This window comes from Macaca nemestrina, chromosome 7 (assembly GCF_043159975.1).
Source record: "Macaca nemestrina isolate mMacNem1 chromosome 7, mMacNem.hap1, whole genome shotgun sequence".
NCBI classification, from domain to species: domain Eukaryota; kingdom Metazoa; phylum Chordata; class Mammalia; order Primates; family Cercopithecidae; genus Macaca; species Macaca nemestrina.
Window position 1 is genome coordinate 126292345 of NC_092131.1, and position 137847 is coordinate 126430191.

At 53.1% G+C, this 137847-nt stretch overlaps 5 protein-coding genes across 23 annotated transcripts; 2 read left to right on the top strand and 3 right to left on the bottom strand.

Moving 5' to 3' along the window:
* The first annotated feature begins 10240 nt into the window (after positions 1–10240).
* Positions 10241–42955, top strand: LOC105490966 (secretory carrier membrane protein 2). 3 transcript variants are annotated; one of them, XM_024795794.2, is made up of 10 exons: positions 10247–10408; positions 30454–30522; positions 30984–31082; positions 31609–31737; positions 32918–33035; positions 33631–33756; positions 34433–34592; positions 36674–36775; positions 41116–41236; positions 41484–42955. In XM_024795794.2, the coding sequence occupies exons 1-10, from the start codon at positions 10352–10354 to the stop codon at positions 41616–41618; spliced, it is 1116 nt and encodes a 371-aa protein (XP_024651562.2). In that variant the 5' UTR covers positions 10247–10351; the 3' UTR covers positions 41619–42955. The 3 variants fall into 3 exon arrangements, with proteins under 3 accessions (XP_011755306.2, XP_024651562.2, XP_011755307.2); XM_011757004.2 differs by lacking the exon at positions 31609–31737 and having other exon boundaries at positions 10241–10408; XM_011757005.2 differs by lacking the exons at positions 31609–31737; positions 36674–36775 and having other exon boundaries at positions 10249–10408.
* Positions 42956–43526: 571 nt separating this feature from the next.
* On the top strand, positions 43527–50530 carry LOC105490965 (unc-51 like kinase 3). Of its 8 annotated transcripts, none has more exons than XM_011756998.2 (16): positions 43527–43684; positions 44266–44406; positions 44492–44612; positions 45179–45283; positions 46044–46187; positions 46371–46453; positions 46972–47127; positions 47313–47418; positions 47629–47669; positions 47931–48033; positions 48173–48237; positions 48338–48416; positions 48490–48530; positions 48885–48932; positions 49214–49280; positions 49403–50530. In XM_011756998.2, exons 1-16 carry the CDS (start codon positions 43583–43585, stop codon positions 49417–49419), a joined length of 1419 nt encoding a protein of 472 aa, XP_011755300.1. In that variant the 5' UTR covers positions 43527–43582; the 3' UTR covers positions 49420–50530. The 8 variants fall into 8 exon arrangements, 6 of the variants coding, with proteins under 6 accessions (XP_011755300.1, XP_070957101.1, XP_011755303.1 ...); XM_071101000.1 differs by having other exon boundaries at positions 43538–43653; positions 44569–44612; XM_011757001.3 differs by having other exon boundaries at positions 43544–43653.
* Positions 50531–55709: 5179 nt separating this feature from the next.
* Positions 55710–60312, bottom strand: LOC105490963 (complexin 3). The gene is made up of 3 exons (XM_011756988.2): positions 60029–60312; positions 58783–58870; positions 55710–56833 (listed from the first exon to the last, which is right to left on the bottom strand). The coding sequence occupies exons 1-3, from the start codon at positions 60190–60192 to the stop codon at positions 56609–56611; spliced, it is 477 nt and encodes a 158-aa protein (XP_011755290.1). The 5' UTR covers positions 60193–60312; the 3' UTR covers positions 55710–56608.
* Positions 60313–60415: 103 nt separating this feature from the next.
* Positions 60416–74276, bottom strand: LOC105490964 (lectin, mannose binding 1 like). 9 transcript variants are annotated; one of them, XM_011756994.2, is made up of 14 exons: positions 73606–74275; positions 73440–73519; positions 70435–70589; positions 70212–70319; positions 70057–70115; positions 69251–69403; positions 67937–68036; positions 67491–67611; positions 66660–66715; positions 65992–66124; positions 65534–65685; positions 64138–64205; positions 63176–63299; positions 60416–61417 (listed from the first exon to the last, which is right to left on the bottom strand). In XM_011756994.2, the coding sequence occupies exons 3-14, from the start codon at positions 70546–70548 to the stop codon at positions 61124–61126; spliced, it is 1482 nt and encodes a 493-aa protein (XP_011755296.2). In that variant the 5' UTR covers positions 70549–70589; positions 73440–73519; positions 73606–74275; the 3' UTR covers positions 60416–61123. The 9 variants fall into 9 exon arrangements, with proteins under 9 accessions (XP_011755296.2, XP_011755292.2, XP_011755291.2 ...); XM_071100998.1 differs by adding an exon at positions 62404–62531 and having other exon boundaries at positions 61143–61414; positions 73440–74276; XM_071100997.1 differs by adding an exon at positions 62404–62531 and having other exon boundaries at positions 61143–61417; positions 73440–74276.
* A 9552-nt stretch (positions 74277–83828) lies between these two features.
* On the bottom strand, positions 83829–105255 carry LOC105490961 (C-terminal Src kinase). Of its 2 annotated transcripts, none has more exons than XM_011756986.3 (13): positions 105124–105255; positions 88755–88834; positions 88339–88452; positions 88129–88241; positions 87575–87794; positions 86543–86636; positions 86300–86365; positions 86122–86221; positions 85942–86032; positions 85408–85481; positions 85113–85308; positions 84919–85005; positions 83829–84670 (listed from the first exon to the last, which is right to left on the bottom strand). In XM_011756986.3, exons 2-13 carry the CDS (start codon positions 88767–88769, stop codon positions 84488–84490), a joined length of 1353 nt encoding a protein of 450 aa, XP_011755288.1. In that variant the 5' UTR covers positions 88770–88834; positions 105124–105255; the 3' UTR covers positions 83829–84487. The 2 variants fall into 2 exon arrangements, with proteins under 2 accessions (XP_011755288.1, XP_070957102.1); XM_071101001.1 differs by lacking the exon at positions 105124–105255 and adding an exon at positions 99798–99816.
* Positions 105256–137847: the final 32592 nt, after the last annotated feature.

Consider the following 137847-nt stretch of genomic DNA (forward strand, 5'->3'; position numbering starts at 1 on the left):
CATAGGCATCCCTGTTCATACACCACCACTTTCCCCTCAGTGCAACACACTTGGTCCAGCCGCAAGCCCTGCATGGAACCCACTCCTGTGTCTGTGCTTGGTGTGGTGGCCAGACCCCACACTTGCTCACACCTCCTCCCTCCAGGGGCTGAATGCAGGGATCTGCATTGGAGTGGAAGCCAGGCGTGGCTCAGGCGTGACCTGAGCAGATGGGGCATCTCCTGCAGCAAGCCTGGGCCTGAGCAAGGCCCAGGCAAGGGTGTCGCCAGCTGGAGCTGAGGCTGACAAAATTCCTGCCTCAGTTATACACTGGGTAAGGCCAGAGTTCAGTCCTCAGTTCTCCCTTATCTGGGGTCTATGTGACTGCAGTGGGTGTTTTCCATCTGCTAGGGGTCTAGGTTTCTGGAATACAACTCAAGGGCATGTGTCAGCCAGGTGCAGTAGCTCACGCCTGTAATCTCAGCACTTTGGGAGGCTGAGGTGGGCAGATCACTAGAGCTCAGGAGTTCAAGACCAGCCTGGGCTACATGGCAAAACCCCATCTCTACAAAAAAATACAACAATTAACTGGACATGGTGGCACATGCCTGTAGTCCTAGCTACTCAGGAAGCTGAGGTGGGAGTTTAGCCTAAGCCCAGGGAGGTTGAGACTGCAGTGAGCCATGTCCCTGCCACTGCACTCCAGCCTGGATGACAAAGCAGACCCTGTCTCAAACAACAACAACAATAACAAAAAAAAAAAACAGGCCGGGCGCGGTGGCTCAAGCCTGTAATCCCAGCACTTTGGGAGGCCGAGACGGGCGGATCACGAGGTCAGGAGATCGAGACCATCCTGGCTAACACGGTGAAACCCCGTCTCTACTAAAAAGTACAAAAAACTAGCCGGGCGAGGTGGCGGGCGCCTGTAGTCCCAGCTACTCAGGAGGCTGAGGCAGGAGAATGGCGGGAACCCGGGAGGCGGAGCTTGCAGTGAGCTGAGATCTGGCCACTGCACCCCAGCCTGGGCGACAGAGCGAGACTCCGTCTCAAAAAAAAAAAAAAACAAAAAAAAAAAACAAGAAACCAAGGCTGAGCGCGGTGGCTCATGCCAGTAATCCCTATAATTCTAGCACTTTGGGAGGCCGAGGCTGACAGACCACTTGAGGTCAGGAGTTTGAGACCAGTCTGGCCAACATGGTGAAACCCCATCTCTACGAAAATATAAAAAAAATAACTGGGCATGGTGGTACGTGCCTGCAATTCCAGCTACTTGGGTGGTTGAGGCAGGAGAATCACTTGAACCCAGGAGGCAGAGACTGCAGTGAGCTGAGATCATGCCATCGCACTCTAGCCTGGGCGACAGAATGAGACTCCGTCTCAAAAAAAAAAAAAAGCTTTGAGATAGCTGAACACATGGTCCCTGGAGGTCACTGGAGGGTAGTCCTCCAGACAGGGCATGGAAACACAACACCCCTTCCCATGGGACTTGCTCCATGCATCTCTTCCATCTGGCTGTTTACCTGTATCATTTGCAATGTCTTTTGTTGACCTAAAGAGAAAAGAAACTTAGACAAATTTAATACAAGTAGTGTTTATTTGGGCTAAATTTGAGGCCTGTGATCAGGAGCATGGATTCAAGTTGCCCGTAATATGTGCTCTAATTAGCAACAGTTACTAATGGTTTTTTGTTTGTTTGTTTTTTCTTTCTCTCTCTTTTTTTTTTTTTTTTTTTTGAGACAGAGTCTCACTTTGTTGCCCAGGCTGGAGTGCAGTGACACGATCACGGCTCACTGCAAGCTCCGCCTCCTGGGTTCACACCATTCTCCTGCCTCAGCCTCCCAAGTAGCTGGAACTACAGGTGCCCACCACCGCGTCCGGCTAATTTTTGTATTTTTAGTAGAGACAGGGTTTCACCGTGGTCTCGATCTCCTGACCTCGTGATCTGCCCGCTTTGGCCTCCCAAAGTGCTGGGATTACAGGCGTGAGCCACTGCACTCAGCCTATTTTTTTTTTTTTTTGAGACAGAGTCTTACTATGTTGTCCAGGCTGGAGTGCAGTGGCGCCATCTCGGCTCACTGCAACCTCCGCCTTCCAGGTTCAAGTGATCCTCCTGCCTCAGCCCCACTAGTAGTTGGGATTACAGGCATATGCCATCATGCCCAGCTAATTTTTGTATTTTTAGTAGAGATGGGGTTTTGCCCTGTTGGCGAGGCTGATCTCGAACTCCTAAACTCAGGTGATCTACCTGCCTCAGCCTCCCAAAGTGCAGGGATTACAGGCGTGAGCCACTGTGCCCAGCCACTAATGGGTTTTTAAAGGAAAAGAAGAGGCAGTTCCTATGTTGTTTACCAATAATTTGCATTAGGCCGGGCATGATGGCTCACGCCTGTAATCCCAGCACTTTGGTAGGCCAAGGTGAGTGGATCACCGGAGGTCAGAAGTTTAAGACCAGCCTGGCCAACATAGTAAAACCCTGTCTCTACTAAAAATACAAAAATTAGCCAGGCATGGTGGCATGTGCCTGTAATCCCAGCTACTTGGGAGGCTGAGGCAGGTGAATTGCTTGAACCCGGGAAGTGGAGGTTGCAGTGAGCCAAGATTGCACCATTGCACTCCAGCCTGGGTGACAGAATGAGACTCTGTCTCAAAAAAAAAAAAAGAAAATTGCTTTAAAATGACATAAGCTATTGATTGGCTGTACATTGCTCGCTGTATCACAAATTTCAGAAACTTGAAGACAATGGTACAAAAATGCCTTCAACAATGGCCCCAGGCATGTGTCCAGCATCTGACTGAAGTCCCACACTCATCTCTCTCTGGGCCTGATAAATTTTGCATACTTCACATAGCTTACAGTGCTCTGAGGTATTTTTCTTTTTTCACTTTATTTATTTATTTATTTATTTTTTTTTTTTGAGACGGAGTCTCACTCTGTTGCCCAGGCTGGAGTGCAATGGCCGGATCTCAGCTCACTGCAAGCTCCGCCTCGCGGGTTTACACCATTCTCCTGCCTCAGCCTCCTGAGTAGCTGGGACTACAGGTGCCCGCCACCTCGCCCGGCTAGTTTTTTGTATTTTTTTAGTAGAGACGGGGTTTCACCGTGTTAGCCAGGATGGTCTTGATCTCCTGACCTCGTGATCCGCCCGTCTCGGCCTCCCAAAGTGCTGGGATTACAGGCTTGAGCCACCGCGCCCAGCCTTTTCACTTTAATAATAAACAGTTAAATGTTAGTTTGTCTGAGTTCTCTGAGCTCAGATAAATTAATTAATAAATTAGTCAGACTTATGGGAGTAGCCATAGGAATCCTGATTTATAACCAGTCGGTTAGAAGAGACAGGTCACAACCTGGGGCTTGGAATTGGCATCTGAAGTAGTGTGGCAGCCTTGTGGGACCTTGTGAGATCTTGAAGCTGTCCTCACAGGGTTAACAAGAATTCTGGACATAAAAAACAAATATATTTAAAATTAAGCATTAATCAGTCTGGGCCAGGTGCGGTGGCTCACGCCTGTAATCCCAGCACTTTGGGAGGCCAAGGCGGGTGGATCATGGGGTCAAGAGATTGAGACCATCCTGGCCAACATGGTGAAACCCTGTCTCTACTAAAAATATAAAAATTAGCTGAGCATGGTGTTGCACGGCTGTAGTCCCAGCTACTTGGGAGGCTGAGGCAGGAGAATCACTTGAACCTGGGAGGCAGAGGTTGCAGTGAGCTGAGTTCGCACCACTGCACTCCAACCTGGCGACAGAGCAAGACTCAGTCTCAAAATAAATAAATAAATAAATACATAAATAAATAAAGTAAAATAAAATTAAGCATTACTCAGGCTACACTTAGGGCCACCTCCTTGTAACCAAAAGTCACTGCAGCCCTAGATACTAACCGTCTGCATCCACACTGTTCCTATAAATAGGATGTCTGACATTAGAATCATAAAGCTTTTGTTTAAGAATTGCTTAAGATGGGCCGGGCGCGGTGGCTCACGCCTGTAATCCCAGCACTTTGGGAAGTCGAGGAGGGCGGATCACGAGGTCAGGAGATGGAGACCAACCTGGCTAACACGGTGAAACCCCGTCTCTACTAAAAATACAAAAACAGTAGCGGGGCATGGTGGCAGGCGCCTGTAGTCCCAGCTACTTGGGAGGCTGAGGCAGGACAATGGCGCGAACCCGGGATGCGGAGCTTGCAGTGAGCCGAGGTAGCGCCGCTGCACTCCAGCCTGGACGTCTCAAAAAAAAAAAAAAATTGCTTAAGATGTTTTTCAGATCCTTAATTCCGGGGGAACAAGTGATGCCAAGCAGTTTAAAGACTCCTGACCAGGTTCGGTGGCTCACACACTTTGGGAGGCTGAGGAAGGAGAAATGCTTGAGCCCAGGAGCTTGAGACCAGCCTGGGCAACATGGCAGAACCCCATCTCTGCAAAAATTAGCCATGCATGGTGGGCGTTCTCTTGTGGTCCCAGCTACTCAGGAGGCTGAGGTGGGAGGATCGCTTGAGCTTGGGAGGTTGAAGCTGCAGATTGCAGCCTAGGCCAGAGAGCAAGAAATACCCTGTCTCAAACAAACAAACAAACAAAAAACCCAAGCCGGGCGCGGTGGCTCACACCTGTAATCCCAGCACTTTGGGAGGCTGAGGCAGGCGGATCATCACCTGAGGTCAGGAGTTCAAGACCAACCTGGCCATCATGATGAAACCCCATCTGTGCTAAAAGTACAAAAAATAGCCAGGCACGGGGGCAGGCGCCTGTAATCCCAGCTACTCGGGAGGCTGAGACAAGAGAATTGCTTGAACCCAAGGGAGGCAGAGGTTGCAATGAGTCGAGATCGCACCCCTGAGCGCCAGAGTGAGACTCCATCTAAAAAAAAAAAAAAAATCCCTAACCCTAAACACTTCGGGGAAATATATTTGGGGTTTTCTCCCATCCCCTCTTTAGGTTGCCCTACGATTAAACAAACCTTTTTCTTTGCTGCAACCTGGTGCCTTAGCGTATTGATTTGCACATCTGGCAATGAACTTACTGCAGTTACAATCTGACACTATCTCCAGGTAGAAAGTGTTGGAATTAAATTAAATTGAAGGACACCCAGTTAGTATCTGCTGCAGAATTGCTTGATGTGTGGAGAAACAACCCACACACGTCAGGTGTCAGAAGTATTATGTTGCATGACTGTTGAGGGAGTCTGTAGTTGTGAGGGAGAAAAATCACTGCTTTTTTCATCAGTTCTCAAGATAACCCTGTGAGATTGTAACCGCCTGACGGCTTCACCTTGCCTGCTGCCTAGACAGAGCCAATGTATCAAGACAGAGGAATTACAATGGAGAAAGAGTAAATTCATGCAGAGCCAGCTGTGGAGAAAACCAGAGTTTTATTATTACCCCAATCAGTCTTCCTGAGCATTCGGGGATCAGAGTTTTTATTTTATTTATTTATTTGTTTGTTTATTTTTGAGACATTGTCTTGTATTGTTGCCTGGGCTAGAGTGCAATGGCGTGATCTCGGCTCACTGCAACCTCCACCTCCCGGGTTCAACCGATTTCCCTGCCTCAGTCTCCAGAGTAGCTGGGATTACAGGCACTCGCCACCACGCCCGGCTAATTTTTTGTATTTTTAGTAGAGACAGGGTTTCACTATGTTAGCCAGGCTGGTCTTAAACTCCTGACCTTGTGATCCGCCCACCTTGGCCTCTCGAAGTGCTGGGATTATAGGCGTGAGCCACCACACCTGGCCTATTTATTTATTTATTTTAGACGGAGTCTCGCTCTGTCTCCCATGTTGGAGTGCAATGGCGCGATCTCAGCTCACTGCAACCTCCACCTCCCGGGTTCAAGCAATTATCTACCTCAGCCTCCCGAGTAGCTGTGATTACAGGCGCTTGCCACCACGCCCAGCAATTTTTTTTTTCTTTTTTTTTTTTTAGTAGAGATGAGATTTCACCATCTTGGCCAGGCTGGTCTTGAACTCCTGACCTCATGATCTACCCGCCTCGGCCTCCCAAAATACTGGGATTACAGGTGTGAGCCACTGCACCCAGCCTCAGGGATCAGAGTTTTTAAAGATAATCTGGCTGGTAGGGGCTAGACAAGTAGGGAGTGCTGATTGGTCAGGTTGGAGATGGAATGATAGGGGGTCAAAATGAGTTTTTCTTGCTGTCTTCTGTTCCTGAGTGGGATGGCAGAACTGGCTGAGCTACATTACTGTCGGGGGTGGTGTCAGCTGATCCATCGAGTGCAGGGTCTGCAAAATATCTCAAGCACTGATCTTAGGTTTTACAATAGTGATGTTATCCCCAGAAGCAATCTGGGGAGGTTTAGACTTGCAGCTGGAGGCTGCATGGTCTCTAAACTGTAATTTCTGATCTCGTAGCTAATTTGTTAGTCCAGAAAGGCAGACTGGTCCCCAGGCAAGAAGGGTTTTTGTTTGTTTGTTTGTTTGTTTTTGGGGTCGGGGAGGGCTATTATCAATTTTGTTTCAGAGTTAAACTATAAATTCCTTCCCAAGGTTAGTTCAGCCTACACCCAGGAATGAACAAGGACCGCTTAAAGGTCAGAAGCAAGATGGGGTAGGTTAGGTCTAATCTCTACCACTGTCATAATTTCCTCAGTTATAATTTTTGCAAAGGTGGTTTCAAGATCAAGATGAGAAAAATGGGTCGTGGAGAGGTAAAATAACTGGTCCAAAAGCAAACAGCTGCATTCTCTATATCTCCTCTCTTGTAGAATAAATGAATGATGTCTCTCTTATAGGGAATTAGACAGATAGGTGGGCAGCCACCACATTGGTTATAATTAAGTTCCATTCTTTCTTCACCAGCCCAGCATTGTACTTGGCTGCAGCAGACCCAGAGAGGCAGGACAGCCCTGTGGGGTGTGGACTGTTCTCCTGTGAGGCTGCAAACAGCAAAGATCTGTCTGCTGCCCTTGGAGGGGTGGCCATAGAGGCTTGGGGACAGGCAGTTTCTAAGGGGATACAAAATGGATCCTTCCCCATCCTCCCACTTGCGTGCAGTCATTTCCTGAAGTAAAGCTGAGCTAAACCCTAAAGGATAGTCAGGATTTAGACAGGGGAAAGGAAGGTGAAAGAAACTGATGACCAGGTGCAGTGGTGTGTACCGGTAGGCCCAGTACTTTGGGAGGCCGAAGTGGGAGGATCAGTTGAAGCTAGGAATTCAACACCAGCTTGGGCAACAAAGCCATACTCTGTCTCTAAACAACAAACAAACAAACAAAATGAATGGATGAGGAAAACAGTAAAATAGTTACTAAATGTGTATCATGCATGTGGGCTGGGCACAGTGGCTCACGCCTGTAATCCCAGCACTTTGGGAGGCTGAGGCGAGCAGATCATTTGAAATCAGGAGTTCCAAGACCAACCTGGCCAACATGGTGAAACCCAGTCTCTACTAAAATTCCAAAAAAAAAAAATTAACTGAGTGTGGTGGTGCATGCTTGTAATCCCAGCTACTTGGGAAGCTGAAGCAGCAGAATCGCCTGGACCTGGGAGGCGGAGGTTGCAGTGAGCTGAAATCATGCCACCGTACTCCAGCCTGGGTGACAGAACGAGACTTTGTCTCAAAAACAAACAAAAAACAAAGCAAAACCCAAACCCACAAAAAAAAATAAATAAATGTGTATCATGTGCTTTATAATACTATGTTAGTGACAGAAACACAACAGTGAGCAAAACAGACCTTAACCCTACCCTCATGGAGCTTCCAGTCTAGTGGAGGATACAGGCATAAAGAACCACCTGTACTAGTATTAATTACAATCTGCAATAGGTATTGTGAAGGAAAAGTACAGGGCAATAGGAGAGCTTATGTTGGGTGTGAGGTGATGATGTAACCAAGAGAGCGAAGGGAAGCTACCCCTGAAGAAAGACATCTGAACTTGCATTTGAAGGGTAAGGAGAGGTTAACCAGAGGATGATAGTGGGGCATGGGTTAAGTGATTACCAGGTAGAGGGAACACATGTGCAAAGGCCCTGAGACACGAGGGCAGAAGGAAGGTTTGAGGAATTGAAAAGTACTTGCATGGATGGAACATCGGGGGTTGGGCACCAGAATGGGCCAGAAGGAGAGAAAGGTAGGGGCAGATCCTTTAGGACCCTGAAGACAAACTAAGAATTTGGGCCTTTATGAATTTTTTATTTTTTGAGACAGAGTTTCATTCTTTTTGTCCAGGCTGGAGTGCAATGTTGCAATCTTAGCTCACTGCAACCTCCGCCTCCCAGGTTCAAGCAATTCTCCTGCCTCAGCCTCCCAAGTAGCTGGGATTACAGGTGTGCACCACCACACCCGGCTAATTTTGTATTTTTAGTAGAGACGAGGTTTCACCATGTTGGCCAGGCTGGTCTTGAACTCTTGACCTCAGGTGATCTGCCTGCCTTGGCCTCCCAAAGCGCTGGGACTACAGGCATGAGCCACCTTGCATGGTCTGAATTTTTTTTTTTTTTAAACTGAGACAGGGTCGCTCTCTTATCACTCGGAGTATAGTGGTGCAATGATGGCTCACTGCAGCTTCGACCTCCTGAGCTCAAGCAGTCCTCCTGCAGCCTCCCAAGTAGCTGGGAGGACAGGCGCAGGCCACCATGCCTAGCTAATTATGTGTTTGTGTGTGATATATATATGTATGTGTGTGTGTATATATATATTTTTTTTTTTTTTGTAGAGACAGGGTCTTTTTTTTTTTTTTTTTTTTTTTTTTTTGAGACGGAGTCTCGCTCTGTCACCCAGGCTGGAGTGCAGTGGCCGGATCTCAGCTCACTGCAAGCTCCACCTCCCGGGTTCACGCCATTCTCCGGCCTCAGCCTCCTAAGTAGCTGGGACTACAGGCGTCCGCCACCTCGCCTGGCTAGTTTTTTTTTGTATTTAATAGAGACGGGGTTTCACCGTGTTTGCCAGGATGGTCTCGATCTCCTGACCTCGTGATCCGCCTGTCTCGGCCTCCCAAAGTGCTGGGATTACAGGCTTGAGCCACCGCGCCCGGCCGAGACAGGGTCTTGATATGTTGCCTAGGCTGGTCTTGAACTCCTGGCTTCAAGTGATCCTCCTACCTCTGCCTCCCAAAGTGCTGGAATTACAGGCATGAGCCACACACCTGGCCCGTTATGGAAATTAATTGAAAAATTTTAACAAAATTTTGTGACAATTTTGCCCCCTTTAAACAGATCTTTGATTACATCATGAGGAACAATAGACCAATTAACAGCACTGTATTAGTCCAGGGTAAAAATGACAGTGGCTGGGATTCGGTGACAGCAGAGATGAATACCAGAGAGATCCAAATAAATAAGATGGATTTGGCCAGGCAGTGGCTCATGAGTATAATCCTAGCATTTTAGGAAGCCAAAGCGGGAGGACCACTTCAGCCCAGGTGTTTGAGACCAGCCTAACATAGTGAGATCCTTATTTCTACAAAAAAAAAAAATCCATAAATTAGCTGGGTATGGTGGCGACCAGCTGTAGTCCCAGCTACTCAGGAGGCTGAGGTGGGAGGATTGCTTGAGCCCAGGAGCTCGAGGCTGCAGTGACCCATCATGGCGCCACTGCACTCCAGCCTGGGCGACCGTGAGACCCTGTCGCAAAAAAAAAAAAAAAAGAAAAAAGAAAAAAAAGCGGAGTTGTGGAGAGTGAACCAGCCACCTCCCCCATGATTGAGGCTCTGTCGCTGAATTCCTTCATTCACTTAATAAATGCTTGATGGCCAGGTTCAAGTCCCAACTCAGGTCCCAAAGCTGATGGACCCAGGAACCCTCGTTCCTAAAACGATGAAATGACATCAGAGGGCGAGCAGTCCTAAAAGAAGCAGGCTCAGCTCTGGTGGAGGACTGCTGGATGATCCTGGCACTTCTCTCTCCCGGAGCACGTTCTGCAGAGCAGGCGCTTTCCTAGTTCTCCCAAGGCCTCTGGCCTCACCTGTCACCCCTGTCCTCTGGCCGGGAATCAGTTTGGACTTCTTCCCAAACTTGGTCTACAGGGAAGTGAAGGGGCCGTTTCCTGTCCCACTTTTGAGAGTTCGCTTTAGAAACATAAAATTGGAAGGTGTCAGATTGATAGGCAGTTGGGAAGGACTCCGGCCACGCCTCTGGCTCCGCAGACCCTCCAGGCAGCCGAGACCCCTGAATCCCCGGCAGAGCGAAGATGTGGACGGAAGCCAAAAGCCCACCCGCCGCACTACTGTGGGCAGGGCAGGGGGGGAGGGCCGGAGCGGACATCGGTGACGTCATAGGGTCACGCCCCTCGGGGAGGGCACCGCGCCTGCGCCAGAACTGCTGCCTCGCTCCCGGAAGTGGAGGGTCTACACGAAGCGCCGCTGGGTCCGGGTGCCCGGAGGCAGCAGCGTTCGCGGAGTTCGCCCGCCGGCCTCCGATCGCCATGTCGGCTTTCGACACCAACCCCTTCGCGGACCCAGTGGATGTAAACCCCTTTCAGGTAAAGCCCCCCTCCTGCCACCCAGCTCTCAGATTTCCCTAGGGCCCACGGCCGCTGCCCGGGCCTCTTTTCGCCAGAGCCGGGAGACGTGGCGTAGGAGGGACGGGTCATCTGCCCAATGGGAGAGCGGGCTTTGAGGCCTGGCCTATCGTAACTCGTGGGGGGCGCGACTAGCAACAGGTGGAACTGCAGAGGAGGCGGGGCGCTGAAGTCTTGGAGAGAGTGGGGTCTTCTAGCACCCGGAGACTGGGCTGTGCTAGTGAAGGGGACTGGAGCAGGCACCGTCAGACCCTTAGGGAAGTCCCCTAGCGTCAGGGGGAAGCGAAATGTGGCTATCACATTCCCTCATTCTTGGATAGACACCTGTCCTGAGTCACCTTAGAAGAGGGGGTGACAGCAATATATGAGGAGGTGGTGAAGCCTGTGGTGGGGTGGGAAAATGTGGGAAAAGCCCAGGACACCTGCCACCGCTCCACCACCTGCCAAACTAGTGTATACAGTACAGGAGAGCCCCTGAGATTTGTCAGGGAAAGAAGGCTGGGAGAGGGTGGGAAGGTAGCCCAAGTTGAAAAATGTCCTTGATAAGAATTCCGCATTTTGGCCATGGGTCTAGTTTGGAGTGGATTTTGACCAGATAGGAGAGTCTGGATTAGGGAGGGAGGAGAGGTGCGCGGGGCTCTGAAAAAGTCTGGACCAGGGAACGTTTGTCTGATGGACCTATGTGTGGTGGCAACATAGTTGAGATGCACTGACTTGTGAGCTGGCCTGACTTTTTTTTTTTGAGACAGAGTCTCGCTCTGTCGCCCAGGCTGGAGTGCAGTGGCGCGATCTCGGCTCACTGAAAGCTCTGCCTCCCGGGTTCACACCATTCTCCTGCCTCAGCCTCCCAAGTAACTGGGACTACAGGCGCCCGCCACCACGCCCGGCTAATTTTTTGTATTTTTAGTAGAGATGGGATTTCTTTTCTTTCTTTTTTTTTTTTTGAGACGGAGTCTCGCTCTGTTGCCCAGGCTGGAGTGCAGTGGCCGGATCTCAGCTCACTGCAAGCTCCGCCTCCCAGGTTCACACCATTCTCCTGCCTCAGCCTCCCGAGTAACTGGGATTACAGGTGCCCGCCACCTCACCCGGCTAATTTTTTTTGTATTTTGAGTAGAGACGGGGTTTCACCGTGTTAGCCAGGATGGTCTCGATCTCCTGACCTTGTGATCCGCCCGTCTCGGCCTCCCAAAGTGCTGGGATTACAGGCTTGAGCCACCGCACCCGGCCTAGAGATGGGGTTTCACTGTGTTAGTCAGGATGGTCTCCATCTCCTGACCTTGTGATCCGCCCGCCTCGGCCTCTCAAAGTGCTGGGATTACAGACGTGAGCCACCATTTTTTTTTTTTTTTTGAGACAGAGTTTCGCTCTTGTTGCCAGGCTGGAGTGTAATGGCGCGATCTTGGCTCACTGCAACCTCTGCCTCCTGGGTTCAAGCGATTCTCCTGCCTCAGCCTCCTGAGTAGCTGGGATTACAGGCATGCACCACCACGCTGGGCTAATTTTGTATTTTTAGTAGAGATGGGGTTTCTCCACGTTGGTCAGGCTGGTCTCGAACTCCCGACCTCAGGTGATCCGCCTGCCTTGGCCTCCCAAAGCGATGGGATTACAGGCGTGAGCCACCGCGCCTGGCCCTCTTTCTTTCATTTTTAAGACAGGGTCTCACTCTGTTGCCCAGGCTGTATCGCAGTGGAGGTCATGGCAGCCTTGACCTCCAGGATTCAAATAATCTTCCCACCTCAGTCTCCTGAGTAGCTGGGACTACACGCATGTGCCACTGGGCCTTACTCCTTTTAAAAAAAATTTTTGTAGAGAAGGGGTCTCACTGTGTTGTCCAAGCTGGTCTCGAAATCCTGGTCTCAAGCAATCCCCCGGCGCCAGCCTCTCAAAGTGCTGTGATTACAGGCATGAGCCACAGGACAGTCTTCCTACTTAAAGCCCACACCTTTCTGCCTTTGAGCTGAGAGCACAGGGATGATCTTTTTCTACCATGAGGGGCTGAACTGTTAGCTCCAGAGCTCCTATGCCTCTTGTTTCACATCTGCTCAAAACCTGTTCTAGGGAAGCTTGTTTGTGCTGACTGGTGAATGATGAGCCCTGATGTTCTGCTCTGTCAGGATGTCATCGGCACGTTAATTCACCCTGCTTGTCCTTTATTTTGGTCACTGGCAGCTTTTAAGTTTCCTGCAGGTGTCAGAGAAGTCCTTGAAGTAATCCTTCCTGCCATTCACAGCATGAGTTTTCCCACTTTGAATTGCTTCAAGGGTCAGAGCAAAATCAAAGGAGACTTGAACTAAATAATTATACGCTGTTAGGAGAGTGAAAATGTTTCGCTTCTTTCTTGGTCTCAAGGTGTCTTAGCCAACAGGAGCCCTCAGGGCAAATTCTGATAGCTTGTTCCTTAGAACATCAGGAAATTCTGAACATTCCTCTTGTAGCTTAATGTTTCTTGACAGAGCCTTTGCAAGGACCTTGTCTCTTATGTAAGGCAAACGGTCATCTCTATTCATCGAATAAAGAAAGATTTGCATTTTTTTTCCTGCCAATGTCTTCTGGTAACAGACTTTAATTACAAAACTGCTGTATACTGGGGTTTGGGTTTTAGTAGGATCTTGTAGCCTTATGGTATATGCCATATGTGATGATTTTCCATTTTTTATGTGTTTTTTTTGGTCCTGTCAGAATCAGAAATAAAAAGTCTGATGCTGTCTGACAGAGAGGAAGTCAGTTGTCTAAAGATGCAGAGAGCTTTGCTCTAGTGCTAGCAGAGGGCAAGATAGTTCTACCCTGTATTAATAGCTGCTTGACAGTCTTAAACCTCATCTCTGGCTCCAAAAATGACTGTGCAAACTGTGGTAGAAGTAACTTCTGCATTCTAGCAAGACAGTCTGTCCATCAGGAAGCCCCAGGAAATGGCATGACAGGAAGCAGCTGTGGTCCTATCAGCCACATCTGGTGGGGAGTCCTGGGTGGGAAGGAGAGAGCTGGCTGGCTGGCTGCGATTTGCTCCTCCTCATCCTGGGCTGGGCTTTTCCTCTTGGCACACAGTGGTATGGGGAGAAACAGCTTTGGATGTGAGGCCTCTGAGTCTTCTCCTGGTCAGAGCTACCCGCCCTTTCCTTGAGATGGTGGTGTCTGCTTACCCGCCCTTTCCTTGAGATGGTGGTGTCTGCATTCCCAGGGCTGGGATGTTGGGAGATGCAGCCCTTAGGTGCCTGGGTGTGAGCCCAGCTTCATTTACTCAGGGTGTTGGCACCAAGCTCAGGAGAGAGCAGGTGGAAAAGCGATAGACTCAGAAACTGTCACACCTAGTCACACTCCAGAACAGTCGTTTTTATTTCCGTCATGCAGTGTAATGGTGGATTGCAAAAATATACCTGGTGTTTAGAGTCCATGGTTGACTGTTAGAGCTGAGAACATTCTTAGAACTCTATTCTAACCTCTTCAGTTTAGAGATGAGGAAACCAAGACCTCAATGAGGATGGTATGTGCCAGAGTCATCAGCTATTTAGCAGCTGGAAGGGGCTGACCTGGGTCTCATTCCCAGGACAGGGCTGTTTTAAAGGTTTTGAAGCTCAGACATTGGTGTTAAACTGCACTGGGGCTATTTTAGGCTGGCTAAGGAAAGAATGGAATGTAGCATCATCATGTTGTCACCATTCTTGAGAGTACTGGGAGTGGTGAAAGTAACAAATTAGTATTAGCTAAGCTACCTTTTTTCTCCAGTGTGAGGGGATGGAATAATACAGATCTTGTGCTTTTGTTTTTTAAATGTTTTATTTTTTATTATTGTTTGTTTGTTTTATTTTATTTTTTCCACTGGAGAAAATTCTTGGGCTTTTTAAGACAGTTCTTTAAAGCAATGCCAGTCCTGAAAGGTGCTCAGGGTTCCGTGGTCAAATAGGTTTGGGTTTGCTACCTATTTCATTTTTGTTTCTTTATTTTTTTTGAGATGGTGTTTCACTCTTTTCGCCCAGGCTGGAGTGCAATGGTGCGATCTTGGCTCACTGCAACCTCCACATCCTGGGTTCAAGCGATTCTCCTGCCTCAGCCTCCCAACTAGGTGGGATTACAGGCACCCACCACCACACTCAGAATTTTTGTATTTTTACTAGAGACAGGGTTTCACCATGTTGGCCAGGCTGGTCACGAACTCCTGACCTCAGGTGATCCACCCGCCTCAGCCTCCCAAGGTGCTAGGATTACAGGCATGAGCCACTGTGCCCAGCCTATTTGTTTTTTCAAAGATTCACAATGATTGGCCAGGCACGGTGGCTCATGCCTGTAATCTCAGCACTTTGGGAGGCCAGGGCAGGTGGATCACTTGAGGTCATGAGTTTGAGAATGGCCTGGGCAACATGGCGAAACCCCATCTCTACAAAAAATACAAAAAATTAGCCGGATGTGGTGGCATGCACCTGTGGGCTCAGCTACTCGGGAGGCTGCGACAGGGGGATCACTTGAGCCTGGGAGGTGGAGGTTGCAGTGAGCTGAGGAGTGCCATTGCATGCCAGCCTGGGTAATAGAGTAAAACTCTGTCTCAAACAAAGAAACCAAAATAAAGATTCACAAGGCTTGTTAGTTTGTTGAAGACTCTGAGAAATCCTACAAAAAGACATTGGCTCAGCTTTATTTGACCCAACATTTCTCACAGTTATTCGACCATGGAATCTGTTTTCTGCTCACTCGTTATATCCTTTGAAACTCCAGTGCACCATTTAGTTGACTTCCTCATCCAAGGTTCTTTATTAAGTGCCTGCTTCCACCCTGCACTGTGGGCGTGGGCTTTTATGACCTCTTCCTTGCATGTGGTTATAATTGGGATGATTAGAAAACTTCCTGCACAGAAAGAGCTGTGAATGGGAAGTTAAGATATGAGTGTGCCCCAGGGGTTTGCCCACCTCCTAGGAGGAAGCAGGAAACTGCAAGCCAAGTGTTGTTGATTTCACAGCCTCCACTGGCACACCCTAATTCCTCTGTTGGTTATGGTGGCTGCTCTGTACCCTCTGAGTATTTCGGTCTCTGCTTCCGAATGATCCAGGGTGTCTGCTCCCAAAAGTTTCTCATTAAGTCTTGTCAGGTGATGAAGGGGTGGAAAGCTAAAGGGAGGCATTGTACCATCCATTTTTCAGCAGTCCACTAGAAATCAGACCACCCAGGCAAGTGCTAGGGCTGCTTTCCCACTTGGCACTTTTGCCAGATTATCCCAGGCAGACAGCATTGATCTCAAGGAGAGGAAGTGGAATAGGTGGTGGCATTGAACAGAGAAAACCTTTCAGTATTTGTAAGTTGCCAAGTCACACAATATCACTTTCACACATTGCCTCCTTGCAGTTAAAAGATAATCTCGGTGTTGTGGCTGCCTCCCAAGGATTTGAAATACTTCTCTCCTGTGGGAGGAGAAAGTGGCAGCAGAAACGTGATTTGGGTGTGAACAAAAGTTACTTGAATTTCCTTGTGCAGACACTGGGACCTTCGCAGAGAGGGTCGGTCCCAGCTTGACTGCAACTTTGGGAATTCTTGGAACCACCAGATGGACCTGGTAGAACTTTACTGTGTAACAGCTCATTGTCTCAAGAAATTTGAAAATGGCAAGGTTCTTACAGCTTCACTGTGACTGCAGACAGCTGCCCAGACTGGAGGATTCCTGCCTTTATTGTTGGCACCTGGAGCCAGGCTGGGTGTTAAAACTTGGGTTAGAGAGACAGATGAACTTTGACTCTTAAGTCTTCTTGGAAACACTTGGGGTAGGATAATCTTGTGTTCAGAGAAATGGTAATATTTAACTAGGACAAACAAGGGGTACTTGCTACTCATTGAGAGAAGAGTGCTGTGCACATTTGCAAGCTGTGACCCATCCAGCAAGTGCTGCTTTGAGATGTTCACGTTAGTGCACATCACTAAGGTTGTGCTGCTCTGCAGGCCTGTGCAGGAGACCATGGTAAATGAGCATAGTATGTGGTCAATGGCTTCTGGCAGGAGAGCTAAGAAATACTCACTGAGGCTGGGGAGCGGTGGCTCATGCCTGTAATCCCAGCACTTTGGGAGGCTGAGGCGGGCGGATCATAAGGTCAGGAGTTCAAGACCAGCCTGACCAATATGGTGAAACCCCATCTCTACTAAAAATACAAAAGTTAGCCAGGCATAGTGGCGGGCGCCTGTAGTTCCAGCTACTTGGGAGGCTGAGGCAGGAGAATCACTTGAACCCGGGGGACAGAGGTTGCAGTGAGCCAAGATTGCACCACTGCACTCCAGCCTGTGCGACAGAGCGAGACTCCATCTCAAAAAAAAAAAAAAAGAAAGAAAGAAAAAAAGTGCTCACTGAGAGTGACAGCACATCACAAGTGGGATCAAGGCAGTGTCCAAAGGAGCTGGGAGGGCTCTCAGGAGGAAGGGCAGAGCCCTATGGCACAGAGGGCTTGGGCTGAAAGCAGAAAGCCTGGCAGATGGGAAAACAGGGTTATTCATTTATTTTTTGAGATGGAGTCTCACTCTGTCACCCAGGCTGGAGTGCAGTGGCGCGATCTCAGATCACTGCAACCTTTGCCTCCTGGGTTCATGAGATTCTCCTGCCTTAGCCTCCTGAGTAGCTGGGATTACAAGTGTGCACCAGCATGCCTGGCTAATTTTTGTATTTTTAGTAGAGATGGGATTTCACCACGTTGGTTAGGCTGGTCTCAAACTCCTGATCTCAGGTGATTCACCCACCTCGGCCTCCCGGAATGCTAGGATTACAAGTGTGAGCCACCACGTCTGGCCAGAAAACAGTATTTTTGGGTGAAGGACTGCCAAGAACCAAAAGTCACTCCTGCTTGCTTTCATCCCTGCACTCCTGTGTCGACCCTCACCCCTGCACCCTGAGGCACATCCTCACTCTTAGATCTTATGGTCTCTTGGAGAGTCATGAGCCTGGAATGCGTCTGCTGCTTGTGACTGACATGCTTGTTTGGCCAGTCTCTTGAAATTCTCTCCATCCTTGGCCTCTTTTATCCTGGTAATTCTCACCTTCCTCAGCCTGTTTTCACTTCCTGTCTTGTACGTTTAGGAGTATTCCAGAGTTCTTTTTTTGTTTTTATTCATGCTATTGGAAGTTCAGAAGTTAAACTTTCTCTTTCTTTCTTTTTTTTTCCTTTTTTTTTGAGACGGAGTCTCGCTCTGTCACCCAGGCTGGAGTGCAGTGGCGCGATCTCCGCTCACTGCAAGCTCCGCCTCCTGGGTTCACACCATTCTCCTGCCTCAGCCTCCCAAGTAGCTGAGACTACAGGCGCCTGCCAACACGCCCACCTAATTTTTTGTATTTTTAGTAGAGACGGGGTTTCACCGTGTTAGCCAGGATGGTCTCGATCTCTTGACCTCGTGATCTGCCTGCCTCGGCCTCCCAAAGTGCTGGGATTACAGGCGTGAGCCACACACCCGCTTTTCTTTTTTTTTTTTGAGACAGAGTCTCACTGTGTTGCCCAGGCTGAAGTGCAGTGGCACAATCATGGCTCACTGCAGCCTCCATCTCCCAGGCTCCAGCAATCCTCCCATCTCAGCCTCACAAGTAGCTGGGACTACAGGCAAACACCATCATGCCTGGCTTTTTTTTTTTTTTTTTTTGGAGAGATGAGGTCTCACTTTGTTGCCCAGGGTAGTCCTGAACTCCTGGACTCAAGCAATCCTGCCTCACCCTCCCAAAGTGCTGGGATTACCCTGTTCTCACTTTATACCTTCATTTCTATGGCTTCAGAAGAGCATCCACATTCCAGCGATTCCAGGTCTAGATCTCTAGTTCTCAGCTTCCTCCTGAGCCTCAAGCCACTATTTCCAACTCACACCTGCGCCTTCCCAATCCTTCCAACCAGAAATATTCCACAGCTATCTCCAACCTGACTCAATATCTTCTCAGATCCTCTCTCTACCCCACCACACCCACCCTTGAAAAACCTGTTCCTCCTCTCCCACAATCACTTATTTTGGGCACTCCTTTCTTTCTTTTTTTTTTTTTTTTGAGACAGAGTCTTGCTCTGTCGCCCAGGCTGGAGTACAGTGGCACTATCTTGGCTCACTGCAACCTCTGCCCCCCCGGTTTAAGCGATTCTCCTGCCTTACGAGTAGTGGGGAATACAGGCTCATGCCGCCATACCTGGCTAATTTTCATTTTTGTTTTTGTTTTTTTTTGAGACGGCGTCTCGCTCTGTTGCCCAGGCTGGAGTGCAGTGGCACGATCTCCGCTCACCACAAGCTCTGCCTCCCGGGTTCATGACATTCTCCTGCCTCAGCCTCCCAAGTAACTGGGACTACAGGCGCCCACCACCATGTCCAGCTAATTTTTTGTATTTTTAGTAGAGACGGGGTTTCACCGTGTTAGCCAGGATGGTCTCGATCTCCTGACCTCATGATCTGCCCACCTCAGCCTTCCAAAGTGCTGAGATTACAGGCGTGAGCCACCGCGCCTGGCCATGCCCGGCTACTTTTTGTATTTTCAGTAGAGACGAGGTTTCATTATGTTGGCCAGGCTAGTCTCAAACTCCTGACCTCAGGTGATCCACCTGCCTTGGCCTCCCAAAGTGCTGGGATTACAGGCATGAGCCACTGTGCCTGGCCTTATTTCCCTTCCCTTACCTGCCCTATAGTCTTTCCATTCCCAGGCCAACCCAGAGAGTTGCTGAGCCCATGGCATTGACGTGAGGAAGGTCTCTGAAGTCCCTCTTGTTCCTCTTCTCCATCCCTAGCTGCTGTCCCCCAATTTGGTCCTCCCTTCACCCATGTTGACAGTTGTGTCCTAGCCAGTCTTTCCACTGTTGTCCTCCCTTGCTGTTGCACTCCCTTCACTGCTGTTTGATCATGGCACCCCTGCCTGCAAATCTCTAGTTTTTCCCCGTTGCCTGTAGAGCCACATCCAAAGTCCTACAGTCTGGCCCCACCCTCTTCAGACTGGTTCACTGATATTCCAGACTTCTCTCCACACACCCCTCTACAGCCTCCATAACCTTCTCTCATCTTCTGAACACATGCAAGCTGTTTTTAAAGATTCTCGGCCGGGTGCGGTGGCTCAAGCCTGTAATCCCAGCACTTTGGGAGGCCGAGGCGGGCGGATCACGAGGTCAGGAGATCAAGACCATCCTGGCTAATACGCTGAAACCCCGTCTCCACTAAAAATATAAAAAATTAGCTGGGCGTGGTGACATGCACCTGTAATCCTAGTTACTCAGGAGGCTGAGGCAGAAGAATCACTTGAACCCGGGAGGCGGATGTTGCAGTGAGCGGAGATCGCACCACTGCACTCCAGCCTGGGCGACAGAGCGAGACTCCGTCTCAAAAAAAAAAAAAAAAACATATATATATATATTTTTTTATATAGAGACATCCACTCTGTCACCCAGGCTGGAGTGCAGTGGCCGGATCTCAGCTCACTGCAAGCTCCACCTCCCGAGTTTACGCCATTCTCCTGCCTCAGCCTCCTGAGTAGCTGGGACTACAGGCGCCCGCCACCTCACCCGGCTAGTTTTTTGTGTTTTTAGTAGAGACGGAGTTTCACTGTGTTAGCCAGGATGGTCTCGACCTCCTGACCTCGTGATCCGCCCGTCTCGGCCTCTCAAAGTGCTGGGATTACAGGCTTGAGCCACCGCGCCTGGCATATATATATATATATATTAAATAAATAAATATTCTGTGGTTTTGCAAATGTGGTTCTTGCCTTCCTCTTTACTGTTTGCTAAGTTTCTTTCATCTCTCAAGATCCAACTCAGATTCCAGCTCAGTAGAGCCTTTCCTGACTCTCCCAGACAGCTTAATTGCTCTCTCCTCTATGATCACATTGTGTCTGCCCTCACCCTGTCACAGTGCCGATCATGTGCCATCACCTCTTGCCCTGGTTTCTGTGTGGTTCTCTGTACTATTGCTTCTCGAAGGCAGGAATCAAGGCTTTTTCTTGGTTTCCCTAGCCCAGTGCTTGATGGAATGGTTTGTGTATGGAGAGACTACACAGAGGTGGGAGGAGATAGTAACTGTCCCATTTTGAGGGTAGACTCCTTTAGAGGAGTGGTGCCGGCTCCTGGAAGGCCTTGAATGCCAGGCCAGGTGACTCAGACTTGCTTTTCTGGATGGTTCCACACATCGCAGCTAGTGGCAGGGAGCGAGGCCTGAGACTGTACCTTGCTCACTGACTGCTTTTTTTTCTTTCTTTCTTTTTTTGGAGATGGGGTCTGTCTCTGTCCCCCAGGCCAGGGTGCAGTAGCACAATCATGACTCACTACAGCCTCGACCTCCTGGACTCAGGCAGTTCTCCTGCCTCAGCCTCTGGTATAGCTGGTACCACAGGTACCCACCACCACACCTGACTGATTTTTTTTTTCTTTTTTGAAATGGAGTCTCGTTCTGTTGCCCAGGCTGGAGTGCAATGGCGTGATCTCGACTCACTACAACCTCCCCGCCTCTCGGGTTCAGGTGATTCTCTTGCCTCAGCTTCCTGAGTAGCTGGGATTACAGGTGCCTGCCACCAACACCTGGCTAATTTTTGTATTTTTAGTAGAGACTGGGTTTCACCATGCTGGCCAGGCTGGTCTCAAACTCCCAACCTCAGGCGATCCCCCCACCTCAGCCTCCCAAAGTGCTGGGATTACAGGTATGAGCCACTGCACCTGGCCTCATTTTTGTATTCTCTGTAGAGACGGGGTTTCACCAAGATGCCCAGGCTGGTCTCAACTCCCGGGCTCAAGCGATTCTCTCGCCTCAGCCTCTTAGAGTGCTGGGATTACAGTCATGAGCCACTGTGCCCAGCCTATTTTTTGTTTCTTTCTCTGTTTAAAAATATGCTTGTGTGTGTGTGTGTGTGTGTGTGTGCGCGCGCGCGCATGTGTGTGTGTATGGTGTATTTTTGTTTTGTTTTGCTTTTTCTTTTTTTTTTTTTGAGATGGAGTCTCACCCTGTCACCCAGGCTGGAGTGCAATGGCACGATCTCAGCTCACTGCAACCTCTACCTCCCGGGTTCAAATGGTTCTCCTGCCTCAACCTCCCGAGTAGCTGGGATTATGTATGTGTGTTTTTAAAATCAAAATAACATGATCACATTATAGAAAATTTAGAAAACAGAAAATAAGTCTTCCATATTTCTACCAGTCATTTGCAACCATTGTTATTTATTTATTTATTTATTTATTTTGAGATGGAGTCTCGCTCTGTCGCCCAGGCTGGAGTGCAGGGGCTGGATCTCAGCTCACTGCAAGCTCTGCCTCCCCGGTTTACGCCATTCTCCTGCCTCAGCCTCCCGAGTAGCTGGGACTACAGGCACCTGCCACCTCACCCGGCTAGTTTTTTGTTTTTTTTTAGTAGAGATGGGGTTTCACCGTGTTAGCCAGGGTGGTCTCGATCTCCTGACCTCGTGATCCGCCCGTCTCGGCCTCCCAAAGTGCTGGGATTACAGGCTTGAGCCACCGTGCCCGGCCTTATTTATTTATTTATTGAGATGGAGTCTCACTCTGTCTTCCAGACTGGAGTGCAGTGGTGTGATCTCGGCTCACTGCAGCCTCTGCCTCCTGGGTTCAAGTGATTCTCCTACCTCAGCCCCCTGAGTAGCTGGAATTAGAGGCACATACCACCATGTCTGGCTAATTTTTGTATTTTTAGTAGGGAGGGATTTCACCCTGTTGGCCAGGGTGGTCTTGAACTCCTGATCTCAAGTGATCTGCCCACCTTGGCCTCCCAAAGTGCTGGAATTATAGGTGTGAGCCATCGCGCCTGGCCTGTATTTTTTTTTTTTTTTTTTTTTTGAGACAGAGTCTCACTCTGTCACCCAGGCTGGAGTGCAGTGATATGATCTCGACTCACTGCAACCTCCACCTCCCGGGTTCAAGCGATTCTCCTGCCTCAGCCTCCAAAGTAGCTGGGATTACAGGTGCATGCCACCACACCTGACTAATTTTTGTATCTTTTTTTTTTTTTTTTTTTTTTAGTAGAGACAGGGGTTCTCACCACGTTGGCCAGGCTGGTCTCAAACTCCTGACCTCAAGTGATCCGCCCGCCTCGGCCTCCCAAAGTGTTGAGATTATAGGCATGAGATACCGGGCCTGGCCCATAATTTGGTATTGATGTAACAAAGCCCCTTTCCTTTCCTTTCCTTTCCCTTTCCTTTCCCTTTCCTTTCCCTTTCCTTTCGCTTTCCCTTCCCTTTCCCTTCCCTTCTTTCCCTTCTCTTCTTTCCCTTCCCTTTCCCTTCCCTTCCTTTTTTTTTCGAGACAGACTCTCGCTCTGTCGCCCAGGCTGGAGGGCAGTGGCGCTATCTCGGCTCATTGCAAGCTCTGCCTCCCGGGTTCACACCATTCTCCCACCTCAGCCTCCAGAGTAGCTGGGACTACAGGCACCTGCCACCACGCCTGGCTAATTTTGCTTTTGTATTTTTAGTAGAGACGAGGTTTAACTGTTAGCCAGGATGGTCTCAATCTCCTGACCCTGTGATCCGCCCGCCTCGGCCTCCCAAAGTGCTGCGATTATAGGCGTGAGCCACCACGCCCGGCCAGAAAACCTTTTCTGTATTGCTGCACCATCTTCATAGCTGTGATTCTTAGTGGCGGTGTGGGCCTTCAAGGAGATGTGTACCAAAATATACCTGTGCTCTCTGTCATTGGATGTTTGTTTCCTGCTTTTTTCTCCTATTGTAAGTCCTGGTCCTATGAATATCATTGCAGGCACAGAATTTTACATGTTTTTGTGATATTTTCTTAGGACAGATTCTCAGGTACCAGGTCAGAGAGCACCAAGGTCAACCGTGGCTCTTTGTGCACTGGGACCCAACTAGCCACTCTGGAGTTGATTGCTTTTTCTTGCTCTGTCACACTCAGCCTCATCTCCAAAGCCCATAGGACTTCACAGAGGTTCCAGAGTGTTGCTGACTCTCTGCCTCTCAGCGTGACCCTGAATTTTTAATTTTAAAAAATTTTTTATTTATTTATTTTTCCCTGAGTCGAGTCTTGCTCTGTTGTCCAGGCTGGAGTGCACTGGCACGATCTTGGCTCACTGCAACCTCTGCCTCCCGGGTTCAAGTGATTCTCCTGCCGCAGCCTCCGGAGTAGCTGGGATTACAGGCACCCGCCACCATGTCTGGCTAATTTTTGTATTTTTAGGAGAGACGGGGTTTCACCTTGTTAGCCAGACTGGTCTTGCACTCCTGACCTCAGTTGATCCACCTGCCTCGGCCTCCCAAAGTGCTGGGATTACAGGCATGAGCCACCATGCCTGGCCAAAATTTATTTATTATTATTATTGTTTATTATTTTTTTGAGACAGAGTCTTGCTCTGCTGCCCAGGCCGCAGTGTGGTGCCGTGCTGCGATCTCGGCTTACTGCAACCTCCTCCTCCTAGGTTCCAGCGATTCTCCTGCCTTAGCTTCCCAAGTAGCTGGGACTACAGGCGTGCACCACCACACCTGGCTAATTTTTTTTTTTTTTTTTGAGACGGAGTCTTGCTCTGTCTCCCAGGCTGGAGTGCAATGGCACAATCTCAGCTCACTGCAACCTCCGCCTCCCGGGTTCAAGCGATTCTCCTGCCTCAGCCTCCCAAATAGATGGGATTACAGGCACCTGCCACCATGCCCAGCTAATTTTGTATTTTTAGTAGAGACGGGGTTTTGCCATCTTGGCCAGGCTAGTCTCGAACTCCTGACCTCAGGTGACCCACCTGCCTCGGCCTGCCAAAGTGCTGCGATTACAGGTGTGAGCCACCACACCCGGCCAATTTTTGTATTTTTAATAGACATGGGGTTTTACCATGTTGGCCATGTTGGCTGGTCTGGAACTCCTGTTCTCAGGTGATCTGCCTGCCTTGGCCTCCCAAAGTGCTAGGATTACAGGCCTGAGCCACCATGCCAGGCCTAAACTTATTTTTTATTTTTAATATTAAAAAAAAGAGACAGGGTCTCGCTGTGTTGCCCAGGCTGATCTCAAACTGGATTCAAGCCACCCTTTCACCTCAGCCTCCCAAAGTCCTGGATTACAGGCTTGAGCCACCGTGCCCAGCTGGCCCTGAATTTTTTTTAGTGCATGAGATGATATTTATTTAATGTGTTTTTTGGAGCCTGAAATAAACCTCACACTGGGAGCCTGGGTAGAATACAGGAAGGGAAGGCAAGGAAAAGTCACAGAGAGCTCAGACAGCCAGCACCTGTGAAAAGCATAGAAAGAGGTTTCCAAACCAGTGACAAGTGTGGTTTTCAATTAGCTGGGCGTGGTGGAACGCACCTGTAGTCCTAGCTACTCCAGAGGCCGAGGCATGAGAATCGATTGAATCTGGGAGGTGGAGATTGTAGTGAGCAGAGATTGCGCCACTGCACTCCAGCCTGGGCAACAGAGTGAGACTCCGTCTCAAAAAAAAAAGGTGTGGTTTTCATGGCCCTTCCTGGCAGAGCTGCAGCCTAACTCTGCCTTCCTCTCTTCCCTCACTGCCTTTACCCTCCAGCTATGAGGAAGTGCCCCACTGTCCTGCAGTGGTGGGGAGCCTTACTGATCTGGGCCTTTGCTCTCTGTCTTCCTTCTGCAACCTGGCCTTTCTTGAAGCCCACTGAGGTATCTCCCCTTCTTCCTGTTTTTGCTCTGCACCTTGCTGTGGTCCCCAGCACCCCCTCAGGGGGTGTCCACTTGTCTCAGATACCAGATTGTGGACTCCAGAAGGGTGAGAGCTGTGTCTTATTCACTGTGGTATGTTCCTCACACTATAGCTGGTTGCTGAATGAAAATAACTGAGGTTAAGAGCCTTTTATTTGTTATAAATTCAGTAAAGGGCATTAGCCAGTTTGAGTGGCACTGCAAGGGGTTTTAGGTTACTCCTCCTTGTAGGTGAAACTTAGCCCTCACCATCCTAGGGCCGGGCACAGTGGCTCATGCCTGTAATCCCAGCACTTTGGGAGGCCGAGGCGGGCAGATCACAAGGTCAGGCAATCGAGACCATCCTGGCTAACACGGTGAAATCCCGTCTCTACTAAAAATACAAAAAAATTAGCCGGGCGTGGTGGTGGACGCCTGTATTTCCAGCAACTTGGGAGGCTGAGGCAGGAGAATGGCATGAACCTGGGAGGCGGAGCTTGCAGTGAGCCGAGTTCGCGCCACTGCACTCCAGCCTGGGCGACAGAGTGAGACTCCATCTCAAAAAAAATAATACTAATAAATAAATAAGAGCCAGTTAGTTGATGCTCAGTTAGTGGGAAAGAAAGTTTATGCTGTTGATTTCCTATTTGTAACTTGGAGTAAAAGCTCATGGTGCTCATTTAGGCCAGTCAGCGTGATCCTTACTCAAAAGACTGTGCATATGTCTTACCAAAAGTGTTCCTCAAGAACCAGCTCTATGGCTGGGCGTGGTGGCTCACGCCTGTAATCCCAGCACTTTGGGAGGCCAAGGCTGGCAGATCACAAGGTCAGGAGATCGAGACTATCCTGGCTAACACGGTGAAACCCCGTCTCTACTAAAAATACAAAAAAATTAGCTTGGTGTGGTGGTGGACGCCTGTAGTCCTAGCTACTTGGGAGGCTGAGGCAGGAGAATGGCGTGAACCCGGGAGGCGGAGCTTGCAGCGAGCCAAGATCGCGCCACTGCACTCCAACCTGGGCAACAGAGCAAGACTCTGTCTCAAAACAAACAAACAAACAAACAAAAACCCCAGCTCTTTGAAGGAAAGAAGAAAGCAGGGAAACAAGCGGAAGCCCTTGTCAGTGTCTTCCTGGAGTGGGGTTCATTCATTCAGCCACATATTCACTGAGTGCCTTCAATTTGTCAAGCTCCGTACCAGGCTTCGGGATGCTTTGCCCACTCAACTTTACCATCTTGTGTCCCTGGAGACAGACTTGGATTCACTGACTACTACCCCTGAGATCTTAAGACAAGCTACTTCCCCTCTCTGAGCTTGAGCTTTTCCAGCTGCAAAATATAAATATTCCTCCCTCGTAAGGCTGTTGTGAGGGTTAAATGAGGAGCTGTATTGTAGCTTTTCTCAGCCAGGGTCCCGAGCTGAGCCACAGAACAGAAAAGCTGATTGGAGTGACTCTCTCAGCTCTCTCAAGTACAGAGTATAACTAGTACCATCCTAGGTAACAGGAGAGAAGTAAAGCCATTATAAATAGTGGATTAGGGGGTCATAAGTCTCTCGAAGAACCAGGTCAAGGAAGGCCAGTACAACCCTCTTTTCTGACAGCTCGACATAGTGGCCAGTTCTAGGGCAACTAGAATTTCACAGTAGCATCATTGTGTGGTGAGTTTGGCACACCGTAGACACTAAGTAAATGTCAGCTTCCTTCCCCAGTCCCTCCTCCTCCCTCCCTTTCTTGCCAGGACTCAGCTTCTCTTAAAGCCATGCACATCTTTCAGAAAGAGCCTAGGTTTTCTTAAATGGGAAAATATCCACTTGTCTTAGCGTTTTAGGTCACTCTTCCTAGGCAACGTGCTTCCAGGCCCTTGGGCTACTGCTGTGATGCAGGTGCCTCCTGTTTGCTATGCCCTGGCACTGGGGCAGTGCTTCCTAGAGAAGGGGGAGGCCCTACAGCGTGCTGCATGTCTTCTCAAACCACTGAGCTGCTGTGCTGCCGCAGGCCCTTCACCAAGCACCAGGGAACTAAAGTATGAACTAGACACAGATGCACATGGCTGCAGGGAGTTTCTAGCTTACTAATGGAGATCAGATTTGTTTATGAGGAGCCCAGTGAGGGGTGCCAGGCCATGTCTTTAAGATTTTAGGAAAAGGGGAAGGATCAGAGTGAACAGGGCAGTCACCCTATCATCCCCATCACAGTCCCCTTCTGTCTGCCATTCATAAAGGAAATGGCATCTCTTTGTGGGCCTGGAGGTCACCTGTTAAACATGTGCACCTTGGCCAGATGTCTGTATGCTAGCACCTGAAAGTGCTACCAGAGCGGCCCCTTTTCTTCTGTCCTCTGGTGACTCAAGACTCGAGGAGCCAGTTCTGTGGATGGTAGATCCGATTTCAGTGACTTCAGCGGTGGCTAGGTTCTGCTGCGTCTGAAAGGGGAACAGATACCAAGCCCCAAATCTTCCTTGCAGGAAGCCAGATGATTCTAGTAGTAAACCACTGGTCCTTCAGGCATGAAATAACCTCAGGGCCAATTCCTCAGCAACACAGAGCCTCCTGAACTTCACCTGGTCACTTCGTCCAAGTTGCAGGAGCCATCAGGGCAGAGTTGGTGTTCAGCAGGAAGGACACAGCCAGTCTGTCACAGACGAGGTTGGAAGGGGTGGAGGCTGTAGTATGAGGCACGTCCAGACACAGTGAGTTCTGGCTGTATGCCTGGGGACAGTCAGTCATACCCTCTATGAACTGGTGACTCAGGTGGGAAGATAAGAGGTAGTATCTGTGATAAAACCAGAGAATATTCAATGCTGACCCTCAGCTCTATGAATGTTTAGAGTAAGGAGAGAGCTCCCATTTTGGGTCCTTGGATCATGGTGAATATCAGTTTCTACATCTGTAAACTGAGGGGGTCACTCTGTGGATGCATCTAATATTAGCATTGTATTTAAGAATTGGATCTGGACAAGGTGAGGTGGCTCACGTTTGTAATCCTAGCGCTTTGGGAGCCCAAGGTGGGAGGATCACTTGAGCCTAGGTATTCAAAACCAGCCTGGGCAACAAGGCAAGACCCCATCTCTACAAATAAAAAAAGCTTTAAAAATCAGCCAGGCCTGGTGGCTCATGTGTGTAGTCCCAGCTACTCAGGAGGCTGAGGTGGGAGGACTGCTTGAGCCCAGGAGTTTGAGGCTACCATGAGCTATGATTGCACCACTACACTCTAGCCTGGGCAACAGAGTGAGACCCTGTCTCTTAAAAACAAAAAAAAAGAGAGAAAGAAAAGAACTGGAGTCCAGGTGCAGTCTTGCCCAACATGGTGAAACCCCATCTCTACTAAAAATACAAAAATTACCTGGGCGTGGTGGCAGGCGCCTGTAATCCCAGCTACTCAGGAGGCTGAGGAACGAGAATAGCTTGAGCCCAGAAGGCGGAGGCTGCAGTGAGCTGAGATCGCGCCACTGCACTCCAGCCTGGGCGACAGAGCGAGACTCCGTCTTAAAAAAAAAAAAAAAAAAAAAAAAAGAACTGGCTCTACAGAGGCTTCCGGTGGAGGTGAGGCTGGGCCTGAAGTATGGGAGCATCTGGCTTAATAATTAGGGGTGTGGGGTGAGGTGTGGAACCCAAGCAGTGTCTCCACAGGCAGGAACAGCCCTGAATTTGGCCACCCTCAGGGCTGTTCCTCATGGAGCCCAGGCATGGCTGTGAAGCTGGACCTGAGCCCTGCATCTGTTACCAGGAAGGGGAGGGTGCGGAGGAGCTCTCCTGGGGGCGGGACAGGGTGAAGACAACTGCCCCAGGCCAGCAGGGGCACAGTAAAGAGGATGGCAGAGCCCCATGCAGAGATCAGATGGGAAAAGGAGACAAGGTTGTGTTCTGAGGACATTCTTGGATTTTATTAAAAGACTTTAGGACGGGCGCGGTGGCTCAAGCCTGTAATCCCAGCACTTTGGGAGGCCGAGACGGGCGGATCACGAGGTCGGGAGATCGAGACCATCCTGGTTAACACGGTGAAACCCCGTCTCTACTAAAAAAAAATACAAAAAACTAGCCGGGCGAGGTGGCGGGCGCCTGTAGTCCCAGCTACTCGGGAGGCTGAGGCAGGAGAATGGCGTGAACCCGGGAGGCGGAGCTTGCAGTGAGCTGAGATCCGGCCACTGCACTCCAGCCTGGGTGACAGAGCGAGACTCCGTCTCAAAAAAAAAAAAAAAAAAAAAAAAGACTTTAAAAAATCCCCGAAACCCAAAAACAACATTTTCTTGGATTTTCATCTGAGCCTATCATATCTCTGCTCTTAGCAAGTGTGCCCGATTTAATAAAATCAGTACTGGCAGCCAGCAGCATGTTTTTGTTCTAGAACCTTAGACTTTTTTTTTTTTTTTTTTTTTTTTTTTGAGACGGAGTTTTGCTCTTGTTGCCCAGGCTGGAGAGCAATGGTGCGATCTGGGCCCACCACAACCTCCACCTCCCAGGTTCAAGTGATTCTCCTGCCTCAGCCTCATGAGTAGCTGAGATTACAGGCATGCACCACCACACCCAGCTAATTTTATATTTTTAGTAAAGACAGGGTTTCTCCATGATGGTCAGGCTGGTCTTGAGCTCCCGACCTCAGGTGATCCACCCACTTCAGCCTCCCAAAGTGCTGGGATTACAGGCATGAGCTGTGTCCGACTACCTTAGACTATCTTTTGGAAAATAAGAGGAATGGCCAGGCACGGTGGCTCACGCCTGTAATCCCAGCACTTTGGGAGGCCAAGACAGGCGGATCACGAGGTCAAGAGATCGAGACCATCCTGGCCAACATGGTGAAACCCTGTCTCTACTAAAAATACAAAAATTAGCCGGGTGTGGTGGCGGGTGCCTGTAGTCCCAGCTACTCAGGAGGCTGAGGCAGGAGAATCGCTTCAACCTAGGAGGCGGAGGTTGCAGTGAGCCAAGATTACCCCATTGCATTCCAGCCTGGGCGACAGTGCAAGACTCTGTCTTGAAAAAATAAAAAAAAAATAAGAGGAATAAATGAATGATAAATAAAACAGTACAGAAAGGTTATAAAGTCAATAGTAAGTCTCTGCCCTCACCACCCCATTCACTTGCCCCTCAGCACCCCACCCCGCAAAAAACAAAACAAAACAAAAAAACAAAAAAACCCCCACTCTCTAGAGGTAAATACTATGAACCATTTTGAATCTGTATAGGGTACCAACAGGAGCCTGTGTGGTGTGTACTCTCAAGCTTCTGGGTAAAGCTTGCTCTGGGTCTCTCCTGGGCTGAACCTTTTCCAGGAAGGGAGAAGGGACTGCAGCTGTGGTGTGGCAGGGGCAGGCACAGAACCCTTCCAGAGAGAGGTTTCTCAGGGTCCCGGGAGCGTGATCAGCAGCCCCACTTCAGTCAGGCGTCACCGGCTCGCCCGCCGGCCCTGGCCAGGGTTTTCTCCTCTGTGTCTGAGGGCTCTTTTTCACCTTCTCAGGATCCCTCTGTGACCCAGCTGACGAACGCCCCGCAGGGCGGCCTGGCGGAATTCAACCCCTTCTCAGAGGTTGGTGAGCAGGCCCTCTTTCCAAGTCCCATGACCCTCTGGGGTGGTGCTGGGGTCTCCAGGGCAGGGAGCCTTGGCAAGGACAGAAGCAGCTCTGAGAAGCGGCAATCCTCAAAGGGACAGTCCTAACATGAACCTGGGAAGCAGGGTAAGGATGGGAAAGCCACCAAACACTCTGTGAAATTCTCCCCTTGAGATCTGTGACCAGGGCCCCTCCCCAAGGAGGTCAGGGCGATGCCCAAGAGTGCTGGACCCAGCGAGCCCAGGGGTGCTGGGTTAGGGATCAGATGGCCTGAACCTGAGGCTTGTTGGCTAGGAAGCCACAGGGGAAGGCCCAGTGCAGGCCCCAAGGGAGTCCCCTCACAGTCAGGGGCACATCACCCATCCTGCTGTGGGTTTGCCCCCTCGTCACCAACTAGTGGAGTCCCACTCACTTCTGTCCTTTGATTTGTTCCATGTAGACAAATGCAGCGACAACAGTTCCTGTCACACAACTCCCTGGGTCCTCGCAGCCAGCGGTTCTCCAGCCATCAGTGGAACCAACCCAGCCGACCCCCCAGGTACTGCTGACAAAGAACTCTGGTCTTTTCTCTCCAGTGAGGGAATCACCCAGACCAGTAGCTGAGCCCTGAGGCTCGGGGCAAGCAGAGAGCCTTCAGCCTTGGCCCCCTAAGGACCCTTTTGCTAATTTGTTTGGAGCTGGTCACCTACAAGTAGAGGGGCTGCTCTGCCAATTAATATCCTTACTCCCTGCATCCCATCCACCACCACCACTGAGAAATAAGCTCTACTTACCAGGCTGGGCTCCTTGGTGCCTCCAGAGAGGGCATTTGTCCCTGTTGTACCCCTCCAGGTCCTCCTCAGGCCTTTGACTTGTTCTCTCTTCCTTGGGGCCCAGAATCTCTCTTTTTTTTCTTTATCTTCATTGATTCTCACCTTCCTTCCTGTCTTCCTTTGTCCCTTCACCAAATACTGTGAATCTTTTCTGCTTTGTGCCTGGTGCTCCACTGCACTGCCTCACTGCCCTCCCGCCGCGCTCCTCGCTGCCCCTATGAGCGTGACCCACGGTGGAGTTGTGTGTTGCAGCTCCTGCTTAGACAGGCCAGCAAGTTCCCGCCTGCCCAATTCCTGGCAGCGAGCGAGCTCTCAGAGAGGCAGATGCTCCTAGGAGGAGAAAGTATTCTCAGAGACAGCTACATGCGAAAGCTTCCCAAGGTAGGCCTAGTGTAGATAAGCAGGAAGAAGGGCAGGGCACCCGGAGCCTGCCCAGCGCTCCTCCCAGGCCCCAGAGCCCTGTGGAGGTGAGGCAGCCCTTACATGCGGAGGTGCCTTTCTGTGCAGCTGGGTGGTGGGCTGTAGGGAGCTGGGTCCTTCTCAACTGACGTCACAGACTTGGAGGAGGTCAAGACCCCCAGCGTGGCACAGCGGGGTCAGTTCTGCTCCTGCTTCTGCCACCAGTGCCTGAAACTTCCCTCCCCAAGGCAGCCTTAGGTCTTTGAAGAGTTTTTGGAGAGGTTGGTGTGTGTATACATGTGTGTGTACACATGTGCCTGGTTTGTCATCCTGTGAGATGACCAGTTTGAGATCTCTCCCTAAAAAGGACTGGAGTCTCATCTATCAGGAGGAACCTGGCCCTAATGGCAGCAGCTGCCAGCAGGTGCAGGGCCCCGGGGCCAGGTCTGTTCAGCCTCATGTACAGTCAGTCCCTTACTGTCACTCAGAGGCTCTGCCCTGCCTGAAGAGGAGATAAGCATGGACTCTGCACACCACTAAAGCCAGGCAGGGCAGGGCCACACCTAAGGGGCTGTCCTGGGGTATAGCCAGTCGCAGTTTAGGGGGACCTCAGGAGGCAGCTTCTGGGGGCAGGCCAGGGGACAGGCTGCTTGTGCAGATCCTGAGGCTCAGGCACACGCCATCTGCCCTCACATGTCTCCCCTTTCCACTCACTGCTAGCAGGCTTGCACTGTTTTCCTTCTCATACATACACCCAGGCTCTTCAAATGAGGCTTGGGTCTGTGGGTTTCTTGTTATAGTTTAGTTTCTTGTGAGGTCTTTTTCCCAAAGGTCACAATCACTGAGCTCTGCCTTGACCCAGTATGAGGAAGAGGTGGAGAAGCCACTGGGGATAGTTTTCCCAACTCAAGCTTAGGGATGAGGGCAGAGGAGAACCTAGTCATGGCCAAGGGACCAGGAAGGTGCGGGGGCAGTGGAAGACAGGTTGGCTTCTCTAAGGTGGTCTCTGGTACCTAAGACACTCTGGGAGGTGGGGACTGCTTCTGGGACTCCTTGCTGGCTGTCCCTGCCTGGGGCAACGCCTCTCTGCCTGCCCACCCAGGCTGACACTGTTTCTGTTTGTTGTGTCTGGCTGTCCCTGTACCTCCCCTGTTCTCTCCAGGCTGCGGTGTCTGCAGCCCAGGCAGGCCTGCTTCGGCAGCAGGAAGAACTGGACAGGAAAGCTGCTGAGCTGGAACGCAAGGAGCGGGAGCTGCAGAACACTGTAGCCAACTTGCATGGTAAGGGAGGCTGCTGGGGCCTGGGGCTGCCCTGCCTGGCATAGATGAGTATCCTGAACCCTGTGTGGAGGGCCTCCCAGCGTTCACCCTGAGCTGCCTCAGAGTTTTGTGGGGCTCTTCTCGTCACAGGACACTGGTCCCAGGAAGAGCAGTACGTTGCAAGTCAGGAGACCTGTAGTGTGGTTGTAATGGCTGTAGATTACTTCTGCACTCCTTCCTAGCTCTAAAATGACTTGATTCTTTGATAGCATAGGGGCATTGGTCCCACAATTCCTTGCAAATTCTGATGAACTGAGTTATCACACTTGTGGGCTGCTTGTTAATAAAAATAATCACTTAGGCCATTTAGCTCTCTGTATTTCCCAGTGCATTTGGGATCTATTATCTCAGTGTGAGCTTGGTGGTATCTCTTTGGGTTCCATTCCTGTTCCATCCCACTCCATGCAGACTCCAAGCCCTGCTTGCTGGAGCCCCTCTGGGAACCAAGCCCTGCTTGCTGGAGCCCCTTGGCCCATACACTGTGCTGGCGTGCACGCACCTCGATGCCCCTTCTGAGGCTGGGCCCTCACCTCGTCACTCCTTTTCCCCCACACAGTGAGAGAGAACTGGCCCCCCCTGCCCTCGTGGTGCCCTGTGAAGCCCTGCTTCTATCAGGATTTCTCCACAGAGATCCCTGCCGACTACCAGCGGATATGCAAGATGCTCTACTATCTGTGGATGTGTGAGTCCCGCTCCTGCCCTCCAAGCTTAAGGGCGAATTGGGTGTGACTTCAGAGCCCCATCTTGGCCCTGGCTGCTCCTCCCTGGTATACAGGCTTTTAGCAGACTCCAGCCTTCCTCAGTGCCTGGGCTGGGTTGGGGAGGTGCCTCTGCCCACAGGCTGCCCCGTCTGGAAACCTCCTTGAAAGGGGCAGTCCAGACCACAAATCACGGAGGGTGGGACTAACTAGAGGCTTCCAAGTTCCTTCAGAGCTCACTGCACTAAAAGGCCCTCCTTAGGTGAAGGCCTTCCCTGTCCACAGGCCTGTGGATTCTGAAGGGTGAGGAAGAAGACTTCTCCGGCAGCTCCATCGGGGGCCATCCAGGGCCAGGGAAAAGCATTGCTAAAGGAAAGACTTCCTTCCCCAAGGACCAGCCCTGGGTCTGCATCTTCCCTCCACACCCCTCAGACACCCGGGCTCTCCCATCACCTCTCAGGAACGTAGTTTGATCCCTGGTTTTGAGGTCCCATAAAACCAGGATTTGGGAGCTATCCCTGCCTAGGTACAGAGTGGGCTCCTCTGTCTCTGCAGCTGCCTTCGCAGCATGAACCTCACCTCTCCTAGGGAGTGGCCGCCACATTGGAGCCCCTCAGCCACCGTGGCGCAAGTCATAACTCTGTCCTGTCCCCTCCCCAGTGCATTCAGTGACTCTGTTTCTGAACCTGCTTGCCTGCCTGGCCTCGTTCTCGGGTGACAGCTCCAAGGGAGTGGACTTTGGCCTCTCCATCCTGTGGTTTCTGATCTTCACTCCCTGTGCCTTCCTTTGTTGGTACCGACCCATCTATAAGGCCTTTAGGTAAGTGAGGCCGGGGCAAGGGGTGAGATTTTATGGCTGGCACCCCAGGTAGCCGGCTAAGGGCTATTAGGCCCTGGGACCCTATCCAAGTCTTAGAGCAGAACAGAATGTAGGGAAATCCACGTTCCCTACATTCTGTTCCTCTGTTCCCACCCAGAGCAGAGACTGGGGGCCCTGTTCTTCAGTTTCTGTACCTGAGGTCTACTCTGGGCCCTGTCCTTGGACCAGGCACAGGAGACTTAGAGAAGGGACCTGCCATCCCACTGCTCCCAGTCTAGCTGATGCCGTTACTGGGAAGAGGGAGGGGACGCTCTTTGGGAACTCCCTTCTGAGGCTCTAGGGTGTGCTTCTCTGGTAGTGTCAGATGAGTGCTCTCCAGCGCTCTTCTCCATGACTATTGATGCTTCCCAATAATTCAGAGTGCCAACACCTAAGCTAGATACTGGGAACATAGCTGGATACACCTTACAGACCCCCAGGGGTTCTGGAATTGTACCTCAGGGTTGATGCTTTCAGGGCTGGGAGCCCAGCAGGCCCTGGGAAGAGGGGATAGGGCAGTGACTGAACCATCCCTGTACCATTGGAGGCCCTGAACCCTCATTGTTCTAGCCCTCAAGGACACAGAGATGGAAGTCCTCAGCTCTTGAGAGAGTTTTGTCTGGTGTCCCCTATTCCCCAAATATTTTTTTCTTCCACTCAGATGTACAGGTTTTGTTTTGTTTTGATTGTTCTTTGTTACTACGTATCCTTAAGTTCTATTGTTTTTGGTTTTTTGTTTGTTTTTATTTTTTTTGAGACGGAGTCTCGCTCTGTCGCCCAGGCTGGAGTGCAGTGGCCAGATCTCAGCTCACTGCAAGCTCCGCCTCCCGGGTTCACGCCATTCTCCTGCCTCAGCCTCCCAAGTAGCTGGGACTACAGGCGCCCGCCAACTCGCCCGGCTAGTTTTTTGTACTTTTTAGTAGAGACGGGGTTTCACCGTATTAACCAGGATGGTCTCGATCTCCTGACCTCGTGATCCGCCCGTCTCGGCCTCCCAAAGTGCTGGGATTACAGGCTTGAGCCACCGCGCCCGGCCATGTTTTTGTTTTTTTGTTTTGAGAGGGAGTCTCACTCTGTCACCCAGGCTGGAGTGCAATGATGCGATCTCGGCTCACTGCAACCTCTCCCTCCTGGGTTCAAGTGATTCTCCTGCCTCAGCCTCTGGAGTAGCTGGGCTTACAGGCACACACAACCACACCTGGCTAATTTTTGTATTTTTAGTAGCAATGGGGTTTCACCATGTTGACCAGGCTGGTCTTGAACTCATGACCTCAAGTGATCCACCTGTCTTGGCCTCCCAAAGTGCTGGGATTATAGGCGTGAACCACCGTGCCCCGCCTGTTTTGTTTTTTTGAGACAGAATCTCTCTCTGTCATCCAGGCTGGAGTGCAATGGCACAGTCTCAGCTCACTGCAACCTCCACCTCCCAGGTTCGAGTCTCCTGTCTCAGCCTTCCAAGTAGCTGGGATTACAGGCACACACCACCATGCCCAGCTAATTTTTGTGTTTTTAGTAGAGACAGGGTTTTGCCATGTTGGCTAGGCTGGTCTCAAATTCTTGGCCTCATGCGGTTTTATTATTAGAGATTTATGCCTTTGGCTTAGTTTTTCTTGCCTGTTATGAAACGCAAGTACTCCAGAAGATGGAGTGTTAGGCTCTTTATTTTTTAATTTACTTATTTTTCTGAGACAGTGTCTTACTGTGTTGCCCAGGCTGGAGTGCAGTAGCACGATCTTGGCTCACTGCAGGAGCGTTAGGCTCTTTATATTGTCCTTTGGGGGAGCAACTTTATCAGCTCTTTGAGGAAGGGGTCAAGCACTGACCCCTTAAATTGGAAGGCAGTGAAAGGCAAGCTCTTCTTGATTATGGTGGGGTATGTGTGTGTGTGTCCCTGTGGATGGTGTGGCTGGGCCCCTGGAGCTCTGTCTCTTGCCCATGCTGCCTCCTGGCTCCTAGAGAAAAGAGATGTCACACCAAGTAAGGATGCTGAGGAACATGGCCCAAGCCCTCTTGTGACTTCTCATTTCTCTCTCTCTCCACAGGTCCGACAACTCTTTCAGTTTCTTTGTGTTCTTCTTTGTATTTTTTTGTCAAATAGGGATCTACATCATCCAATTGGTTGGCATCCCTGGCCTGGGGGACAGGTGAGACCTGGGCATCACAGAGGGAATTAGGCTTTGGATAGGGGACTCAGCCTCTCTTGCCCTGTTTTCTTTTTTTTTTTTTTTTTTTTTTTTTTGAGACGGAGTCTCGCTCTGTCGCCCAGGCTGGAGTGCAGAGGCGCGATCTCAGCTCACTGCAAGCTCCGCCTCCCAGGTTCACGCCATTCTCCTGCCTCAGCCTCCCGAGTAGGTGGGACTACAGGCGCCCACAACCGCGCCCGGCTAATTTTTTGTATTTTTTTTTTAGTAGAGACGGGGTTTCACCGTGGTCTCGATCTCCTGACCTTGTGATCCGCCCGCCTCGGCCTCCCAAAGTGCTGGGATTACAGGCGTGAGCCACCGCGCCCGGCCTTTTTTTTTTTTTTTTTGAGACGGAGTCTCGCTCTGTCACCCAGGCTGGAGTGCAGTGGCCTGATCTCAGCTCACTGCAAGCTCCGCCTCCCGGGTTCACGCCATTCTCCTGCCTCAGCCTCCCGAGTAGCTGGTACTACAGGCGCCTGCCACCTCGCCCGGCTAAGTTTTTGTATTTTTAGTAGAGACGGGGTTTCACTGTGTTAGCCAGGATGGTCTCGATCTCCTGACCTCGTGATCCGCCCGTCTCGGCCTCCCAAAGTGCTGGGATTACAGGCTTGAGCCACCGCGCCCGGCCTCTTGCCCTGTTTTCTAGCTCCCAGAGAGCCCCGCCAGTGCCCTGCTTTTCCCGTGGCGGGGAGTGGGTGAGTGGGCCAGCTCAGATCTGCTTTGGGCCTTCTTTCCAGTTCTTTATCAGTAGCCACTCACTTTTTTTTTCTCCTTGATACTAAAGGCATCAAAAGACACACATTATCGGTCGGGCGCAGTGGCTCATGCCTGGAATCCTAGTACTTCGGGAGGCCAAGGCAGGCAGATTGTTCAAGCCCAGGAATTCGAGACCAGACTAGGAAACACAGGGAGACCTTGTCTCTACCAAAAATAAAAAAAAATTAGCCTGGTGCAGTGGCATGCACCTATATAGTCCCAGCTACTTGGGAGGCCCAAGCAGGAGGATCACTTGAGCCCAGGAGGTTGAGGCTGCAGTGAGCCATGATTGCACCACTGGATGCCAGCCTGGGTGACAGAATGAGATCCTGTATCAAAAAATAAATATTAAAATAAAAAGACACTATCTTTCCCTGCTCTCCACTTTCTAGGGTGTTGTGGGTGAACTTGGTTTGACTCTTTAGGCTACCATGACAGTGTCTTGCACTGGATTGCAGCCTCTTCCTTTTCTCCTGCCACACCCTCCTGGAAGCTGATGGATGCCCAGGCCTTTGCAGACTGGGCTGCGACTTTTTTCAGATGCCTTGTAACTTAAGGAGACAGGTCCCTCACCTCCCCTGGACAGGCTTCTTCTGGCTGCCCTCTTTGAGCATACAGCTGGTTTGAGTTTCCAGGATACCTCAGTCCTCAGCTCAAAATTAACCTCAAAAGAAAAGCTGATGGCTGATGTTTTCCTTTCTGCTCCAGTGCACAGGAAGCATTGCAGAAAGGTCAGACTGGCACTTGGCTGACAGCCTGAGCCTGGAAGGGCGGTGCTATTTTGGTCCCCTCCCTCCGGCAGAGCTGGCAAGTCCAGAGCAGTGGGGAGAGAAGGGCTGCCTCCCCTTACCCTCCAAGCAACTGCACGCTGCCCTCCCACCACCCCTCATGCTTCTTGCCCTGCTCTTGTTAATCTGGTCCCTTTTGACCAGTGACCCAATTTCATTACTCATTACCTAAGACAGACCCTGGTAGAAAAACTGTGATTCATGACGGGAATCAGAAGGCTTGAGTTGGCTGGGTGCGGTGGCTCACGCCTGTAATCCCAGCACTTTGGGAGGCCGAGGCAGGTGGATCACTTGAGGTCAGGAGTTCGGGACCAGCCTGGCCAACATGGCAAACCTTCATCTCTAAAAAAAAAAGAAAAAAAAAAAAAACCAAAAAAATTAGCCGGGTGTTTTGGTGGGAGCCTGTAATCCCAGCTGCTCTGGAGGCTGAGGTAGGAGAATCGCTTGGACCTGGGAGGTGGAGGTTGCAGTGAGCCAAGATTGCGCCACTGTACTGCAGCCTGGGCAAAAAGAGTGAAACATCATCTCAAAAAAAAAAAAGTGTTGCTGTGTCACCCAGACTGGAGTGCGGTGGCAAAATTATAGCTCACTATCACCTTGAACTCCTGGGTTCAAGTGATCCTCCTGCCCCAGCCTCCTGAGTAGCTAGGACTACAGGCATGCACAACTATGCCTGGCTAATTTTTAAAATTTTTTGTAGAGACAGGGTCTTGCTAGCCGAAGCTGGTCTCAAATTCTGGCCTGAAGTTATCCTCCTGCCTTGGCCCCTCAAAATGCTGAGATTACAGGCATGAACCACCGTGCCTGGCCTACATTAATTTTTGTATATGGTTGAAATAAGTATTTAACTTCATTTTTCTGTATGTAGATATCGTTGTTCCAGTACCATTGGTTGAAGAGACTATTCTTTCTCTTTGAGTGGTTTTGGCATCCTTGTCAAAAATTAATTGACCGGCCGGGCGCGGTGGCTTATGCTTGTAATCCCAGCACTTTGGGAGGCCGAGACGGGTGGATTACCTGAGGTCAGGAAGGAGTCTGAGACCAGCCTGGCCAACATGGCAAAACCTCATCTCTACAAAGAATACAAAAATTAGCCGGACGCATTGGCAGGTGCCTATAATCCCAGCTACTCGGGAGGCTGAGGCAGGAGAATTGCTTGAACCTGGGAGGCGGAGGTTGCAGTGAGCCGAGATCATGCCACTGTTCTCTAGCCTGGGCTACAGAGCAAGACTCAATCTCAAAAAAAAAAAAAAAAAAGAAAGAAAAAGAAAAATTAACTGACCATAGGTGTATGGGTTTATTTCTGGAATCGCAGTTCTATTCCATTGATCTGTTGATCTATATGTCTATCTTTATGCCAGTCCTACACTATTTTAGTGACTGTAGCTTTGTAGTAAGTTTTGATGTCAAGAAATATGAGAATATCCCTTTTACAGATGAGGACATGGGGCTCAGACAGGTGACAGCAAGTTGGCCAGTGATCCTCCTTCCAAGAAGGTGGGTCCTCAGGAGTGAGCAGCCACGCTTTCCATACTCCCCACCAGCAAAGCATCAGAAAAAGGCCCAGCCCAGTGCTACTTTATTTATTTATTATTATTGTGTTTTGAGATGGAGTCTCTGTTGCACAGGCTAGAGTGCAGTGGCACGATCTCTGCTCACTGCAAGCACCGCCTCCCAGGTGTTCACAACATTCTCCTGCCTCAGCTTCCTGAATAGCTGGAACTATGTAGACACCTGCCACCACCACGCCTGGCTTATTTTTTGTATTTTTAGTAGAGACGAGGTTTCACTGTGTCAGCCAGGATGGTCTCAATCTCCTGACCTCGTGATCCGCCTGCCTTGGCCTCCCAAAGTGCTGGGATTATAGGCGTGTGCCACTGCGCCTGGCCCTTTTTTTTTTTTTTTTTTGTGAGACAGGGTCTCACTCTGTTGCCCAGGCTAGAGTGCAGTGGCGTGATCACGGCTCACTGCAGCCTTGAACCTCACAGGCTCAAGTGATCCTCCCACCTCAGCATCCCGAGTAGCTGGGACCACAGGTATGTGTGACCACAGCCAGTTAATTTTTTTTTTTTTTTGAGTCGGAGTCTCGCCCTGTCACCCAGGCTGGAGTGCAATGGCATGATCTCGGCTCACTGCAACCTGCACCTTCCAGGTTCAAGTGATTCTCCTGCCTTGGCCTCCCGAGTAGCTGGGATTGCAGGCGTGTGCAACCACGCGCAGCTAATTTTTGTATTTTTAGTAGAGACAGTGTTTCACCATGTTGGCCAGGCTGGTCTCCTGATCTCAAGTGATCCGCCTGCCTCAGCCTCCCAAAGTGCTGGGATTACAGGTACGAACCTGGCCTTTTTTAATTTTTTGTGGAGACAGGGCCTCCCTCTGTTGCCCAGGTTGGTCTTGAACTCCTGGGCTCAAGTGATTCTCCTGCCTCAGCCTCCCAAAGTGCTGGAATTACAGGCAAGAGCCACAGCACCCAGCCCAGTGCTACTTCTGACTCTGTGAAGGCAGCAACCACATCCTCCCCTTCAGACCTCACATAACCAGAAGATTCCCCTTGTGAGTGGGGTAGTGTGGGCCCGTCAGCCTTCATGGAGGTCTGGCCTCACAGGCCAAGGGCTTCTGGCTCATAGGGCTCCCTGTGCTGTGGGGAGATGCCAAGGTGATGGTCAGGACACAGTGGCCAGTTGGAGAAGAGCCCCTTATGCTGACTCTTGGGGCCCACTACCACTTTGCTCCCTCTGGCCTCTTCTTCCCTTATAGCGGTTGGATTGCAGCCCTGTCTACACTGAAGAAAGGGTCCCTGGCCGTATCAGTCATCATGATGGTGGTGGCTGGCTTCTTCACCCTCTGTGCCGTGCTCTCAGTCTTCCTCCTGCAGCGGGTGAGTGGTGTGGGCAGGGCTGACAGCAAATGGGAGGAGGCAGGCAACTGTTTTGCCACGAGATGTTCTTCACCACTGCAGTTGGGTCTCCTAGGCTCCCAAAGGTCCAGCACCTTTCTCCAGGGATCTGGGTGGGGGGTCAGGCAGTGCCGGGCTTCTGGTGACCCCTTTGGGAGTATGTCCTGGATGGCTGGGTTCCTGGTGGGCCCAAAGGGCAGGCTCCTCTCACCCCACCCCTCTTCGCCAGGTGCACTCCCTCTACCGCCGGACAGGGGCCAGCTTCCAGCAGGCCCAGGAGGAGTTTTCCCAGGGCATCTTCAGCAGCAGAACCTTCCACAGAGCTGCTTCATCTGCTGCCCAAGGAGCCTTCCAGGGGAATTAGTCCTCCTCTCTCTTCTCTCCCCCTCAGCCTTTCTCTCGCCTGCCTTCTGAGCTGCACTTTCCATGGGTGCCTTATGTGGTGGTGGTTGTGCCCAGCACAGACCTGGCAGGGGTCTTGCTGTGGCTCTTCCTCCTCCCTCAGCGACCAGCTCTCCCTGGAAGGGGAGGGACAGGGACTTTTTTTCCCCCTCTATGTACAAAAAAAACAAAGCTCTCTTTCCTTCTCTAGTGATGGTTTGATAGGATTCTTTTGTCTCTGGAAGCAGTGGGACTGAAGTTCTCTTCATCCTGTGCACACACAGACACCCCCACACAGTTGGGATCACAGGCTGACCTGGGCCCACCCCAGCTGGAGTTTTCTGCCAGGGTCCTGGGCCTTGACTCCCCCACCCTGCAGGCCTGGCCTGAATCTGGCTTCTCAGACACAGCCCAGCCCTTCCTGCCCCGGCTGGGGATAAGCCTCTCACAGGCTCTGGTGGACAGATCTGTTCTCCAGGTCACTCCAGTGGTCTCCAGGCTTCCAGAGAAGGCTGGTTGCCTCAAGTTCTTGCCTGCCTCATAAATGGATCCAGAGAAAACTGGCTGCCTTCGGCTCTTCCCTGCCTCACATTCCTCATAAACGGATTCATAGCCCTTTAGCCCCCTGCACCCTCCTGCAGGGGACTGCACTTTGAGCCCTCTGGAGCCCTCCCTTGCTGAGCCTTACTCTCTTCAGACTCTGAATGTGCAATGCGGTTAGCTGGGGTTTGGGGACGGGAAGGGACCAAGGACACTGACCCCAAGCTGTCCTGCCCAGCGTCTTCCAGGAGGGCAGGGTCTGCCTGTGCTGGTGAGGTTGGTTTAGCCCTGTTTACTGTGACTTCCCCTCCCCTGAGGGACGGCTGCCTTTGCCTCTGCCTCAGATGCCACCTGCCCTACCCATGCTCCCCATCAGCGGCATCCAGAGTTTCAGGAAGGGCAGGGCCAGCCAGTCCAGAACCGCATCCTTCAGCAGGAACTGATGAGCCATCTCTTGGAGGGCCCCCTAATACCCGGTGGAGTCTGGCTCACACCCCGGTGGGGGGTGTCACTGTGATGGACAACTAGGAGTCCACCTTTAAAACCAGCACCCTGTTCCCCCAGGCTGCCGAGCCGGTGTGTGGACTGGGGGGCCTTCCCACAAAACTAGCCTCCGGCTCTAGGCCCCAGGCAGCCGCAGGCCCCAAGCCACTGAATGATACTGGCAGCGGTTGGGGTTTTATAAACTCCTTTCTGGTATTTTTTCCCCTCTATGTACAAATGTATATGTTACGTCTCAATTTTGTGCTTAAATAAAAATAAAAAGACATTTTCAGACAACACTGGTCCACATGTCTGGTGGACTTGGGAGGACGGGGCAGCCCACAGGATTAGGGGCTGGGCGCTGCTGCTAAGATTGGAGAGCCGGCACAGTTAAGATGCAATAAATAGGTCCTCAAGGCCCTTCCTCAGAAAAGTGAAAAGCAACTGGGAGGCCCGGGAAGCCAACGCGGCCTCCTCCAAAGAGGCCTTCTCGTTCCAGTACCTCTGCTTTCAGAGCTGTGGGTCCTGGGGAGGGGCCCTGGAGGCCTCCCGGACGCCGTCTCCCCCACACATGTCCGCTCCTCTGGAGCCCGCGTCCTCACGTGGGCGATCTCAAGACGCCTCTGCGCCCGCTGGGAGTCCCCGGAGACCGCGCCAGCAGTCCTCCGCTCACTTCTAGGCTCGCGGGGCCTCTGTGTCCCCACGTGGGCCCTGCAGGAAGTTGCCGGGCGCATGACCCGGAGAGGTGTGGGGACGGGGGAGGGGCACCGGGAGCGGGGCGGAGCCGCGTCTCCGATGCGCGCTGCATTTCCGGCGGGCGGCGCTGGGGGCAGCGTGGAGCAGCCCCGTGCTCGGCCCGTCCCCCAACCCGCCGGAACCGCCGCCCGCAGCGAGGAAGCGCCTGCGCGGGCGCGGGCGGCCGGGATGGCGGGGCCCGGTTGGGGCCCCCCGCGCCTGGACGGCTTCATCCTCACCGAGCGCCTGGGCAGCGGCAGGTACGCCACGGTGTACAAGGCCTACGCCAAGGTGGGTGCCGGCCGGTGGCCCCGTGCCCGCCCGAGCTAGCCCGGCTGGTGCCGGCTGGGGAGACTCCGAGAGGTTAGCGACAGTGTGGGAACAGTTAGGGGCGGGAGGCCGGCTTCGCCCCAGCCAGACCCTCGGCGGAGGTTGGAGCCGACCGCCACGCTTAGGTCTTAAAGGGCGCACCTGCACCCACCTGCAGGGTCAGTGGCTGAACAGGCTCAAAACAGGTTACCTGGTGGGCTGGGAGGAGTCTGGGACTGGAGCCAGTTAGGAGGCAGAGTGGGCGGTTCTGGAACTCTGAGTGACATGCCTCTGCTGGGAGCACTCGAGAATGCAATGAAATGGATCACCTAGCTGAGGGCTGGAGAAGACCAGGCTGAGACTGGGTCGGGAAGCCAGGACTCCAGAATCAACATTCCTCACTGACCTCACAAGGGAAAGCTGGGAAGCCCGTTGCTGGTGTGCAGTAGGTAGACCCGGGGAGGGGGCGGAGTCGGGGGACAGAGGGAACCAGACAGAGCCTTTCCAGTCAGGCAAGGTCCTGGCCTCCTCAAGGCAGAGCCCCCAAATCTCCTGTCCCGCAGAAGGACACTCGTGAGGTGGTAGCCATAAAGTGTGTAGCCAAGAAAAGTCTGAACAAGGCATCGGTGGAGAACCTCCTGACGGAGATTGAGATCCTCAAGGGCATTCGACACCCCCACATTGTGCAGCTGAAAGACTTTCAGGTGCGAGCCTTGGGCGGGGCCGCTGCCAAAAGGGAGCTGGAGAAGGGACACTCTCTTCAGGCTGCCTCTCTACCTCTAAACACAGTGGGACAGTGACAATATCTACCTCATCATGGAGTTCTGCGCAGGGGGTGACCTGTCTCGCTTCATCCATACCCGCAGGATTCTGCCTGAGAAGGTGGCGCGTGTCTTCATGCAGCAGTTAGGTAAAGGACTGTGACCCCAGGCTGACGCTCCGTCCCTTGTTCTCTGCCCCCCGCCATCCCACCCCTCCGCCAGGCTTAGAGCCTTGGCACACATTGCAGCTGCCTCCTGCACAGTCTGAAATTTTAGGGTCCTGTTTATCTCATACACTCAACCCTTGCTCAGGGATGCTGTAGGACAGATGAGGGAGTAATCCCCCTCTGTGGGGTGTTGAGGCTTCCATACATAGAACATAATATAAGGACCTTGTAGAACATTGCAGAGTCCTGTAGGTAGGATGCAAGTGCTGTGCCAAGGAAAAGAGCAAGATTCTCTAGGACTGGGGCATCCAGAGAGGCTTCTGAGAGGCGGGGAGACTTGTGAAGGGGCAGAGGGGAGGAGGGTGGGCACTCGGGTGGGGTGGCAAACTCCTAGAAGTGGTGGGATCTTGGTGCTTATATGGAAAACATTAGACTAGCCAGGCAGGAACTGGGGCTGTGTAGGCTTGAGGAGGCAGATGTGAGCCGAGCAGGCAAGAGGCAGGCGGGAATGGGCTCTGAACTGTCTCTTTGTGGGTCCCACTCCTCAGCTAGCGCCCTGCAGTTCCTGCATGAACGCAATATCTCTCATCTGGATCTGAAGCCACAGAACATTCTGCTGAGCTCCTTGGAGAAGCCCCACCTAAAACTGGCAGGTCTGTGTCTGAAACAGCAGGGATGAGGTTTGGAGAGTGCAGAGGCCTCCCTCTCCCTGGGCTCACTCAGCAGCCCTAGTTCTCATGGAGCCCTCTATAGAGTCCTCAAAGAGTAACAGGCTGCGAAGTCTGGGGTTGGGCCCTGCCATCAAAAGGCAGAACCTTTCTCAGGCTACCCATGCTCAAGTCCAGCAGCATAATGGGTGGAGTTAGGGCTCAGTCTGTGGCCAGAGTTGGGACTCACTGTGTGTCCAGGTTTGAGGGTCAGTCTGGGAACAGTGCTGGGGTTCAGTGTGTGACCAGCATCAGGGATCACTCTGTGGTCAGGGACAGGACTTGGTCTGTCATCAGAATTGGGGCTCAAGTCTGTGACTCCATCTGTGGCCACATAGGAGAGTGTGTGGTGCAGGAGTAGGAGGTGGTGACCCTTGATAAGATTTGGACAAGAATTGACACTGGAGGCCAGAGACTGTGGTAGAACCTAAGCCTGGAGACAGTAAGAGGGTGGGGGCTTATCCATGTAGCTAGTGTGATCAGGTGGGCTTCCTAGGAAAAGGTGCCCAAGGGAGCTGTGCAGGATGGGTAGGTTTTACATCCCAGAGGCAGATATGAGAGGGTGTTCCAGGTTAATGATGAGCAGAGGCTTGGAAATAGGGTTGATCGGGTCTGGAGGGTGGAGAGGAGCCTGGGGTGAGGCTTTACAAGCCAGGAGTGGAAGCAGCTGGAATTCAAACCCTGCTGCCTCACCTCTTGCCTGCAGACTTTGGTTTCGCACAGCACATGTCCCCGTGGGATGAGAAGCACGTGCTCCGTGGCTCCCCACTCTACATGGCCCCCGAGATGGTGTGCCAGCGGCAGTATGACGCCCGCGTAGACCTCTGGTCCGTCGGGGTCATCCTGTATGGTGAGACCTCTTTTCCCTGCTTCTCACGCTGAGGCCTACAGTGTTTCCTCAGGCAAGGCCTCTCTGGGCCACTCCTGAAGGGTTCTGATGAAAACTCACTGCTGGCCCACGACCCCTGCTGAGGGGCTTCAGGCCAGGCTTGACCTATTCCCTCCCAGCCTCCGCTCTGCCTCCCTTCCACAGAAGCCCTCTTCGGGCAGCCCCCCTTTGCCTCCAGGTCGTTCTTGGAGCTGGAAGAGAAGATCCGTAGCAACCGGGTCATCGAGGTGGGTCTAGCAGGCCCTTAGCAAGCATTGGGGGGCAGAGGGAGTCAGGGCCCTGAGGGTTTACACCTCGCTCTCACCTGCAGAGACTGGAGTGTGGGCTCCAGGCTGCCTTTGTAGTGGAGGGGCATGCTCTAGACTGGAAGTCGAGGTGCCGGGCTGTCCCAGGGACTTAGGTCAGCCCACAGCAGGCAGCACAGTGCCTATTTTGCAGGACCTTGTGGGGAGAAAGCCAAAGCAGAGCCAGACCCAGCCTTCCCAGGAACATAGTCCAGGGAGGGAAATAAGGACCCAGAAACACAATTCTAGCTCAGCTCAGGGCTCCAGCGAGGGTGCGCCAGGAGCCCAGGGATGGAGGCCTGGCTCCTCACTGGCTCCATCATCTTGACCCACCTGTTCCTCCTCGGTTTGAGGTTCCCCACCTGTCCAACGCATACCTCGGGTTCCTCGCCGACCCCTGGGCTAGAGGTTGAGGGGCTGGAGCCCAGTGTGATCTGTCCCTGCCATTCCCTTCCCTACAGCTCCCCCTGCGACCCCTGCTCTCCCGAGACTGCCGGGACCTACTGCAGCGGCTCCTGGAGCGGGACCCCAGCCGTCGCATCTCCTTCCAGGACTTCTTTGCGCACCCCTGGGTGGACCTGGAGCACATGCCCAGTAGGGAGAGTCTGGATCGAGCAGTGAGCAGGCGGATGGGGCTGGGGTGGGCTGAGGGTGGGCTGAAGGTCTCGTTGACCTCTTTGGTGGTGAATAGGTGACTCGCCCAACAGAGACAGAGGGTGGGCTCAGGGGAGCTGATCTCCCATCTTGGTGAGCGTGGGAGGGTAGGGAGGTGGACCTGACCCCTGATCTGCCCATCCCCTAGACCACCCTGGTGGTGCAGGCTGTGAAGAAAGACCAGGAGGGGGATGCAGCGGCCGCCTTATCGCTCTACTGCAAGGCTCTGGACTTCTTCGTACCTGCCCTGCACTGTGAGTCCCAGGCCATGCCTGAAGCCCCTGGGTGCAGCAGGGATGGGAGTCGTCTGTGGCTGCAATAGGTGGATTCCAGTTCTCTATCCAGAGTGTTGTAGGCAATAAAGCAGAGCATAAACCTGGAATATTGTGTTTGGAGGGATTCCAGAGGGTTCGGTGTGGGGCAGGGGTTCTCGCAGACTCCTCATATGACCTCACTTTCTGCAGATGAGGCGGATGCCCAGCGGAAGGAGGCAATTAAGGCGAAGGTGGGTGAGAGTCCCCATGAGGAAGTGGGGGGGCAGGGGGTAAGGCCCTGAGATCCCAGGGCCCCTGGGGAATGGCTGTCTTAGAATTGGAACTTCCTCTCCTGCAACACAGAGCTTGGAATGGGTCAGGCCAGCCTCATTTGCCCCGACATGTTTATAGCTTGCGACAGTCACTAACAATGCAGAGGGAGAACTTGGAGGTGGGTTCTGGCAAGGGCAGCGGGTGAGACAGCACCTCCTCAGGCCCTTTCCCTGCTACAGGTGGGGCAGTACGTGGCCCGGGCCGAGGAGCTCAAGGCCATCGTCTCCTCCTCCAATCAGGCCCTGCTGAGGCAGGGGACCTCTGCCCGAGATCTGCTCAGAGGTAGACTTCCGGTTCCTGGCTGACCCCAGGGGCCCCAGCAAACCTCCCCACAGCCTGAGGGGGAGGCGGGTGGGGAGAGGCATCCTGCAGGGAACAGGCAGGTTGCTTCCCCCACCCTGAGCCTTTCCTCTCATCCTAGAGATGGCCCGGGACAAGCCACGCCTCCTAGCTGCCCTGGAAGTGGCTTCAGCTGCCATGGCCAAGGTTTGTGCCAGTGAGAAGGGTCTAGGTGGGATAGGATGGGGCAGGGTGGGGAGATATCCAGGCCATGACCCTAAGCAGCCTGGTGTCCTTGTGGCTGCAGGAGGAGGCTGCTGGTGGGGAGCAGGATGCCCTGGACCTGTACCAGCATAGTCTGGGGGAGCTGCTGCTGCTGCTGGCAGGTGAGGGCCCCCATTTCTGCCCCCCAGAGGGCCCCTGGCTGCCCTGCCCTCACCACACGCCCTCTCTTTACAGCGGAGCCCCCGGGCCGGAGGCGGGAGCTGCTTCACACTGAGGTGCCCACTGAGCTTGAGAGGGTTGGGAGGCTTCCTCTTCCCCTTTCTTTGCTCTTACCTGTGGGGATCTCTTTGGGTTTCCTCTGGAATGTCCCACTCTCAGGGTGTTCCAGGTCTGCAAGTCAAAACCATAGGGCTGGGGTACTCAGACAGGGCAGTGGAGGATCTGGGAACCCAGCAGCAAAAAGTCTGGGAAGGCTTCCTGGAGGAAGGAGCAGATAAGGGACTCAGGAGGCAAGTTGTTCTGACGGGGCAGAGGGTTCTAGAGAGCATCAGGGTTGAGGAGGAGTTCCCTTTGAAACCCCACCCCCCGCCACTCTCCCCCACACCCAAGGGCGTATCTTTCCTTGGCAGGTTCAGAACCTCATGGCCCGAGCTGAATACCTGAAGGAGCAGGTCAAGGTGGGCACATGGGGCCACGCTGGGGCTAGGGTCTGTGGGTTCTGTTGCTCTCTGCTTGTGGCTGTCATCCCTACCCTGCTGGTGTATGTCTGCTCTCCCGCCTCCTCTGCAGGCCTCCCTGTCCCTGTATCTGCCCTTCACTCTCTCTCTTGCTCAGCACTGTGCACTGTGGCTCGTGTCCCCGTCCTTCACTCTCTCTCTTGCTCAGCACTGTGCGCTGTGGCTCGTGTGTCTGCCTCCTGGCTGCCTCTCATCCCTTGTGCTGCCTTCACATCCCACAGATGAGGGAATCTCGCTGGGAAGCTGACACCCTGGACAAAGAGGGACTGTCGGAATCTGTTCGTAGCTGTGAGTCTTGCCCTGGGGTCGATCCTCCATCCAAAGAGGGGTGAGGGCTGGGGGCCCTGGGTTCTGCCTCCCTTACCAAAGACCTGAGACTGACCCTCCCCCATTGCCTCCCCCCCCCATAGCTTGTACCCTACAGTGACCCCAGAAGAATGATTGGACAGACGTGAGCCATCTGGAGCAGAGGGGTACTAACCCAGGCTGATGCCAAGAATGAAGTGGCCCACTGCAGCCCTGGCGAGCAGGCTTCTTGGATAGACAGTGCTGAGACCCCCACATTCCAGAGTCCCCAGCCTCCCTCAGGTTACTCTGCACCCCACAGACGGTTTGATGGCTGTGCTGTATGCTGGAGGGGAGGGCAGGACTCTGGGAGAACAGCACTTCTTTCATGAGACCTTTGTTTGTTATTCGGTGGTTACTGGATCCTGTGCCTGTCAGTTTTGGAGCATGCAGCCGTCTATCATTTTTTGCTCTGAGAAGAGGGCAAGGGGCCCCTGCAGGGCACTTCTGTGCTTGCCCTCGCCCTGCCAGTAGGCAGCTGTGCCCCTGGCCTGCCCTTCCCGGGACCCCTTATTCCAACTCAGCTCCTCCTTGCACTGGAATGGGGGCACTCCAGCACCCCTCAGGGACCACCCACCCCACAGTATGCACTCAGCCCCACAGAACCCACCAGTCTTTCTGGGAACTCACACCTGCCCGCCATCTCGGTACTTTAAATTAATCCTTCAAGCATGAAAGTTGTATCTTTCAGGGTGGGGCAAATTTAAGAAGACCATTTCTTGTTCCTGCCCTGGCCTAGGGAGCACTCAGGAAGGTTCCTTGGTCCTCATCTCTCCCACCTCCGTTCCTCTTTGGGCCCCACACTAGCCACAGCGCGGGCCTTGTGCTGGAATTTGAGCCTGGGAGAGGGAGACGGTCTGACCCAATGCACTCCAGGCTTCCCACTTCTAGGCCTGTTCTGCCGCTGTGGAGCCCTGGGCAAACCCCTTCCCCTTTGTGGGCCTGGGTCTCCCCATCTCTTCAATGGGGCTGATACCTCCACAGCCCACAGCATGGGCACTTATGAGTACAAAGTGAATTTAACCTGGAAAATAATGTATTTGAGAGTTTCTTTTAAATAATCAGCGGGTGTTGGTGATTTCTAGCCCTTCTGCCCTTAAATGCCTCCTTGGGCAAGAGTTGTCTGTCCTCCCTGCAGGAGGCTGGGTGTGAAGAGTATAATTCACTGTTTCTCTATTAAATTATTTTCTCTACTTGGGCATCTGTTCTTGCCTTAAGAACAACAGGAGGGGGGGCCGCTGCCCACAGGCTGGGGCAAGAAGGACTGCAGCAAAAGCTGGGGAAGCTGAGGTAGGGTTGGGGAGGTCACAGGTTGGAGGGGAATGCTGAGAATGATAGCCACATCTGCCCTTAGCCCCCAGGGATCCAGGAGAAAGGCTGACCAGGGTCATTCCTGCCCACACCCAGGCGACCAGTGGGGAGAGGAGCACAGGCCTGGGAGCTGGGAAGGCTTTTTCCCTCTTTGCTCCTCAGCTCAGCTCCAGGAGTGCAGTCTTCCAAAATGCTCTGCCCTCCACACTGCACACTGTCTCACCCCAGACAGGATCTCTTGGCCTCCTACCCCTTCTTACCCTGGGCTAGTGAGGGAGCAGTGGGCTGGACTGGGGGAAAGGGCATCTTTTAAGGTATCATGCTCACACCCAGCCCCCAGAGGCTCCGTTTCCAGCAGACTCTGTACCCTGGCCTTCCCCCAACCCCACACACACCCCAGGTGTCAATCTGATCAGCACTTGTTGGGAGTAGGAGGGGAGCACATCCCCTGGCTGCCAGCAGGGGAGCAGTTCCTTAGACTTACACCCATTCCCTGCGGGTTGCTCAGTCATCCCAGGATTTTCCATACCTGGATGGGAACAGACCCTGGGAACTATTCTCCCTGAAGCCCCTGGCGTGGCCATCGGGGGGCAGTGGGGAGCAGTGTCCCAGAGGGCAGGAGGAGCTGCTAGAATTCTGGCTCTGCTACTTGGCCTTGAAGTTTGGGATCCATCCATTAGCCTATTTCTTCATAAAGTGAGGTTGAGGATAAGGGCCCCATGGGAATTTGTAATGAGCTATTGCACATGGGCATGACATACAGTAAGAATACAATAAAATGTGACTTTCAGATGTAGGGAGAGAAATGTACTTCAGATTATCTCTGGAAATGGGCCAGACAAAAAAGCCTCAATATATAAAGTGAGGGAACAGGAGGGGAATGAATGGACCTGGTGGGGTGGATGAATTGAGAAGATGGGAGGGGTTGGGCATGGTGGCTTACACCTGTAATCCCAGCACTTTGCAAGGCCAAGGCAGGCAGATCACGAGGTCAGGAGATGGAGACCCGCCTGGGCAACATGGTGAAACCCTGTCTCTACTGAAAATACAAAAATTAGCCGGTCGTGGTGGCAGGCTTTTGTAGTCCCAGCTACTCGGGAGGCTGAGGCAGGAGAATCGCTTGAACCCAGGAGGCAGAGGTTGCAGTGAGCCGAGATTGCGCCACTGCACTCCAGCCTGGTGACAGAGTGAGACTCCGTCTCAAAAAAAAAAAAAAAGATGGGAGGAAGGGTGGAAATGTAAGACAAGATGGAAGACTAGAGGAGAGACTTGAAGGGTGATAGAGTGAGGGTTGGCCCATCAACCCCAGTTGCTTATTTGTGATCACTGTATTGGCTGGCTGAGAACAGAGGCCTGAAGTTCTTATTCAAGTAGGTGTGGAGAGCAGTGGGCCCCCACAGGGAGGACTCAGTACCGGAAAGGCCCGGGGACTGAGGCTGCTGGAGGAGCCTCTGGGAAGGGGCCCTCCTTGAATAAAACATCTAGATGGCCTCTAGGTTTCTCCTGTGTCCAAGCCGCCTGCCAAGCAGGGAGGCAGCCCAGTAGGAGGCTGGGGCGACTGGGGGCAGAGCTTGCTTCTAATAGCAGAAGCCTGTAGGAAACGTGCAGATCCACTTTCCAAAGGTCATGTTTTCCTTCTTAGGAGACAGAGTTGTTTTCGCCTCTCACTTTCAACGCTCTGAAGGTGCCCAAAGCAGGATGGCTACCTCCCAGCAACGTTCAGGGGACTGCCCTGTCCTCCTACCTCCATCCCAGTCATCCAAGCACAGAGCCAGCCCTGGGCCAAGCTAGGGGAAGCACCCGAGCCTTCTCCCACGGGGCCAGCCCTGGAAGACACAGATGGGCCTCAGGAGCAGATAGAGGTACCCAGGTGTCCAGCTGGCCCTTCTTTATCCTCTTTACCTGGGATGTGGGAAAGGACATAGAACCTTTGTTCCTGTGGAAGGTCATCTAGAAGGGCTCTTGTCCCCAGAGGCCAGGTTGCTGTCCCAGCCCTCCGTGAAAGGGCAATGGCCCAACGCCGAGGCTGGGGCCTGAGGGAAGGAGCACACCAATGACAGCTTCCCTAGAGGAACTCATCCCCGCACCTACACACAGCAGATCCCACAGACACAAGACAGCCGTGTGCAGGCTCATAAACCCCCGCAGGCCCCACACACACGCTCATGAGCACACATGCAGGCGCAGCTCCTGCTGAATGAGGCTGAGGCCTCAGTGCTGCTGCTGCTCCCTTGATCTCAAACCTCAAATGGCCTCTGGGGACAGCTCTGCCTGGCAGGCACTGGGTTGGAGGCACGGCCGTGGGTCCTGTGACTACACCCCCAGCCCCACCTCAGGTCTGTGGGATAGAGGACAGAAGCCCCAGCCTCACGGCTGAGTGTCAGCTGGGTTAACAGGCAATGTCAGCAGCTCGGCTCAGCTAGCAAGCATGTCCCAGGTGTCCTTAGTGCCTGCCTGGGGCCTCTGATGTCTGAGGAGGAACCATCTGGCTGTCGAGGGAACAGGAGATCCTCCATGCTCCAAACCCTGGTCACCCTCCCCAGTTCCTCCTGGGGGACCAACTGGCCTTGGGAAAGTCACTTGTTTCTTGGCACCCTCTTTCTGCTGGCAACTGGGCCTGAGCTGTCCGGGTGGGTAGAAGGTAGGAGTGGGGGACTGCAGGCTTCTTGGGCAGGGTTTCCCTGAAATCTTTTGCATTGTGGAACCAGAGCCTCTGAGGGTGAGAGGTGGCGGGACAGGCAATCATCTTTGCCTCTTCCCTCCTGCTGAAGGGGTTTGGGGAAGTTGGAGGGGCTCTCTTAACTACCTTTTAACATTTTTTGTATGCTCACACTGCCCACAAGGGTATGAAGGAGGAAGGAAAGGGGAAAAGAAAAGGAGGGAGGGGGCCAGGCACGGTGGCTCACGCCTGTAATCCCAGCACTTTGGGAGGCCGGGGTGGGCAGATCATGAGGTCAGGAGATCGAGACCATCCTGGCTAACACAGTGAAACCCCATCTCTACTAAAAATGCAAAAAATTAGCCGGGTGCGGTGGCGGGCGCCTGTAGTCCCAGCTACCAGGGAGGCTGAGGCAGGAGAATGGCGTGAACCCGGGAGGCGGAGCTTGCAGTGAGCCGAGATCACCTCACTGTACTCCAGCCTGGGTGACAGAGCAAGACTCCGTCTCAAAAAAAAAAAGAAAAGAAAAGGAGGGAGGGAGGGAAGGGAAGGAAGGAGCAGGCCATAAACATCAGAGTCATAACTGCAGGGTACTAATGGGGTTCTAGGATGAAATGGGAAGTTTTGGTGGCAAATGACTCTGTGGCCCTCATATCACACCAGGTGGGTGGACCAGTCGCAGGACAAATATGTGAATATCCTATTTAGACATTGGATTGTCTAAATAGGAGAGGGTAGGAACAGCTTGGGAAGACAGTAGTAGTTGATGTATTCAGGGCCCAAGGGCTTGGGAGTTGGGGGCAGGTGCAGAGGAGGAGCTCCAGTTGGGCCAAGTCAGCCCCCAGCTGCGTGTGGGTACAGGACAGGCACTGAGTCAGCAGAGCGGCAGCGGGTGAGGGCACACAGGTGAGAGGGGTGCAGACTGACAGAGACCCAGATTACAGGGCTGATGGGGAGGGGGAAGGAAGAAGGGAGGCCAGGCATGCCCAACAGAGCTGGGGACCCCTCAGCCTGCCCTCATTGTCCATCTCTATCTGAGCCCCACAGCCTCCTCCACCCCATTCCAGGGGTAGTGCAAACCAGTCAAGGTTTCTTGGGGTTCCATTCCCAGGGTGAAGGGGAAACAAATGTTTCCCTTTCTTTAATCCAGCTCCTGATCTTTAATCCAGGTTCCAACCAGCCTTGCTTTGACAGGGTTCAGGGAGTACACATCTCCCAGCCCCCACTGCCCACCACCCTCTCGGCCCTCTCCCTCTCAGCCCTGCAAAACACTGAGGGGGAAGGGGTCTGTCCAATCCCATTAGGCAGAAGGCCCCGGAGGGTGGAGTGCTGACGTGGGCCTTGCTGCTGACGCTGTGGAGGCAGCCCATGACCCCCCTACCCGGCTTGGGGCTCTGGCTTGGGTCTCCTCCAGCTCTGAGAAGGTCAGGAGGAGGCCCTGGCCCGGGAGCAGCCCAGGAGTAGCTCAGAGGCCCAGGCCCATTCCCTGGGGACACTCCAGGGCTGGGCCTGTGTCTCTTCCTGCCCTGTCTCCCCTCTTCCAGCCCCCCATGACCTCCTATACAGGTTTGATGGGCTTTGTTCTTATTTTACAAAGCAGATCTCATGGAAACTTTGCCCTTGAAACCCAACCCTCAGATGGCCGCTCCTGCCTGTGAACCTTGGCTGGCTTCCTCACAGGCTGGGCCCTGGACCTCGGGGTGGGGCACCTGGGGTTGGCCCCGTAGCACCTTCCTCCTGCCCAGGCCCCGGGGGTGACCTGCTTGGGGAGCTTCCTGGCTGGTTTCTGAAACCTCCCCTGCCCCCTGCCCCTCAGCGCCTGCCATGGGTGAGCAGGATAAGATCTGGGCTCTTCGTTTTTTTAAAAGAATGAGTTACATTTATTGATAGTTTGTCACATGCTTTATAAATGGTCACCGTTTGAAACATGTATTATTACTATTTTGGGGAGGGGGGACTCTTCATTTTACAGAGGACAAGCAAGACAGGCTCAAGGAGGGAAAGGACAGGCTCAAAGTCATCAAGTGTGGGGCTGGAATGCAGTTGCCCTGTCTTCTTTCTTTTTGCATATCTTCCATCTCCAGGGTGAGGAGGGCTGTAGGCACAGGCACCCAAGACAGCTGCGGTCCAGCCCTGGCCCCACCTGTGGTCTCAGTGATGCCCCAGAGGTCCTATCTTCCCCACATAATGAGGCTGCGCCATCCTCCTCAAAGCCAGACCTATTTCATAGGCCCCAGACCCCACCTTCACCCAGGGCCCCCAGAGAACAGAGCTGGAGACACTTCCACTCCTAGCACTGGATGCCTCCTCCCTCCTGTGAAGCTGTAGGTTGTGGGGTGGAGGACACCCCTTTAAGGCAGGCTCAGGGGGCTGTGAACTCCAAGACTCCTGGAAGCCAGTAAGAAGTGGGAAGGTAGGCACACCATTTGGGATTTTTATTTTTCACTGAGCTAGGAGAGGAGATTCCAGCTATGGAATCCAGAGAAAGTTCTACAGGAACAGAACAGAAATTGGCTGGGCCCTGGGCCCAGAGAAGGCCTGGAGCCGCTTACTGTTCAGTGCCAGCTTCATCCTTGGCACTCTGCCTCTCACACAGCATCACTTCGGCTCCCAGAGCCCACAGTGGCAGCCGCTGGAGGCTGTGGTGGTAGCTGCTGCCCTGCCCAAGGAGGGGTGTGGGCTTGGCTCTGAAAGTCTAAACCAGAAAGAGCCTTAGAAATCATTCAGCCATTCCCATTTTACAGGTGATGAAACAAGGCTCAGAGAGAGCAGGGGCTTTCAAGAACAATAAAGGTGGAGACTAGAACTCAGGCCTCCTGTCTGCCCAGGGTATCTGCCCAAGCGCTCTCTGAGAGTATCTCAGTGTTGGTGTCTAGAGGGGCTGGACACGCAAGGGAGCTGGCCTGTGTGTGCATGTCTATGTGTGCCGGGATGCATCTGTGGCTTCTGTCTCTGAACGTGCTAGGGGTTTTGTGTGCTGTGTGTGTCTTTCTGTGGGTGCTCCTGTGTGCAGGAACTTGGGGCCACGGCCAGAGAGGGATGGGCATATTCCTGCAATCTTGGGAGGCCTCCACAGGCTGAGCTGGCGGGGAGGGTCCTGAAGGGTAAGGTGAAGATGGGGGCTTTGCTCCCAGCAGAGAGGAAAAAAACAGAAGATAGGGTTGGGGCATGGATGGGAAAGGTCTTGGAACTAGGATGGGGCAAGGAAAACAAAGCCCCAAATGGAGTATGGGTCTCTGGAAGTTGACACACACTCAGCCCTCATGGGGGCCCAGCCCAGTGGGTAACCCCGGGGAAGTGGTCACATTACGTGACACTTCTCAGCTGATTGCTTGAGGTCCCCCAGTGTGGCCTGGGCCTTGTCCTTGAGTGAGCCCAGGTCCAAGCCAGGAAGGCTGGCCAGCTGCCCAAGGACTGAGGCCTTCTCCTCCTCCTCCTCTGTGTCCTCCTCGATCATCTTGGCCAACTCCCGGGGCAGCTCCACGTCTCCACCTGCCATCTGGATCTGGCTCTCATCTGTCTCGTTCTGAAGGGAAGAGAGGGTGGGGTGGAGTGGAAGTCTGTGAGAACCCAGAGTTGAGAGGACAGGGAGGAGGCTTGGTCTGGGTTCCAGGCCCCTAGATTCTCTCTCTCTTTTTTTTTGGTAGAGATGAGGTCTCCCTATGTTGCCCACACTGGTCTCAAACTCCTGGGCTCAAGTGATATGCCCACCTTGGCCTCCCAAAGTGCTGGGAATACAGGAGTGAGCCACCGTGCCCGGCCCCCTAGATTCTTGAGTCCCCACATCCCAGGATCAAGCATTGGATGCTTGGACATGGAGACCTTTCATATTACCTTATTTCACTCTGAGATACTGAAGGACCAGCACAGCGAGTAAAGACAAAATGAAAATACTTATGAGTCACACTGTTACAGTCAGCTAAGTCATGTTTTGACTCTTGTTATGCTTAAGGGTGTAACCAAAAATAGTGATGGGTACCATTTATCAAACATCTATTACATCTATTACATGGCAGATGTTGAGCTGGGTGCCTTTACTTCTCACAATGACCCTGTCAGGTAGGTAGGTATTGTTACTCCCACTTCACAAATAAGGAAATTGAGGCTTACAGGATTTAGGTAACTTACTTTAAATTCAAGTTACTTAACTAACTTAAGTAACTTAAATTGTCCAAGGTTACACAGGTAGGATGTTGGGGAGCTAGATTCAAACCTATGTCACTGATTCCAACATCTGTGTTTTTTGGCATGGCACCTACGATGGCCATTGCCCTTCACTGTTCTTCTGGGGGGCGCCTCATGTCCTACTCAGTTGCATCCAAGTCTTGGTTCTTCTGCTCAACTCTGACTTCCCTAATGGCAGGTGTCTCTTATATGCCTAGCACAAGTATCTGAGGAATGACTTTATTTCCAGGAGAGTTTGCAGTGAGGCAGGCTTTCTGGACCGGTTTTTCCCCGTGAGAGATTTCCAAAAAATTGGTGGCCTGTGGGCAGTCAGAAGCAGCTGGGGACTTAGTAAATATTTGTTGAATAAGTGAATGTGATGTTCATATATTTGGTCATTCAATTCAAGTGGAAGATCAAAATCAGGAGCACTATAGCCCTGTGCTATTTTCCCGAGTCCAGCACAGTTCTGGGTGCACTAGGGCGATATTCTGGGAGAGATTTGTGCTTCAGTCCCCTCCTTAGACAACAGGAGCAGCACACTTACATGCCCATCTGGCGCTGCACTGCTCAGGGGAGCATGGGGGCAGGGATCTCCTGAGACATACTCTCTGGCTGCTTGGCCAGCCAAGGGGATACTTGGCTCTCTACAGGCAGACTCCATACCCTGGAAAGCAGCCTGGGGCCCTGGAGCAAAGGCAGGCTCATATTCACCAGCTTGAGGGCTGGTCCCAGCTCCATGGCTCACTGGCTGTATGATCTTAGCCAAGTCCCTCCATCTCTCTGAGCCTCAGTTTCATCATTTGTGGCTGTGGGTGATAGCTGCCTGGCAGCATTATTGGGGGTTAGATGAGGACATGAAGGTCAAGTACTTGGCACACACAGGGCTTCTCTCCCCCACCTTAAGTAAGTTCTGCCCTCCAGTAGGTTCAGAAACCCCCAGAGCACTCACTTCTGCAGTCAAATCTGCTTTCTGCCTCCCCTGTGTCTTCCTCTGCCCAGGCCTGGCCTAGGCTTGGTGGGGGTACCGGGGGGTGGAGGAGAGAAGAGGCCTAGATTGGCTCCAGAAATACAGACCTGTCAGTTTCATGAGAACTGGGGTCCCCTCAGCACAAAGCCCTGGCCCTTGGTGGGCACAGATTAACTATGAGTGAGTGAATGAATAAATGAACAAATGAATGAGAAGGAAGGATCTAACCAAGCACCCTGTGAGTCTTATAACTGCGGGCTGTGGTGCCCAGAATGGGACGAAGGAGTTGAGAACCCAGAGCTCAGGGTCCCAGATGTGCCTTGCAGCCGGGGCCAGCTTACCTTGGGTAGCCGGTATTTGTCTCGGAAGTGGCTCCGCAGTGTGGCCCGCTCTGCCTTCCTCTGTGTGAACTGTGCATCCCGCTCCATCCTGCAGGGTCACCAGGGGCAGAGTCACCATGAGGGCAGAGAGAAGGGAGTTGGAGTCTTCGAGGGAGGGACAGAAGGGGTCTCTGAGTCCTGGCAGCACTGCTGTATTGGTCCCTGTGTGTAGCAAAGGCACTCCAACCAGGACAGCCAGGTCTCTGCTGCCTCTCCCCATCACAGTGCCCTTTGTTGTCTCTGCTGCTGGATGGAACTAGGGGCCAAGGTGGCAGTCTGTCTAGCTCTCTCTGCAGACCCTAATTATTTGTCCCTCATGGCCTCCAACTTGGTCTGTTGTTCCCTCACTGAGAAGCTATGTCGTGTAGGGAAAAGTATTCAGGACAAACTTGGGTTCACACCCCAGCTCCACTACCATTTTAGGTATATCCTTAGGTAAGTCACTTACCTTCCTCTTCTGTAAAATGGGGATAAAGTTTTGCAACTCACAAAACTGGTATCAGGATTAAGCGAAATAATAGCTATCATTTATGAGACTTTATCATGTGCCAGGTGCTGCTAAACAGTTTACATGCGTTGGCATTTAATCTTCATAAATATACAAGACACGTATTATGATTACCATCCCCACTTTCCAGAAAAGGAAACAGAGGCACAGAAAGGTTAAGTAACTTGCCTAAAGTTACCCAGCTAATAGGCAAAGCCAGGCTCTGAACCCAAGTAGCCTAGCAGCAGAATCCAGCCCCAAACTCTGTCCCAGCACTGCAGGCACACAAGTAGGCTCAATGTCTGTGAGTGCCCCCATCTCAGGGTCTGCCTCCGCGACTCTGAGCCTCCTCGGCTGCACCACTTTTTTCAGAGCCTCAAGCTCAGAGGAGCCCCAGTTGGAAGACACAGGCAGCTGGGACCAGATCGGATTAAGGGATTATTGTTTCGTCAGAAACGCACGTGCATCCCCCTCCTCGTCCCAGACTCCGGTCGCCCCTTCCCCCACTCCCCCTTGACCAGAGTATGAAGCTGGAGCGGGGTTTTGGGTTTGAGATGGGATGGGGCTGGGGGCAGTGTAGAGGACACCTCCCGGTCTCTTACCGTGTCTAGGAAGGTAGGGGAGAGGGGATTGGTACCTGAGGCTGGCCCGGGGATGGACTGAGCAGCTGTGGGGTTGGGGAGGGGGAGGTCGTTGGAGCCAAGAAGGGATCCCACTCACTTCTCTTCCACCAGTTGCTTCTGATACTCCTCGTACTCCTCCCGGCTCATGCCCTGAGCTTCGGCTGCCGACTTGTCCCCATCCCCCTTGTCCTCGCCGCCTCCCAGGCTCCCAGTGAGGTTCTTCAGCTGGCCGCCCACCATGGTCTTCACCATAAACGCCATGGTCTTCGCCGGCTGGGGCACTGGGCGCCTGCTACCACGCGCTAGGCACCGGGCACGTCCGCGCCTACTTCAGCACTAGGTCTTGCGGACAGCTCCCGCCGCGGGCCCGCGCCCCACGCTTGGCGCCGCCCGCCGCCCGCCCCCGCCCGGGCCCGCCCCCACCTCCCCAAACCCCTCCTCACGGGGGGCGGGGGGCAGCACGGGGCTGAGAAGGCTGGACCACGTGCCTGCTCCCCACTCCCGCCTCCCCCACGTGCCTCCTTCAACGCCGAGCTCCGCTGGGCACTGCTGACAGCGGATTAGGGCCTGCGGTGGTGGGGTCGCTCTCCCGGGAGAGGGGTTGAGCTGATACACTCCTGGAACCCTGTTCCCTAGCGTCTTCCAACTTTCTCCTCTCCTGGGCCACTAATAACTGGAATTTCAGCTGGGAGATCCAGGTAGCAGCAAGGGGTAAAAACCCAGCCTTGGGCGCCCCTCATTCTCCCCGCCCACCCAACTCACTGAACCCAGCAGCTGCCCAAAGAGCTTGACGCTGGAAAAGGGAGGGAGACCTGAGGGCGCGAGCGGGAATCCCAGTTATGGTTCCGCGAGTTGGCCTCTCAGGGTTGCTCTGTCACGCGCCACCCCTGCTGCCCCTGGAGCAGTTAGGAGTGGGGAGGGAGAGAGCTGCTCAGTGATGCTGGCTGAGCTGGAGGGACTTAGGACGGACACTGCTCTCTGTTCTGGGTGAATTTGAGGACAGAATTATATACAGTCATGGCTCTCTTTTCCTCCATAATCGAGGGTTCAAAGCCCGTGGGTATCTGGTCTTTTGGAGGTTAAGCCAGGCCTTGGCCTCCTTGCCTGCTTGGAGTGCGCTCCTAGCCAGCTACTCAGAAGGGGTGGAAGCCTTCACAGAGATTAGGGTGAGGCTGGAAAGAAGACCAGCATATCACAGCATGGGGAGAGGGAAATCACCTTTAATAAGATGGGAGTGTGCTGAAAGCTCAGGTGTGGGTGGGAGCTGGGCACCCAGACGAAGAGGATGCTGATCAAGCACCCACCCCAGACACTGCCTGCTTCCCAGTGATGCAAAGCAGGCTCTGAGGTGGGTCAGGCAGGCATGCTGGCAGGGAGAGGCTGCCTCCTGAGAATCCCCGGGGCCCTGGGAGTGTGTGGTGCAGGACCCAGAGGAAGGCTGCCTGTGGACAGACACTCCTGCAGGCTCTCGTTCAGCTCCTGCCTGCTGCGAGAGAAAAGGTTACAGGCTACTTGCATCTCTCCTTTATGGTCTTTTGAAAAACCAAGACTCTCGTGCTTGTCTTGCTACACTCACTGCACCACAGCCTCCCCTGTTCTTGGACTTTCTGCGGCTCTTTGGCCTGCTGCATATGGTCCACGCTTTCCCCCTGGGCATGTAAGGTCTGTCCTAGTGGCTCCAGGCTGATTGCCACCACTGCACTCCTGTGCATGTGCTGAAGCCTGTGAGCATTTCCACCTTGTGCTTTTTAAAGCTTAGCTCATTTTACTCCTCCTCCAGGACCATCCCAGCCCACACGGACTCTTCTTGTCTTGAAATTCCACCAACAAAGATTGTCAGTCTCATTGCTGAGGCCCTTAGCACACCCCACATCTCTAAATGGTGCACGTTCATTCAGCAAACACACACCAGGCAAAACTAGTGACCTCCTCTCACTTTTTCAGATCTCTGCCCAATTTCACAAAGGTCCTGTCCTTTGCTCCAACACTACTGAACTTGCCACTTTGTCTCTAAAATATTATGTTTTTCTCATACCTCCCTGCCTTTTCTCATGCTGTTCCCTCTGCCTCTATGCCTTTACCTATCTTGTCAGGGTGGAAAACTCCTAGTCACCTTAATGACCATATCAAATGTCCCTTCCAGGTTGATTCCCTAACCAAGGGGGGTCAAGTGTGTTCTGCATTCTTGTAGCCCCTCAGCTTCCTAACATCATGGCATTGACTACACAGGGTCAGTTAGACCTGTGTGAGTGAGCTCCATGAGAGCAGGACCCAGATGGGGCTGGGGGATGAGCAGGTGGTCAGTGGTGCTTGGTGAGAGAATGGGCCCTATCCTGCACTGTGCTCTTTGTGATTTGGGGACTGGGCAGGTCCCCTCTGGGCTGAAGTGTCCCCTCTCCTAAATCCAATGGCTATAGCTGAGAATCAGGAGATGCCAGTGCTGTGGGAAGTCCTACTCACAGGGTGGCCCACCTGAAGTGCACGTAGCTGAAGAAGCCTACAGTCTGAATGAGGAGGAAGAACAGGAAGATGCCAGGATGCAGGCACGAGGAGGCCCTTGGGGGCTGGCCAGGTGGGCGGGGGGCCTTGGCCGCTGCCTTCTGAAAGGGGAAAGTCTAAGGTCCTAGCTTAGTTTCTTACTCAAAAGGAGGGGGAGGACCTGGAATCTAGGCCATGTGCATGCTCCGTTTCCTTTCCCCAGGCTTGGGGTGTCCTGGCTCTCATCCAGGGAACTTGGAGAGGGGGCAGTGTACAAAGCTGCCTCCCCCACCCCAGCTCCCATGGCTGCATTTGTGGGAACAGCTGGGAAGGCCTGGGATCATCAAGGGGCCCAGGGCTCAAGAGAAGAGAAAGAGAGAAGTAGAGAGCCAAAGACAGGGTGAGCAGGGTGAGGGCGAGGGAACGAGGATGGGACAGGGCATGGGGAAGATCCGATTCCACCACTGGACTCAATGATCTTGGACACGGCCCACCCCATTTGGATTGAGGGGTGTCCAGGGCCCTGCTGGTGCTGAGTCTGTGGGACTCTCCAGAGAGCAGAGAGGGCAGAGAGAAGATGAGATGTGTGCTGGCATGTATGCATGCACATACAGACACTGACACAGGCACAGATGTTCTTGCCAGCAGTCCTGGGAGGGGAGGGCAAAGGCAGGATGGCTCGGGGCTGCCAAAGTGCTAGAAGAAGGGTGGCTGAGCCCAGACATCAGGGTTGGGGACCCCATGCTCCCCACTACTTCCCCCTCACCGCTGGGCCCTGAAGCTCCTTCTGCAGGAGGCCCAGGATGTGGTCCAGCTCTAAGAAATGATGCTCAGTGCCCACAGGCAGGTAGGACACCTGGGCTTCTGCGGCCATGCGGACAGCTGCATCCCTAATCGGGGGTGGAAACCAAGTAAGATGACTCATTACCTCTTTTGCTTCCACGCAAATGGCCTAATCATTTCCCATCTCCCCAGGGGCAGCACATGGGTGAGGAACAGGTACCATCCATGGGGCCCCTTCTTGGGGACTGGTCTTTTCTCCTCCAACCTTCTTCCTAGATCCTGAGACTTTAGCTCAGATAAAGATCTCCCTAAAGCTATCTGTGTCGACCCCAGGGTCCCTGGCTCTGCCTTCCATCCTGGATTTAACTCCTTTCCTTCTTCTCATCTAGGTGCCTCTCCACCCCCAACCCTAGCCATCTAGCTCTGTGTGTACAGGGGGGCTTTAGGCTTCAGGTTGGGACGCATGCCTCCTCCACGGCATCCCCAGAACTCCCCCAACCCCCAGGGCTCCAGAGATCCAGCCTAGAGTGGGATAACAGGAAGCTAATGCGGGCACAAAACCAAGTCAGGGACTGCCTCCTCCAGCTGGTCTGGTCTTGGCTGTGCTCCCTCTCCAAGAGCCCCCATCAAAATGCCCCTCATCCCAAGAGCTGCCACTGAAGGAACGCTCAGATTTCTTAACCCTCCTGAGGGTGGGAGTGTCTGAGGCGGCCTTCATGATGGGCTTCTCCTGGAGAGAATTGCTTTTCAACAAGGACTTGCAAAACATTAAACTTGATTCAGTTAAATTCAAGTCAACTCAACAAACCTAACTCCACCCCCAGCCCTTCCAATTGACAGGCTGTGTGCTGGGCACTCAGGAAATGATGGAAAGAATGAAGGGCTAATGGAGGAACTTCAGGCAGAGAAACAAGGTAGTGGAGGGGTCCCCACCGAGTCCCTTACCTCATCTCTTGCAGGGCCTGGAGCAGAGTCCTCTGTCCATGGAGCAGGGCATCGACCTTAGCAGAGTCCTGCAGGAGGGCCAGCCTCTTGTCTAGGGCCCAGGACACAGCCCCTCTCTTGTCAGAGCCCACCTTCCCAGGTTCACTGCAGCCTCTTCCTTCCAGAGGCCTTCCCAGATTGCCAGGCCTTCCTTATTTGGACACACTGTGTTTCTCTGACCTCATCCACAGGGGCTTCCTGCATTCCCCCTCCACTCACACCCCTCTCCCCAGGGGTGGTGGTTTCCTCCCAACAGTGGCCACTTCAGGGTTTTCTCAAAATACCTCTCCCTTCTTATTTATTTGAGATGGAGTCTTGCTCTGTCGCCAGGCTGGAGTGCAGTGGCACAATCTCAGCTCGCTGCTACCTCCGCCTCCCAGGTTCAAGCGATTCTTTGGCCTCAGCCTCCCAAGTAACTGGGACTACAGACGCATGCCACCACGCCCAGCTAATTTTTGTATAATTTTTGTATTTTTAGTAGAGACAGAGTTTCACCATGTTGGCCAGGATGGTCTCGATCTCTTGACCTCGTGATCCGCCCGCCTTGGCCTCCCAAAGTGCTAGGATTACAAGCGTGAGTCACCACGCCAGGCCAAAATACCTCTCCCTTCTAAAAGTGGTTCTGTCCCCTGAAGGAGGCAGAGGCCCAGCCCAGTCCTCTCTTTCCTGGTTCGCCCAGGGCACTATCCAAGCTGGGGCCAGTGCTGGTCAACACCCAGTGTTTGGGTCCCTGTCTTACTGAGTGGTGTCCAGGGCCTGAGGGTAGGATCAGAGAGGCCTGGCGCTGGAGTGTGAGTCCCCTCCCCTTTTCCCCACACTAGCAGCCCAGCCTAAGCTGCTCTGACACAAGATTAAAACCTCGAGCTGTCAGAGTCCAGCAAAGCCCGCAAGAGCTGCTGGCCTCCTCTGCCCAGTATCTAACACCTTGGCTGAGTTTAGCTCTCAGGCCCCCAGGCTGGGCATGACCCGAGGCATGACTCCCTGGGGGAGGAGCCAGATGGCAATGGAGATGAAATGAGGCTTCTGGTGCAACTGAGCATTAAGCAAGCCGTATGCAAATTGCATGTGAAGCTACATGCAAATTAGCACCTAGTCTATTTCTGTCATTCATCTACAGAGCCGAGTCCAAATATCTAGCATCTCCTCTCCCCAGCCCCAGCCTCAGCCCCAGCCCCGTGCGCATTTGGTTGTGCAGAGATGCCATCCCGCATTCTGCCGTACCCCATCCTGTGACCTGCAGCATTTCATCCCTGCCCTCCTTTCCCTCCAGGCCTTAGGGAGACCAGTTGCTTACTACAGTGCTTGCTCCTCTTTCAGGCCCGCAGGTGGAGCCTTGGATGCCTGTGGGGCTACTTACCCAGCCTCCATCAGGCCTGGCTTGGCCTGGGGGCCCCAGCTGCTGCTTCCATTGCCTCTCAGCCTGGGCCAGCTGCTCGGAGAGACCCCGCAGAGCCTGAAGGATCTGGCTGTGTCTGCCCAGCGTCTCCTCCAGGTCAAAGAGCCTTTCCCCTGGGGATTAGGGCAGAGCTGGGATGGGCAGCCAGCCATGGTGGCATAACACAGCCTATCTTATCTTTGGGGGGGCTTCTTGGAGGAGGTGCCAGAAGGTGTGGCTGCTGCCTCTAAGACCCTCTCCTGGAAAATGAGTCTGAGTGGTAAGGTGGGGATAGGACAGAACAGTTGGGCCCAGGGCCTGCTTAGATATGGCCTCCTCAGGCCTCAGTTTCCCTTCTGATTAAAGGACTCCTGGTCATAAGGGTGGAGGATGCTGTGACACTCAGATGGGTGCCACCTGCCTGCTCTCTCAGTCCCTACCTTCTCCTTGAGCTTCAGAGCCTGACTTTGGAGTTACATCCTCCCTGGTGCCCAGGCCCAGCCTTGCCCGCAGCCCTTCCAGCTGCCTCGCCAGACGGAGCTGCTCCATCTCCAGGAAGGGCTGAGGGGGAACCTGGGGGAGGAAGACAGAAAGTCGGGCCCCAAACCCATGGGACATCCAGAGGCGAGGGGAGCCTTCCCACAGGCTTCCCCACGAGCCCAGTCTCCCTCCCTGGCCATCTGGCCCTGCAGTTTCCAGCCCTCTGAGTTCTGCCTTCACACAGATCCCCACCCTCTTCCCTCCCTGCTGTGGCCTCAGGCCTGTATGTGCTGATCCGTGGCTCCTTTAAGCTCATCTCCTCCAGGCAGCCTTCCTTGAGCCCCTGGCTTGTTGGGACCCCTCCTCTGTGCTCCCACAGCCCCCTGTGCCTTTTGAGACCTGGCACTGATCACTCTGAACTGTAATGTCACAGCCTGAGCCAGCCAGCCTGTGAGGCCTTGCAGACCGGGCCTGGCCCACAGCACTGCCCAGCACAAGGTCTGGCCTGAGCAGAGCTCAGAGGCCAGGTGGAGGTAAGGGCTGGAATGGCAGGTCTGAGGGCACCATGACATGGGCAAGGGCAGGGTCCCTGGGCTGCCATTCCCAGGTAGGCCAGGGCTGGCATCACCTCTGGGCTGGGCTCACTCAGGCTGAAAGTCAGGAAGGACAGGACATCATGATCATCTGGAAGGGGACAGATGAAGGAGAAGTAAGACCCCTCCACCCAGCAGCCCCCTTGCTCAGCCTCCACCTTCACTGCCATGATATCCCACTGAGGCAAGAGGGGTGACTTTGGGCCATCACCTGATGCTTGTCTTGCTCACTTCATAGGAAAGATGTGAGGGTTGACAGGTAGATGGGTGGGTGGTGAGGGCTGAACCTCACACTCAGTCAGAGGCAGGCCCCTGTGAGTGGCAGAACTGGATGATCCCAAAACATTCTGGGCTACAGCCATGGCAGCAAACCAAGTGACACCCTCAGGCCCCCAGAGCACAGTGGCTACTGGTAGTAGCAACTGCGCGGTGGCCACCTCTCCAGCATAGCTCTGACCATATCACTCTCCTCCTCAGAAACCAGACTAAGGTCCTGGCATTCAAGGACTCCCACGCTCTGGTTTCCCTCGGCTTTCCCACTGTGGGATCCTCTGTGGACTCTCCATGGCATCACATCTCTTTGCTCCATTTTCCTAAATGTCCCTCCTTGCTGTCTGTCTTCCACTTGTCCCACAGCTCCCAGCTAGGGGCACTTATGGGGACAGCACTGAAATCAAAGTTTCTCTTGTTTTATCCCATTTGAGACTTGCAAGTCTCAAGGCAGACGTGACTTCTCCCAAGGGGCGTGGAGGCCCAGGTCATGTGGTGAAGTGGCTGATGCCACCCCAGTGCGCTTTAGAAGGTGTGCTCAGGGTGATTCATTCATCACTGCCCTTCTGCTCTTACCTGACCAGTGGGATCCTCACCTGCCAGGATGCCGGTGGCCGCTGAGACCCCAAAGAAACCTCCAGGGACCAAAAGCAGGGGCCCCACATCCACACAGAACTCATCTGGATCACTGGGAGTGAGGCCGCTGTTCAAGGACACCTGAGGGACACAGAGGGAGTGAGCGGTAGGGGGTTGTCCCTACCTCTGACTCCCTGGCTCCCCTGGCCATAGGAGGGCAGGTGGCCCTAGGGCTTGGTATCAGAATGGCATGGAGGTGACCAGCACTCCTGGTCTCATGTGAGCCCTTACATGTATGTGCTCTGGGTGAGTGTTAGGATTCTGAGTAGGGATCCCCTGTGGATGTTGGCCCGTGTGTGCTAGGGGCCTCACGTGGTGTCACAGGCACTGGTATGTTGGGGCCATGGGCACGCACACACAGCAGCTCTGTAACTCAGAGCCCTATCAGAAGCAGGAAGTGACTCACGCGCAGCCTCTGCCCCCAGTAGGTGATCCGTGCTCTGAAGGGGTGTGGCCGGTTCCGGAAGTCCCAATGACAGGAGCCCAGCACTTGGCTGGCTCCATACCTGTGGGCAGTTTGTTCATTTGTTTGTTTTTGAGAAAGAGTCACACTCTGTTGCCCAGGCTGGGGTGCAGTGGTACAGTTGTGGCTCATTGCAACCTCTGCCTGCTGGGCTTAAGTGATCCTCCCACCTCAGCCTCCCAAGTAGCTGAGACTACAGGCATGCACCACCACACCTGGCTCATTTTTGTATTTTTAGTAGAGATGGGGTTTCACATTTTTGGTCAGGCTGGTCTCGAACTCCTGACCTCAAGTGATCCACCCATCTTGGCTCCCAAAGTGCTGGGATTGTAGGAGTGAGCCACTGTGCCTGGCCTTTGTGGGCAGTTGGAATCCAGTTGAGGATATACAGGACTCAAGGCCTGGCCAGTAAGGGCAGTCCCAGAAGCCACTCTGCCCAGATCTGCTGTGCCACCTCCCTTTCCGCTGGGTGAGCTGGCATGGGATAGGTACCTTGTCTAGCTTGAGTCTCCCTTCTTGTAGCCTGCTCCCTTGGCAGAAGAGAGAGGGGCAGGGGAAGCAAGCCCTGCCTGGCAGAGTGTTGGGACTTGGATTTACAGAAGGGACCAGGGGCCTCCCTGTGGCCCGTCCTCAAGGGGACAAAGGCCTGGACTAACAATGCAGTTTCTGCCCTCCATCCCTCTGACCCACCTATCACCCTCGTCCTATCACCCGTCCCTCCCTCCTCCTTCTCTCTCTCTCTCTCTTTATTTTTTTTCTGAGATGGAGTCTTGCTCTGTTGCTCAGGCTGGAGTGCAGTGGCACAATCTCAGCTCACTGCAACCTTTGCCTCTTGGGTTCAAGTGGTTCTCCTGCCTCAGCCTCCCGAATAGCTGGGATTACAGGTGCTTGCCACCATACTCGGCTAAATTTTTTTTTTGTTTTTAGTAGAGACGGGGTTTCACCATGTTGGCCAGGCTGGTCTCAAACTCCTGACCTCAGGTGATTCGCCCGCCTCAGCCTCCCAAAGTGCTGGGATTATAGGCGTGAAACACTACGCCTGGCCCCTCCCTCCTTCTTCTCTTAAACTCCAAGTCCCCTGTGCCTCTGGCTTCCCCTTCCTCTCCCAGCTGACTCAGGACGGATGACCTGGACATGTCCTGGCAGCCAAGGACAATGTGACCAGGCTGCCTCCCTGACGGGTCGGCATGGCAGGCTCTGGGGAGTCAGGAGAAGAGTGTTAAACGCTGAGTGTCTCTGGACACCTCAGGTACTCACAGCAGAGCGTCTGACAGTGCCGCCTTCCGCCAAGAGGGAGGCAGCACAGGGCAGGGGAGAAGCCAGCACCAGAGCAGCCACCTGGGTTTGTGCCCCGAGCTGTGTGACCTTGGGCAAGCCATCTCATCTCTCCAAACCCCAGTGTTGCCATCTCTAAAATGAGGACGGTAATTGGAACGACCTCATAACAATGTTATGAGGGTTAACTAAGACAGTAAATGAGAAGGACGTGGTGCTGGGCCTGGCATATAGTCAGCTCACTCCGTAAATGCAGGCAATTACTCTAATTGTTATGAGCCGAGAGAAGGTTGCTGAGAGACACTGACAAACCGGCCCAGCTACTGAGGAGGCATCCGGGCGGCTGGGGAGGGACAGAAGCCAAATCATCTGGGAAAGCGAAGGGACAGCTAAGCAGGGAAGAGCGGGGACCCTTCAGGAGTAAGTCTGGGCTCAAAGTTCAGCTCTGCCCACAGCACGTCCCTTCCCCTCTCTGGGGCTCAATGTCCTGACCTGTAAATGGGACGAATAACCCCCACTTATGGAGGGTATTGGAGATGGGATGAGATCATGGGAGTGAAGATACTCATCACAGGCCACAGCCTGTGTCATTTCACCTGGGGCTGTTGGGTTGCAGGAATCAAGCCCCATGGGTGTGGGCTTCGCCTGAGTGAGAGTCCAGCAAGGATGGCAGCTCTGGGAGGGTGGGCCCCCTGCTGGAGTAGGCTGGGGCAGGGGCTCGGATGGGGGGGATGGGCCCCTCCCAATGCAAAAATGGAGGTGAGGGGTCGGTCTAGACAGGCCCTTACCCAGGCTGCTCAGAGGGGATGTGCCCATCGCTGGCCAGCACACGGATGGCAGGACTGTTCTGCAGGGAGATGAGAAGCAGCCTGAGCTGCGGCCACGGCGGGAGGGGGAGGGTGTGGGCAGGAGGGGGGCTGGCAGGCAGGAGACAACTACGCACCTGAGTATCCTCTGCCGAGGAGTCAAAGAAGATCCCGATGCCGTCCCATGAGGCCAGCCCCCCGAGGATAGAGCCTACATGGCCCCTGCCCTGGGTGTACCACACGGCCTGTAGGTCGCCAGCCCCTCAGCTCAGGGAACCGTGTGAGATACTGGGACCCCAGGGCTCATCACCTGCCTCCCTGACCCACCCTGCTCTGTCAGCTCTGGGAGAGGACACTCACCATGCCCTGGGCTCCCCGGCGCCCCAATCCCGTCACCCTCATCTGCACCTCTACTTCCCAGGCAGAGAAGAGGACAGAGGCCCTGCTCCACACGGCGCCACTCCGGTTCCTCATGGATGGTGTCAGCCGCACTTCCTCCAGGCCCAGGATGGCATCTGTGGACCAGGGCAGTTCAAGCCCCAGGCCCCACTATACACTAGTTCCCCCTTCACTCTCTCTCAACGGCCTGGGCTGGGCTCCCGGAAGAGGAAGAGACAACGCCAAGGCCTGCCATTAAATAACCAGCCAGCCAGGGAAGCAGGAGTCAGAGCCCAGCACAGCTGGAGGGGCCTTTGCCGGGGAGGGCAATGAATGCCAGCACTGTCCGCGTCGTCAGTGAAGCCTCGCTGCAGTGTGTGTTGTCTGTTTTTATAAGACCGCATCTAACAGATGAGGAAACTGAGGCTCAGAAAAGTTAAGGAACTAAGTGGATTGGATGGAATTCAGCTCCCTATGACTCCTAAGTGCAAGCTTTTTCCACCACGAGAGAGATTTGTGTCTAACTCTTCCCATTTCTCAGATGAGGAAACTGAGGCCTTGTGACAAAAAAGGAAGTGCCTGAGACCACAGAACACAGGAGAGCACTTTAGGAGAAGTAACTGCAAGGAGGCCCAGGACTCTAGGCTGTGGCCAAATGAGGCCGGAGCTTCCTGGTGGACAGGACCTAGGGGCATTCCAAGGTGAGGAAAGCAGGAAAGCAAAGTTGCGGAGGTGAGAACCGGCCTGCAGAATGGCGATGAAAGAGTGCAGGACAGAGTGTGTGTGTGAGAATTGTCACTGGCGGTGGTGGGGTGGGGAGGAAGGAGCCCTGCATGGCAGGACGGAGGAATGGTAGAGAAACTGAGGCAGTCTTGGCAAGAACTGGGGGCAGGGAACTCAGAGGCCCTACTCCAGCGCGCTCCCCACCCTCCAACCTGCCAGCCTGGAACCTGGCCCAGGGCCCAGACTCTGCCAGGACGTTCTGGAGGCTGCTAATCCCGCCTGTTTGCTCTATAAAGGCCAGGGATGGGGGTAGGGAGGCTCAGAGCTGCAAGGCCACAAGTCCCAGGGCCTCTGGAAGCTGTCACTGCCTCTGAAATCCTTGCAGGAGGCAAGGATTGCCCACTGTCTACTACGCTTTCAGCCTTACGAGGCCTGTGGGTGAGACCTTGCCCCAGACCATGGGCCCCTTCAGCCTGGCTCTACCCTGTGTCTCTGGGCTGGGCACAGAGGAGCATCAGGGTGAACCAATGAATGAATAGACAATGCACACATCACTGGGTGATCTTGGAGAAGGTGCCTCTGTTCCCTTACATGATCTGTGACACCCAGACTTGGCAAGACCCAGAGCAGTGAGCGTTGTATAAGCTTGCCATCCTGGTCTTGAGGCAGGGGCCGGTATGGTGTTGTGAGAAACAGCCCACTTTTTTGTTACCTCCTGTGTCTTTATGAAAGAGGACTGGAAGAAACCCTACTGATAGGGCCTATCATCTTAAAGGGATATATTTTGGGGGGGGCGCAGTGGCTCACGCCTATAATCCCAGCACTTTGGGAGGCCGAGGCGGGCGGATCATCTGAGGTCAGGAGTTCGAGACCAGCCTGGCCAACATGGTGAAACCCCGTCTCTACTGAAAATACAAAAATTAGCTGCGTGTGGTGGCACGCACCTGTAATCCCAGCTACTCAGGAGGCTGAGGCAGGATAATCACTTGAATCTGGGAGGTGGAGGTTGCAGTGAGCAGAGATCACACCATTGCACTCCAGCCTGGGCAACAAGAGTGAAATTCCATCTCAAAAAATAAAAAAATAAATAAAAAGGGATATTTTTTCCTGGCCTTAGTCAGGAATCATGCCATTTCTCAGAACTAACTTTTTTTTTTTTTTTTTTTTTTTTGAGACAGAGTCTGGTTCTGTGGTGCCCAGGCTGGAGTGCAATGGCAGGATCTCGGGTTCAAGCAATTCTCCTGCTGCAGCCTCCCGAGGAGCTGGGACTACAGGTGCGTGTCACCACACCCAGCTAATTTTTGTATTTTTAGCAGAGACGGGGTTTCACCATTTTGGCCAGGATGGTTTCAATCTCTTGACCTCTTGATCCACCTGCCTCGGCCTCCCAAAGTGCTGGGATTACAGGTGTGAGCCACTGTGCCTAGCCACGAACTCACATCTTATAGACAGAAATCCACAGCTGATCTGCTTTCTATCTTTGCTTTGCCTGCTAAGAGGCTCAGAATTAAATGTATGGCCTAACTCTGAGGTGGACAGACCTCACAGCCTATGTTTTGGAAGCCATGCTCCTAGACTATTTCATGCTCCACTCTAATCCTCATTGTCCTTGCTCACTCCTAATGTAAGCAAGCTCCCTTCTATCTTGTAGTTCCATCATCACAAATCCTTTTTGGAACAAGATCTGGTAGAAGACACACTCTTTGTAGGTCCAGGTTTGGAAGTCCCTGAACACAAACCTATGGGCTAAGATGCTCTCATGCCTGCTTCCACCCACAACACACATACAGGGAAAGGCTGGTGCCCACTCGCCTGGAATGAGGATGCCTCCCTCCAGGTAGCCCCCAGTTCTCATGGCCAGCCACAGGCCTGCTGGGATGGAGCCAGGAGAGGGGAGGTTTGTGCTGGTCCACATTGCCTTCTGTGTGTCTGGGACTTAGTGTGTGAGCATGTGTCTGTGTGTTCACAGGTCAGAGAGACAGAGGAAGGGCAGGGGTCCAAGGAGAGGCAGAGGAGAAGAGAGAAGTCCTGCCGCAGGGAAGCAGAGAGGTAGAGGAGAAACAGCCTGGGCAGGGGTCGGGGGTGTTGAGGAGGTGGAGCAGGAGATAAGCCTGGGAAGGGTCCTGGGGTGCCTGGCACTGTCCCAGGCCCTACCCCACCCTGGACAGAGGATGGCTGTGACAGACCCACTCCCCACCAAGTCACAGCCCCTCCAGCACTTTGAGGGACCCTGGGCATGGCTGGTCCCCATCCCTGCCCCTCACCTCCATGATGGCTCCAGAAGGGTATTCCAGCCCCAGGCAATGCCAGCCTTGGGCCTTTGAAGCTGAGCTTGTATTCAAACCTGTGCAGAGGAGGACGTGCCATCTCAGGACTGTGGGGTTCCAGGAGCAGGAGGAGAAGGCAGAACAAGGGACCTGGACCACTGACCACCGGCATTGTGAAGGCGCCTGATGTCTGGGCCCTGGGGTAGATCATAGCTGAGAGGCCGGGGAGAGGATCCTGGGATAGGGCCAGGCAGGGAGGAGCTGGGGACTGGCCAGGAGCTGGGTTTTGGCACTGTCCTCTCTCTCCCTCTCCAGCATAGACATCCTGTTCCTTCCAGGCCTGCTGTCAGGCCCCGCCCCTCCCTCACCTCCAGTCTGACGTGAGCAGCGGGACCCCTCGACAACCCGAGCTCTGCCCCTGCTCCTGACTCAGGCCGTCCTTCTATCTCCCCTCACATCCAGCAGCTGGATGTGGTGGAGGGAGGGGGGCACCCAGGGTTGGGCTCCACCCTTCAGCAGCCCTGGCCTCCCCTCCCAGTTAGGGAGACAGGCCTCCACATCCTGCCTGTGTCCTCCAGCATGGGTGGCACGTCTATCTGGACACCCATCCTTCTCTCCTCCCTGCCCCCTCTCTTCCTCTCCCTCATTCCCCCAGGCTCATCCTTCCAGGCAGCCTGGTTTCCTCAACAAATGCATTACATGAAAAAAAGAAAGGGAGTCTTTAGAGACAGCACAAAAACGCAACGTGCAGACCTTGTTTGGAGCCAAATTTTAACCCAACTGGGAAAACAAAAAAAAAAGATATTGGGGAAATTTGAACAATGGATATTTTTGAACAATGGATATTTGACTATACTGAAGAATTGTTAACAAATTTTAGGGACGGGCACCGTGGCTCATATCTGTAATCCTAGCACTTTGGGAACCCAAGGTGGGTGGATCACCTGAGGTCAGGAGTTCAAGACCAGCCTGGCCAACATGGTGAAACTCCGTCTCTACTAAAAAAAAAAAAAAAAAAAAAATTAGCCAGGCGTGGTGGTGCATGCCTGTAATCCCAGCTACTTGGGAGGCTGAGGCAGGAGAATCACTTGAACTCGGGAGGCAGAGGTTGCAGTGAGCGGAGATTGCTCCATTGCACTCCAGCCTGGGTGACAAGAGTGAAAATCCATCTCAAAAAAAAAAAAAAATTAAGGACTAATATGGTATTGTGGTTATGTTTTTTATTTTTTATTGTATTTATTTATTTATTTATTTATTTATTTATTTATTTATTTGAGACTGAATCTCGCACTGTCGCCCAGGCTGGAGTGCAGTGGCACGATCTGAGCTCACTGCAAGCTCCGCCTCCTGGGTTCACACCATTCTCCTGCTTCAGCCTCCCAAGTAGCTAGGACTACAGGCACCCGCCACCACGTCTGGTTAATTTTTTGTATTTTTTAGTAGAGACAGGGTTTCACCGTGTTAGCCAGGATGGTCTCGATCTTCTGACCTCGTGATCAGCCTGCCTCAGCCTCCCAAAGTGCTGAGATTATAGGCATGAGCCACCGCGCCTGGCCTTTTTTTTTTTTGGATACGTGGTGTCTTCCTATGTTACCCAGGATGGACTCAAACTCCTGGGCTCAAAGGATCCTCCTGCCTCCTGAATAGCTGGAAATAAAGGCATGAGCCACCACGCCTGGCTTGTGGTTATTTTATTTATTTTTATTTTTTTGAGACGGAGTCTCGCTCCGTCACCCAGGCTGGAGTGCAGTGGTGCGATCTTAGCTCACTGCAAGCTCCGCCTCCCAGGTTCACGCCATTCTCCTGCCTCAGCCTCCTGAGTAGCTGGGACTACAGGAACCCGCCACCACGCCCGGCTGATTTTTTGTATTTTTTTTTTTTAGTAGAGACGGGGTTTCACTGTGTTAGCCAGGATGGTCTCGATCTCCTGACCTCGTGATCCGCCCGTCTCGGCCTCCCAAAGTGCTGGGATTACAGGCATGAGCCACCGCGCCCGGCCTGTGGTTATGTTTTTAAAGTGTTGTCTTTTGGAGAAACATACAAAAGCTTTACAGATGAATTGCTGTAATGTCGGGGATTTGCTTCAAAATATTCCAGGGCTTGTGGGGAGCAGGTGGGGTAGAGATGAGACAGAACTGACCTTGAGTTGGTAAGTGCTGAAGCTGGATGGCAGGATGCAGGGGTTTCTTATATCTTCTCTCTACTTTTATTATTTTTTTAAACAGGGTCTCACTGTCACCCAGACTGGAGTGCAATGGCAGGATCGTAGAGGAGCTAAGACTATAGGCATGCACTACTGTGCCTAGCTAGCTATTTGTTTTTTGTTTTTTTTTTGAGACAAATTCTCACTCTGTCGCCCAGGGTGGAGTGCAGTGGCGTGATAAAAGTTGGTTTTCCAGAATGACTCATTTGCCAAGAATTCTGGATAGCTGAAATTTTACTGTGCTTTGGAGGTTCCCAATAGGAGTCAGTGACTGAAGCTTTACAAATGGATTAAAATCAAAGTTGTGAAATGTTAAATGTGAAATGTTAGGACATGCTATAAGAAATCATTTCACAGGCCGGGTGCAGTGGCTTACACCTGTAATCCCAGCAATTTGGGAGGCCGAGGCAGGCGGATCACCTGAGGTCGGGAGTTCAAGACCAGCCTGACCAACACAGTGAAACCCCGTCTCTACTAAAAATACAAAATTAGCCAGGAGGCTGAGGCAGGAGAATCGATTGAACCCCTTGAATCCAGGAGGCAGAGGTTGCGGTGAGCCAAGATCGCGCCATTGCACTCTAGCCTGCGTGACAAGAGTGAAACTCTGTCTCAAAAAAAAAAAAAAAGCCGAGCACGGTGGCTCAAGCCTGTAATCCCAGCACTTTGGGAGGCCGAGACGGGCGGATCACGAGGTCAGGAGATCGAGACCATCCTGGCTAACCCGGTGAAACCCCGTCTCTACAAAAAATACAAAAAAACTAGCCGGGCGAAGTGGCGGGCGCCTATAGTCCCAGCTACTCAGGAGGCTGAGGCAGGAGAATGGCGTAAATCCGGGAGGCAGAGCTTGCAGTGAGCTGAGATCCGGCCACTGCACTCCAGCCCTGGCGACAGAGCAAGACTCCGTCTCAAAAAAAAAAAATAAATAAATAAAAATAAAAAAATAAAAATAAAAATAATAATAACAAAAGATACTATTTTGCAACACCAAGCCTTCACCTGCCTCCATCTGCTCCTCCTGCCTTGACAGCCACGCTGGTGGATAGGTGGTCCATTCTGTCCCCGCCTCCTCACTGGATCCTCAAGCCCCTGGCTTTCCCCTGCTGTCCCCACCACTCCATGGAAAACGCCCTTACAAAGGCCTGAGCAGTGATGCCTGTTCTTTGGTCCTAGGAGACCCTTCTCAACCCAGTCTCTGCTACTTGAAATGCTGCTGACATCCACCTTTTCTCCATGACCCCTCCTGCACCCTGAGTCCCCCCAAGGCCTACCTGCTTCTCCCCCTGCCCCTGGCTGCTCCCTTCACTACTCCCTTGCCAGCTGCTCTCCTTGCCTACCTGCATAAGCCTCAGGGCTTGCTTCTCCCCAACCCCACACTCCCTGACCAAGCTGCTCCATGCCCTGACTTCAAGCACATCCCTGTGCGCACCTTCAAATCTACTTCCAGCCAGCCTCTCCTGGAAGACTTGAATGAATGTGTCTCTTTGCAGGGGATATCCCTGCTTGGATGTCTCTAAGGCCCCCAGGAATTCCAAACTGAATTCCTCTTCTCCAGCCCCTTCATCTTCCTCCAGGCCTCAGGTCTCCCAGGCGGCACCACCCCCTTACACCAGAGTGGAACTGCTCCCATATCCTTCCCTCTGCCTCATCCCCACATCTAGCCGTAGGCAGGCTCTTATATTTGTTCTTGCCATTCATACTGTGTTACCTGGTTCCTTAACCTTGTCAAGTCTTAGTTTTCTTATCTGTAAAATGGGGGCATTAATGGCATATACCTCCAAGAATTGTTTGAAAAGTAACATGGAGGCCGGGCGCGGTGGCTCAAGCCTGTAATCCCAGCACTTTGGGAGGCCGAGGCGGGCGGATCACAAGGTCAGGAGATCGAGACCACAGTGAAACCCCGTCTCTACTAGAAATACAAAAAATTAGCCGGGCGCGGTGGCAGGCGCCTGTAGTCCCAGCTACTCAGGAGGCTGAGGCAGGAGAATGGCGGGAACCTGGGAGGCGGAGCTTGCAGTGAGCCGAGATCGCGCCACTACACTCCAGCCTGGGCAACAGCGTGAGACTCCGTCTCAAAAAAAAAAAAAAAAAAAAAAAAGAAAAGTAACATGGAACGTATTTAGAACAGGGCCTGGCAGACAGTGCTCAGCTCAGTAGGACAGCAGCTCCTTCATCCTCCTCTTCCCCACTACCTGCTGACTGCAGCCTCCTCACTGTCTCCCAGACTGCGGTGAGAAAGGTCTTTCTAAAATGCAGATCTGGGCCGGGTGCAGTGGCTCACGTCTGTAATCCCAGCACTTTGGGAAGGCCAAGGTGGGTGGATCACCTGAGGTAGGAGTTCCAGACCAGTCTGACTAACATGATGAAATCCCGTCTCTACTAAAAATACCAAATATGCATGATGGTGCATGCCTGTAATTCTAGCTACTTGGGAGGCTGAGGTAGGAGAATCGCTTGAACCCGGGAGGCAGAGGTTGTAGTGAGTCGAGATTGTATCATTGCACTCCAGCCTGGGCAACAAGAGTGAAACTCTGTCTCAAAATAAATAAATAAATAAATAAATAAATAAATAAATAAATAAATAAAAAAAAATACAGCTCTGGGCCGGGCGCGGTGGCTCAAGCCTGTAATCCGAGCACTTTGGGAGGCCAACACGGGCGGATCACGAGGTCAGGAGATCGAGACCATCCCGGCTAACCCGGTGAAACCCCGTCTCTACTAAAAAATACAAAAAACTAGCCGGGCGAGGTGGCGGGCGCCTGTAGTCCCAGCTACTTGGGAGGCTGAGGCAGGAGAATGGCCTAAACCCGGGAGGCGGAGGTGCAGTGAGCTGAGATCCGGCCACTGCACTGCAGCCTGGGTGACAGAGCGAGACTCCGTCTCAAAAAAAAATACAGATCTGGCCATGCCACACCTCTGTCCTAAGCCCAATTGCTCCTGGCTATCTTCCCATAAAGTTGAGCGCCTCATTGGGCCTACAGAGGCAGGTGAGGTCCAGGCCCCTGCTTTGGCTTCAGCCTCGCTGGCTCCCAAGCCACACCCCTTGGCATCTGAGCCCCAGCAAGCTGGTCAGCTTGCTGTCGCACCTCACCACCTTTGGCCGGGCAGTGCCCTTCCTTTGCCAGGAAGGCCCTTGCTGTCCCTGACTGTTCTCTGAGTGTCTGAGAAGCCTCCCTGCACTTCCCACCGCCTCTGCCCCACTGGTGGAGTGCTGGTAGCAGGTATTCCCCCACTTTTCCAGCCAGCAGACTGAGTCCTGAGAAGGCTCCCCATCAGTTCACAAGCTCCTTAAGGGTAGGATCTATGTCTTGCTCATCTGTGATGAGCCGGTGGCCAGAGCAGAGAAGGGAGAGATGAGAGAAAAGAAAGAGGAAAAAACAAGTAGAAACAGAAAGAGAGGCTGGGTGCAATGGCTCACACCTATAATCCTAGTACTTTGGGAGGCTGAGGCGGGCAGATCACTTGAGGTCAGGAGTTCGAGACCAGCCTGGCCAATACGGCAAAACACTCTCTCTACTAAAAATACAAAAATCAGCCAGGTGTGGTGGTAATCCCACCTGTAATCCCAGCTACTGGGGAGGCTGAGACACGAGAATCGCTTGAACCCCGGAGGCAGAGGTTGTACTGAGCCGAGATCATGCCACTGCATTCCAGCCTAGGTGACAAGAGCTAGACTCCATCTCAAAAAAAAAAGGAAAGATGAATGGGAACATCCAGCCACCTGGGCCTGCAAACCTCAGGGTCCCATTGGCTGAGTCCTGTCCTTTCACTCCTGTTTGTTTTATGCCTGACCCATCTCTCTTGTGTTGCTTGGTTTGCCCCTGTTGTGACCCTATAGCCACGGGCTTCATTGTAGGTTTCTGAACCCTGGCTAGCTTGGACCAGCTGTGAGAGCTGATTGATGGAATCCCCATCCCCCGCTGTATTCAGCGAAGTCAGGTTGGTAGCTTGAAATTGACCACAGTGAGAGTATTAACTCCACGGATATCAGCAAATGCTATAAATCAGAGCTACCCCACCCAGCCCGTGTCCTAGATTTGGATATTAAACATTCACCAGTGCACCACTGCCTGAGTCTCTCTCCTCTGCACTTTCGGAGGGACTATCCCTCTCCCATCTCAGGTTGGTTCCCCCATGTTCTAGCTTCCCACCACCCACCCCCTGCTCTAAGGAAGGCTCTACCATCTATATACCACCCCTCCTGTCTATATCTCTTGCCTTACTCTCAGTACTCAGTACGATTTGAAGGTCAATGTCCTTCCCTTTGGCAGCCAAATTTGCTCAAGACTCTGCTGTCTTAAATCTACCAGCTGGGTGCGGTGGCTCATGCCTGTAATCCCAGCACTTTGGGAGGTCAAGAGATCGAGACCAGCCTGGCCAACATACTGAAACCCCATCTCTACTAAAAATACAAAAATTAGCTGGGTGTGGTGGTGGGCACCTGTAGTCCCAGCTACTCGGGAGGCTGAGGCAGGAGAATTGCTTGAACCTGGGAGGCAGAGGTTGCAGTGAGCTGAGATGGCAGCACTGCACTCCAGCCTAGGCGACAGATTGAGACTCCATCTCAAAAAAAAAAAAAAAAAAAGAAAGAAAGAAAAGAAAAAAACTAAATCTACCACATCCTTCTGTCACTCTTCCTCTCTCATCTCCATTACAACTTCATTTCCCAGACTGTCCACCTCTTGCGTTGCTCACACCCTTCTCTAGTCACTGTGGAATCATCCCTTATCAACACAGGCGTTGTGGCTAAACCCGAGGGGCAATTTGACCGGGCACAGTGGCTCATGCCTGTAATCACAGCACTTTGGGAGGCCGAGGTGGATGAATCACTGAGGTCAGGAGTTCAAGACCAGCATGGCCAACATGGTGAAACCCTGTCTCTACTAAAAATGCAAAAATTAGCCAGGCGTGGCGGCGGGCACCTGTAATCCCAGTTACTCGGGAGGCTGAGGCAGAAGAATTGCTTGAATCCAGGAGGCGGAGGTTGCAGTGAGCTGAGATTGTGCCGGTGCTCTCCAGCTTTGGCGACAGAGTGAGACTCCGTTTCATAAATAAATAAATAAAACAAAACCAAGTGGCAGACTCAGCCTCCATCTCTGTGCCTTCTGGGAGGCGGGGACCCTGGTGGCTTCCTCCTCTTGAAGTTCTTTTCCCTTGGCTTTTATGACATGGCACTTGTGTGGTCAACCTCCTCTTCTTGACCTTTCTTTTTTTTTTTTGAGATGCACTTTCGCTCTTGTTGCCCAGGCTGGAGTGCAGTGGCATGATCTCGGCTCACTGCAACTTCTGCCTCCCTGGTTCAAGCAATTCTCCTGCCTCAGCCTCCTGAGTAGGTGGGATTACAGGTGTGCCCCACCACCCCTGGCTAATTTTATATTTTTAGTAGAGATGAGGTTTCACCATGTTGGTCAGGCTGGTCTCTAACTCCTGACCTCAAGTGATCCACTGGCCTTGGCCTCCCGAAGTGTTGGGATTACAGGTGTGAGCCACCGCGCCCGGCTTCTTTGCAGTTTCAAAGCTTCACTTAAAACTCAATGTGTGGCTGGGTGTGGTGGCTCACACCTGTAATCCCAACACTTTGGGAGGCTGAGGCAGGAGGACCGTTTGAGCCCAGGAGTTCAAGGCTAGCCTAGGCAACATAGGGAGACCTCGTCTCTACAAAAAATTTAAAAATTAGCCGATCATGGTGGCATGCACTTGTAGTCCCAGCTACTTGAGAGGCTGAGGCAGGAGGACTGCTTCAGTTTGGGAGGTCAAGGCTGTAGTGAGCTGTGTTTGCACCACTGGACTCTAGCCTGGGCGACAGAACGAGACCCTGTATCAAAATAACAAAAACCTTAACATGATCTTAACAGAGCTCGTGATGCTCCCTCCTAAGCATGAGTCTCCCGTCCTCGCTCAGCGGATGCCCCCTGCTGCCCTCCCTGCATCCGTTCTGCTCAGTCAGGCCTTGCTGTGGCCTCTCCCTCTCCTCCACCCTCACACAGAATCCATAGCCAAGTTCGGTCAATTTTAGCTCTGGGGCTAAATCTCTCTGGAGACCGTCTCTCATCTGGACCAGTCCTCACTGTACTTCCTGAAACTCCTCTACCAGTAGCTAGGGTGGTTTCAAAAACACGTATCTGGGCCGCGTGCAGTGGCTCACGCCTGTAATCCCAGCACTTTGGGAGGCCAAGGTGGTGGATCACTTGAGGTCAGGAGTTTGAGACCAGCCTGGGCAACACGGTGAAACCCCGTTTCCACTAAAAATACAAAAATTAGCCAGGCTGTGGTGGCGCATGCCTGTTGTAATCCCAGTAACTTGGGAGGCTGAGGTAGGACAATCGCTTGAACCCAGGAGATGGAGGTTGCAGTGAGCTGAGATGGCACCACTGTACTCCAGCCTGGGTGACAGAGTGGGACTTCATTTAAAAAAAAAAAAAGATGGCCGGGCGCGGTGGCTCAAGCCTGTAATCCCAGCACTTTGGGAGGCCGAGACGGGCGGATCACGAGGTCAGGAGATCGAGACCATCCTGGCTAACATGGTGAAACCCCGTCTCCACTAAAAAATACAAAAAACTAGCCGGGCGAGGTGGCGGGCGCCTGTAGTCCCAGCTACTCGGGAGGCTGAGGCAGGAGAATGGCGTGAACCCGGGAGGCGGAGCTTGCAGTGAGCTGAGATCCGGCCACTGCACTCCAGCCTGGGCGACAGAGCGAGACTCCGTTTAAAAAAAAAAAAAAAAAAAAAAAAAAAAAGATTATCTGACATGTCACCCTCCTGATGAAACTTGTCGTTGGCTTCCCATTATTCTGTTTGATAAAAGCCAAGTCTTTGCCACAGCCACAGTCTCACCTCTCAGGCCTGGCTGTTTGTACATCCTCACCCACCTTCTTGGAGATCTGACAAAGCTGCCCTCCGTCCAGTCTCAGCATTTCTTCCTGGAATGCTGCTAACTCCTGCCGTACAACCTGTTCATTCCGCTTCAGATCTCAGCTTAAATGCTGCTTCTTTCCAGAAGCCCTCCCTGATCTACAAAGATTCCCATGTTTTGTGTTCCTCCTGTAGCACTTAAGTTTGTCACCGCCTATATGTGACTATTTGATTGTCTTCCCAACTGTGGACTCCACAGGGTGTGTTTTGCTTACTGATGAACCCCAGTCCTAGCAAACAGTAGGTATTCAAATATTTGTTGTTGAATGAATGGTGTAGTTTTAGAAAAATTAGTCTGGCAGTGTGCAGAGAAGATGGAGTGGAGGTGGCAAGGAGGCTGTTGCACTGGGCCAGGAGAGATCATGGTGGATGGAACTACAGCGGGGCTGAGGAACAGACACAAGGTAGACTTCAAAGTCAGATCTCCCTGGATTTCAGGTCCTGTTGGCTGGTAGAGGAAGCGTCAGGGCCACAAAAGGACAAGGGGAACACCCCACCTGCCTGCCTCAGGGAATACATGAAGCCTCCTCACACCTTCAGAGGTTCTGTACTGACCACTGCCCCTGGACAACCTGAGTGAGGGGAGAAAATCTCATGGCTGGTCCACATTCCCTGTATGTGCCCTGACAAGGTGGGGTGGGGAGTGAGTCCCCCTGACTGGAAGGTGCCAAGATTTCCCCTCTGCCCTGCATCCTCAGCCCCTGCCAAGTCTGGTATGACATAAGGCCTGGCACATGGCAGGGGTGGGGACAGGGCAAAGCTGTGACATCATGGGTAAAAGTGGAGAACCACCAGGAGCTTTCTTGTACCCCTCCGGGTCAGCATCTTCTCAGGCATGAGACGCTTCTCTTCCTACCAGAGGAAGCCCACTGGGCCCACCATTGCTTTTTCTCTCTCTCGCACAGGGGGCTTGACTAGAATCCCGTTCCCATCTGTGCAGGCCTGGGCTCCCTCCCATCCCTGGCTCTAGCCCTCCTTGTGCTGCAGGCTTGAACAACACACCAGGGGAGGCAGCTGGAACCCCCAGGCAGCATCCTGTGGACGGGGCTCCAGAGCTGGGCTCGGCGGTAGCTGGACAGTGGGGCGGGTGGTGAGCACTTCCCCGAGGGCAAACACAGGACACTCACTCGTGCAGCTGACACAAAGCGGCGGCTACATCTCCCGGCCATGCTCCCCACCCAGCCCCACTCACAGAGACAGGGGGATGGACAAGATGGCATGGGAGGGACGACCGGGCAGGACAGGCAGGCTCGGTGGAGGAAGCGCCGAGGCGGGCGGCGGTGTCCTCATGGCGTGGTTTATTACGATTCCATCTCACAAGGCGGGTGGGCGGGTGGCAGCGGCACACGAAATCCAAGCCCCTGACAGACGTCTGCCTCGGGCGCATGCAAACAGTGCAACATGGTCAAGCGCAAACACGGGGCGACCGAGGAGACACGGGACATGGGACACGGAATGGGGAATGAGGCTGGGGCGAGGGGTCCCTAGAGAGGGGCCCGGTCCCCCCCACCCTCATGGGCAGGACAGGAAAAATAAGATTCGTACTTCTTGTAAAATGCCCATTTGCTGGGTACTTTCTTTCTCCTTATCTTGAAAAATAATAAAAAATAAACACACGGAAAAAAAATCTCAAAAAAGGAAAGGAATAAAACTCTTAAGAAGGCGAGCGGCGGGAGGCCAAGGAAGCCCGACGTGGTGGGGCACTGCCTCCCGCTCCGTGGCCTCCTTCCTCCCTGGCCCCTCAGTGGGCTCCCCAGGCCCCACACGTGGGTCCAAGAGAGACGGGGCCGGAGGGATGCAGGCTGGGACGCAGGAAAAAGGCCCACCAGCCCGATGGGGCTCAGTTCAGGCTCGGGCCCAGTGAGCAGGGGCACCAGGTCCATGATCTTCCAGGTTCAGTCCCCACAGGCCCATGACCCGGGCAGAGGCCAGCCGTCACAGGTGCAGCTCATGGGTTTTGATGTGCTCAAGCTGCTCTCGGAGCTGTAGGAAGGATGGCCGCATGGCGGCGTCCAGGTGCCAGCAGTTCTTCATGACCTCATAGACTGCGGGCGGGCAGCCATCGGGGGCATCCATCTTGTAGCCCTTCTCCACCCGAGGGACGACGTCCTTCAGGGGCTGTGGCCAGGAGGATGGCAGGAGTCAGTCCAGGGCCTGGCCCCAGAGAAGACATCTACCCAGCAGCCTCTCAGGGATGCCCATCAGCTCTGCCCCAGACCCAGGCCCGGAGAGTGGCCTGTGAGCTCCCCAGGGCAGGCCTGAGGCTTCCAGGCCTTGACTGGGGAGGCAGGGCCCAAGGAGGCTCATGCCCCTGCCAACCCCTTCGTTGCTCCAAGAGCCACCCTGATCCCAGTACCTATACTCACAATTCTTGGATAAGGCACTCGCCCAAAGGAGTAGATTTCCCAGAGAAGGATTCCGAAACTCCACACGTCAGACTTAGTGGAGAATTTCTGCCATGTGGATGGAAAAAGCAGCGTCAGATCCCGGGACTCTAGGGGTGGGGAGCGACCCAGGACTCCTGCCCACCTCTGTAGGCCCCAGGGGAGGCCTGCCCCACCTTCTCTCTCAGGGCCTCAGGGGCTGTCCACTTGACTGGCAGCTTGCCCGTGTCCTGGGTGCTGGACGCCTCCTTGGTGAGACCAAAGTCGCTGACCTTGGCCACGTTGTCCTCAGACACCAGCACGTTGCGGGCAGCCAGGTCTCGATGCACGAAGTTGTTGCCCTCCAGGTATTCCATGGCCTCGCAGACATCTCTGGGGGTAGGCCAGGCACACGTCCCCTCAGACTGGGGCCCCCATAGCAGGGCAGGGTACCCGTCAAACCCTACCCATCCAAGAGGCTGCTTCACTCACAGCGAGAACTTGAGGAGACAGTCTCCGCCCAGCACTGACCGACCCCGAGACCGCAGGTAGTCCACGAGGCTCCCCTGGGAGAAGGAAGGACAAACCAGGCCCAGAGGTCAGATGTGCCCTGCAGCCCTCTCACACAGCAGGCTGGGGCCGGGTGGGTGTTGACACTCCAAGGAGGTGTGAGACAGGGAAGGAGTGGGAAGGGGCCAGGACATCCGTGCTGGACACTGCTCTGTGTTATTCCTGCCTTATCCCTTGACTCTCACAAATCTCTGAGATAAGCTGTTATTATCTCCATTTCCCAGATGTGATGCTGAGGCTTGGAGGTGACATGATTTGTCCAAGGTTACAGGCTTGGAGGAGACATGATTTGTCCAAGGTTACAGTCAATAAACTGTAAACCAGGACAAAAGCCCAGCCCTGGTGACCTCAAAGCTCACTTGGGGTTGGGGGACCGAGGGAGCAGGGGCCCCAGAGCACAGTGGGGGTTTCGGGGCAGTTGGAAAACCCGAGTGCCGGGTCTCAGCAGGTGCCCACCTTGGCCATGTACTCAGTGACGATGTAGAGCCCGCCCTTCTCCTCCACGATCACGCCCAGGAGCTGCACCAGGTTGCTATGCCGCAGTTGCCTGGGGCAGGACGAGAGTGGTCAGAAAGGGGAAACCAGAGCCTCACTCCTAGCTTAGGCCAACCTCCCCCCTACCCTGCCCCAACTCACGTCATGACTGAAGCTTCAGCCAGGAAGGCCTGGGCGGTGGCGTCGTTCTTAATGCACTTGACAGCGACTTTGTTCCCTCGGTAATCGCCCAGCATCACGTCTGGGGGCAGAGAGGTCGGCTTGTTCCCAAGTTCTGAGTCCCTTGGCGCCCCCCCTCAGGCAGCCCAGCCCAGCTCACCTCCGAACTCCCCCTTCCCAATGGTCTGCAGTAGCTTCAGCTCCTTCATGTTCAGGGCCCAGCCACCTGTGGGGAGGGGCCAGTGAGGGCCTGGAGGCTGCCAGGGACATGGCTGGGATGACAGAGGGTGACTGGACTATCAAGCACATGGGGTTCTCTGGAGGTTCCTGGATAAGGGCAGTGCCAGGAAGCCTGCGTGGGAGGAGGTGGGTGGGCAAGAGGTCTGGAGTGGGGTGCACTCACTGCGGTAGAACTCATCCTGGGCCGCCACCGTGCCCTCCATGACCTTTGGTTTAATGAGGCGCGTACAGAGTCCATCTGCGTCTGAGGTGTAGTGCTGCAGGGTGTGGGGGGCAGGGTGCTCAGAGACAGCCCAAGGTGCCCCATATGCACCGTCCAGGCCTGACCACCAGGGGGCGGCAGAGGCCGGCCCCGCCCAGCCTGGAGTCACTGAGTGGGGAGGGCTCCCCATTTCTGGTAGGGCAGGGGTTAGGGAAGTCCCGGATTATGACGTATGGCCCATTTCCCATGCCACCCTACATGTGGCTGCTGGACACTCAGCTGTTGCTACCACTCTGGACCCCACAGGTATCCAATGCAGAGGGCAACCCATGGCTCGGTCCTGACACCAGCCTCTAGCCAGGAGAGCCCAGGACCCCACCCTCACCTGCCACAGGCCAAGCCAGGCCAGCAGGGGAGGAAGATGAGAGTAAATACAGAGGGACACGGGAGGCTGTCTGTGGCTACCGGATGCCAGGTGTGGCCTGGCCAGGACTGGCAGAGCGGGCCTGGGAAGCTGCAGGGACCCGTGGGCATGTCCATGCAGGTTGCGAGAGCCTCAGGGGCCCTGGCGATCAAGGCGCATGGCTCATGCTTCTGCACACACTTCTGGGTATGCAGGTCTGTGAGTGACTGGAGGAAAATTAGCTCTGGGATCAGACAGACTCAGAATCCAGTCCTGGCACCAAATTATAGCTGTGTGACCTCAGGTGGGTCCCCTAACTGCTCTGAACCGTCGACTCCTGGTCTATAAAATGAGGATAAGGCTCCCCTCCTCGGGGTGGCACTGTGGGGTCAGAGGTGAGTCCTGGCACACAGCAGCTGCTCCACCAAGGTGTGAGGAAACGAGGGCTCACAGAAGTTGCCCCACATGCCTGGTCACCAGGCAGAAGCAGTGGGGCTGGAGCTAGAAGCCAGGGCTATGTGCAAAGGCCGCAGATGGGTTTAGGGTGTGTGAGGGTAGAAGTGAGGACCCACGGATACCCCCCAGCTCACCTCCACCAGCTGCATGAGATTCTCAAAGTACACCTCCTCGTCGATGCTGAGCTTGCTGGCATGGTACATGATGCGGTAGTGCTCCACCTTGCCGTCGCAGCTCACGCACAGCGTGTAGTCCCCAGGGTAGTTGGTGCTCTCCCGCACCAGGAACAGGCCTGTCTCCGGCGGGTACAGAAGCCGCTCAGCCTGCTCCCGTGTGATCTTGCCGTGGAACCAACTGGGGAGCAGCAGAGCCGGAGGTCACGGTGGCCCAAAGGTACTGACCCTGGCTCCCCTTTCTGAAGGGTTTCCCTCTGCTTGGCACCCGTGGCTCACACTCGCTCAGTCAGGCATTTGAGGCCCTCCTCTTCTGCTCCCTGTCCCTTCTTCGACACCCTCCTGCCTCTGCTCCCAGCCCTGCTCTGTGAGGTCCCGCACCCGTGCCCTATACCTCCCTCCTGAAGCCCTCCCCAACACCCCAGCCCCTCACTCTGGCCTCCCTGCTTGTTCCTGATGCTTCTCCAGGAGGACCAGGGCCCCTTCCCTCCCCAACCCCTCCTTGTAGTACTCACGGCATGAGGCTGAGTTTGGTACCCGCCTTCACGCCCTCCCGCTTCTGGACGTAGTTGGCTGGGATGATGCCCTCACGGCCCACCTTGTTTTTGGCTTTGTACCAGTTGGGGTCCTGGGGAGAGGGCAGCCCAGACATGCTCTCAGGCCCACCTCCCCCTGCAGAGGGAAGGCCCAGCAGTGAGAGGGTGGGGTGGGCGCCACCTGATTACCTTGGTGACGGCCACAATGGTGAGCACGTCTCCTTTGCAGAAAGGCAGGTCTTGCTCGGCGGTGCCGTGGAAGTTGTACTTGGCAATACATTCTGTACCGGATGGCCAGGAGGCCTGCAGGACAGGTGACAGGTGGGCAGGTGCAGCCTGGGACCCCTCCAGCCACCTGCCCGGACACCCTCGTGGTCACAGCCTTTGAGCTGGCCTCTGTGAGCCTGGGTGAGGTGCTCTGCCCGGAGAAGGAGCCCTGGGTCCCTTCCTGTTGAGACTCCCCCACTTCCCCTGGCCTGTGTCTGACTGGGTGCTGGGAAAAAGGGGAGTGGGTTGATCTAAGCTGCATCCTCTCTCCTCCACTAAGCACCCCACCGGGGCCGGTGGGAATGCTTGCATGTCCCAGACCCTCACCCTTGTGGTACCTGTATTGCTGACATCTTCTCAGGAGCTCTGGCGTCCCCGAGTCACAGTAAAGCCGACCCGTCACTTGGTACCATTAGACCTGTGGGGAAGAGAATGAAGAATGAGGAGGGGTGTGAAGAAATGCCCCCCAACTGCTGAGATCTGGCTCCTCACTGGGTGTAAACAGGTGCCAAGAGCGTCCTGTGCTGGAATTTGACACACGGGCCATTCTCTCCAGTCCTGGCAGGCTGACGGTACTGGGTAGAGGAGCATGAAGGCTGAGGACCCCCAGGGACAGAGGGAGCCACCAACCCTAAGGCCACAGGGGCCCTTCCAGGACTGACAGAAAGGAGCCAAGGGGGCTTAGAGGGCTAGCAGGACTATGGCCACCTGCCCATCGGCCCCATCAGCCCCAGGCCTAGTTCCAGCTACGGTTCTGTGGGGAAAAGGGCCCTGGGGCAGCTCTAAGAAGGGGCTGTGTGATCTGGGAAAGTCCCTTATGCTGTGGGCCCTCGGGTCCTTCACCTGCAAAAGCCTGCCTGGGCATCTCTAAATGTATACCAACCCCACTTCTAGGTACACACCAAGAGGACACAGGGCAGGTGTCCACTTAGACAGACATAGGAGGGCTACAAGCGGCATGCTTAGTAATAAACCTCAAACTGGGAGCTGCCCAGATGCCGATCCAGAGGAAAATGGATAAACAGTGGCATATTCACAAAAGGGACTACGAACGGCAGCAGCAAACTCCAACCATCAAATAAACTCCAACACAAACTCCAACCATTAAATAACCCTGATGAATTTCTTTTCCTTGCTTTTTTTTTTTTTTGAGACGGAGTCTGGCTCTGTCGCCCAGGCTGGAGTACAGTAGCACAATCTCGACTCACTGCAACCTCTACCTCCTGAGTTCAAGTTATTTTCCTGCTTCAGCCTCCTGAGTAGCTGGGATTATAGGCACGCACCACCACACCTGGCTAATTTTTGTATTTTTAGTAGAGATGGGGTTTCACCATGTTGGCCAGGCTGGTCTCAAATACCTGACCTCAGGTGATCCACCCACCTCGGCCTCCCAAAATCCTGGGATTACAGGTATGAGTCACCGTGCCTGGCCAATCCTGATAAATTTCGAAACATAATGATGGCCAGGCACAGTGGCTCACACCTGTAATATCAGCACTTTGGGAAGCTGAGGCAGACAGATGGCTTAAACCCAGGAGTTCAAGACCAGTTTGGGCAACATGGTGAAACCCAGTCTCTACTAAAGATACAAAAATTAGCTGAGGGCGGTGCTGCGTGCTTTTAGTGCCAGCTACTCAGGAGGCTGAGGTGGGAGGATTGCTTGAGCCTAGGGAGGTCAAAGCTATAGTGAGCCAAGGTCACACCACTGCACTCCAGCCTGGGTGACAGAGTGAGACCCTGCCTCTAAATAAATAAATAGGTAATCCTAGCACTTTGGGAGGCCAAGATGGGCGGATCACGAGGTCAGGAGATCGAGACCATCCTGGCTAACATGGTGAAACTCCGTCTCTACTAAAAAATACAAAAAACTAGCCAGGCGAGGTGGCGGGCGCCTGTAGTCCCTCCCAGCTACTCGAGAGGCTGAGGCAGGAGAAAGGTGTAAACCCAGGAGGCGGAGCTTGCAGTGAGCTGAGATCCGGCCACTGCACTCCAGCCTGGGCGATAAAGTGAGACTCCGTCTCAAAAAAAAAAAAAAAAAAAAATATATATATATATATACACACACACACACACACACACACACACACACACACACACACACACACACACACACATAAAATGTTAACCAAGAAGCCAGACACAGAAAAGTACATATTATGTAATTCCATATGAATAAAGTTCAAAATCTGGCCAAACTAATCCATGCTGTCAGGATAGCTGCTCTTGGGACAGGGAGACTGGAAGGAATGCAAGGGGACCTGTGGGGTTGGTTGTCTGACTGTCTGAGCCGAATCATGAAGTGGGTCCACTCTGTGACAGTTCACTGAGCTGTACCCTTGTGATCGGCACACTTTTTGGTGTAGTTGACCATTGAACAACTCGGGTCTGAACTGCGCAGGTCCAGTTACACATGGATTTTTTTCCCTTTTTCTTTGAGAAAGGGTCTCACTCTGTTGCCCAGGCAGGAGTGCAGTGACGTGACCATAGCTCACTGCAGCCTCAAACCCCTGGGCTCAGCCAATCCTCCTGCCTCAGCCTTCTGAGTAGCTGTTACTATCGGCATGCGCCACCACATGTGGCTGGATGTTTTTCAATAAGTTACACCGGGTATGCCTGCATTTTCTGCCTCCCTTTCCACCTCCTCCGCCTCCACCTCCGCCAACTCCGTGATGGCAAGACCAACTCTTCCTCTTCCTCCTCAGCCTACTCAATGTGAAGGATGAAGACCTTCATAATGATCCCTTTCCACTTAAAGAACAGTAGATGTATTTCTTCTTCCTTATGATTTTCTTTTCTTTTTCTTTTTTTTTTTTTTGAGACAGAGTGAGACTCTGTCGCCCAGGCTGGAGTGCAGTGGTGGGGTGACTCACGGCTCACTGCAACTACCTCTGCCTCCCAGGTTCAAGTGATTCTCATGCCTCGACCACCTGAGTAGCTGGGATCATAGGCGTGCCCACCACAGCAGACTAATTTTTGTATTTTTAGTAGATACAGGGTTTCACCATATTGGCCACGCTGGTCTCGAACTCCTGGCCTCAAGTGATCCGCCTGCCCTGGCCTCCCAATGTGCTGAGATTACAGGTATAAGCCACTGCACCCGGCCATATGATTTTCTCATTTTATTTTCACTAGCTTACTTTATTGTAAGAATACAGTATATAATATACGTAACAAACAAAATGAGTGTCAACTTTATCTACAAGGCTTTCTGACAACAAAAGGCTATTAGTAGTAAAGTTTTTGAGGAGTCAAAGTTAATATATGCTTTTTTGACTGCAGGGAGGAGGTTGATGCCCTCAACTCCTGTGTTGTTCAAGGGTCAACCGTATATTTACTTCAATAAAGTTGACTCCCCAAAAAAGCTACCCTAGCCAACCCCATTCCCTAAGAGCAGCAACCCACCGGTCTGCACATACATACTTTGTAGTCCCAGCCCAGGGCCCCCTTGGACCTGTCTCAGGAAGCTCAGGGGCTGGAACTACTGTTTCCTTTCTACAGGTGAAGAAACTGAGGCTGAGAAAGGGCCAGTGGCATCTTTGTGGTCACAGTGTGTTAGAAGAGAAACTTCTCCATGAGCCTCTTTGCCGGGCTCTTTGATACAATGGATGAGGTCTGGGGGCTAGCCTGACAGTCACAAATACTGCTACCTACCCCAATGGAAGAAGACATTTTATTTTATTATTATTGTTATTACTGAGATGGAGTCTTGCTCTGTTGCCCAGACTGGAGTGCAGTGGCATGGGAGAAGACATTTTAGTGCAAAGTGCTGGGGGTGCAAAGTTGGCAGGGGCTGCAGAGCTTAGGCAGGCTCCCTGGAGGGGGAGCTCTGGGGCTGAGCCCTGAAGACTGCAGGGCTTAGACAGGCAGACGGCAGGCCAGGGAAGGCACCCGAGTTGGTGCAGCAGTCTGAGCAACAGTGTCAGGCAGGGGACTGACACAGTGTGAGAAACTGGCCCGGGTGGAAGCTGATGGTGAGGGAAGCGGGGAGGCAGACCCTGCCCATCTGGGGCTCTAGGACCCCACATGCTTCCAGAGTCCACCCTGAGCACCGCTGCTCAGGGGACACTGTAGGGGATGGTTTCAAGTGGACCTAGCATAAACTCTGCCAGGCAGCAGGGGGGCTTCCACTGCCAATGTGAGGAACCAGGGTTTGATTCTGAGGGTGATGGGGCCTCAGCAGGGGAGCATGTGATCGTAGAGAGCAGAAGGAGCTGGGGAGGAGGCAGCCAGGAAGAACCAACACTTCCAGGCCACACACCTGGCTCTATAGTCAGGCCTGGGCTTAATACTTGGCTCTGTTGATTGTGCGACTTGGGGTGAGTGACTCAACCCTTCTAAGTCCCACATCCCTTACTTACATTGAAGGGGAGGACAGGGATCCCCTGCAAGCTGGCTGAGGAGGGGCTGGAAAGAAACCCTGAACTTGGAAGTATCTGGTGTGCCCCTGCCCCATCCCCTGGACGAAAGAGCTTCTGTTCCTCCCAGAACACAGGCCCTTCCTATTCCCAGAGGCCAGGCCATCAACTCCTGCTGTTTAGGCAGGGACACTGAGGCTCAAGGAGGATGAGCCTGAAACCTGCCTCCATCCACATGACTCAGTCACCACTGAGTACAGGAACCACCCCTTGCCTCCCGTGGACTGTAAACTGTGGAGGTAGGGATGGCAGGGACCCCTTGCCCCTGCCTCCCGTGGACTGTAAGCTGTGGGGGTGGGGGTGGCAGGGAGGGAAGGAGGATTATGAGCTCTTCTAACCCTCTTACCTCCATTTTACAGAAGCAGAAACTGAGGCTCAACTGGTTGAACAATTTGCCTGAAGTCACATAGCTAGTTAGGGGTGACAGAGCTTGAATTAGGGTCCCACTAGGGCTGGCTGGGCCCCCAACCTTTAGGTCCTTCTGAATAGGGGCCCTGCTAGCATTCCATATCCCCATGCCTCCCTCTTCCTCCCCAAACTCCCTGCCACCACAGCGGGGCGCGGAGGCTGCTGCGCTGTTAGTCACCCTTCCAGCTGTCAGTTTGCAAACACTCCCTTCCTGGCCTACAGCTGCTGCCACCGCCGCCTCCCCACTGCCTTGATGATAATAATAAAAATAATAACAGGCCCTGTTTTCTGAGCACTTATTCTGTGCCAGGCCCTGTCCTTGGCACGTTATGGCTCATCATATCCTCTAACAACTCTGAGACAGAGAAGCTATTATTATCCCCATTTTGCAGATGAGAACCCCAAGTTCCCATGTGGGGTTCTTGCCCCACAGGGGCAAGGCGGGCGTCCCTAGGACCACACCTTGAGTGAGCATCCTGTCCCACTCAGGTGTCAAACTCCTGAGCTGCTGAGCCAGCCCTCCCCACAGCCCCGTGCCTCCCTGCCTGACAGGCCCCAGGAGTTGCCATGGGGACCACACTAGCCTAGGGGGAAGAGAGAGAGGAAGGAGGAGGGAGGAGGGAGAAGCAGCCAAGAGGGGCACAGGGGCAGCACTCAGGGAAGGGTGAGCCTAGGAGTGGTCAGGGTGGGCCGCCTCAAGGAGCTGGGTTCTGAAGGCTTCAGAGGGTCTCGAAGCAGGGAAGAGGGCTAAACTCATCACCTTTACTCTGCTGGCTGTGACTCTAGGACCCAGCTTCCCCATCTGTGCAATGGACTGGTGATAACCCTTGGCTCTGGGGGCTGCTGTGAGGACTGGAGTTGGGCTCTCAGCACCAGAACGGTGCATGCCTTGCCACAGACATCCTGCAAGTGGGGGCTGCTAACCCTCTTGGACGGCTCCTCCCTGGTGGGGTCATGAGCCCCCCGAAGGAATGAATAAATGAACAAACAAAAGGGGGAATCCAGTCTGGCTACATTACACTGAGGTCCCATAACCAATGGGACTACAGTTAACTCCAAAGTTAACCCCAAAGGGATAGCAGCTATCACCCACCCCCACAGAGCTAGGGGACAAGGGGCTTGGGATGTGGCAGGACCGGTGCTTCACTTTGACTTCCTACCCCAAACCTGGCTCCCAGTAGCCCTTGTGCTGGGGTCCTGGAACAGGCTGGCATTGTGCCCAAGTGCTGACGTCAGAGACCGCAGCCAAGATGGCTCAGTGGCCTCCCAGCCAGTGCCTCGGCTGGGGTCCCCTTCTTTTTTTTTTTTTTTTTTTTTTTGAGACGGAGTTTCGCTCTGTCACCCAGGCTGGAGTGCAGTGGCCGGATCTCAGCTCACTGCAAGCTCCGCCTCCTGGGTTCACGCCATTCTCCTGCCTCAGCCTCCCGAGTAGCTGGGACTACAGGCGCCCACCACCTCGCCCGGCTAATTTTTTGTATTTTTTAGTAGAGACGGGGTTTCACCGTGTTAGCCAGGATGGTCTCGATCTCCTGACCTCGTGATCCGCCCATCTCGGCCTCCCAAAGTGCTGGGATTACAGGCTTGAGCCACCGCGCCCGGCCCGGGGTCCCCTTCTTAAAACATCTCCAGAAGGTGAGAGCACCCTCCCACTCCAGGTCAGAGGCTGAGAGCCAGAGTGGCTGGGAGGAGCTACTGCAAACTTAGGCTTCCACAGCTCAGCAGGGCTCAGGCACAGAGAGGGGGTCTTTCCTGGGGTTATTTAAACTTAAGAGTCAGGCTCCTCTATGGAGCAGTGCAGGAACATCGTCCTGGGTGTCAGAGGCTCTGAGTCCTGCACCTGGCTCTGCCATCAACTTGCTGTGTGACCTTGGGAAAGTCACTTGACCTTTCTGGGACTTGCTGGCTTCTGGTACCTTAGCCAGACCTATTTCCCATCTGCCGTTTCCAAGACACCTGTGCCCTGTCTCCCTCCCCGCCTTGCCATTCCCTTCCCACTCTCTCCTCCTTCTTCACCAAGGGACTTCCACTCAACCTTGGGGGTGCAGCTGAGGAACTACTTCTGGAGCACCCATGCCTTAAAAAAAACACAGCAGGACAGTCCCTCCAGTGCTGTCTGTAGTAGCAGGAGATGATGGAGAGACAGCCCTTATGTCCCTCAGTGGGGGGCTGGTTGGATAAATTACAAGATGTCCCTAAAAGGGGACAGCATAGCTCTAGCTGTGATGGGGCCAAGGGAGATCTCCAGGTGCCGATACTGAACACTCCCCATGATAGAGTATGGAAAATGGCAAAACACCAGCTCAAGTCATTGAAGAAAAAGTTGCCAGGGGAGCAGAACAGACACAGCTTCCAAGTCCCATCCCACAGGCTAATCGGAAAGATGAAGGAGCACCTGCTCTACACGGAGACGTGCAGACACCCTTGGAACCAAGTGCTCCAGTGAAGCATCACCAGCAAGGCGACGCGTGGACACTAAGTGCCTCCTGGAGGAGGACTCTGCATCGCCCAGCGGGGCGTGCCGGCCAGAGCTGTTCCACTTGACTCCAACCAGGGAGAAGCAATCAGACAAATCCACAACAATTGGACCGGACTCTTCATGTCAATGTCATAAAAGAGCAAAACAAAAAAAGGGCTGGAGAATGTTCTAGATTAAATAGGACACTAAAGAAACATGACAACAAGATTCAATGAATGATCTGGAATTGAATTCTATATCAAGGGGTGGTTGGGGAACAGCTATAAAATCACTTGGGGACAGGGGAAATGGACATAACAGATAATATGGAATTCATGTCAATTTTCTTAAGTGTGATCATGAGGTGATTATGTAAGAGATACACGCTAAAGTTCTTACGGTGAAAGATACAATGCGTACAACTAACACTCAAATCAGCAAAAAATACACACAAACGCCTATGCAGATAAAAGAAGAGCTAGAGTAAATGTGGCAAAATGTTAAGAACTCGCAAATCTGCATGAAGGATATATGAATATTCATTATACTATTACTTCAACTTTTTGGTAGGTTTGAAATACTCAACATAACAGGCTGTGAAAAAAAGCCAGGTGCAGGTTCTCTATGGAATACTACAAGTTGTGTTTTTAAAGAGGTATTAATACAATACCTCCCTAAACTCAAATAGGCCTTGATTATCTTTGGAAAGACAGAGGAAACTGGTAACAGAGATTGCTTCTAGGATGGGAAGGGCAAGTGAGATCAAGTTCAAGGGAAACTTACTTTTTACTGTTCATTTGCTATTCTGTCCTTCTGGGCTTTTTAAAAAAGTATTATTATTTTTTTAAAGCCACATGCATCTATTACCTTCCCCCTTAAAATGAAACTGGAAATAAGAAACTTTTTGTAAACCACCTCTCCCTGGAGCCTTCCTTGGGTCCCCAGCTGTGTTGGGTGCCGAGGCCTCCAAGGCCTCTCACACATCCCTGTGCTCCAGTGAGAACCTCACTGGTTGTGGCCTGTGGTTTAGGGTGGACTGGGAGCTCTGCAGGGGGAAAGTGAGGATCTGATTCACGTCTGCATGGGCTGGGCCCAAAGTGGCTGCTCAGGAAATGAGTGCTGAATGAATGAATGAACCAACGAACAAAAGGGGACGTCAGGCTTGTGGTACATGGCTGTACCACACAGAGGTCTCATAACCAATGGGACTATAGTTAACCCCAAAGGGACAGCAGCTGTCACCCCATTCTCACAGGGCTAGGGGACAAGGGGCTTGGGATGTGGCAGGACCAGTGCTTCACTCTGACTTCCTGCCTCAAACCCGACTCCCAGCAGCCCTTGTGCTGGGGTCCTGGGAACAGGCTGGCATTGTGCCCAAGCGCTGAGGTCAGTGGCTGCAGCCTCAGGCAGGCCTTTCTTGGGAGCCCAGGCTGACAAGGAGTGGGGAGAAAGAACTAGGAGCCCAGAAACTCCCAGGCTGCCCTTTTCCCACCCTGGAAGCAGCTGTAGACCCCCAAGGCCAGGCATGTGCTGAGGGCCAGGGGAGGTCAAGGGGCTCCCTTGCCCTTCCCCCGTTGCCAAAACTCTGCTGCCTAATGGGGCGTGGGAGCCTTCAGTAACTGTTTACACCCAGCTAAAAATACCCACTGAAAAGAGAAGTGCACAAAAGACCTGGGGGAACTCAGGGCCATGGCCCCCGGAGACTCTGGTGCTGCCACAGGACCCAGCTGGATGCTCTGGGGGATGGGGACAGCCACTGCAGGCAACAGGCAACAGCAAGGTCCACCTTGCCTTCTCATTCTTTGAGCCAGTGTTTTGGAAGCTTTCCTGTGTGCCCAGAGCCATGCTTGGTGGGCCAGGATATCCGGGTGGAGAAGGAAAGGACTCAGGAGATCCTGCCTTTGGGGACCCAAGGTCACCATTCACCTGCCTCTTCTCTGTGCACCGGCCAGGGCTGGATGCTGGGAACCCCCATAAAATGCAGACCTGGCTCCTGTCCTCCTGGTTACTGGATGGTTAACCATGGCCTGGTGTGCTCAGTGCCTCCATAGACTGAGACAGGGGCTACCCAGGAAGGCTTCCAGGAAGAAGGGTGAGGGGAGCAGGAGCTAGAAGGCTTTTAGGGGAAAGTGACTGAGAGAGGGGTGCCTTGGAGTAGACCAGGATTAAGACTGCAAACTGTGGTACAGAGCGAGTTAATGAAGACTGAAGAAGGTTCAGGATAGGGGCCCAGGGAGCCTCTGAGCAGGGCCTACAGGTCATAGTACAGATACAGGCAGAATTAAGTTTCAGATCTGGGCCCGCCCCTCCAAAGGGCAGTGCACCTGAGGAGGGCGGGGCACGCACCAGCAGTTGGGCAAGTTTGGCAGCAATAAAATCAGCCCCACCTCTGGTTCTGCAGAGGACACCAGGCTGATGCACTGTGACATTCCCCACTGCACATCAGGCAAGGAAGGGTGCTGGAGGGCTTCTACTGACCCCTGCAGCCTGTGCTGGTGGTCCCTCAGCACCCCCACTGCATAGGTGTCTCAGGGTGGGCAGCAGCAGAATTGGGCGCCAGGACCTTGGAGATGCCTACACCTCCCGGGGGGTCACGAAGGAACAGGAGAATGTCTGCTCTGGCTCCAGTGCACGCTGCCCTACCCCCATCCCGGGGCTCCCGTCAGCACCCTGACCGAAGGAGAGGGGCGGATTTAATGGATAAATACCAAATTACAGCAACTCACTGGCTTTTTTTTTCCTGCCCCCAATGGTTCAGTAGGACCGGAAATCCCGTCTAGCGGTTTGGGAGAGGTGGGGGCTGGGGTTAGAGCAGGCTAATGGGGAGCCTCCTCCCCAGGCACCACTGCGGCTTGAGGCTGCCATTCCTGGCCCAGAAAGGTTTCTAATTACCGCTCAGGAGCCTAATTACCTACGTGTGCTGGGCAATGGGGACTCTGGGCCTCCCCAGGGCCCTAACCCAGGCCTCTGCTCCTCCACCCCCTTAGCACAGGATGTGGTCTTTGCATCTTCATTTGCCTGCATTTACATATAGCCTCTCAGCACTAACCTTCAACAAACCCTTCAAAGTCATGTTCTTGTCCCTCACCCCAAAGGCTCCTGGCCACATTCTAGGTGGGGAGACTGACGGCTGGAGGCCCATGAGCTGTCTAGAACTTTGGCCCCCAGATTTCTGGTCTCCCCACTTCAGAACCACGACCCGCAGAACACGCAGCTCAGAAGGTAAAGCCGTGGGGACCAACACAAAGGACAGACTTGCTACTACTTAAGGGAGATGGGGCCGTTACCAACACACTGCTCTAGCAAGAAGGGCTGCAGAATGAGAGCACAGGAGTTACAGCCTACTGACCCAGCCGGGTTTGGGGCACTGCATTAGTTACTTAATCCTTCAAACACCCCATGGGGCAAGGACTGGTGATCTCTCACAGAGAAGGAACAAGCTGTGCGGGGACTTGAGCTCAGAGTTGTCTGAACCTTGGTTAGGGGACCTTTCTTCCCACCTTTCCTTGTGCAGGACAGATGACATCCTGAAAATGGATAGGTGGGGGGCACCAAGGGAAGGTCTGCCCAGAGCTTGGCTGTTCTGCTCTGGGAAGCAGAAGTTCTTCTGTGCCCACTTCTTGCTTGTCTGCACACCTCGGCCTCTCAGAGAGGCCAAGAGCCTATCGAGGGACACACAGAAAATAGCCAGCAGCCCCAGAGAGGGAAGAAGCTCCAAAGAAAGACCTCTGTCCCTACTATGCTGCTTCTTCAAACGCTTCTTGACTTTCACAGGCCCTTCCCCTCCGGGAGGCCCTCCAGGCTGCCCCAGCCCACGCACAGCCCCAGCTTCAGAGCTCCTACCAGCCCTGCCAGGAAGTGAGAACCACAGGCCTCCCCTCACTGACTCCTGGTTTCCTCCACCCGCCAGCAGAGGCGCTCTCAGGGTTTGTTCTTCATCCTTCCCTCCTGTCTCCCTGCAGCATGGACAGCACAAGCTGCAGATAGACGCGCGAGTCTGCATGAGGACCAGGTGTCAGGCTGGGCTGAGAAGCAGCAGCCAGGGTCCAAGGGGGGCAGATTATGCCCAGGTTTTCACCTGCCCACAAGGCTTACAACCATACCACGATCAGGACAGCCAGGGAGGCACCAAGCAGCCTCTTCTACTTGTTCCTTCGACTCCGGGCCCAGACCACAGAAGGAGGGGTGGAGGGAAGCTGCGGTTGAAGGGTGTGTGCACAGCTAGTGTGTGATGAGAAGCTGCCTTCATCTTAGCACCTTAAAACCAGGAAGAGAAACTGAGCAGGCAGAAAGGGCACGCTGGGCTGCATAGAGCCCTCCAGTCCCTGGGGGCCTGCTGAGGGGAACTCTCAACTAGTCACTGGACAAACCACTTATCCTTTCTGGGCCTCAGTTTCCCCACGGGAAAAATGGGATTTTTTTTTTTTTCTAATGGGTCCTGCCAGTCTGCCCTGATTGGTGCTGTCTACACCTAATGGGCCACGTCATGGTAGATAAAAGAGCACCCCCTCAACTGGTGGAGTACTCCTGATCCTGAGGAGCAGGGGCTCAGCCACCCAAAGCCAGCCTCTCCCTGCTCACTTCTCCCCTCAGTCATGCAGGGAGCACCAGCTCTTCTTTCACCAGCTTTTTATTTTTAGGTCTGAATTTGACTTTAATCATTACTTAGCGGATTCTATTTCCAGCCCTTGGATGAAGGGACCCAGAGGGGAGGAGGAAGGGAGGTAGTGCTCCCTGCCGGGCGCTGGGGGTGGCCTGCTCCTCCACCCATCCTGTCCCCAACCAAGGGCGGGGGAAACTGAGAAACACCCAAAGGGCTCTCATCTGAGCCAGGCCAGGCCAGCATCTTGGGACGGACCCCACCCTGTGACCTCATCCCATCCCAAGCTGTGGGACAGGAGGGCAGCTGTCATGCCCACTTCCCTTACACTAAGAGCAGGGAGGAGGGAGACACTCCACAGGCCAGAGTATGGCAGCTGGAGTCTGAGGTCGTGTGCCCAAAGGACCTCTGCACTGAATGGGCCACCTGGGGGAGGACCCCTTCCCTAGGTTAGTCCTGGGCCACCCTAGGGTCATCTGGGGCTACAGTCTCTTAGGCCCAGGGTTGCCAAGCAGAGACCGGTGTCCTGCTACTGCCCACAGGGTGGCTGTAGGAGGGCACTCCCAGTTACTCTGGTCTCCATAAAAGCACAACAAGAGGAAGCAGGTGTGTCACAGTGAAACACACTCAGGTTAGACCTGGGGAACACCTGCTGAGAAGGGGAAGGCTAACACATGAGTTTCCTAACGTGTCCAACTCCCTCCTGGGAAGCTCTGGGAGGCTCCAGAATCCCCCTACCCTCAATCTCCCAGCCTGCTTCCCTTCCTTGGCTACTGGGACAGGGTGGGAAGATGAGGCTGGCATGGCTGTTCTCGGGCTGGGGTTCAGGATGCCTAGGTTCCTTGTCTAAGTCTCAGGCTAAGCAGGCCTCTATTTCCTCTGGGAAAATGCCAAACTGGGCTGACCTAGCCAGAGCTGGGAGGCGGGAGGCAGCCAGGCTCTTAAGAGGCCTTTTCGGCCGGGCGCAGTGGCTCACACCTGTAATCCCGGTACTTTGGGAGGCCGAGGTGGGCAGATCGCCTGAGGTCGGGAGTTCGAGACCAGCCTGACACGGAGAAACCCCATCTCTACTAAAAACACAAAATTAGCCAGGCGTGATGGCACATGCCTGTAATCCCAACTTGGAAGGCTGAGGCAGGAGAATCACTTAAACCCGGGAGCCGGAGGTTGTGGTGAGCCAAGATCACGCCATTGCACTCTAGACTGGGCAACAAGAGCAAAACTCCATCTCACCAAAAAAAAGAAAAAAAAAAAGAGAGAGAAGATGCCTTGTCTATTCAGCTCTGATGCTGGGAGACTGGAAGGGGAAAGGGTGGAGTCAGGTCCTGGACCCTCACCAGCAGCCCATCTTCCCAGGGCCAGCCCCATGCTATAGGCCAGGCAATCACATGGTAATGGGGAGAGGGGAGGGCAGGGAAGGGCACTGGCCATAGTATTCTAGAACCTCAGGGCCAGGGGGTTTCAGAGGGGCTCCCCAGGCAGAGACCACCTCTTTGCCAGGTGAGTGGTCAGCCAACGTTGGCTCGTGGCTCAGGCACCTTCCCCATAGGTTGAGGCAGCCAGCAGTGGACACTCCTTCAACAATGCCAGTCCTGGCCGGGTGCGGTGGCTCAAGCCTGTAATCCCAGCACTTTGGGAGGCCGAGACGGGCGGATCACAAGGTCAGGAGATCGAGACCATCCTGGCTAACACGGTGAAACCTCGTCTCTATTAAGAAATACAAAAAACTAGCCGGGCGAGGTGGCGGGCGCCTGTAGTCCCAGCTACTCGGGAGGCTGAGGCAGGAGAATGGCGTGAACCTGGGAGGCGGGGCTTGCAGTGAGCTGAGATCCGGCCACTGCACTCCAGCCTGGGTGACAGAGCGAGACTCCGTCTCAAAAAAAAAAAAAAAAAAAAAAAAACAATGCCAGTCCTACTCATAGAGGGAGTGGAGGAAGGCCTGTGCCAGGCACTTTAGAGCCCCTTGGTTAGTTAGTTGACACTGTCCTTACACCTTCCTCTAAAGTAGGTGTCACCATCCTGTTACTTATATAAAGGCAGCTCAGCAGGTCAGTGACCTGTCTAAGGTCCCTCCACCCTGGGTCTAAGTGGCATGTCTGAGCCTGGAACCCATATTCAGTTGGGTGCCAAGTTGCCCGTGCCCTCCAACACCCTGGCTGCTTTTGGGACTCACAGTAATGACAACCACAACGGCAACAGAGGGGAAAGATGCACACGCTCCAGTGTATGGGTAATGGCGCTGCAGCAGGCCAGCCTGGAATATTCTGTAGCTTTTTAGAAGCAATATTACTTAGACCATGTAGCACCATGAGAAAATGCCCACAGACGCAGTATTAAATGAAAAAAGGTGTCACGGTACACACACTCCAGTGACAACGGCGACGAAGGAAAAAGACAGGGAAAAGACCAGCAGGGAACTCCAAAATGCTAACACAGTCACTGCCTGCTGAAGAAATAGTGGGTGATTTTTGTTTCGTTTTCTAAATTTCCTGTAGCGCTGTTTTGTTATTTTCTAAATCAAGAAAATGAGTACATTCGGTTTCCCTAGAACGAGCTCAGATTCACTTCCCTGGGACCCGCCTGCTCCCTAAAGCTGGCCCAGGTGTCTGGGACAACTTCTGCCACGGGATGCCTTTCTCATTTGGGACAGTCCCTCAGACATAGGAGAATCTGTCTCTACTTTCTCTTTCCCAGACTCAATCAACATCCTTGGTTCTTTGAAGACGACTTGTCAAGGTTTTAAAATCCTTCAAAAGATGGAGCCCAGAACTGCACCCAGACAGGTCTGCCCCCTTTGGGGGGAGCAGCCACATCACACTGTGGATCATGGGCCTCAACCCCTACCTATATTTGTTTGGAGGAAGCTGCATTCTGTCCCAAAACTTTCCAACCCTTGCGGTGGGCCACTCTGTGTGGCTCAGTCTTTTGGGGTCTGGCCCCCCTGCAGTGGTAAATGGGAATATTTTCTGGTCTTTCCTTGCCCCGACCCAATGCAGAGAGAAGAGCAGCCGCTTCTGAGAGGGAGGAGGGCACCAAGCTCACTCCCTCTCAGAATGAACGAAAAGCACATCCCCGCACACGTGCTAGCCAGAAGCCAGACTCCTTTCTTCAAAGGCCCTGGACCCTGGGTCGCACCCTCACAGCTCACAGTTGGTAAAAATTAAAATAAAATAAAAATTAAAAAGGCTGGCTTGGGGTGGGAGGGAGCCAACCATGTCAGGCTCCAGCCCGAAGTCCCTCAGGCTGGAAAGGAAGTTAGGGCTGGTGTGGGGCCATGTGAGGGGAGTCTCACAGGCCCAGGACATCTGGGTCCCCTCCACTGTGCATGTCAGGACAGCCAGAAAAAAACTGAAAAAACAAAAAAACCTAAATTGTGAGCAGGGACCCAGCAGGACAAAACTGCCAGCAGCTCCAAGGGAGCCCAGACACCACTCAACACCCTCCAGGGCACTGCCTGCTCTCCTGGGCCAGAGGATCCTGCCAGGCCCCGACTTCACCCCTGCTGCCCTTGCCCTGTTCCTGCTGTGGCCACAACCAAGAAAGACATTGGAACGGCCAGGGTACTAGGAGCTTGAAATAGGCCCCCTGGGTGTCCCCACTCTGTAGCCTGCTGCCAGTGGAGACAGGGCTTCCACGGTTCCCATCTGACCCCATTTATATTCTGAACTTGGCTGCTCCTGTGCCAGCTGGGCCATAGGTGTGGGGAGCGCTGGGTCAGGACTGACCACCAGGTTGTTTCAACTCAGAGCCGGGGCCAGGAGCCGGCCTTCCTGCCACACCACACAGATGGCCCCACACCACACATTCTCCACATCTCCTGCTAGCTGACCCAGCCACAGCTGGGGCCGGAAGCCCTTTCACTCCCTCCAGCCCTCTGCAGGGAAGCACGTGCTCAACCAACAGCCCCTCCGGGGCCAGGCTGGGGGGCCTGTATACCCAGTGGGTGAAGGTGCCTGCCTGGTTTCCTTCCACCCACAGCCATCCAGCCCTGCAGAGCTGGGGATGAAAGGATAGCCAGCCTAACTCCACTAGGGGCCTGGGGTAGCAACTTCTCCCTTTGAGCCTCGGTTCGCGGGTGTACAAAATGGGCGGGGAAGTGAACTGGTAGTTAAGCTCCAAAAATCTGCTGGCTGGACACACCCCTTCCTGACACCTGGTCTGGACCACAAAAAGCCTAGGAGAATGGGTGCCCCAGGGTGCCAGAAGGTGGGGGCATGGTGCTAACGCTCAGTCACCTCCACCCGGGCGGAAGGCCTGCCCAGTTTCCCACCCAAAGGTCAGAGGTCCCTTGGCTTACGCCTGGTCTTCTGAGAGGCCAAGGGTGACAGACTCAATCCCAGGACCTGGGCTTCTAACTGCTCACCCGAGGTGGCTGGGCCCTGGGCTTGCTTGCAGCCCGCAGGGTCACGGTGGGATAATGAGGGAGGGATCAGAACCAAGCAAGTCAGGGCACCTGCAGGGAGGTCCTGGACAGGGAACGGCAGGGGAGTCCAGCACTCTCTCTAGGGACCTGGCCCATACGGATCCTCTTCCTCCAGACTCCAGCCACCTCCTACTCTGAGCTCCACAGAGCGGGGACTCGAGATGACCCGAGAAGACAAGTCCGTGGAGCTTAAGGGCAGTACGTCCCTCGTGCACTCCCTTCCCATTTGGGTTCTGACAGTGGCTCCTGGGAGAATTCGAACCCTTGCAAGGGAGTAAAGGAGAGAGGGGAGAGGGGGGAGAAGGGGGGAATGGGAGTGGACGCGACAGTGGCAGCAACAGAGACCAGACGCGCGACCTCCACCCTCTTCCCTCCAGGGGACACTCCGGGACGGCCGGGCACTCACCTCTCTTGGGGCACTGCGGTCCAGGCCACCCCGCCGCGGGCGGCATCAGCGGCCTGCGGGACGGTCCATGCGGTCAGGGGGGAGGGGAGGGGCACAGGGGTCCCCAGGGGGTACGGTACAAAGAGGTATGAGTGCGAGGCGAGGGGAGGAGGGACCGCCAGGCAGAGGCAGGGGGACGGCCGCAGGGCCCGGGTAGCGGAGGGAAGAAAGGCGGGGGAAGGGGGCGGGAGGGAGTCGGGGGGAGGAAACAATGTAGCCGGCGCGGACCCGGCAGAGTTCCGCTTCCGAGAGCCGCCACTGAGGTTCGATTTTGGAACGTCGCGCTGGCTGCCGGGGGCCGCCCCGGACGCTCGATCCCGGCCGCGAGGCTCCTCGCGCTCCACGCCCCGCGAGCTCCGGCGGCCAGAGACTGGCTGGGGCGGGAGGGACGGCGGGCCGGGGTATGGCCCCGACGGCGGCGCAGGAACCCGCCCCGGCAGGATCCCCCGGGCAAGGCGCGGGTGGGGCAGGAGCGGGAGGGCAGCAGCGGGCTCGGCGGCGGCGGCCAACCTCGGCTCGCCCGGGGCTCCGCTGGGAGGAAGCTCGCAGGCCTGGCGAGAGGAAGCGCGGCCCGGATCCTCCGCCCGCGGCAGCGCGCCTGCGCGAGGGGGCCTGCCCGGCGCGCGGCGGGGCGTGGGCCGGCAGGGCGGCGCCCCCTGCCGGGCGCCGGGGGCACTGCGGGGGGTGTGTCCGCGCCCACGCCCTGCCCCCACTTGCCTGCCTGGCTACGTTGAAGGCTCCAGGGTCTCCCCCACAGCGCACACCAGCCGGCCTGGGAGCAACCTCCCAGCCTTCTCTGGACGCAGCTCTCCCGCTGCCGAAATGCTGGGGGCCGGGCCTGGGCCCCTCTCCTCAGGTCTGTTTGTGGAGAGTGGGCCTGACTCCCGGCAGAAAGCCTTCATTCATTCATTCACCAACATTTCCTGGCGCTGACATCGTGGCGGAGCCTGCTCTGGAGTCTATTGGCAAGATCATTTCACTACCGTCAAGGCGTTCTCGGTCGGGTGGGGGTAGGCTGACAGGCCAACAGACAATCGCAAGGAAATAATTGATCAAAGTGGAGAGGTGGCGGACACGGTTCCCAGGAGGCAGAAGGAAAGCGAGGGCTAACGGGGAGACCTCACAGAGCTGGGACTGGGCAGAGGGAACTGCACGCACAAGGGCGGGGAGTGCGGAGGGAGCTTGGTGGCTTCTGGGATCTAAAAATAGCTCAGGCGGCTGCCGCTTGCAGTGTGGGTGGGGGAGAGTGGTGGGAGATGGGTTCCTGCAAACAACAGGGGCAAAAAAGATCTAAAGAGCCTCATGGGACTTTCTTGGAGTTTATGTTCAGCCTGGAGGCAATAAAGAAGTTGTCAGCAGCTCCGTGACCTTGGGCAAGTTACTCAACCTCTCTGTGCTTAATTTCCCCGTTTGGTAAAATAGGTGATATATAATGGCACCGACTTCTTAAGTTTTTGTGGGGAGGGGAGGAAATTAGTTAATACATTTAAAGTGCTTAGTGTGCAGTAGCTGGCACGTGAGGAGCCCTCCGTTAAGCAAGGGCTGTTATATCATTGTTAACAAGAAGCAGGGAGATGACCTGCTCTGAGCCACAGGAGAGGAAAGCGTGCTCAGGCATGACGCAGGTGGGAGAGTGCAGGGTGGCGGGGGAACAGAATGGGGGTACAGTGGTGAGGGTGAGACTGGGGAACAGAATGGGCATACAGTGATGAGGAGGAGACCAGAGACTCCAGCGTAGGGAGGAGGTGAAGGTGGGGGACTTTCTAGGGACTAGACCCTGAAGCAAGGGTCAGGCTTATGTGGACAGAGGGAAGAGGCACTCTTGGGGTTGGTGGGGAGGAAGTGGGGCATGCTGACAAAGTCTTGTAACACAAAATAAGCATGAAGAGGCCCAAGGGAGCGAGAAGAGGGCAAAGAGCCCTGTGGGAGACAGAGCTGGGAGACAGTATGGCTGCAGTTGTTTTAAAGAGCCTTGGATGCCAGGAGCAGGAGCTGCCCCCAAAACCACAGGTTGGCCCTCTGACCCAGGGCACCCTTAGGCCGGTTTCCCAGCTGAAGCCAGCCCTTTGGGGAGGGATGTCCTTTGAGGAGACAGTCATGAATTTCAGCGATAGGTGTGGTGTGATAGAAAAAAGATGAATTTGGGGTTGAAGTCTCCAAATTAAATTTCAACCCGTTCACTTACTAGCTGTGTGACTTAGGGCTGGTTACCTAAGGTCTCTGAGCTGTTTCCTCTTTTGTAAGATCAGACTCAAAATACTCTTCTCTCATGATAGATAGTGCAGATTCAGCAAGATAACGGCCGGGGGTGAGGGAGTGGAAAGGGTGCTCAGCAGAGCTGGTTTCCCTTTCTTTCTTCTGAGGTCAAGATGGAATGATAATATGGGGTGGGATGGGGGGGCCGCCTCTCAGCCTAAAAGAAAGCACTTCAGCAGCTCTGCAAAGGCTTCTGGGAGGAAGAAATTGACATCTCCTCTCCTCTGGCTGAATCAGCTAGCAGAATGGGAAAGAAAGGACTAGGGATTTGGGGAAAATACTCTAATCCCTGTTCCAGTTTTGTCACCAACCTTTCTTTATCCCCAAATACACTTGACTTTTTCCCCTGGGTGTGCTGTGGCCCAGCTGTGAACTTTGGAGTCAAATAGACCTGCATTTGAATCCTGGCTCCACCTCTTCTCAGCAGAGTGAAATAAATTTTTTAATCTTCCTGTACTCCAGGCACTGGGGATAAAACCATAAACAAATCGATAAACGGCCCCACTCCCACAGACCTGTCCTCTGGTGGAAGAGCCAATTAACTTCTAACATCATCATTCATTCATTCACTCATTCGTTCTCTCAACTAATGCGTATTGAGCACCTACTAAGTGCTAGGTGTGAAGTGCTAATTAGGGAAAGGGAGTCAGGTCAGTGGGAGCAAGGGAAAGCAAAAAGAGAAATTCGATAAGCTATGAGTGTGCCTTTCTTCATGTCCAGGACATAGCTCTCTTCATGTCCATTGCAGAGAGCTCTCCTGTGCAAGCAATTCACAATCTTCCTGTGCCCAACTATCACCAGTCTCCTGCAGGTTAGCTCACTGCACCCTCGGCGTCGATACCGCACAAAAACCTTCTCAACAGATAGCATAACACTATTCTATAAAATCTCCAACAACCTTTTGTTTCCTGGCAGTCAGCTTCTCTTCTACCTTCTTGCAATGTATTTTCCTACTTTTTCTAATAAATCTGCCTTTATCTACAACTGTCTTGGCAAGGTTTTTTTTTTTTTTTTTTTTCTTTTTTTTTTTTGAGACGGAGTCTCGCTCTGTCACCCAGGCTGGAGTGCGGTGGCCGGATCTCAGCTCACTGCAAGCTCCGCCTCCCGGGTTCACGCCATTCTCCTGCCTCAGCCTCCCGAGTAGCTGGGACTATAGGCGCCCGCCACCTCGCCCGGCTAGTTTTTTGTATTTTTTAGTAGAGACGGGGTTTCACCGTGTTAGCCAGGATGGTCTCGATCTCCTGACCTCGTGATCCGCCCGTCTCGGCCTCCCAAAGTGCTGGGATTACAGGCGTGAGCCACCGCGCCCGGCCTTGGCAAGTTTTTTGTTTTGTTTTGTTTTGTTTTGAGACGGAGTCTTGTTCTGTTGCCCAGGCTGGAGTGCAGTGGCATGATCTCGGCTCACCGCAACCTCCCGCTCTAGCATCCAACCATTCTGTCTTAGCCTCCCACATAGCTGGGACTGTAGGTATGTGCCACCATGCTCAGCTAATTTTTTATTTTTAGTAGAGATGGTTTTCACCATGTTGGCCAGGCTGGTCTCAAACTCCTGACCTCAAATAATCTACCCGCCCTGGCCTCCCGAAGTGCTGGGATTACAGGCGGTAGCCACGACGCCTGGCCTCGGTAAATTCTTTTACCTCCGCACCACCGGTCACCCGCTACACTAGGCGTTGTTCTGGATGCTGGAGATGAAGGGGTGAGCAAGACTGCCAAGGTTCCTGTCCAAGAGGATATGGAGGCCGGGCGCGGTGGCTCACGCCTGTAATCCCAGCACTTTGGGAGGCCGAGGCGGGCGGATCACAAGGTCAGGAGATCGAGACCACGGTGAAACCCCGTCTCTACTAAAAATACAAAAAATTAGCCGGGCGCGGTTGTGGGCGCCTGTAGTCCCAGCTACTCGGGAGGCTGAGGCAGGAGAATGGCGTGAACCCAGGAGGCGGAGCTTGCAGTGAGCCGAGATCACGCCACTGCACTCCAGCCTGGGCGACAAGAGCGAGACTCCGTCTCAAAAAAAAAAAAAAAAAAAAAAAAAGAGGATATGGAAATAAAGAGAGCAAGCAGACACATGTGTGAAGGCAATGAGCTATCTTCATCCATGGGTGAGAGACATGGAGACATGGATGAGAGAGGACTAGGGCGGCAGAGCTCAGCCTCCAGACCTCAGGAAGAGGTCTGGGCCAGTGTGGGAGGAGTGGGGGAGGGTATTACAGGTGGAGAGGAAGACAGTGAAAGACCCTCAGGCACAGAAAGCCTCAGTGGCTCAAGGAACAGCCAGAAGGCCAAGGTGATGAGACTGGCAAGCAGGGGGGAGTGGTGTTCCAGGAAAGGACAGATCCTATACGGTGTTGTGGGCCAGAGATTTTTATTACAGGAATTTGGGTTTTATCATATGAGCAATGGGGAGCCATTGAAAGATGTTTATAAGCAGGGTAGTGATGTGATAAAGAGTGAAGGTCAGCCGGGTACTGTGGCTCACGCCTGTGATCCCAGCACTTTGGGAAGCTGAGGCAAAAGGATCACTTGAGGCCAAGAGTTTGAGACCAGCCTGGGCAACACAGCAAGACCCTGTCTCTACAACAACAACAAAAAAATTTCTAATTTCTAATTAGCCAGCCTCTAGGAGGCTGAGGTGGGAGGATCACTTGGGTTGGGGAGGTGGAGGCTACAGTGAGCAACTTCAGCCTGTGCAACAGAGCAAGACCCTGTCTCAAAAAACAAACAAACAAACAAAAACAAAAAAAGAGTGAAGATCAAAGGTCAAAGCCCTAGTGAGGAGGCTGTTGCATGGCCTGGACCAGGGCTGACAGGTCTAGCCCTGGTGGAAGCAGCGGGATAGAGAAGTGAATGGACAAAGGCAAGTCCCAGGACAGCTCTCCATGAGGGGTTGTTTGTGGGGAGTGAGGCCACAGGAGAAATCAGACATGACTTCTCAGTCCTCAGGTGTGGCTGGAGCACTTGTGGAGATGGTGTGAGATGGGAGAACCTGGGGAGAGTGCCAGGCTTGGGGAACACTCAGGAGTTCGGTTCTGGACAAACTGAGTTTGGGATGCCTGCGAAACGTGGAGTCAAGGCAGTGTTGGGAACTGAGCACTAGCTCTCTGAGGCTAGGCCACTTCTGCCTGGTTATGGGGCCTGCCTCAGGAGAACAGAGAAGAGAGGAGAGGTTGGAGGCCCACTCCTGGATGTGGGGAACCAGACAGAAGCTTCTGGTTGCGTTTTGATGATACAAGCGCCAAATGGGCTAGCTCCATGCAAAGTTGGGTTGGCCTCCAGCAGTCCGGAGCTGATGCACATGTATGTGCATTTATACACTTACAGGGTCCCCTGGGAAAGGAAGGGCTGCTCCTCCCTCCACCCAGCCTCCTCCCCTCCCCCAGCCTCTTTGCATGGAGATGACAGTTTAGAGAAGCTGGTGTGAAATAGCTTGAAACTCGGACAGTCTGGGCAGTCCCCCAGGGCAGAAAACAGGAAGCCAAGATTAAAGGCAGATTTCCAGCAAAGTCCCCTTCTACTTCCTGCAGAGCAGGTGCTCAGGCTGAGCTGGCTGCTAGAAGAGGGGCAGGGCAGCTTCCCTTGCTGACAGCACCTCCAGGCCTTCCGCAGTGACCGGCTTTGCAGCTTGGGGAGCTGTCCTTTGGCCCTGTCATCACCATCCCCACCAGGCCCTTAAGGAATGTGCCTGCTCGGGAAAGAGGCTGTGGTGGGAGTCATCACTAGGAAAGACTCTTAATAGTGGCACAGACAGGAAGCAGCACTTGGGGGCACCTGGCAGGCAACGGACCAAGCAGAAAGGGCATGGGCCGTGGGGTCACTGAGGCCTGGCATGAATCCAGGGTGCAGGGTGCAGGGTCTCACTGAGCTGTGGGGATGGGTTGAGAGGTGAAAGCAGGGGAAAAAGGGCCTTCAGGGAAGGTGGCCAGGGAGATCCATCCAGTGCTGGGGGCTGAGAGTCTCTAGGGAGAAACAGGGAGAAACCAAGAGGCCACACTAGCCCCTGTCATCTTGTTGCGAGGGGCCTGTTGGCTGAGTGCCAAGCTCAGGCCCACAGATATCAAAGACTCAGGGAACCAGGGGCCAGAACAGGCTCCCCTGTGACTTCTGCCCCTTCCTGACCCACGGGAGAGCAGGCTCTTGGGGATTCCATCAAGTCAAGCAGCTGAGACTTCCTCATGCAGAGATAAACCTTGGCCTTCCCAATAACCCCCCTTGCCTTCCTTAGGAGGCCTGAGTTCCCATCCTTCCAAAGCTGTCCTTTGGAGGAAACATGTCTGCCTGAATCCAGGCACAGAAAACCTCCCTCCTAAGGCTGGACAAGTTTATTATGAGGATGAGGCATTGGCCCAGGAGACCCAGGTTCTAGGGACACTGCTTTTTTTCTTTTTTTTTTTTGAGATGAAGTCTCGCTCTGTCACCTAGTCTGGAGTCCATGGCGTGATCTCGGCTCACTGCAACCTCCGCCTCCCAGGTTCAAGCAATTTCCCTGCCTCAGCCTCCTGAGTAGCTGGGATTATAGGCGCCACCACCACCACAGGCTAATTTTTGTATTTTTAGTAGAGATGGGGTTTCACCATATTGGCCAGGCTGGTCTTGAACTCCTGACCTTGTGATCCACCCTCTTCGGCCTCCCAAAGTGCTGGGATTACAGGTGTGAGCTTCTGTATCCGGCCGACACTGCTTCTTACTTTGGGCCAGTCCTTCTCCTCTAGGCCTGTTTCCCTACCTAGGAACTGAAGGGTTTGGATTTGGCGATTCGTAGGTCTGAATCCCTGTGTACAAGTGGAGGGCCTTGAGAGTAAAGTGGGTGAGGGGCTATTGACTGCCTCTAATTTCTGTCCCCCTGGGACCAGAGAACTACCATTTACTGAACATCTGCTATGTGCCAGGTACTTTATTATTATCATTGATAATAGCAGCTAATATTTATTGAGCACTTACTATGCACAACCACTTTTCATGTCAGACCAAGGTCGGCTCTCTCCACTGCACCAGTTTGCTCCAAGGAGATTTCCTGGGAAGTTAGTTTTTGTTTCTGGTCATGATGGTGGTAGAAGTCCTGATCTGGTGGCTTGGTGGCTTGATTGGTGTGGTGGTGATCTAACTGAGAGGCCATTGGGAGCTGGAGGACCCCACCCTTGGGGCCTGAGGCAGCCAGCACTCGGGTTAACTGGCAGACCCCTGATGGCAAAGGTTGTGGGTCCTGGGCTTCCTGATTTGATATCTTCCTGGAGAGGGCAGATCCAGAGCCAAGTCTATGATAAGAGTTGGCCGAGGTGCCTGGGATCCCTGCAGGCTGTCCCAGTGCCTCCCCCATGCACACAATTCCCTCCTCCTTGGTTCCTATCTTCTTGGAATGTTCTGTCTTGTGGGGGCAGAGGTGTTCAACAAGGCGATGAAGTTCCCAGAGGGTTGTGCACGTGCAGCGTGAGTGCGGAGCAGAAACCTCTCCTTGCCTGAGCACTCAGACCCTGCAGGAGGAGAGGTGGTACCTGGGGGCCTGGCAGAGGGGGCAACAGGAGCAGAGGCCCTGGAGCTGGAAGGGATTAAGCTTTGGGCAAAAGGAAAACAGGCCAGGATGGGATGGGGTCAGAGCCTTGGAAGCAGAGGCACAAATGGCCAGAGCCTGTAGGATCCCCTGTGGAACAGGGGAATCTTTGGACTTCATCCTTAGGGCATTGGGGCCCTGCCCCCATGCTATTTGAGGGTTCACCACAGCCTTAGCTGATCAGCTTTACATGTTAAAAATATTGCTTCTGCTTCTGGTTGGAGAATTGACTAGCTGTCTTCGAGAAGCTTTGATGACCTCTTCCCATATCCCAAGGCTGGAAGCCTCCCCTCTGCTATTGTCCCTCACTGGCCCGCTTCTTAGTATTATAGCACTGACTACCCCCTTTGTACTTGTGTCCTGATCTGCTGCTGGAGGCTGAAGCCTGGTACTCAAACGTTTGTTGAATGAATGAGTGATATAAATTTCAATTAATAATAATAATAGGCAATGCTAATGTAGGTGTTACATGTGCTAGCATCATTCTAAGCATTTTACATGTCTTTTTGTTTGTTTGTTTTTGAGACGGAGTCTTGCTCTGTCACCCAGTCTGGAGTGCAGTGGTGTGATCTCATCTCCTGCAACCTCCACTGCCACCCCCCTCCCCCTGCCCTGGGTTCAAGCGATTCTCCCACCTCAGCCTCCCAGCAAGTAGCTGGGACCACAGGCACGTGCGTGCCATCACACCCAGCTAATTTTTGTATTTTTAGTAGAGACAGGGTTTTACCATCTTGGCCAGCCTGGTCTGGATCTCCTGAGCTCAAGTGATCCCCCTGCCTTGGCCTCCCAAAGTGCTGGGATTACAGGTGTGGGCACTGCACCCTGCTGTTTACTTTTTTTTTTTGAGACAGGGTCTCGCTATGTTGCCCAGGCTGGTTTTGGAACTTCCAGGCTCAAATGATCCTTCCACCTCAGCCTCTCAGAGTAGCTGAGACTACAGGGGCCTGCCTAGCTATTCTACATGTCTTCAGGGTCATTAGATCCTCCCAATCTCTTTACAATGTAGGTATTATTATTACCTCTATTTGCAGATAAGAAAACTAAAGAGGAATTTAAGGAGGAAACAGTCACCAGATCCCAGCTGGGAGGAAAAGGACCCTGGATGCCATCACATCATTCTTGCTCAATGTATTACAAAGGCTCCCAAGGTTACAGTCCTGGCTGCACCCCCTTCCCAGCCTTGTGACCTTAAGCAAAAGTCACTGAACCTTTGTGAGCCTCAGTTTCCTCATCTCTAAAGTGGGACTGAGAGGACCCATGTCACAGGGGATTTATGCTAAACTGAGATGATGTTAAGTTGCTTGCTTAGCAGGGTTCTTTGACACAAGGCAGACTTTCCCGCCACAGCAGTTAGATGAATATTTTTTCTCTCACTCCTGAAACAGGCTTTGTAGTTCTGGCTCTCCCCTGCTGGGTTCAGTCGGGCTTTCCAAGGGTAGGGCCAGGCCTTTTGTCTGTTCCTAGGCCTACAGTTTCACAATGGCCGATGAATTGAAAACCCTCATTCATCCATTCACTAAATATTGAGGGCATGTTTACTACTTTCCAGGCACTGGAGCAGCTGGAATTGGGCAGGGCCAGAGCTAACTGGTTCCCACCTGGAGTCCTGGGCTCACAGCAGGCTGACACATCTCCCTCTGTGCTGTCAGGGGTCATTTTTGTTCTGGACCCAATAGTCCCCTGGCTCTGCCTTGCTGACTGGAAGCCGCAGTTGGTACTGTTCTGGCTTCCTCCTGGGAACTCTGGGCAAAAGCAAGAAAAGCGGCCCTGGGGTTCTCTGCAGTGCAAAGGTTAGAGACCTGGCCCAGGGTGGGGCAGGTGAGGAGAAGGAGCAGGAGGTTTGCTCTGCGAGGGCTGGGAAGAGAGAGCAACTGGGCACTGGTGAGCCTCGGGCCCAGCTTTTGCAAAACCCATGCAAATGCCCCCGCCCAGGTGTTACACCTGTGAAGAAACCTGTGTGCCAACATTGTCCCTGTCAGAGATCAGGGGAGCTTTTGAAAGACCTCCTTGCCTGATTGGGGGTGGAGTGGAACTGGGCTGGGGGCTGGGGCCAGGGGTAGATCCTCCCTGAGCTGGAGGAGATTTTGGAAGCCCCTGTGAGTCAGGGCGAGGCCTGGAGGGCCCTTCGTCAGGGGACTCCAGAGGACCTGGAGGGAAATGCCCCTTCCTTTTGGCCCGTATGCCCCCCAGAATTTCCTTCTAAAGAGTGTGTGTTTGGGTGAGGTGAGCTCCGTGAGGACAAGGACTGGCTCCCTTTCCTCTGTCTCTCCATGGGAAGGCACAGAGCCTGTAGCCATAAATGTGTGCTGAATAATACGTGAGTGATCGAATTCTCCCCAGGGGTCTCAGGGCTCCCATTCCAAGGAGAAGCTCTTTGCCTGCATCCCTATTGCCTGTCCCCCAGTCTATCTTCTCGAATCCCTAACTGGAAGCTTTGGGTCTCCAGGAGTGTTCTCTTGACATTGAGGTAGCCCCGGGAGGTCCCAGTCACCTCTCCCTCCAGCCAGGGCTGGTTCCTTCTTTTTTTTTCTTTTTTCTTTTCTTTTCTTTTCTTTTTCTTTTTTTTTTTTTTGAGACAGAGTCTCGCTCTGTCGCCTAGGCTGGAGTGCAGTGGCCGGATCTCAGCTCACTGCAAGCTCCGCCTCCCGGGTTTAAGCCATTCTCCTGCCTCAGCCTCCAGAGTAGCTGGGACTACAGGTGCCCGCCACCTTGCCCAGCTAGTTTTTAAAAATATTTTTTAGTAGAGACGGGGTTTAGTAGAGACCGGGTTAGCCAGGATGGTCTTGATCTGACCTCGTGATCCGCCCATCTCGGCCTCCCAAAGTGCTGGGATTACAGGCTTGAGCCACCGCGCCCGGCCTCTTTTTTTTTTTTTGAGACGGAGTCTCACTCTGTTGACCAGGCTGGCGTGTAGTAGAGCCATCTTGCCTCACTGCAACCTCCATCTCCCAGGTTAAAGTGATTCTCCTGCCTTAGCCTGCTGAGTAGCTGGGACTACGGCTGTGTGCCACTATGCCTGGCTAATTTTTGTATTTTCAGTAGAGATGGGGTTTCACCATGTTGGCCAGGCTGGTCTTGAGAACTCCTGACCTCAAGTGATTCACTTACCTCGGCCTCCCAAAGTGCTGGGATTACACACGTGAGCCACTGACACTCTACTCAAGTGATCCACCTGCTTCGCCCTCCCAAAGTGCTGGGATTACGGTGTGAGCCACTGAACCCAGGGCCGGTCCTTTTTTTTTGTTTTTTTTCTGAGTCAGGGTCTCGCTGTGTCACCCGGGCTGGAGTACAGTGGTGCGATATCAGCTCACTGCAACCTCCGTCTCCTGGGCTCAAGCAATCCTCCTACCTCAGCCTCCTGAGTAACTGGGACTACAGGCACGCACCACCATGCCCAGCTAATTTTTGTATTTTTGGTAGAGACAGGGTTTCACCATGTTGGCCAGGATGGTCTCGATCCCTTGACCTCATGATCTGCCTGCATTGGCCTCCCAAAGTATTGGGATTACAGGAGCGAGCCACCGCACCCGGCCTGTGGCCAGTTCTTATCCCCCAAAGATTTCCACCCTCACCCCGCAGCCAGGCTTGGCTTCTGCAGCCTGCAGCCCTCAGCGACTCCAAGTCCACTGCAGCCGGTGGTGTAGCCAGCTCTCAATGCCCGTCTCCACTGAGCGACCAGCCAGCAGTGTGCTTGGCAGCTTACTGAGGAGGCCCACCAGGTGGGCTGCTGGGGGCCAGCCCCTTGCGTGGGGCCTGGCGTGGGTGCTGACACCCACTCCCCACCCCCACTTTGCTGAATGAGTGAGGATTGATGTTGGGGTGACAGGACCAAAGCTTGGGAGGAGTCAGGCCAGCTAGAGCCAGGGTGTGTGACTGGGGCCCAGGGAGATGATGTTTGGTGGCAGTGCCCTGTTCCAGCCGCACTGGAGCCCTCACCTTCCCTGGGTGACTGCCGTATCCCCAGCTTGGTTCTCTGTCTTTGTGAGCAGGGCATTTATTTTCTGCTAATGTTAGCTGGAGGTCAGTCTCTGTTGTTTGTGACTTAGAAGCCTGACTGGTGCCCCCAGACCCCACCCCCATCGTGGCGGGTGGGAGGATGAGGTCAGGTCTTGCGTGGGAAGTGCCAGATTCACAGTGATTAGACAAAGGCCATTGTCTTCCCTTGCACTCCGGGCGATCACTTGCCTCCTACCTCTTTCAGAATGCGGAATCCAGGCCGGGCTTGGTGGGTCACGCCTGTAATCCCAGCACTTTGGGAGGCTGAGGCGGGCGGATCACTTGAGCTCAGGAGTTCAAGACCAGCCTGGCCCACATGGTGAAACCCCATCTCTACTAAAAATACAAAAAATTAGCCAGGTGTGATGGCTCACGCCTGTAGTCCCAGCTACTCAGAGACTGAGGCAGGAGAATCGCTTGAACCCAGGAGGTGGAGGTTGCAGTGAGCAGAGATCGCGCCACTGCACTCCAGCCTGGGTGACAGAGTGACTCCATCTCAAAAAAAAAAAAAGAGAAAATCTAGAATCCAGTCTCGTCTCTGGTGGCGCTGGCCTGTTGGTCTACTCGGGTCTGCGGGAGAACAGCCCCACCTGGTGGCCACAGCACAGAGCCCAAGGGGAAGGGATGAGAGAGCCACAGAGAGGCAGACAAGGTCACACCGCCCTGTTGGGCTGGCCCAGAGGCACGCCTGGAGAGCAGGTGCATGTCTGCTCTGGGAAAGATGAGCTGTTTGGCTCCTGGGAGGACCATGTCCCAGACTTACCTAGGGCTGGAGCCACGGCTGACTGTTCCCGATTGGGAGCATCACAGGGCAGGTGCTGGGTGGGTGAGGGCAGGGAGCTGGAAGGTGCCCCATCTGGCTATGGAAGAACTTTTCTAGGTGAGGTGCTGGGGAGCGGGTGAGCCAGATCAGCACATGGCTGCTGGGACTCCACAGGGCCCCGTACCGTGGGCTGCTCCCTGATTTGAAGGCCACCACCACACTGGTCCCTGGGGATCCTGGATTGGCCTCAGTGTTGCTGACATCCTCAGATTTTCCTGAGCAATAAGAGCAAAGTGAGAACAGGTAGGAAGGCACACTGTTGAATACCTACTGTGTGCTGGGTGTTTGCACATTTGCTGTCATTTGATCATCTCCCTTCAAGGAAAACAGTAGCATCTAGATCTTATCTGTAGGGTAAGGGAGACCCACAGAGGGTGACTTACAGAACCATCCCAGAGCCTGAACTCTTTTTCCTGCCCCATGAGGAGGTCACCAGATGGCAGCTGCAGAGACCCCAGACCCCAGGTCCTAGGTTTGCTCGGCTGGAGATGTTTGCCTTCTGCCTGCTAGCCCTCCATCTAGACCTTCAGAAGCTTCTGGTGCAGGGGCCATCTCCTGCTGGACATGGTTGGGGTAGGAGGGTCTGGTTGCAACAGTCCTGGACCTCCAGGTGGGAGGCAGAGATAGGGCAAAGGTGGAGGCAGGGCCAGGAAGGAGGAGCATGATGTGGCAGACTGGGGTCAAACTCCTGACTTCACAGTCTGCCCTGAGCCTTGTCCGCAGCTTTCAGCTTGGCCCAGGCCCTTTGAGGGGAAGCACAGGTATTGATGCCAAGTCGGAGGGTCATGTGTTGCCCCAGTCACTTCTGCATGGGCTCCAAGAGCCACCAGCAAGCTTGAGGCCAGATCCAACTCTGCAAATGACTAGAGGTGTCATCCTGGGCAAGTGACCTCCTGCGCCTCTGTCCCCATCTGCCCAGTGGGCATTAGCACGTCGCTATTCCAGTGAGCTGTAAGGACTAAGTGGGGCTAAGTGCCAGGAGGGACCTGGCATAGAGCAGGTGCTCGGGGAACTTTGGCTGATTCTCAAGTGAAAGCAGAAGCAAGGGGACAGCTGGACTGCAGTCATCTCCAAGATCCTGGAATTTAATCCCTTTGAATATAAGATCTCTGAGGAGAGGCAGGTGGGGGTGTAGGTCCGTGAAGAACTGGCTGCTCTCATCCCTGAGCCTTTGGCGCACTTGCAACCCTCGTTTTCTCACCTGTTGCTCCAGCTAAGTGGGCAGTGTGAGAGTCCCAGGAAGTTACAAATGGATCTGTACCATCAGTGTTCCCAGTGCCCCAGCACAGAAAAGATAATGGATCAGCCTTGAGGGTAGTGAGCTCTCTGTTCTTGAAAGTATGAGAACAGAAGTTGAACTCCTGGCAGGGAGTTGGATGAGGAATATTTATTTATTTCTTTATTTATTTGAGATGGAGTCTTGCTCTGTCGCCCTGCCTGGAGTGTAGTGGCGTGATCTTGGCTTACTGCAACCTCTGCTTCCTGGGTTCAAGCAATTCTCCTGCCTCAGCCTACCAAGTCGCTGGGATTACAGGTGCCTGCCACCACGCTTGGCTAATTTTTTTGTATTTTTAGTAGAGACGGAGTTTTACCATGTTGGCCAGGCTGGTCTCAAACTCCTGACCTCAGGTGATCAGCTCACCTCAGCCTCCCAAAGTGCTGGGAAGCCACTATGCCTGGCTTCACGAGGAATTTCTACTCCAGGTGGGTCTATGAGGACCAGGCCAGGGAATGAGGGAGGGGAAGTGGGGGGCTGTTCTCTGGCCACTCTTAGTGGCTTCTCTAGAATTTCTGCATAGGACGGACTTGAGACTTGTCTTGAAGTTGTATTTGCAAAACAAAGTCGCTTATTCCTTAGATTGCCTTTTTATTTGGGGTGGGGTCCCCAAGACACTGGATAAAGGCTAGCAGCTATGAGAAACATGTGCTTCTCTAACTGCCCAGGAGAGGGCAGCCTACACTGCATTTTCGGCTCCTGTTCTTGGCTGGGGAGAGTGACTCGGGCAGATCCTGAGCTGAGGACAGTGCTGGGGGCCGACGGATCGGGAAGAATTGGGCAGCAGATGGGTGTGGGGGCGGGGGCTGTTCTTCTCCCCATAGATCACAAGCCCGACTTTTTTGGGGTTAGGAGGAACAGGCAAGGTGGGAAGCTTTCCTTTCGACAGTGGATCCTGCCACTGGAAACATTTAGTAGAATTTGAAGACCACAGTTGTAGCAAGTGTCCGGGAAGCCTTTCAGCTTGACGTTTCGGGACAGATTCCTGCTCCCCAGGGGCAAGGAACACGTGACAGCATGGCTGCTGGGAGGAAGGGAGCCTCCTGCACAGGAAAAGAAAAGCCCCCGGAGGGCTGCGCTGAGCTCACACAGGACAGTTAAGCAGGGCACTTGAGGCACAGTGGTGAGCAGAAGTCCCTCTGTCATCCCCTGGGTGGGAGGACCCTGGTGCTGGCTTGTGTGTAGTGCGTATTTACCCACTTCAAACTCCCAAAGGGCTGGGATTACAGGCTCACTGCAGAGCTCCTGGCCTTTTCCCCGGGCAGCCACTCGCAGCAGGCCTAGTGACATCCTGGGTGGATGAGGGGAGGGAGAGCGGCTGGAGGGCCAGGAGATGAGAAAGGACCATTTCTGGAAAGCATGGGCGGATCAGTCACTCAGAGAATGGCAGAATCTAGCCCTTCCAGGAACCATCCCCAGAAGCCCCTTCTGGCTCTGGAAGGGCTTTTCTAGATGGGGTGCTGCAGGGGTGAGCCTGATCCATATGTGGCTGCCAGGACTCTCCACAGTCCCCTGAGTCTGAGTCCCTGTGCATCCACAGCTTATGCATGTGGCATTCTCAGCACAGGATGCTCACACTGGTTTAGCACAGTGCACCTGTAGGCACCAGGAAGTTCTGACCCTCTCTTGGAGTGCGGCCTGAAGCCCCTCTCTGGTTGAGGAGATGGCCTCACCTTTCCCTGGGTGAGAAGGCAGCCCCTTCTCAAACTTATCAGGTGCCTCCCTGGGGACACAGGGCAGAGAGAACGGTGACCCCCTTTGGGCTCCAAGTTGGGGGGTGCAGGGCAAAGGCCAGAGAGCTCAGCCAGAGCCTAGCAGACTCCAGGCAGGCAAGGAGGAAATCGTGCCCAGTCCCACCCACTGCCTGTTTGCCTAGCTGCAGGGGAGCCTGGCAGGACCCAGGATAGGATTCCGCAGCCCTGGGGCAGCAGTGACTAGGAGGGGCCTGGCCTGGCAGGATGAAGGCTGGGTTTAAGCCTTGCTCATACACCACCTTCCTGGGTGCCTATCTAGACCTCAATTTCCCCATCTGTGCCACGAGGCTTACTCACTCATTTATTCATTGTACATTTACCTAGTGTTCAGCTAAGCACAGGGGCCTTGCCATTTTACACCCCTGGCTTTGATCCCTCCTCTGCTACTTACTTTCTGGGCAGTCGTTGGCACTTTTTTGTAACGTCTCTGAGCCTCAGTTTCCTTACCTGTAAAAAGGAGTGTGTGCCTGATAAGATTGCTGTGAAGATTAAATTGTTGTTATTATGGAATAAGGAAAGTGAGACCTGGTTACTGTCCTCAGGGAGCACTCAGTGCAAACACACTGAGAACACCAGGCACGTAAGCTTGTAGATGCACAAGAACATACATGTTCAGGTTTTACATCAAGGAAGCAGCATTTTAAGAGAGGTACATTTCTTTTTCTTTTTCTTTTTCTTTTTGTTTTTGAGACGGAGTCTTGCTGTGTTGCCCAGGCTGAAGTGCAGTGGCATGATCTGGGCTCACTGCAGCCTCTGCCTCCCAGGTTCAAGCAATTCTCCTGCCTCAGTCTCCAGAGTAGTTGGGATTACAGGCACCCACTACCTCACCCAGCTAATTTTTGTATTTTTTTTTTTTTTAGTAGAGACGAGGTTTCGCCATGTTGGCCAGGCTGGTCTCGAACTCCTGACGTCAGGTGATCTACCCTCTTCAGCCTCCCAAAGTGCTGGGATTACAGGTGTGAGCCACCATGCCCAGCCAAAAGAGGCAAATTTCAATGGCTAGGGTGCAGGTGGGACAAAGAAGAAGAGGGCCTGGCTGGGCACAGTGGCTCACACCTGTAATCCCAATGCTTTGGAAGGCTGAGGTGGGTGGATCACTTCAGCTCAGGAGTTCAAGACCAGCCTGGGCAACATGGTGAAATGCTGTCTCTACAAAATACAAAAAAATTAGCTGGGCATTGGTAGCATGCACCTGTAATCCCAGTTACTTGGGAGGCTGAGGCTGGAGAATTGCTTGAGCTCGGGAAGGGCGTTTGTAGTGAGCCAAGATTGTGCCACTGTGCTCCAGCCTAGGCAACAGAGTGAGACCCTGTCTCAAAAAAAAAAAAAAAAAAAAAAAAAGAAAGAAAGAAAAAGAAAAAAGAAAAAAGAAAAAAAGAAGAAGAGGAGGGTTCAACTCTAGGTGCAAGGTAACCCAAGGTAAGTTAGGGGCTCATTTGTCTGTAGCCATGGTTGGTGCTCATGGCACGTGTGTAGACATTCAGATATACATGCAGCTTCTGATGTTTTGCTCTCCCTCAGTCCTTGAGATGGGGAAGACAGAGCCAGGAGTCAACTTCTTCCCCTTTTTCCTTCTCGTCCAGGTCTTAACAATCCTGCAAAAGGTCCCCAAATGCATAGCTGGAATACTGCTGAGTTCATAGAGCCAAAAAGATCTAGGTTTCAGTTCTGGCTCTTCTGCTTTCCTGAAGAAGCCATCTTCCCTCTCTGAGCCTCTGTCTCTCCATCTCTAAATTTGGGTTATTTCACAGGTGAGGCTACGCCTTTCCTGAGAGGGGTGATAATTTGTCTACAAGCACACAGTAACCCTTTTCCTGCCTCAGGACCTTTGCACAGGTTGGTCCCTGTTCCTTTTTCCTCTTTTCTTCTTTCAGGCAGACTCACTCTGTCACCTGGGCTGGAGTGCAGTGGTGCGATCTCGGCTCACTGCAACCTCCGCCTCCTAGGTTCAAGCAATCCTCCTGTCTCAGCCTCCCAAGTAGCTGGGATTACAGGTGCATGCCAGAATGACCAGCTAATTTTTGTATTTTTAGTAGAGATGGGGTTTCACCATATTGGTCAGGCTGGTCTTGAGCTCCTGACGACCTCAGGTGATCTGCCTGCCTCAGCCTCCCAAAGTGCTGGGATTACAGGCGTGAGCCACGCGCCCAGCAATGTGCTCTTCTTTAATTTTAACTCTGAGAAGCCCGTCCTAATTAACCCATCTAAAGTCTTCGTCTCTGGGCCAGGCACTGTGTGGCTCACACCTATAATCCCAGCACTTTCAGAGGCTGAGGTAGGCGGATCACCTGAGGTCAGGAGTTCAAGACCAGCCTGACCAATATGGTGAAACCCCATCTCTACTAAAAATAAAAAATTAGCTGGGTGTTGTGGCATGCGCCTGTAATCCCAGCTACTTGGGAGGCTGAGACAGGAGAATTGCTTGCACCAGGGAGGTGGAGGTTGCAGTAAGCTGAGACTGCACCACTGCATTCCAGCCAGGGTGACAGAGTGAGACTCTGTCTCAAAAAATAAAATAAAATAAATACAAAATAAAGTCCTCACCCCTGTTTATCCCTTCCTAGTAGCCTTGCTGCTTTTTTTTTTTTTTTATAGCACTCTTTATACTTTGTAATTGGGTATTTCTTTGCATGCTTACTGTTTTAGTGTCTGTCTCTTCACTAGACCATAAGCTTTGTGAGAGCAGAAGGTATTCATGTTGATCTTGTTCATTGTCACATCTCCATCAGCTGGCACAGCACAGCGTCTGGTATGTAATAGATGTTCAATCAATATAATGTAAATTGCTTTTTTTTTTAAATAGAAAAATCTATATACATGTTACAAAGCACAAAAGTTACAAAAGGATAAATCTCCCTCAAACCCATGTCCCCCCTCCCCTACACATCTATTAGCTTCACTAGAGATGAAACTTACTCTTTATAGTACAGCCTTCAGGATAGTCCCTGCATATATATATATATTTGTATTTATGCATATATATTATATATTTATGCATATATATTAGCACATACTTGTGTTTAAAAACAGAAATGGTAACAAACTATATAGCTTGCTCTCATTCCTTTAAGCTGCTTTATTTTAAAAAATATATTATTATTTTTGAGATGGGTCTCACTCTGTCACCCAGACTGGAGTGCAGTGGCATGATCTGGGCTCACTGCAACCTCCACCTCCTGATGCCCAGCTAATTTTTGTAGTTTTTTTTTTTTTTTTTTTTGAGATGGAGTCTCGCTCTGTCACCCAGGCTGGAGTGCAGTGGCCGGATCTCAGCTCACTGCAAGCTCCGCCTCCCGGGTTTACGCCATTCTCCGGCCTCAGCCTCCCGAGTAGCTGGGTCTACAGGCGCCCGCCACCTCGCCCGGCTAGTTTTTTGTATTTCTTAATAGAGACGGGGTTTCACCGTGTTAGCCAGGATGGTCTCGATCTCCTGACCTCGTGATCCGCCCGTCTCGGCCTCCCAAAGTGCTGGGATTACAGGCTTGAGCCACCGCGCCCGGCCATTTTTGTAGTTTTAATAGAGACAGAGTTTCACCATATTGGCCAGGCTGGTCTCAAACTCTTGACATCAGATGATCCTCCTGCCTCTGCCTCCCAAAGTGCTGAGATTACAGGTGTGAGCCACTGTGCCCAGCCAACCTCTTTTTTTTTTTTTTTTTTAATGGGCTGTCGTTCTGTTGCTCAGGCTGGAGTGCAGTGGAGCCATCTCAACTCAATGCAACTTCTACCTCCCAGGCTCGAGCAATCCTCCCACCTCAGCCTCCCAAGTAGCAGGGGTTACAGGCACCCGCCACCACACCTGGCTAATTTTTGTGTTTTTAGTAGAGATTGGGGTTTCACCATGTTGGTCAGGAGGTCAAACTCCTGACCTCAACTGATCCACCCACCTCAGCCTCCCAAAGTACTGAAATTACAGAAGCGAGCCAATGTGCCCAGCCTGCATCTTAACCATTTTTTCTTTTCTTTCTTTTTTTTTTTTTTTTGAGATGGAGTCTCGCTCTGTCGCCCAGGCTAGAGTGCAGTGGCTGGACCTCAGGTCACTGCAAGCTCTGCCACCTGGGTTCACGCCATTCTCCTGCCTCAACCTCCGGAGTAGCTGGGACTACAGGCGCCCACCACCTCGCCCGGCTAGTTTTTTTTTTTTGTATTTTTTGGTAGAGACGGGGTTTCACCGTGTTAGCCAAGATGGTCTCAATCTCCTGACCTCATGATCCGCCCGTCTCAGCCTCCCAAAGTGCTGGGATTACAGGCTTGAGCCACTGTGCCTGGCCCATCTTAACCATTTTTAAGTGCACAGTTTAGTGGTATTAAATGTACTCATAAGGTTGTGCAACCATCACCACTATCCATCTTCAGAGCCCTTTCCATCTTGTAAACCTGAAACCCTACCCAGTAAACAGTAACTCCCCGTTCCCCCTTCTCCCCAGCCCCAGGCAACCACCGTTCTACTTTCTATCTGTATGATTTAGACAAACCTAGGTACTTCGTAAAAGTGGAACCTTATGATATTTGTGTTTTTGTAACTGGCTTATTTCACCTAGCATAATGTTTAAAGCTTTACTTTTTAACTAAAATTCACTTTCACCAATGATGAATATAAGTGCCTACTTTTCAGCACCCTTGCTAACACCATACATCTTTCCCAATCTAATTGGTTAAAAATTATATTTGTAGAGACAGAGTCTTGCTCTGTCGCCCAGGCTGGAGGGCAGTGGCGCGATCTCGGCTCACTGCAAACTCTGCCTCCTGGGTTCACGCCATTCTCCTGCCTCAGCCTCCCTAGTAGCTGGGACTACAGGCGCCCGCCACCACACCCGGCTAATTTTTTGTATTTTTAGTAGAGACGGGGGTTTCACTGTGTTGGCCAGGATGGTCTCAATCTCCTGACCTCGTGATCCGCCCACCTCTGCTTCCCAAAGTGCTGGGATTACAAACGTGAGCCACCGCGCCTGGCTAGCAATGACTTGACTTGAAGAACTCTAAGAGACTGAAAACTTACAAGATAGGAAGTTGCCTCGGGAGTTTTTTATATATTTTATGCAATTTCTGTCATGGAGTCAGCAGGCATGTGAATAAAACCTAAAAGGGAAAAAAAATTCTATTTGTGGTTTTAAGTTATAGTTCACTGATGCCAGGCATGGTGGCTCACACCTGTAATCCCAGCACTTTGGGAGGCCAAGGTGGGTGGATCACTTGAGGTCAAGAGTTGGAGACCAGCCTGGCCAACATGATGAAACCCTGTCTCTACTAAAAATACAAATATTAGCCAGGCATGGTGATGCATGCTTGTAATCCCAGCTACATGGGAGGCTGAGGTGGGAAGATTGCTTGAACCTGGGAGGTGGAGGCTACAGTGGGCCGAGATTGTGCCACTGTTCTCCAGGCTGGGTGACAGAGTGAGACTTCATCTCAAAAGAAAAAGTTATAGTTCGCTGATTGTAAGTGCAGCCAAGCATCTCTTTATATTTTAAAATGTATTTGTGTCTGTTAACAGTTCATGTTCTTCATCTATTTTTTACTGGATTTTTTTTTTCTTTTTGTTTTTTTGAGACGGAGTCTCGCTCTGTTGCCCAGGCTGGAGTGCAGTGGCGCAATGTCAGTTCACTGCAACCTCCGCCTCCCAGGTTCAAGCAATTCTCCCGCCTCAACCTCCTGAGTAGCTGGGATTACAGGCACGTGTCACCACGCCCGGCTAATTTTTGTACGTTTAGTAGAGATGGGGTTTCACCATACTGGCCAGGCTGGTCTTGAATTCCTGACCTCGTGATCCCCCCGCCTCGGCCTCCCAAACTGCTGGGATTACAGGTGTGAGCCATTGCGCCGGGCCTGGATTTATTATAATTTTTTAAAGTAGGAACTCTACGTATTAAAGAAATTAACCTTTAATCTGTGCATTATTCAAGGTCCCAGCAGGAAACAGTTTAATTCGAGGAAGATTTAATACAGAGAATATTAAAAGGGGGTAGGCAAGGAACAGTGGGGGCCTAGTGTTTGAAGAATGCTGCAGGGGGAAAGAGCTGCCTGGAGAGGGCCGCCTCAGAGGACACATCCCCATCTCCTGTGAGAGCCTCTGTTCCATGAACCCATCTAGGAGCCAGAGGGCCAGGGAGCCTGTGGATGGATGCCCTGCAGGTCAGCTTCCCCACACGGAGCACAGGATGGAGAGGGACTCTGAAGGGGAGAACTGGAAGCCAACCGGCTTATGTTCCTTGTGTTCCTTGTATGTCTTCTGACTTGGTTATGATTCTTTGGAAGGCAGAAATGATTGATTTTTTTTTTTCGAGACGGAGTTTCACTCTTGTTGCCCAGGCTGGAGTGCAATGGCACGATCTCGGCTTACGGCAACCTCCGCCTCCCAGGTTCAAGCGATTCTTCTGCCTCAGCCTCCCTAGTAGCTGGGATTACGGGCATGAGCCACCGCGCCCAGCCCAAAACGATTGATTTTTATGTAGCGGAATCAATCTTTTCTTTTATCGCTTCTGGACTTGTGTCAAACTTAGAAAGGCTTTCTCCACTCATACTGCTTTAAAAAAATCGATTTCCTTCTTTCTTTTTTTTTTTTTTGGCTTCTTATGGTTTTATTTCTATTATTATTATTATTATTATTATTATTATTATTATTATTTGAGATGGCGTCTCGCTCTGTCACCCAGGCTGGAGTGCAGTGGCGTGTTCTTAGCTCACTGCAACCTTCTCCTCCCTGGTTCAAGCAATTCTCTTGCCTCAGCCTCCTGAATAGCTGGGATTACAGGCATGACCAGTGGCCAGGCTGATCTTGAACTCTTGACCTTGTGACCTGCCTGCCTCGGCCTCCCAAAGTGCTGGTATTACAGGGGTGAGCCACAGTGGCTGGCCATGGTTTTATTTCTAACATTTAAATCTTAGATCCATTTGAATTTATTTAGGTAGGTATCCGTTTTTTAACATTAGGTATTCAATAACAGATCATTTCCCCACTGATTTGTTACTTTTAATAAACACTTCTGAATCAAAGAATGAATTGATGGCATTGCTGGGAATGGGTACTCACTGCTGTATCATCTACCCCACAGCAATGCACCTCATCTTAGCCCTGGGCCCTGCCTGGGGCCCATTCCCAAATCCTGCCCCACCCTCTAGTGTCCTCTGGGTCTCCCAAGTGGCAATGGCATGGGGTCTACCACAGGTGAGGTTCCTGGGGTGGCCCAGCTGAAAGTGCCAGTGGGCCGGTGGGGGCTGGGAGCAGGCGTGGGCATGCATTTTGAACAGTAGTCTCGGGTGTGTCGATAAGGCAACAACAGATGTGAGTGCCAGCTCTCAGTGGGTACGTGTATACGGGCAGATGTGGCCTGGAGTGATCAGGAGGATGCCTGTGCGTGAGTTCTCCAGGTGTCAGTTCAGGTGGCTCAGCACACAGGCCAGGTATGTGTGTGTTTGTAGCCAGGCATGTGTTTACAGGTGTGCCTCTATCTCCTGTGCCCTCAGGGCCAAGGGAGCCGCTGGCTTGCGTGTCTGAGAGTCCTTCCTGCCGTGAGAATAGTGGAATCTCAAAGTCCCCAGATTAGTGCTTCCTCCAAGGTGGGGGCTGGAGTGGGTGTGTGGCTGGCCGGGTAATCGGGCAGGTTTGGGAAGCATGCTTCTACTCCTGCTGGCGGGTCATGGTTACATCTGAGGGCTGGGAGACCTGGACTGGTAACTCTACCTCCTTGGACAGTGGTAGTGGTGGCTGGGAGCTGAGGCCCTGCCCAGAGTTTTGGGGGTCCGCAGTGATAAAACAAGTAGCTGAGCACAATTGGGCAGATTTCAGCAACCATCACACACCAGACAGGCTGCGCTCTGGGCCAGTGCCTCCACCACACTCCAGGTCAGCAGGGCCCAGGGCAGGGTCAGTTTCAGCCAGACCCCCCAACTCTCCATATTTTCTAGCTGGGGAAATTGATGTCCAGAGTCTCTGGTCGGCAGCCAGCCTCGTGGGAACCCTCTGAGCTATCCTGCTAAGTGTGGATAGGCACGGTGAGAGAGCAGCTCCTCATCTCCTCCTGGCCTCCTCCCTGACCCCTGCCTCTAAGAGCCCTCATCTGATGGTGGAGCTGCTGAGACACCTGGAATGAGTGTGATTATGCGTGAAACACAGAGAGAGGAATGCAGGGCTGTAAGGGAAGCGTAACTACACAAATGAAACTGAGCTGAGTGTTCCAAAAAATTTGAGGGGAGAGCATCCCCCAGTCCTTAACAGCATACTCTGTACTCTCCAGAGGCATTTCTAGGACCTCACCACTATCTGCAGCACAGGCGTCTTGGCCACTCTGAGCTGCGCCCTTCTCTCTCTCATGTTTTCTGGCTCAGCTGCTGGGTCCCTGATCACCGCTGGTCTGGCTCCTTTCCCTCAGCCTCTCATGTAGTTGGCCAGCATTCCTCGAGACAACTCTGGAACAGGCTACGCACCGGGGACACAGAGATGAATGAGAACAGCGCCCTGGACTCTTGGGGGGAACCCAGCTCAGCCCAGAGAGAGGGTCGGGGACTATCTTCTCTGAAAGAAGGGGCGGGGGAAGCCAGTCCAGGTGGTGAAAACAGGATGTCCCAAGGGTGACAGGCCTGGAGCGCACAGAGGCCCGCCCCTTGAGCAGCCTGGGGGTCTCCAGGCTTCCCTGGGGCAGACGTCAGGGGGGCGGTGGCCTGTCCCACTGGGAGGTGAGTTTCCTTCCGGCAGCTCCTTCTCACGCAATGGGCGGGAAGGGGTTGGGGGCCCATTGTTCCCTGGCACGCTAGCACCCCCAGCCCTCCCCAGCTTCTGGGTGGGGGGAGCAGTGGAAGGAAGTGGGCTGAGCCCAGGCCCTGGCAAGACCCCAGTGAGAGAGCGCAGGGTTTGGAGAAATGCTGGCTCACATGTGGGCCTGGTGTGTGCACAGCTGCACATGCCACACATGTGTCAGGGGTCCATCTTGCCTGGAGACCACCTTTCTCAGGATTTCTGGTGTGCGTGTGCGTGTGTGTGTATGTGTGTTGCACCCTGACCTGTAACTTGGCACTTTACACACATTATCTCATTAAACCTCCCACCCAACCTGTAAGGTAAGATTATCATCCCCAGTTGTGAGATGAGAAAGTCTAGACTCAGAAAGTTTATGTCACTGGTCCAAGGTTAGTGGGTGAGCTGGGATTTTCTTCTGGATCTGTGAGTCAGCCTCCGGCCTCATCCTCTTTCCCTTTCCCAAGCCCTGTAATTATCTTAATACAGGCCTGGGGTGGAGGGGTAAGTACAGAGGTAAAGGCCTGGAGGAACCCACTGAGTATTACCTATACCGCCATGTTATCCTAAACCCAGAAAAACCCGTTGGGCTGCAGGGCCCACGGGTAGAGCGCAGGTCCCTCAACGCAGAGCAGAGTCTGCTTCCCTTATTAGTGCAGAGTGATGGGCATCGGGCAGGTTCCTTGCCCAAAAGTGCCCCCCTCCACCCCATTGCACTGCTGTTCTCCAGAGGCCCCATCGCAGCTGTACTCCAGAGGACTCTAGTGAGTCTGGTGTTATGTCATGGTGGAAGGGTGGGGGTGAGTCTGGTGTTATGTCATGGTGGAAGGGTGGGGGTGAGTCTGGTGTTATGTCATGGTGGAAGGGTGGGGGTGAGTCTGGTGTTATGTCATGGTGGAAGGGTGGGGGTGAGTCTGGTGTTATGTCATGGTGGAAGGGTGGGGGTGAGTCTGGTGTTATGTCATGGTGGAAGGGTGCAGGGTCTCAGAACTAATTTCAAGGGAGATCATTAAGGAATGGGGAGCTTGGCTCAAGGTATGGCTACCTCTGGTGGCAGTCCTCTCTCGGGGACAGGAGCCAGTGATAGGGATAAGGTAGAGGGCAAGCTCATGGACTGACACTGAATTGCATAAACTCTGGTCTAGCCAGTCTCTGCTTGGTTCCCCCACCCGGATGGTGTACTCACTACCATTCTTTCAGACAGTCTGCACCCTCCTCAGTTTCCTTTGTCAACTGGAAAATCCTTCCTTGGGAGGCAAGTTACTTTAAGACTGAGATTTGGCTGGGTGTGGTGGCTCACACCTATAATTGCAGCACTTGGGGAGACCGAGGTGGGTGGATCACCTGAGGTCAGGAGTTTGAGACCAGCCTGGACAACATGGTAAAATCCCATACTCTAATAAAAACACAAAAATTGGCCGGGCATGGTGGCGCATGCCTGTAGTCCCAGCTACTTGGGAGGCTGAGGCAGGAGAATTGCTTGAATCTAGGAGGCGGAGGTTTCAGTGAGCCGAGATCGCACCACTGCACTCCAACCTGGGTGAGAGTGAGACTCCATCTCAAAAAAAAAAAAAAAAAAAAGAGAAAGAGACTGAGATTTATCTGGGCAGGTGTGGGTGAGGGGGACCCCAGTGACTGAGTTCATTTGCATAGGAACTGAAGAGATCCTGGGAGGGAGGTCACCCTGAGGGAAAAAAGAGCCAGACAAGACCACCTGACCCAGTGTTCCAGCCTCCTTTAGAGCAGGGTGAGCTGGTTTGCAATAGGAGCTGTGATAGATCTTTCTCTAATTTGTTGTTAGGAGGCCCAGCCTGGGAGTCACAGGGAAGGCTGAGAGCAAGGGTGATTTTCTTTGCAGTGGGGTTGTGAGGAGGGGTGGGCAGGGCAGAAAAACAACAAATGGTGGCTCTTGTGTGTTCTGCTAGCTTTCCACTGTGCCATTGTCTTTCCTGGGACTTGTGTGCAGGGGTCTCCTGCTGAGGTAGCCTAGACCCTGTGACCCTGACCCTGTTAGCTGTGGCTATTTACCAGGGTAAACACTGCTCCAAGGGGACCCAACCACTGACTGACTGTGGCCTCTGACCTGTATGGCCTGGCTGAAAAAGACGAGCTGAGCCAATCAAACCCCTCTCTCAAGAAGCTGAACTAGCTCGGCACAGTGGCAGGAGACTGAGGCAGGAGGATGTTGCTTGAATCCCACGAGTTTGAGGCTGCAGTGAGCTATGATTTGCCACTGTACTCCAGCCTGAGTGACAGAGGAAGACCCTCATCTCTTTAAAACAACAAAAAACAAACAAAAAAGACCTGTACTAAGATACAAATGAAAGATCTGGTATCTGGTTGGTGGTAGATGCTTGACATACAGGGAACTGGGGATCTGAACTGAACAGGTGGGGAGGCCTAGAGAAGTCTTTTAATTTTCCCTACAAGGCAGAGGTGGGATTCCCAGCTCAAGGTTTTCCCCATCATTCTACCATCTTGCATTCCACCATCTTTGCCAAAAATCACCCCTCCCCGGGTGCACTGCGCTTCAAAATTTGCCAGACCCTCACTGGATTTGCCCACAGCCTTATTAAGCAAGAGGCTGGCACAGCAGGGGTCATTGCCAGTGGCCTGAACTTCAGGCTAATGGTGTTGGAGAAGACCTCACAGGAGGCTGGGATCGAGGCCTGTGAGGGGTGGGACTTGCCCAAGGTCACCCACACTTGGAACCTAAGTGCAGGTCTCCTAGCCCTGTGGCCAAGAGCTTTCTAACTCTCCATGCCGTTCCTTGATCGCGTGTTTCCAGGCTGTCCTGTTCCAGTCCCACAATCCTGACTCAGGGAGAGATACAGGTAGGGAAGAGACCCTGGAGGTGGTATAGAGCAAATGGTGCAGTCCTGAGTCCCTCCACCACGCATGCCCTCCTCGTGCTTCCTGAGCCTCAGGCTTCTCATCTCTAAAGTGGGTATAACAGTGCCCATCTCCTGTGGTTGTTGTGAGAACAGCCTGAGATGATGCGTGTCCAGGGCCTGCCGGGAAGAGATAGAACAGGCTGGTCCCACCTGCCTCCTGCCTGCTGTGGGAGGCAGGAATGGCAAGCAGCAGGGTGAAGTCTCCAATTCCTCCTCCCTTGGCTCTGGCCAGAGGGGAGCTCTAGGCCAACCAGTTAAAGATTGGCCAGGTGTGCGTGAGAAGCTCAAGCCATCTCCAGACCACAGTGAGCCAGATGGGGCAGTGGCCGTATGGTTACCATGGAGCCACCTCAGATCTGTCCTGAAATTACCTCAGGGATCTGGGCCCTGCTGAATCTTAGGTTGGCAAAGTATGAAAATACCTGCTTGTGGCTTGCTGGGAGATTTTGTGTGTGTGTGTGTGAGACAAAGTTTCGCTCTTATCGCCCAGGCTGGAGTACAATGGCGCGATCTCCGCTCACTGCAAACTCTGCCTCTGGTGTTCAAGCCTAAGTCTCCTCCTGCCTCAAGCCTCTCCTGCCTCAGCATTCAGAATAACTGGGAATACAGGCACCCGCCACCATGCCGGGCTAATTTTTGTGTTTTTAGTAGAGATGGGGTTTCACCACGTTGGCCAGGCTGGTCTTGAACTCCTGACCTCAGGTGATCCACCCACCTTAGGCTCCCAAAGTGCTGGGATTACAGGTGTGAGCCACTGTGCTCGGCCTGCTGAGAGTCTTTATATGTGACATCAGTGAGCTTGCCAGCAGTCTGAGGGCTCTGGAGGGTGCGGCCATGTCCCCCTCAGACTGCAGGTCCCAGGGCCAGGCCATGTTTTCTGTCTCTGACCGGGCCAACTTGTCCTTTCCTGAGGTTCTCAGGGCTGGGCTGCCTGTGATGGAACCATGTTCCTTTCAGTTTAGGGATCTCAGAGAAGGGCTCTGCCTCCCTGCTCAGAATGGACCCTCAGGGCAGGGCCATCTGTGTGGGCTCTCCCAGGACAAGGCTATGTTTCCTCTCTCAGATAAGGGGTCTTAGAACAGGGTTTTTTGCTGAGACTCCAAGGGCTGGGCTGCGTCTCCCTCCTCAGATGGGCCTCTCAGAGCAGCATAATTTTCTCCTCAGACTGCAGCCCTCAGGCAGGGCTTTGTCTACTCTCCCAATCTGTGATGTCTAGGGCAGGGTCATGCCCTGCTCAGCCTTGGATCCCTGGACAGGACTCTGTCTTCCCCTTCAGACCAGGGCTCCCTAGCTCTCCTGAGGATGCTGTGCCTTCCTGAGTCTGAGAGATGAACTGGGCCTTCTCTCAGATGGAGGTTTCTTGAGGAGTTTGCTTTGGGTTATAGGACAGGCATGGACACAGACCAAGCTCAAGTGAGGTACTTTCTCCCTCCGGGATTTTAGCATAGACTCCAGTTGATTTTTCTTCTTCTTCTTCTCCTTCTCCTTCTCCTTCTCCTTCTTTTTTCCCCAGAGATTGGGTCTTGCTATGTTGCCCAGGCTGATCCCAAACTCCTGGGTTCAAGTGATCCTCCCACCTTGGCCTCCCAAAGTGCTGGGATTATAGGTGTGAGTCACTGAACCTAATGATTTTACTTCTCAAATGTACTATTTTCTTCAAACTCACACAGTCATTATTATTTTCAGAATGTTGAGGCAAAAATACCACTGGATGAACTCTTTATTTGTTTTTTTGAGGTGGAATCTTACTCTTGTCACCCAGGCTGGAGTGCAATGGCGTGATCTCTGCTCACTGCAACCTCTGCCTCCCGGGTTCAAGAAATTCTCGTGCCTCAGCCTCCCAAGTAACTGGGATTACAGTCGCCTGCCACCACACCTAGTTAATTTTTGTATTTTTAGTAGAGGTGGGGTTTTGCCACGTTGGCCAGGCTGGTTTTGAACTCCTGGCCTCAGGTGATCCTCCCACCTTGGCCTCCCAAAGTTATGGGATTTCAGGTGTGAGCCACCATGTCCAGTCTCAGATCTTCATTTCTTTTTTTTTTTTTTTTTTTTTTTTTTGAGACGGAGTCTCGCTCTGTCCCCAGGCTGGAGTGCAGTGGCCGCATCTCAGCTCACTGCAAGCTCCGCCCCCCGGGTCTACGCCATTCTCCTGCCTCAGCCTCCCGAGTAGCTGGGACTACAGGCGCCCGCCACCTCACCCGGCTAGTTTTTTGTATTTTTTTTAGTAGAGACGGGGTTTCACCGTATTAGCCAGGCTGGTCTCAATCTCCTGACCTTGTGATCCGCCCGTCTCAGCCTCCCAAAGTGCTGGGATTACAGGCTTGAGCCACCGCGCCCGGCCTCAGATCTTCATTTCTAAAGAGTTCATCCAGGCTGGGCACAGGATGAACCCGGGAGGCGGAGGTTGCAGTGAGCTGAGATTGTGCCACTGTACTCCAGCTTGGGTGACAGAGCGAGACAACATCTCAAAAAAAAAAAAAAAGAAAGAAAGAAATGAAGATCTGGTTCATTATTATTCCACCTTAGAGAATAATAATTTGTAGGACAGATACAGCTGAGCTTTGATTAATAATAAAGACAGCAAAAATGAACTAAAGGAACTTTTTGGCATATATTAGACAGCAGCTCCTGTTGGTCAAGGATGGCATTGCAGCCAAGCTCTATTAGTCTTTGTGAAAAAGTGGTAGCAATTAAGGTCCAGCAGGCATGTGCATGGTGACATAAAGAGGGCTCCTTGGAAAAGGGTGCTAGGAGGGTCAAAGCCCTATAAACTCACTCCTAGGACTACGACACCCTGGAGTTGGTCACCATTTGAACTACCTTCTTACTAAATTTTCTTTTTTTTTTTTTTTTTGAGAGGAGTCTCGCTCTGTCACCCAGGCTGGAGTACAGTGGCCGGATCTCAGCTCACTGCAAGCTCCGCCTCCCGGGTTTACGCCATTCTCCTGCCTCAGCCTCCCGAGTAGCTGGGACTACAAGCGCCCGCCACCACGCCCGGCTAATTTTTTGTATTTTTAGTAGAGACAGGGTTTCACCGTGTTAGCCCGGATGGTCTTGATCTCCTGACTTCGTGATCCGCCCGTCTTGGCCTCCCACAGTGCTGGGATTACAGGCTTGAGCCACCGCGCCCGGCCTAAATTTTCAACTTGAATTACTAGTGGATATTTCTTCTGCAGAGCACATCTCTAATACAGTTATAAAAAAGACAATGGGAAAAGAGGGTTTGCTTTGTAGAGATTCATTCCACTGCCCGTGTGGCTGGGTAGTCTATTCCAGACAACAGGGTGTCTAAGTCAATTTTCTGTTGCTATAACTGAATACTACAGAATGGATAATTTATAAAGTACAGAGGTTTATTTGGCTTATGGTTCTGAAGGCTGGGAAATCCAAGGTTGGGGGGCCACAACTGGTGAGGGACTTCTTGCTGCTGGTGACTCTCTTCAGAGTCCTAAGGTAACTCAAGGCATCACATGGTGAAGGGCTCACAAGAGACCCACTCTCATGATAACTAACCCACTCCTTTGATAACCTGTTAATCCCTTAATCCATGAATGGATTAGCTCATTCATGAGGACAGAGCCCTATGACCCAATCACCTCCTGAAGGTCCCATCTCTCAACACTAATGCACTGGGGACCAAGTTTCCAACATGTGAACTTTTGGGGACACATTCAAACCATAGCACAGGGGGTCATGATAGATGGGTGGGCACAGCCATTCTTTTCTGTGTCATTTCCCTTCTACCTCATTCTTGGACTCTGAGTATTCCACCATCATTTTTTTCCCCTTTATCTCCCACACCTAGGAGGTACCCTGGAGTTGCTCTATAGCCAGGTGTTCCCTCCAAGAATACAGCTGTGTCTTCAGAAACTAAGGGGACTGGCTGGGTGTGGTGGCTCATGCCTATAATCCCAGCACTTTGGGAGGCTGAGGCGGGTGGATCACCTGAGGTCAGGAGTTCGAGACCAGCCTGGCCAACATGGTGAAACCGTGTCTCTACTAAAAATACAAAAATTAGCTGGGCATGGTGGTGGGTGCCTGTAATCCCAGCTACTTGGGAAGCTGAAGCAGGAGAATCTCTTGAACCTGGTAGGTAGGCAGAGGTTGCAGTGGGCCAAGATTGCGCCATTGCACTCCAGCCTGGGAGAAAAGAGCGAAACTCTGTCTACAAAAGAGAAAAAGAAAAAGAAAAGGAAACTAAGGAGACTGAGGAGGAGGCAGACAGACAGTCAGTTCAGATGTGTGTGGGTGGTGAGGGGAGATGCCCAAATCTCAGCGTCTACAAGCTCTGTCTTCCTGTCTCTATTTTTCAGTGGGGAGGGGCCTGGCTCATACATAGGAGATAAAACACAATGAACAGCCCTCTCATTTTGTAAAGAACACAGCAGATTCATAGTGCACTTATAACCCAGGGCTCTTATGAGAGCAACTAATCCAAGTCTGCCTCATTTTGTAGGAGCAAGCACTGGGGGTGAAATTAGCAAGCAGCAGAGTAGAAATAGGGGCTCTGTCTATGGGTGTACACAATGCACCCAGCCCTGGCTGGGTGCAGAGTAAGGGGAAGGCTTGCACTTAAAAAAACAATTAATAGGAGCCTTTTTTTTTTTTTAGACGGAGTCTCACTCTGTTGCCCAGGCTGGAGTGCAACGGTGTGGTCTCGGCTCACTGCAACCTCTGCCTACTGGGTTCAAGCAATTCTCCTGCCTCAGCCTCCCGAGTAGCTGGGACTACAGGCATGTGCCACCACACCCAGCTAATTTTTGTATTTTTAGTAGAGACAGGGTTTCACTATGTTGGCCAGGCTGGTCTCAAACTCCTGACCTCATGATCTGCCTGCCTCGGCCTCTCAAAGGAGTTTTTTAAAAAGGAGTTTTAGCAGCCGGGCGTGGTGGCTAACACCTGTAATCCCAGCACTTTGGGAGGCCGAGGCAGATGGATCACCTGAGGCCGGGAGTTCAAGACTAGCCTGGCCAACATGGTGAAACCCCATTTCTACTAAAAATACAAAAATTAGCCGGGCGTGGTGGCGCATGCCTGTAATCCCAGCTACTAGGGGAGCTGAGGCAGGGGGATCACTTGAACCTGGGAGGTGGAGGTTGCAGTGAGCTGAGATCGTACTACTGTACTCCAGCCTGGGCAATAGAGTGAAAAACTGTCTCAAAAAAAAAAAAAAAAAAAAAAAGAGTTTTAGGGTACAGAAAAATTAGTGGAAAGTACGGAGAGTTCCCATATACCCAGTTCCTCCTATTATGAATATCTTGCATTAGAGGGTATATATGTTACAATTGACAAACCAATATTGATAGATTTTTATTAATTAAGACCCATAGTTTACATAATTTACATTAGGATTCACTCTTTTTTTTTTTTTTTTCTGAGATGGAGTCTTGCTCCGTCACCAGGCTAGAGT

Coding starts and splice junctions, on each gene's coding strand:
- LOC105490966 (XM_024795794.2), top strand. CDS start 10,352: ATGTCGGCTTTCGACACCAACCCCTTCGCGGACCCAGTGGATGTAAAC. Junction 30,523..30,983: donor AATTCAACCCCTTCTCAGAG/GTTGGTGAGCAG, acceptor TGTTCCATGTAG/ACAAATGCAGCGACAACAGT. Junction 31,738..32,917: donor ACATGCGAAAGCTTCCCAAG/GTAGGCCTAGTG, acceptor TGTTCTCTCCAG/GCTGCGGTGTCTGCAGCCCA.
- LOC105490965 (XM_011756998.2), top strand. CDS start 43,583: ATGGCGGGGCCCGGTTGGGGCCCCCCGCGCCTGGACGGCTTCATCCTC. Junction 45,284..46,043: donor GCCCCACCTAAAACTGGCAG/GTCTGTGTCTGA, acceptor TCTTGCCTGCAG/ACTTTGGTTTCGCACAGCAC. Junction 47,128..47,312: donor GGGAGAGTCTGGATCGAGCA/GTGAGCAGGCGG, acceptor CCCATCCCCTAG/ACCACCCTGGTGGTGCAGGC.
- LOC105490963 (XM_011756988.2), bottom strand. CDS start 60,192: ATGGCGTTTATGGTGAAGACCATGGTGGGCGGCCAGCTGAAGAACCTC. Junction 58,871..60,028: donor AAGCAACTGGTGGAAGAGAA/GTGAGTGGGATC, acceptor GTGACCCTGCAG/GATGGAGCGGGATGCACAGT. Junction 56,834..58,782: donor ACAAATACCGGCTACCCAAG/GTAAGCTGGCCC, acceptor TCTTCCCTTCAG/AACGAGACAGATGAGAGCCA.
- LOC105490964 (XM_011756989.2), bottom strand. CDS start 73,653: ATGATCTACCCCAGGGCCCAGACATCAGGCGCCTTCACAATGCCGGTG. Junction 64,206..65,533: donor CCAGGCCTGATGGAGGCTGG/GTAAGTAGCCCC, acceptor GCCCTCCTGCAG/GACTCTGCTAAGGTCGATGC. Junction 61,418..63,175: donor AGGAGCTTCAGGGCCCAGCG/GTGAGGGGGAAG, acceptor TTTCTCTCGCAG/CAGGCAGGAGCTGAACGAGA.
- LOC105490961 (XM_011756986.3), bottom strand. Junction 86,637..87,574: donor ATCTCATGCAGCTGGTGGAG/GTGAGCTGGGGG, acceptor CACACCCTGCAG/CACTACACCTCAGACGCAGA. Junction 86,366..86,542: donor CCAGGATGAGTTCTACCGCA/GTGAGTGCACCC, acceptor CCCTCCCCACAG/GTGGCTGGGCCCTGAACATG.